This window comes from Neophocaena asiaeorientalis, unplaced genomic scaffold, assembly GCF_003031525.2.
Source record: "Neophocaena asiaeorientalis asiaeorientalis breed wild unplaced genomic scaffold, Neophocaena_asiaeorientalis_V1.1 scaffold119, whole genome shotgun sequence".
In the NCBI taxonomy this organism is placed as follows: Eukaryota; Metazoa; Chordata; class Mammalia; order Artiodactyla; family Phocoenidae; genus Neophocaena; species Neophocaena asiaeorientalis.
In genome coordinates this window covers 10,080,504-10,205,827 of record NW_020175821.1, presented here as the reverse complement: position 1 = coordinate 10,205,827, position 125,324 = coordinate 10,080,504, and the positions used below count along the sequence as shown (strand labels likewise).

The following is a 125,324-nucleotide window of genomic DNA, read 5'->3' as shown; positions in this document are numbered from 1 at the left end:
TTTTTTTTTTTCCCGGTACACGGGCCTCTCACTGTTGTGGCCTCTGCCGTTGCAGAGCACAGGCTCCGGACGCGCAGGCCCAGAGGCCATGGCTCACGGGCCCAGCCGCTCCGCGGCATGTGGGATCCTCCCGGATCGGGGCACGAACCCGTGTCCCCTGCATCGGCAGGCAGACTCTCAACCACTAGCGCCACCAGGGAAGCCCTCACATACTCTTAATTACAGACCTTTATAAGTTCCCTCAGTTTGTTCATCAGAAGGCTCTTGGTTATTTTGGGCCCTTTATGCCCACATTTCAGAATCAGTTTATCGAGTATTAGAAAATCCCTGTTGGGACTGTGATTGAAATTTACAGTTTATACAATTTATAGATCAGTATTATAAAGATGGCAATTCGCCCCAAACTGACCAATAAATGTTATTGAAGCTCATTAGAGAAGACCTAAATTAATGGACAGATATACTTCTCTAATGAGCTTCAATATCATTTATAATGTTCTTCATAAAGGGTTTGCTCATTTTTATTCTAGGTACCTTATTTTTGTTGGTTTTTTTCCAAAGGTAAGCAGTATTTTAAAAAATTAAATATACTATATTCTGATTTTTTAAACGGGGAATTTAGATTGCACTCCTAAATTTATGAGAAATTGGAGAGAACATATTTTGATTATTCTGAATTGTTTTCTATATGTATGAGATTCTTCATACATGCTCATACATATGAATAGTAAAATATCATAGCATTCTAAATATTTTACTTTAAGTATAAACATCTCACCTATTCTCCTGGAAACACAGAGAATGGGGAATTGTATGCTTTGTATACAAAAGAAGGAACGAGATATATAAGAACATTCTTACAACCAGTGAATTAAAAGCTGATCCAGAATGCTAGCCTACATTTTTTCAGCTTGAGATCATTGTCTTACACAATACTGTGTCAAAGCTTTTTCTTTTTAACACACTAAACATTCGTATCACAATTCAAAGTTCATTTTTCCTCTGAAGACTCTAACTGAATTAATGTCTCTGCCTAAACATTACAGACTTTTTGATAGGAATAAAATGGTCTGGCTCAGATATCAACATGGGAAATAGGTAGAGCAAGTGCCCGATTACACTGAATTTGATTTCACCCAGTATACTCAGGGGGAATTTTACTTGTTACTTATCTAGCTTTTTTCCTAACCACTTTGGTTCTCTGATATAGTGAACCATTGAAGCATTTATAAAAGGAGAAATTCTTCAGTCTATCAGAAGCTGAAACTCTAACCTGTCCTTGGTGGATTTTACTCTAGATTGTCACAACAGACATTTTGACTATACTTTAAACACTAGGTTAAGTGTTCCTAAATATTTTGTTTTCTTTCTTAACCATTTCCAATCACCAAGACTTATTTATGTTTCCATTGTTTAATACAAATGGCAAAAGACATTTTATTTTCATTCTTCAACTCTTTATAATAGATGATGACATCAAAAGTCAGAAGCATTTAATATTTATGCTTAAATATACCATGCTTTTTCTAAGCAATAGAATTTCATCTATTTGCCAAAGGATAGCATTAGCCTGTTGCTTTTTTTTTTTTTTTTTCAGTTTATCGTTCTTTCTGTATATTTTTGGGATTCCCTAACCTCCCTGCCCCATACACTTTTTTTTTTTTTCCTGAAGTTGGAAATCTTCCCTTGAAGATGTCTGAGCTTTGTTCACGTAGTACCTAATTCCACTGGATCTCCTTACTGATTTATAAAATTTCCCCTTTCCTCATATGAGGAACAGAACACTCTTAAATGCTTCTATAAGTACCATCACCTGAACTGATTGGGATCTTTAGAGGTGAGAGAGAAAGATCTACTTACCTCTAATTACTTAAATTAGTGTCAGTGCTCAGTGCTTCAAGGAACCTACTAATTTCAGTGTCATTTGCTTCTTTAGGGCTTAGCAGCTGCTTGTAGAGACAAAAGTTAATGACTTCATTCAAATGTAATACATTCTAGGGCAATTTAGGAATCTTCATGCACTTCTCCTTATATGTAACGCATTTTTTAAAATGCATTCAAGCTTTTTATCTGGTTTTAAACAGCTTGACTTCAGCATGGACTTCATTGTGTTTATTTTACTTGGTATTCATTTAGCATTTTGTACCTGCAAATTTCTTTCATCAAATTTGGGGAATTTTTAATTTCTTCCATTTTTTCCTGTCCCATTCTATTTCTTTTCTCTTTCTGGTATTTCATTTACATGTATGTTGGATTGACTGATATCATGTGGCAGGTCTCTGAGGCTCTGTTATTTTTAAAAAATCATTTTTCTTCTTGTTCATCTTGGATGATTTCTTGGATGACTGCTCTACCTTCAATTTCATTTAATTTTTTCCTCTGTAATTTCCATTTGGCTGTTAAATCCAACCAGTGAAATGTTTTTTATTTCTGAAACTTTAATTTTTAGGTCCAGAATTTCCATGTGATTCTTTTTTCTTTTTCTCTGATGAGATTTTTTTTTTTTTGTCTCCTGAGAGTTTCATTCACTGAAAATCTGTTTTGTTTTACTTCACTGAGGATAGTTATAATAGTTATTTTTAAATCTTTATCTGTCAGTTTCAACATCTGATTCATCTCAGGGTCAGATTTTACAAAATGTGATCCACTTTCTTGATTTTCATTTGTCAGTAGTTTTGAATCATATCTTGGACTTTATGAATAATAAGTTGTGGAGGTTCTGGATTCTATTACTTTTCTATGATGAGTGTTATTTCCTTTGCATTAGCAGGTTATTTTCTTGGCTAAATTTGAACTGTACACTCTGTTTCTTTGAGGATAACCCTAGTCTCAGTTCAGATCTTTTGTTTTTTAATTCTGTTTCAGGTGGTTCAGGATCTGTCAGAGATGTGAGCAGAGTTAGGGGATCCTCTCTCTGGCTCCTGCCCTTTTGGGATTTCTTAATTTCTTCAGCATTCAAAGTTTCCTGGCTTCACATTTTTGGTTCTCCAGAAAAGAAAAACTGGGAGTTTTCCCACATGCACCCCTGCTGCCAAGGAGCCTGCCTCCTGGACTGCACTTAGCTCCAAGCTAAACTCCAAGGAAAGGGCAACTTTCGTTTATGGTTCCTCAACTGCCCTTCTCCAAGCAAGCTTGCCCTCCCCACCAGAGTCATGTTTCTGTTCGCATTCCAGGGCATTCTGGTAGCTGCTTTTTGTATTATGTCCCATTTTTCTAGATGTTTTCTGCTGGGGGATAGTCCAGTAGGGTCTTAGTCTGTCATATTTGGAAGCAGAAGTTCTATCCCTGCCTGGTACTTTGACTCTTGAGAGTCACTTCTTGCCTTGGTTAATGCAATACCCCCTAACCAGTCCCTGCTTCCACCCTTGACCCCTAAGGTCTATTCTCAACACTTCAGGAAGAGGGATACTGTGAAAGCATAAGAGCAACTTCTAGCGTCCCCCCATCTCACTTTAGGGATTTAGGTAAATGCTTAAAATGTCCTACTCTGCCTGATTGAAACTCCTCGGCCTTGACTTCCACGTCACATGCTTATGCTATGCTGGTTTGCATCCTACTTTTCTGACTGCTCCTGTTTACTTTCAACAACTCGTGTTTACTCTTGCTCCTCTAATCCTGAAAGGTCGGTGCACCCTAAAAATAAGGTCCTTGGCAGTCTGGTCTTTCTCCTTTCCACTTTCTCCTCTGGAGATCTCATCCACTTCTACACTTTAAGCTTACATGTCAGGGCAAAGAAGCCTTAAGTTTCCCCCACTTTCTCAGCAGAGTTGCCAACAGCGCTGACGTAAGGAGAATTAAGGGCTTCTGGACTCGGGGTATCCTTGAACCTTCTTCTCGCTAGCATCTGCCCAGATTTGAATAAGCGCAGACCGAAAGGGGAGTGCGTTTGCCCAGGTTCTAGCTATGTTTGTCTGAAGATGGGTCTGAGAGAACTGTCCTCCCAGCATCTGAGCTCTTCCGCGCCAGCGCAGCGGACGACTGGGAAGCGGAACCCAAACGCGCGCGTCTCTGCTTCTGGCCGGGCGCGGAGAGCGCAGCGCGGTGCACCACGGGCGCACCGCACAGCAGGGCATGGAGGAGAGCGGCGAGTCCCCGCCGACCGCGGGCTGCAGCGATGTGCGCCCGAGCGGCGATCGCGGCGGCGGCGCCCTCTCATGGGCCCCCGAGGACGCCTGGATGGGCACGCACCCTAAGGTCAGGAGGCGCGAGAGGAGCAGGGCGCCGGTCCAGGCCTCTACCCCAGGCGGAACCCACGGGCCGTGCTCCCCTTTGGGCCCTTGACTCCCAACCGCATGGGATCGCCGTTTACGCGCGAATCTCACCGAAGGGGATCCTTTATGCTCACCGTCTGCTGCAGGCAACCTTGTTTTTGTTTGTTTAAATGAGTTGAACTCTTGTTCTGACACCGCCCCCTTCCCCCTCCCTCAGACCATTCTTAGCTGGAGGGAACAACATTGAATACATTGCGCCTCAAGGCCAGATAGTAACCACTCCACTAATCTGAGTTTTGCTGTCTAGGGCTCGTTCTGGGGATGGTCTCATTTAATACTCACAGTAACCAAGCAAAACAGTTTGTGGGCCATGGATAAGATGTAGTAGTCTACAATGATTAAGGTTTAGGCACAATCCTCATTTGCCTGTGCTTGGCAAATTGCTGCCCTGTGCCAGTCATGGCCCAAACAATGAACGGATAGTGAATGGATATAAGGGTTTTTGTAGGAATATCAGGGACTAGATACTTTGGTCTAGTAACTTTAGTAGAATTGCAGTCTTCTGCTGGAGAGCAATATTTCATAGATAATAATCTAAAAACAGTCCAGAAAAGGAACAATTTGAAGATCTTTTCATCTTCTCTTGCTTGATGTTATCCTCCTGCTCTGATCCCCTTATTTCCCCTCAAGGTGAGAAAAACAAACACTAGCATGGAGGTGTTATTCAGTGCCATAAAAGAACCAAAACATGGAGAGGGATCATGGTGGTTAGGAGCATGAACTCAAAGTTAGACTGCCTGGGTTTGAATCCTGGCTCTGTCACCAGCTTTGTGATTTTTTTTTTTTTTTGGTGCAAGTTGTTTTATCTCATTGTTTCTCAGTTTTCTCATCTGTAAAATGGGGATAAGAATAGTACTAACCTTATAGGGTTGTTACAGGATTAAATCAGTTAATATTGGTAAAGCACTTGACATATAGTAAACATTACCTAAGTGTTTAATAAGTGGAACAACAGTAACAAATTTTAAAAACTTCTTCTAGATTTCATGTTACTATTTATATTGGTCGTTTGATTTTTCAGTTCTGCATTTGTATTATTCAGTTTGAAAATTACTTAGGTCGATCCAGTAGCGCAGTATCAGATTTATCATCCTCAAACACCATTTTGATTATATTATTCCCATGCTTAGAGAATTTCCTTATGGGTAAAATTCAAACTATTAGCTTGACCATCAAGACCTTGCCACCTGGTCCCCAATTGCCTTTTCAGTGTCATTTTCAAACACGTTTAAGGTTTGAGGAGGACAGTTAATAACACCCCTCTTTTCCTGTACCTGTGCACACTTAGGAGGACTCCGATGGGGAAGTGTGACTTCAGATCTGCACCCAGGCAGGTCTGCTGACGCCTCACTTCTGCATTGTCCCTGTTTCCCCACCTAGTCACTGACATAGCTGGAATACCTCAGGCTTCTCTTGCAGGGGCAGGCTCCTGAAGAATGTTTGCTTAGTGCTGACCAACAAGTCTGAAAGCAGCAGCAGCTTGCTTGTTCCTTTAAAAACCAACAATTAAATAACTCCCTACTCTTGAGTGGGCAGGGGTGGGGATGGAGGCCAGGAGTGGTCTTCTTGCAGACTTTCTCCACAGGCAAATAAGAGACCAGGGAAATAGAGGCTCCCACTAACATGAGCCAACAAAAGTTCTATTAAAAAATGTCTCTACTCCTGGCAGATAGGTTTCTTTATAGGCCCTTGAATATGTGTTGCTTATTCCCACCTTTGTGTGATTACTCACACTGTTACTCTACCTTCTCTATTCAAATCATACACGACAAGTCCTTCAGGGCCCAATTTGCATCCCATCTCTGCCAGGAAACATTCACCAACCAAGCCACCTGAGTGGAGCTCCTTTGACCTGTTGTGTCATGTTTTTTTATTCCACTCACTTGGTTTTTAGTCACTTACTGTCATGTATTTTTATTTACCTACAATTGCATACCCTAACAATCCATAAGTTTTTTAGAGATAGGGATCAGGGCTTAATTGCCATGTAGCTCCCACTATACCTATAAGAGAGTCTTATATATTATCTATTTAATGAATAGTTGTTGATTGAAAGAAAATATTAAGGGATTCTTCCTTCTCTATTTGACAATTACATTTTGATTTTCAGTATTTAGAAATGATGGAATTAGATATAGGAGATGCCACCCAAGTTTATATAGCATTCTTGGTTTACCTGGACCTCATGGAGAGTAAGTATTTGTTTTATTATTGTTTTGTTATTAGGGCGGTGGTGGGGGGATGAGGAGTTGGGTTGGCATATAGTGTTTATACATTTGCTATTAATTTTGTCACTGTTGTGATTTCTTTATTCCTTTACATTGGGAATTACTGGGTAACAGACCATACTAGAATGATAAGGAGACATAGCTTTATAAGCGATGTTTGCTCAGCTGAGTATTAGGTAGGTGTTTGGAATTTTTATCTTTTATTTTTGATAAACATTATTGTCCATTCAATGATGCACTTTCAGGTAAAAGTTGGCATGAAGTAAACTGTGTGGGATTACCAGATCTCCAGCTCATCTGCCTTCTTGGTACTGAGATAGAAGGAGAAGGGTTACAGACTGTGGTACCTACACCCGTCAGTGCTTCCCTCAGCCATAACAGGTGGGCAGGTGATTTTGATCTTTGTTTAACAGGTTAGTCCCTTTCCTGAATAAAGCACTAGGAATCATTAAATTAGAGGTAGTAATATATATATAGTATTTGTATACATTTTGTAAAATTTTATCTTCCACTTTTTTAGTTAACTCCAGGTCACAGCAATGTACACTTACATACAGATACAAACAGAGCATTTGTCATTTACACTTTTCCTTTGAAAATAAAATATCTTAATATTCTGTCTAATATTGATATATCACAGATGCTTCAACAAGTTGGTTTTAATTAATGACAGAGATTCTGTAGAGACAGACATTGGAAAGTTTTGAAACAAGGAATGTGGTTAAAAATCTTGATTTTTCCCTCTCACAATGTGTCTGCCACATATTGTTAACATTTTCAGATAATCCGCTGTTCGATGACTGTAAAAATTTGGAGGTTTTGTTCCTTTCCTCTCAAAGCATTTGTAGAGGTAGTAATATATTTTAAAAGGAATTTGGGGTACAGGGATCATTGCTTTACTTTTTGTTATTTGAGGAATAAGTTAAATATGAGTATTTAACAAGTATTCATTTACTGTAAAGTATTACTGTCTTTTTCATGTTCATTGGGAATTGTTTCATTTTAGATCTTTTTAACTTTATAAAAAGGCATGTAATCGTTTGAGGCTCACTTTATGTACTTAATGTCATACGGCTAACGTTGATCTATTGTGGATTTTGGAGGTGGGGAGCTGCCATATAGCATTCCATCGTGTGATTGTACCACAGTTTTCACACCTACTCTCTTGATGATGGAGTGTTACTAATGTTCAACTTCAGGGGGTAATTTCAAACTGTTTTCCAAAGTGGTTGCCTCAATTTACTTTCCCCTGCAATGTAAACAAGATCTTTGGAAGCTGTGTGGTCTCTTATATTTAGTATTCTCAGACTTTGGAATTTTTGTCAGTTGAATGGCTTATCTCATTGTGGTCTTAATTTGCAGTTCTCTGATATTGAACATTTATTTATATATTTAATATTTCCTCTCTTGAGAAATGTATTTTCATATCCTTTGCCTACTGGATTGCTTATAGTTTTCTCATTGACTTCTAGGAGTTCTTTATATATTCTTGATGATAATCCATTTGGTTGTGTTTCTGAGCTTTAAAATCTGTCTTTCAGGTATCTTTTGATGAATACAGTTCTTAATTTGAATATAATCCTATTTATCCATTTTCAATAATCAATTTCTTTGTATCTAATTTAAGAACTATTTCCTGTCTAAAGGTCTAAGGAGTTCACCTATATTTTCCTAAGAGTTTTAAAGTTTGCTTTTTTTAATGGTATGAGAGGAAGGCTAGGAACCCTATTTTCATTTGGATAACCATTTTTCTCCACCTCCGTTTACAGAATATTCCCTCCTTTCCTTATTACCCTACATATCATCTCTGTCATTTTCCAAAGCTCCCTCTATGCACTGATTTGTTTCTGGGCTCTCTTTATATTCCATTAGTCAATATATTTATCCTTGTGCCAGTACCACATTTTCCTAATTGGTAGCTTCATAGGAAGTCCTGGTATCTGGTTAACAAGTCTCCCTTTTTGCTTTTCTTCTTTAGAAGCTGTGGCAGGCAGCCTCTAAGATGGCTTCTTATAATCCAGCCTTCTGATGGTCACACTCTTGTGTATTTCTGTTCCCTGGAGTGTGGTCTGGAGTTAGTGACTTGCTTTCAGTAAATAAAATTTGGCAAAAATAATGGGATGTTACTTCTAAGATTAGATTATAAAAGACTATGGCTATTTGGGGTCTTTTGTGTTTCCATACAAATTTGAAAATTTTTTGCTCTAGTTCTGTGAAAAATGCCATTGGTGATTTGATAGGGATTGCACTGAATCTGTAGATTGCCTTGGGTAGTATAGTCATTTTAACAATATCAATTCTTCCAATCCAAGAGCACAGTATATCATTCCTTCTGTTTGTGTCATCTTCAATTTCTTCCATCAGCATCTTACAGTTTTCAGAATACAGGTCTTCCTGACTTCAGACTATGCTACAAAGCTACAGTAATCAAAACAGTATGGTAGTGGCACAAAAACAGCTACATAGATCAATGGGACAGGATAGAAAGCCCAGAAATAAACCTACACACTTATGGTCAATTAATCTACCACAAAGGAGGCAAAAATATACAATGGAGAAAAGACAGCCTCTTCAATAAGCAGTGCTGGGGAAACTGGACAGCTATGTATAAAAGAATGAAATTAGAACATTCTTTAATACCCTATACAACAATAAACTCAAAATGGATTAAAGACCTAAATGTGAGCCTGGATACTATAAAACTCCTAGAGGAAAACATAGGCAGGACACTCTTTGACATAAATCTCAGCATTCTTTTTTTTGATCCGTCTCATAGAGTAACGGAAACAAAAGCAAAAATAAGCAAATGGGACCTAATTAAACTTACAAGCTTTTGCATAGCAAAGGAAACCATAAACAAAACGAAAAGACAACTGACGAAATGGGAGAAAATATCTGCAAACATTGCGACCAACAAGGGCTTAATTTCCAAAATATACAAACAGCTCATACAGCTCAATATCCAAAAAACAAACAACCCAATCAAAAAATGGGCAGAAGACCTAAATAGACATTTCTCCAAAGAAGACATACAGATGTCCAATAGACACATGAAAAGATGCTCAACATCGCTAATTATTAGAGAAATGCAAGTCAAAACTACAACGAGGTACCACCTCACACTGGTCAAAATAGCCATCATCAAAAAGCCTACAAATAATAAATACTAGAGAGGTTGTGGAGAAAAGAGAACCCTCCTACACTGTTGGTGGGAATGTAAATTGGTGCAGCCACTATGGAGAACAGTATGGAGGTTCCTTAAAAAACTAAAAATAGAGTTGCCATATGATACAGCAATCGCACTTCTGGGTATATATCCAGAGAAAACTCTAATTCTGAAAGATAATGCACCCCAGTGTTCATAGCAGCACTATTTACAGTACCCAAGACATGGAAGCAACTTAAATGTTCATTGACAGATGAATGGATAAAGAAGATGTGGTATGTGTGTGTGTGTGTGTGTGTGTGTGTACACACACACACACACACACACACACAAAATGGAATATTACTCAGCCATAAAAAAGAATGAAATAATGCCATTTGCAGCAATATGGATGGACCTGCAGATTATCCTATTAAGTGAAGTAAGTCAGATAGAGATAGACAAATATCATATGATATCACTTATATGTGGAGTCTAAAAAAATGATACAAACGAACTTATTTACTAAACAAATAGACTCACAGACATAGAAAACAAACTTATGGTTACCAAAGGGGAAAGAGGGGAGGGACAAATTTGGAATTTGGGATTAACAGATATACACTATTATATATAAAATAAACAACAGGACCTACTATATAGCACAGGACACTATATTTAATATCTTGTAATAACCTATAATGGAAAAGAATCTGAAAAAGAATATATATGTACACACATATATTTTTTTCAGGTATACAGCAAAGTGATATATATATATATATATATATGGAGTAAACAACTATACTTCAAGAAAAAAAAAGACTATGGTTTCTGTCAGGCACTCTCTCTGACTTGCTTGTTCTGAGGGAAGCCAGCTGCCCTGTGAACTGTCCTAGAGAAAGTCTGAACATAGAGGAGTAAAGGTAATTACTGATGGAGCAAGATTCTTGAGAGGTGGGGAGTGGTGGATTCCAGAGACTAGTTGAAGAGATTAATATTGAGCTAGAGGAGGAACACCTGAACCACTGAGGCTGTGGGGCAGGTAGAAAGGACAGAGGAAGACATAGGTGTATCTGAGTGGGTTTACACGCAGGGAAGAGGACAGAGCACTGTAAATTCTAACATGAAACACTTTGATAAACACCTATTCCTTTCCTAATTCTCTATGATAAATGCATATTGATTTAATAGAAAGACCACTGGACCAAAGCCATAAGACCTAAGTTCTGGTCTTGACACTGACACATTTTCTTTCATGATTGGAGACACCTAATTTTTCTGAGTTTCACTTTCTTTGTCTTTTATTGAGGGATATAGATTATCAGTAGATAACATGTAAGATCCCTTCCAAATCAAAGCTACCAAAATTGGTTATTTTCATTGTGTGTATTGCATAAAATTAAAATTTTAGATTTCTATTAAATGTTTTTTGTATGTGTGATTTGTTATGAGAATTGTTTCTTAATATATCAGGCTATTTATACCCTTCTTTGAGAGGCTCCTTACTCTGAGATTTTTCTGTGTGTTTGAATATCAACACACAATTTTACTAGCATTATTTCCAATAATGCTTCTGTCTAAAAGACTTAATAATTCACTACTTAAATCTCTTCCTTTGTGTCTTTTAATTACTCTAACAAATATCATCCTACCTAGTATTATTAATATATTATTTGTTTGGAGAAGGAACTACCATTTAGAGTTTACCTGAATTTAATCCTAAAAAATGAAATCAATAGCCTGTTTGAATCAAATCATTTCATAAGTCTAGAATAAATTTGTGTCCTATTTATTTCTAGTTTTTCCCAACTGGTGATTATTGCTTTTCTAGCTTTTTAAGTTTGTTTTCTTCTTTTTTTTTTTATAACAAAGTGAATCAGTTATACATATAAATATGTTCCCATATCTCTTCCCTCTTGCGTCTCCCTCCCTCCCAACCTCCCTATCCCACCCTTCCAGGTGGTCACAAAGCACCGAGCTGATCTCCCTGTGCTATGTGGCTGCTTCCCACTAGCTATCTACCTTACGTTTGGTAGTGTATACATGTCCATGCCTCTCTCTTGCTTTGTCACAGCTTACCCTTCCCCCTCCCCATATCCTCAAGTCCGTTCTCTAGTAGGTCTGTGTCTTTATTCCTGTCTTACCCCTAGGTTCTTCATGACATTTTTTTTTCTTAAATTCCATATATATGTGTTAACATACGGTATTTGTCTTGTGTTACTGTCAATTTCTCCTTTTATGGCTGTTGGTATTTGTCTTATGTATTAAGGTGCTCCTATGTTGGGTGCATAAATATTTACAAGTGTTATTTCTTCTTGGATCAATCCCTTGATCATTAGATAGTGTCCTTCTTTGTCTCTTCTAATAGTCTTTATTTTAAAGTCATTTTGTCTTGAGGAAGGAGGGAAGGAAGGAAAAAAGAAAGATAAAGTAAAATAATATAAAGTAAGATAAAATATAAAGTTATTAAAATAATAATTAATAAGAAAAAAATTAAAAACAAAACAAAACAAAAAAAAAACCACACGGATAGAACCCTAGGACAAATGGTGGAAGCAAAGCTCCCTCCCGGCTATCCGTGGCGCACTAACCCCCTGCAGGCTGTTTTCCTCTCCCGGTGCTCCGACCGAAGGCCGAGCCTCAACTCCCAGCCCCGCCTGCCCCGGCGGGTGAGCAGACAAGCCTCTCGGGCTGGTGAGTGCCGGTCGGCCCTGATCCTCTGTGCGGGATTCTCACCGCTTTGCCCTCCGCACCCCTGTTGCTATGCTCTCCTCCGCGGCTCCGAAGCTTTCCCACTCCGCCACCCGCAGTCTCCGCCAGCGAAGGGCCTTCCTAGTGTGTGGAAAGCTTTCCTCCTTCACAGTTCCCTCCCAGAGGTGCAGGTCCCGTCCGTATCCTTTTGTCTCTGTTTATTCTTTTTTCTTTTGCCCTACCCAGGTACGTGGGGGGTTTCTTGCCTTTTGGGAGGTCTGAGGTCTTCTGCCAGCGTTCAGTAGGTGTTCTGTAGGAGTTGTTCCACATGTAGATGTATTTCTGGTGTATCTGTGGGGAGAAAGGTGATCTCCGCGTCTTACTCTTCGGCCATCTTCCCGGAAGCCCCGTTTTCTTCTTTAAATAGAATTAGTTGGAAGGTTAACTTAGTAATCCATTTTTATACTCTTGCATTTAATAACTCAGAGGGCTTAAGTCTGTGTGTTTTGTTTTTATATAAATATTCATAATTATATTATACAGTGGAATAATAATACACAAAATAGCACAAATGAGGCCCAGTACACATTAGATTTATTATGCCTTTTATGGCGTGAAATTTTCTCAACTCAAAGTATGCAAATAACCTTTTAGCAAAGATTTGTGTGTGTTTGATTTCATTCCTCAGTTTTTAACAGGAGTGATATTTTTAGGTAGTAGGCAAACTTTTATCTATTTTTGCTTCTATGTGTACTTTGTATATAAAATGTTACATATCTAACAGAGATGCTGCAATTTCAGACGTTTGTGGTTAATGTAGGAATTTTCCTTCACTAGTAACACAAAGAAAATTATTGACTTTGAAGCTTTGGCAGCCTTGTATAGGGAAGAAATTCATTAAGCCAAGTTCTAAAAGTATTTGGGTAGGAATTTATGAAGGTAGCTCACCTTAAAAAAAATACATTTTTTTAAAATTTAAGAGAACAAACAGCTCTTAATTTATCTGATAATAAATCATCTACGAAAATAAATAACTCTGTTCACTTTTGAATATCATTACTGTCAGATAATATTGCTTGGACTTTTTAGTTTAGCAAATATTTACAGACAATTATGTGTCAAGAAGTGGTCTAAGTGCTAGGAATACCGTGTTGATCAAGACAGCCTCTTTCTTTTTTTGAGGTATAATTGACAGGCAACGTTATATTCGTTTTAGGTATAAAACATGATGATTTGATATTTGCATGTATTGGGAAATGATCACCACAATGAGTCTAGTTAACATTCATCACCAGACATAGTCACAAAATTTTTTTCTTATGATGAGAACTCTTAAGATCTACTTTCTTAGCCACTTTCAAATATGCAATAGTGTTGTTAACTGTAGTCACTATGCTGTACACTACATTCCCATGACTTATGTATTTTATAACTGGAAGTTTATACCTTTTGACTCTTTTCACCCGTTTCACCCACTGCCTCTGGCACCCACCATTCTGTTCTCTGTATTTATGAATTTTGTGTGTGTGTGTGATTCCACATCTGCATGTGGTATTTAAGACATTCTCTTGAAAGTAATGTTATAGCACTAAATGATGGCTGGAAAATAAATTTTATTTCAATTTTTGGTAATTGTTAGATGAGATCTGGTAAAAACAAAATTGTCCTTTGTTCAGAGATTTAATTAACTGTAATTTGGGACCACCTCCACTTATTTTATTGTTAGATAATTGAATAACAAGGGTAGTGGAGTACTGATAAGTACTTTACACTAGGTTGTGTCAGGACCCAAAAGAAGGACAGAAAAAGCCTCCTGAAAGTTGTAAGACACCATGTTTTAGTAGGATAAGTGCAAGTAGTTAAATGTGCCTGCCTGCCTAGCATGGAATCTAGTTCAGAGTAGGTGATTAATGGCATTGATTAAGGCCGCTAATGAACAAATGAATGTATAGAACTCATGAGAAAAGAAGGGAAGGACGGGAAATGAGGTTGGAAGAGTTACGTACATCATGAAGGCCATCACTGTTTTCACTTTTTTGCTGTTACAAATTGTACTGTAATGAATAGCCTTGTAAATATATCCTTGTTCTCATGTATGAGCGTTTCTCTAATGTAGAAACGTAGAGGTGAAATGGCTGGGACATATAGCATTTATACCTTCATCTTTACTGGTTATTACTAACTTGCTCTCCAGAAGGTTATCAGTTTATGGTCCCACTGACAATATATAAGTTTCCATAGACTAGGAGAAGAGATTTACTGACATATAGCTGACGAAGATTAATTCAGAATATGTAAATAACTTCTCTGCCTCAAGGAAGAAAACAACCCAAATGAAAAACATGGGCAAAGAATGTGAACAGGCAGTTCATAGAAGAGGAACTGAAATGCTCAAATCTATTTGTAATCAGGGAAATACAAATATAAGACGTGCTTGTTCATGTTTATCTTGATGATGCAGAAGCTTTTCAGACAGTTTATGTTATTATTGTTTGACAAAAAGAAGGTATGGGGGTATCTTTGAACAGGGCTATAGCTAGCTCATAACATGCCTTGGAGCGAATTAGAAAAAGGGACTCCCTCTGGACATACAGAAAAAGTCTCTTCACCAGGATTCAAGGTTTGGCAAGCATCATAAATCAGATTTCAGACGCACTTGTACCTGGCATCCTTGTGCAAGGCACAGTCTGTACAATATACATGATTCCTTACCCCTGAAGCATGTCTGTTGAGTCCTAGGTTTCCAGAAGGAACTCTAAAAGTTACTGGTACGTGGATGGTGTTATTGAAGGGCTTTAAGCAGGGGAGTGATGCTGTAGGTTATTCCATGTGGTTATAAGAGTATTTTGCATTTGTAGAGAAGTTACAGAATTTCAAAGTACCTTCACATGTATACTCTCATTTCATCAGCTCTAAAATCCTTAGTGGTATATAGGGTACTTGTTTTATCCTAATTTCACATATAAAAAGCTTAGATTAAAAATGTGGTTTTATTTATGCTCTACTGTTTCCAAAAGATAATAAAGGATTAAATGAGTTGTGCCAAGATTTCATAGTAGATAACAAAGTCTCATAGCTATAGTTCTTACTTTGTTGGTGATTTTAAAATCTTTTACTGTAGAATAAAACCAGATACAGAAAACTACATAATATGAATGCATAGATCGAGTTACAAGGCAAACATTTTGAACACTTGTAACCCACCAAGTCAAGAAATAGAACTTTCCTAGCCATCCCAGAACCACTTGAGTGTGCCCTGTCCTAAGCATTACCTTTTCCTTTCCCGTTATTCTTACTTTTATAATAATAACTTTTATTTTGGCTATACTATTTTATGGTGTACTCATGGTACATTTCAACGTTTCCCTGTCCTCTGTATTTTCTGAAAATTGGCAACTGGAACCAGGGCCTTGATTTTATCATATTAATAAGACTGTAGCTGGTGGTCTGTACTTTGGTCAGGAGGCATGTAATGTCCTTTTACTTTTTTTTTTTTTTTTTTTGCGGTACGCGGGCCTCTCATTGCTGCGGCCTCTCCCGTTGTGGAGCACAGGCTCCAGACGCGCAGGCTCAGCGGCCATGGCTCACGGGCCCAGCCGCTCTGCGGCACGTGGGATCTTCCCGGACCGGGGCACGAAGCCGTGTACCCTGCATCGGCAGGCGGACTCTCAGCCACTGCACCACCAGGGAAGCCCCTTTTACTTTTTATATACATTTTAAAATCAACTTAATTTCTACAAATAAAGCACTTCTTTATTTACATCTCAAATTTTTCCCATTAAAAAATGTTTTTGGTTATGTCCTGTAAATCTCTGTCGATCTGCAGTAGAGTCCAGCAAACTCTTTCCGTAAAGCTCTAGATAGTAAATATTTTGGAATCTGCAGGCCATTTGGGCTCTATTGCAGTTCCTTAGCTCTGCGATGTTATGGTGAAAGCAGCGTTAGACAATACATAAGCAAATGGTGTGGTTTTTATAACTTTATTTACAAGAACAGAGGGCAGTCCAGATTTGGCCCATAGACCATTGGTTTACCAACTCCTGATCTGTGGGTTTTGCCTCTATCCTTCTCTTTTCCTTACAATTTTTCTGTTAAAGAACCTGGGCTGTTTGACATGCATACTCTCCCATAATCTGGGTTTGTCAGTTACTCACGGTGCATTTCAACGTGTCTCCCTGTCCTCTGTATTTTCTGCAAATTAGCGGCTGAAACCAGCAGCTTGATTAGATGCAATTGGATCATATTAGTAAGACTATAGCTGGTAGTCTGTTCTTTCATCAGGCAACATATAATGTCTGGTTACCTCTCTGTGTGACCTTAGTAGCATTGATGCTTAATGCCTAGCTTTGACCGGTGGTTTTAACCTTTGTTGTCATTGTTGTTCTGACCTATGATTCTAGTCCACTTCCCTTGAACTGCAGCACAGATACAGTAGAGCTTTGGTTCATATATTGTTCCCAGGACCTCTTAGTGCTGACTTCCGCCTTTGACTTTCACTCAAGAAAGCACACTAGAATGGGTGTAGGTGAGAATGATGATATATTATGGGGAATATTAATTTTATATTAAAATATGACCTGCCAACTTCGATGCTTTGTTGTTAGACACAAATTACTTTCTACACACTGCACAACCAACCTGAGCAAACCAGCCGTAAATCACTATCCTAGACTGTGTTGCTTAGCTGCTTGATTATAGTGCTTTTTTTTTTTAATGCTCTTTATTCCTCAAAAACTTTAAAATGACATTTTTATTACTAGGGAATCCGGGTAGTACACAAAGCCTCAGAGCCAGAGGAGTTGGCAGCTGCTGCGGGTGCAACTTCATGTTATTTACACAGGGCATATTACACATTAAGCCATGATAGCTGTCTTCTTTATTGAAGTCCCAAGTTTTGGAGTCTGTTGTTTGTAATACTGGACCACACTCTATCATTTACATAGTTAACTACAACTTAGTTCTAAAATATTTCCCCAGTGATAACAATAAATAATCTCACTGTAGCTCTTAAAGCTACAGCAGTAGCTACCTTGCTGCTTGACTGCTGAGCGGCAGAGTGGCATATATATTTGCAAGGCTTATGCTTTCCATTATTTATTTTATGGTGTATGTGTATTTGATGACTCCTTAAAAGGTAACAAATCTAGACATTTAATGTTATATCTGCGTCAGTTTCTAAGAATGCCCAAACAGTTTTTGTATCCATTTCCTATTTATTTTCCCAGGCTTTGGACCTAGTGATTTTATGTACATAGTTTCTGGCAAGAGTACAGACAGATCCCATTACAGAGCAAATGTGTGTTTGAATAGCAGTGAGTAAATGCATTACTTTGAGCAAAAGTACAGTTTATGATTGGTGTTTTCTGTAAAGCAGTTATGCATAATATTTGCTCATAGTTAAAACACTTTGGCGTATTTTTCAAGGCTCAGAAGGTCTTATGTATCCTGGTCCCTTGTGAAAATATTGATTTAATACTACTTGCTGATCTCCAGTGGCAGAATAGAATTGGTAAAATGCCTATATCTGATACCTAGTGGGAAAATTATGTTGATGGAGTATGCAGTTGTTTGTGTTTCTTGAAGGGAAAGACACAGCTCCTTTTTCTCTCATCTAAAAATACTTCCTAAAGCTAATGTAAAATAATCTTTAGCTTACATTTTAAAATAGTAAGTTATGTATTCGTTTGGCATACGGAAAGTACTCTAGATTGTTTCTCACTAAAGTGAATCTAAGAATCCATGTAGCAGGTTTGGTCAGTGACGGTAGAGGTATGACTACAGTTTGCCCAGACTTCGTGATGATATAAAATCATAGTAATAAATTCACAGAGGTCAAAGAGATCTGATGAATTTAAAAATGAGACAACCAGAGGAATGCTAATGAAAGACAAGGGCCTTTTTCAGAGCTAAGGAAGCAAATGAAGTCAAATTTATGTTCACACGGCTTAATTAGCTTCTCCTTGGACCGTCCTGCCATTGATATTTGTTGAGTGTCCCTAAATGTGTGAAGTATATTACAACAAAGTTAGGATAATAGTTTTACAGGCTTCCGTAATTATCAGTATTATAGGTAGTTACAAATGGGAAAATATCTTAATAAACTGACACAAGGACCCATACCAAATTGTGAGGAAAAAAAATGTTTTTCTGTTTTTTAGCCGTCAGTTTTGGGGGTTTTTGTTTGTTTGTTTTCTGATAGAACTTATGTTGTCTTCCAGTTTCAATGTCAATGTAGTTTCTTCGATAAAATATGAGAGACGTGCTGAAAACTGAAACCCCAGTTGCCGTATTTTAAGCTTATCTGCTTTTATACGTAAGTTTAAAAAAAAAAAAAGCTGAGCAAAGTGTTTTCTACAATCATGAGATTCAGGGACAGTTAAGATACTGTTTTTTGAAATGCACTATAAATCTCCTTTGTTACAAAGGACCATAGTTCTTTGCTTAGTAATACCAGTGGATCATTCACCCTTTTAAACCCAACTAAATTATAAATGGCTGTCTACTCTCAGTGCCAGAGAAGGATAGTGGATAGTTTATGTGAAGATGGAGCCTGTCCAATGACCATTTTATCCACCCCACTTCCACAAATTTGTGACATTTCTTTTGATTTGTGGTGATTGATAACCTCTCTAAAAGAGGTACCTTCAGCCAGTTTATCTGAGAGGCAATTTTTCCAAATATTCTCTTTCTTAGCATCTTCCAGTCTGAATATTACTCTAGAAATTTAGAAAAAAGCCTTCAACATTCCATATACCAAATTGGTCATCTGCTAGTTCAGCAGCCATAAGGCTAAAAGTCTAAGAACTTTTGTCATTTGGTTTGATCAGAACTCTTTTGGCAAGATTCTTGTACAATTTATGCTTTAAGAGAAGTGAAGACAGTTCATTCAGAGCCAAAGTTAGGATTTCTATACCGGGGCACGAACCCGCGTCCCCTGCATCGGCAGGCGGACTCCCAACCACTGCGCCACCAGGGAAGCCCTAAATACAGTTTTTAAAGACTGTAAATAGTAATTTCTCTTTTCTTAAAGGTCATGATTCTTTTTAAAATATTTTATTAGCTGTTTATGTGTTATCACAGCAGTAACCCAGGTAATAAAATAGACCAACTGTTTATTTTTAAATTCATTGTACCATTGTTTTTATGGGGAGAAGAAAAAGAACCCATATTTTAAAACACTGAGATGTGTAGGAAAAATTAAAATTTTATTTATTGTTCTTATACTAAAATAGTATAGCTTTCAGTAAAAATACTATGAATGTAATATAATTATACTTTTTCTTTAAGCATTAAATGTAATGAATATAAATGAATATTAATATAACTATAGACTATCTAGAGTCGAAGAAGCATGTTTTGGTTTGGGGGGAAAGGATAGAAAAGTAAATTGTATATTACTCCAGAATTTTCTAGTTTGCTCATTCATTTACTAGGCATCTGTTGTGTGCTGGACTCAAGGGATCCAAAACATCATAAGATGCTCACAGTCTTTAGCTGAGACGGACCGACATTTATAGCCATCGTGATGAATGTAATGAGAGACGTGTACGAGGCACTGAGGAGGATTGCAGAGGGAGGAGATAGAACCTTGGCTGGTGATACAGCAGATGCGGGAGGCTAAGAAAGCTTCCTGCAGGACGAGCTATTTGAAATATGTGTAGGCATTCCATGCGGAATGGAGTTGGGGATGGATGTTCCTAACAGAAGTAATAACATGAGCAAGGTATTGAGATCTGAGAGAGCATGGAAACTGCAAATATTTCCTTAAAACGGGATATTAGTAATGGCAGAGGGAGGGCATGCCTGCAACTGGTGAGAAAGCCCTGGATTAGGGGTGTGTGTGTGTGTGTGTGTTGATGTGAGAGAGATGGGAATGGGAGAAGGAGGAGGGAGGGAAGGAAGGAGAGACAGAGATAGAGAATATGGAAAAAATACCCCTTCTCCTGGTAAGCAATAGATCAGGAGAGGCTGAAGGGGTTAGGGAATTCAAAGATAAGAGAAAGTTAAATCAGGTGTTTTGCCACTTTGGGAGATGCCGGTATATCCTGAAAAAAAAAAGGTAGGAAAATTATTTGAATCAGAGTATTAGGAATTGTAATGCTTGTTTCCATTTTCTCTAAAGATACCAATTAAAATATACAAATCTGCGAGGATATAGGAAATGACCAGCTGTTAGTGCAAAACCAAATTTTAGGGATTTGAGGAGATTAAGTAACTCCCTCCATTTCTTGCTATTTCACAAGCTTCCTTTGTTGAACCTTTTCAAGTTCCTGGCCTCAAAATGTTAAAATGTTCTAGGGCTTAGGCCTCTGAGCTTTTCTCTTCTTAGGTAGCTTCATCTGGTTCCATGGTTTTAAATATCATCGATATACTGATGTCTTCCAAATTTATGTCTCTTCCTCTGCCTCTTCTATGAATCTAAGACTCATATTTAACTCTCTACTTGACATCTCCACTGAGATCTAAATGGCATCTCAAATTGCCATGTCCAAAAAGAACTCTTTCTGTTTTGTAAATAAGTTCATTTGTACCATTTTTTTTTAGATTCTGCATATAAGCCATATCATATGATATTTGTCTTTTTCTGTCTGACTTACTTCACTCAGTATGACAATCTCTAGGTCCATCCATGTTGCTGCAAATGGCATTATTTCATTATTTTTAATGGCTGAGTAATATTCCACTGTATATATGTACCACATCTTCTTCATCTATTCACCTGTCCATGGACATTTAGGTTACTTCCTTGTCCTGGCTATTGTAAACAGTGCTGCAGTGAACATTGGAGTGCATGTATCCTTTCAGACCATCTTTTTCTCTGGATATATGCCCAGTAGTGGGATTGCAGGATCATATGGTAGCTCTGTTTTTAGTTTTTTAAGAAATCTCCATACTGTTCTCCACAGTGGCTGTACCAATTTACATTCCCACCAACAGTGTCGGAGGATTCCCTTCTCTCCACACTTTCTCCAGCATTTATTGTTTGTAGATTTTTTGTTGATGGCCATTCTGACTGGTGTGAGATGTTACCTCATTGTAGTTTCGATTTGCATTTGTCTAATAATTAGTGATGTTGAACATCTTTTCATGTGCCTCTTGGCCATCTATATGTCTTCTTTGGAGAAATGTCTGTTTAGGTCTTCTGCCCATTTTTTGATCGGGTTGTTTGTTTTTATGATATTAAGCCACATGAGCTGTTTGTAAACTTTGGAGACTAATCCCTTGTCGGTCGCATCCTTTGCAAATATTTTCTCCCATTCTGTGGGTTATCTTTTCGTTTTGTTTATGGTTTCATTTGCTGTGCAAAAGCTTTTGAGTTTAGAAGATGAACTGATGGTTACTGGGGGGGGATGGGTCAGGGGGGAGCAATAGTTAGGGAGTTTGGGATTGACATGTACACACTGCTATATTTAAATTGGATAACCCACAAGGACCTACTGTAGAGCACAGGGAACTCTGCTCAATATTTTTCTTATTTAAAAAAAATTTTTGTTTTATATTGGAGTATAGTTGATTAACAATGTTGTGTTAGTTTCAGGTGTACAGCAAAGTGATTCAGTTATACATATACATGTATCTATTCTTTTTCAAATTCTTTTCCCATTGAACTCTGCTCAATATTATATAACAACCTAAATGGGAAAAGAATTTGAAAAAGAATAGTACATGTTTAAAAAAAAAAAAAGAATTCTGTATTTGTCCCCTAAACGGCTCCTACTTTCAGTAAATGGCAACTCTATTCATTCTGAGGCTCAGGCAGAAAACCTTGGAGATAGTTATCTCTCTCTATCTGTCTATCTATACTTTATTTTTTAGAACAATTTTAGATTTACAGAAAAATTGAGCAGATAGTACAGAGGTTTTGCATATAAGCTTCAGTCCAGCACAGTGTTTATTAGTTGTTACTATTGTCTTGTCTTAGTATGGTACATTTGTTGCAAATAATGAACCAATACTGATATATTATTGTTAAGTAAAGTCCATAGTTTACATTAGGATTCACTCTTTTTATTGTACAATTCAATTGATTTTAACAAGTGCATAATGTCATGTATCCACCATTACACACAGAATAGATTTCCCACCCTAAAAATCCCCTGTGCTCCATAGATTCATCCCTTTGCCCCGACCCTGAAGTGCCGGCAGCCACTGAACGTTTAACTTTCTCTGTGGTTTTGCGTTTTCCAGAATGGTATATTTGAAATCATACAATATGTAACCTTTTCAGATTGTCTTCTTTCACTTAGCAATACACGTCCTGGCCACCATGGTACTGTTAGTTTTTTGAATTTTAGCTATTCTAATTCATGCATAGCAGTGTCTCTGTTTTTTTTTAATTTGCCATTTCCTAGTGACCTATGATGTTGAGAAGTTTTTCATATGGTTATATGCCATCTGTGTATCTTCTTTGATGAGGTATCTGTTTGGATCCTTTGCCTATTTTTTATTTGGGCTGTTTGTTTTCCTTTTGTTGAATTTTGAGAATTCTTTATGTACTTTGGATACAAGTCCTTTATCAGATACGTGTTTAGCAAATATTTCCTCCCAGTCTGTGGCTTCTCTTTTCATTCTTTTAATAGAGCCTTTTGGGGAAGAGAAGGTTTTAATTTTAATAGAGTGCATCTTTATCATTTCTCTTACAGATCATGCTTTTGGTGTTGTATCTAAAGGCTCATCATCAAACCCAAAGTCATCTAGATTTTTTCCTATGTTGTCTTCTAAAAGTTTTATAATTTTGTGTTTTACATTTAGTTCTATGTTCCATTTTGAGTTTAATTTTTGTGAAAGATGTAAGATGTGTGTCTAGAGTCATTTTTTTGCATGTTAATGTCAGTTGTCCAGCACCATTTGTTGACAAAACAGTTTCTCCATTGAGTTGCTTTTGCTCCTTCGTCAAAGATCAGTTGATTGTATTTATGTGGGGTCAGTTCTGGGCCCTCTATTCTAATTCATTAACCTATTTGTCCATTCCTTCACCAATACCACATGGTCTCAATTACTGTAGCTTTATAGTAAGTCTTGAAGACAGGTAATGTCAGTCCTCTCACTTCGTTCTTTTCGGTATTGTGTTGGCTATTCTAGGTCTTTTGCCTTTTCATATAAACTTTAGAATGAATTTGTCAGTATCTACAAAATAACTTTCTAGGGTTTTGGTTGGGATTTTGCTTAATTTATAGATCACAATGGGAAGAATTGTCATGTTAACAGTATTGAGCCTTCCTCTCCAGGAATATGGACTATTTCTCCATTTATTTAGATCTCCTGTGATTTCTTTCATCAGTTTTATGGTTTTCCTTATACAGATGCTGTACATATTTTTGTTAGGTTTATACCTAAATATTTCACTTTTTTGACACTAATGTAAATGGTGTTATGTTTTTCATTTGAAATTCCAATTGTTCATTGCTGGTATGTAGGAAAACATTGACTTTCACATATTAACCTTGCTATGTCTCTTATTGGTTTTAGTCTACCCAGTTTTCAGACCTCCAAATTAATTTGTTAACAAATTCTGTCAGTTCTCCCTTAAAAGTATATCCAAAATCTGACCATTTCTCACCGCTTCTGCAATACTCTGTCACTCTGGTGTAAGCTACTGTCATCTCACCCTCTGTACTATTGCATCCTGAGAAGTGGGCTTCCTTTAATAACACAGCATTTGTCACTACTCAATATACTATATATTGGTTATTTTTTGTTTGTTTGTTTATTTGTTTACTCTCTTCTTCCCCCACTTCCTCCATGGAAGCAGGAACTTTGTTCTACTCGTTGCTGTTCCCCCTGTGCCTAGCCTGGTACCTGGTATTTGGGGTTAAATATGTATTTGTTGTATGAGTGAACTCACTCAGACTACTCAGTTCCTGCAACAGAGACTTGCTAAATAATATCTTAAAGAACATAAGGGTGCTACAAGCAACCTTCCAAGAGTTTCTAAAAAATTAGAATGTCTGCAAAATTCATCACTATTTCCCACGCTTTACACTGTAACTCTAACTGGTATACATCTGAAGAGAGAACAATCACAGATCTGGAGAGCCACTCTGCCAATGCTATGAATAGTCTCCTTACCTTTTAGTTAAATTCGTTTTCATCCATATCTTCCCCTCCTCAACATGCCCACCCCCACTTCAACCCTTAGTTTTCCTTAGTGCCTTGGAAAAAGGACTTGTATTAATGGTGCAGTAAAGGGTTAATAGAACTGAGTTCCTTCTTTAGAACATGTTTAAAGTTATGAAATCTAACTCTGAAAAGCTACATATTTTTTGAATGATACTCCATTATTATTTCCCTGTAATCAAAAATATTCCTCTCTCCAAAAGTATATTCTTTATTACAAATTCATTAAATGATCATTATTTTATATGAGGCCTGAAGTCTAATAACTAGTAAAACGAGTTGTCATTTGGCTTCCCTGCATATCAGGATGTGTGTCCTCATACTACCTCTGTTGGAAATCTGTTTCTGGTGAAACCCCCAATTCTGGCAGCTTCTTTCAACTGACATAGCATTTTTTTCTTACCCTCAAAAAAAGCTTGCAGTTTATTTTAGAATGGCTTCCCACTGAGGTGAATAGCCACACAGGCACTTAATTGTTCAGTAAACCCCCTTGGGCTTTTAGCTGCCTTGATTTTTTAGGAGGAAGGCATCGGCATGATTCCTAAGGAGGTGGTCTGTTATTCTTGAAACTTTCTTCAGGACTGAGCCTGTGGCTGAATAAGGCACCGTGGGCACCAATTTAATTTTGCATTGTGTTTCAGAGTTGCATTATTGCGTGTCGTTTCAATATATCATAATGAGGCAGATCAGGGAGTTAATGTCTTTTATTGATGAAGCTACAGTGTGTATCAGTTTGGCTACATTGAAGAGGACAGGAGGAGATATTGCTTTCTGTGGATTGAAATTAATAATAATTTTAACCCATGATGCATTCTAGTTTGACAACATTGAGGGTAAAATTAATGTTGTCTTCAACTTTCTTGTCCTCTGTGCAAATCTCCAGAGATTACTTAGTCTCTGTTGTAGGATTGTTACCAAAAAAATGAATGCTAAGGTTTATGGAAAGCATTTGAATAGCTTGGAGAAAGGGCAGTAGCCAAATAATGTTCCCTATGTGTTTGCCTCAGGCACATTCTCAAGTTAGCTTTGTTAAACGTGGGAGCCACTCTGTTTTCAGTATGCTGAGCTCCTCTCTGAACAATTACGAGAAAGGAAAACCTGTTATAAACATCAAATTCTGTTACTGTTCATGAACGACTATGATTATTACTGATTTATCTCTTTCTTTAGATGGGATTTTTTCCCTTAAAATATAATGAACTCAGAACCTGAACTTTTTATTATTAATACATAGGTTATGTTTTACATATGTGTATTACTATCACATACGAACCATAAAGGGTTTTATTATCTAAATTATTATTTTAGATTTGTGTGATGAAACTTCTCTACAATGTTTTTGCAAAGAACTGAGCTTTTAAAAAATATGCATATAAGGAAACTTTGTTCTGTGGTTTCTAAATTAAGATTTCAGGCGGTAAGCTTGTTAGAGGTTAAGTGAGACTATTGTATTTTAGTGATGCTTCAGTGTCCTCAGCATCTTTACAACCATGTGTGATTTTTAAAATAGAACTTTGGAACCTGTTGTTGTTATATTGAGATTGTGCGCTCTGTTGACTTAAAGGCAAAGTAAACATTTTTAGGAGTTTATTAGTATCCCATAAAGGAAACAAACAGGACAGATCTCAGATGGGCAAAGATGATGGCATTACTTTAAACATATGTTAAAAATTGACTAGAAGAGATCCTGAACAAGAATCTTTGTAAGACTTCCCAAGTGTGCTTTGGGTAACAAGAGGCAGATAAACTATTTTATTCTGTTATTACTGCGAAGATTCATTGGTAATTTTCCCCCACGCTACCAAGTAGGATAAACAGAGCTCTGAGAGGGGAACTTCCATTTCATTTTGACAGTGATTTCCCTCAACTCCGAAGACAATACCCCCTTTACAACTCTGAACTAATCTTCAAATGTTAGCATTTCCCACATGGGTGTTTTGAGTAAGTCTGAAAATGTTTTGCTATTTATATCAAAGAACTCTGGAAACAAATATGAATGAGATGGAAATTTCTATCCTAAATTTTAGTATATGGTCTGGAGTTCCCACACAGTTTACATTAGGAAAACAACCATGCACACGCACACACGTATGTATGTACATTTCTGATTTAAACCACATCATATCTTGATAAAAAGAAAATACGTAAAAGTTGTCTTAATAGGTTTTATTTCCCTTTCCGTCTGTGTCCCGTCTTCGTCATACTCTGCCAGTTAGGGATATTTAAAGAAACTTATTTTTAAGTTCTGTGTATTACAGTGGCTTCAGAGTGTTACTTTCCATCAGTGCTGTGTAATAAGGTTTCTGATTAATATTTATGGTTGCTTTATCTCTTTCTCAAGTAAACCTCTGATATGAACAGTAATCTAGCCAATTGTCATACAATTCAGCATAAGTGGAAATTATTTTTTAAGGGGAAGGTAGTGGTTACACTACCTTTGCAAGAATGCAAATCTGGTATAGATACTATATATAATAATACTGTATTCAGTGACTACTTGACAGTTTGCAAAGCCTTTTCATGTATGCTACCTCATTGATTCTTAAAATAATCCTATTTGTAGACATAGAGGTATACTGTCTTCAGATTACAGCACCATTTGTTAAAAAGACTTTCTCCATTGAACTGCCTTTGTAGCTTTGTCAAAAATCAACTGATCACACTTATAGCATATTAAGAAGTAATACTTATGACAATATTAACACAAAGGATGGGGTTATATTGAAGCAAGGAAATGATATCAGAGAGTAACTTGAAGAAATGAATAGTATCAGAAATATTAAATATGTAGGTTAATATATTTTTTATCCTTTTTCCTCTTAACTTTTTAAAAAGACATAAGATTGTATAAAGCAATAATATAACACTGTATTGAGTTTATAATATATAGGCATAATATATATGACAGTAATAGCACAAAGGAGGAAGAAAGGAATGAAAGTTATACTAGAGTTTCTATATTTGTTTTAGAATTGAATTAGTATTCATCTGAGGTAAATTGTGATAAATTAAGATACTAATGTATTATAGTGATCTCTAGAACCACCACTAAGAAACTCGAAAAAGTACAGTTGACCTTTGAACGATGCAGGGGTTAGAGGTGCCAATCCTCTGCACAGTTGAAAATCCAAGTGTAACTTTACAGTTGACTCTCTGTATCTGCAGTTCTGCATCCGCAGATTTAACCAACCAGGGATCATGTAGTACTATAGTACATATTTATTGAAAAAAATCCACGTATAATTGGACCTGCATAATTCAAATCTGTGTTGTTCAGGGGTCAACACAAATTAAAATTAAAATGGTACACTAGAAAACATCAATTTATTACAAAAGAAGGTGGTAAAGGAGGAACAGAGGAACACAAAAGACATGTGATATATAGAAGACAAACAGCAAAATGGCAGATATAAATCCAACAATATCAGTATTAATTTTAAATGTGACTGGATTAAACACTCCAGTCAAAGGACAGAAATTATAAGACTGGATGTAAAAACAAGATCCAACTACATGCTGTCTGTAAAAGAGACACTTTACATTCAGAGACAACAATTTTGGAAAAGTCTCAGCTGTTTCTTCTATACTGCTATAGTCTGAATGTATCCCCTATGTTTCATATGTTGAAATCCTAAACCCTGAGTTTTAGGAGGTGGGACTTTTGGAGGTGCTTAAGCCATGATGGTGGAGCCTTCATAAATGGAATGAGTGCCTTAAAAAAAGACCTCACATTTCAGATAGCTCTGAGAAACTGCTCCAAAGAGGTAGGGGAGGAGGTCAGTATATATGTGATTTTGGTGAAGGGGGAGTACCTGCAATTAAGCACACATTTTTTGCAGAAGGTTTCTGCTAGTCACGAGGAGCAGACGTCACCACAAAGGTTACCGCAAAAAAAAAAAAAAAAGATCAGTTTTCTCCATATTGAGGAAATTCTGTTTAGTCATTTGAAACCATATAATTTATAAGAAAAAGTTTTATTATAAAAAAGCATGCTTTAATTTAAAAGACTGGGAAGCGATAACATGCTTCATTAAATTTTATAAAATGCTCTGTTTTTCTTTGACACAAATTTTAGCAATGTTCAATTTGTGCTGTCTAAATTATTTAATAAGCAAGATTTAGGAGAAGGTTGCTGGATTTATAACATCAGTTTGATTTTGAAAGTACATAGTGGGAGCTAAATTAGCTTAAATTTTATGGTCATTTAAAGGAACCTTCAAGAAGTTTTTAAAAGTTGATTAATCTTTTCCAGACCTGCCAATCGTTTCTGCTTTGCTTTTCTTAGATACATATAAGAATCTGCTTTTACATTAAGAAAGCCTAAAGTGAAATATCTTATTTCTGTTTTTGTTGCATAATTTTATTATAGAATGAAACAGGTACAAGAGACTGCACAAAATAAATTTATAGCTTAAGCACAAGACAGATACCTTTGTGATCACCACCTGGGTCAAGAAATATCGTTCGAACTTTTTGGCCAACCCAATAAAACTTCGTACCCCAGGGGTCCTCCTTACACCACAGCCCCATCATAGCCCAGTCCTTCCCTCTGTTTGTAACCACCATCCTGGTTTGTAGTAATGACTTCCTGTGTTTTCAAAACGTTTTATTACCCAAATGTAGCTCTAGACACTATAGTTTAGCTCATTAAAAAAAAAAAAATTTGATCTGTTTTAAAAACATCTCTTAATGGACAGCAACACTGTTCAGTAATGGGGGACTCGTATGCACTTTAAAATTTTTTAGTAGCCACATTATAAAAAGTAGAAAGAAACAACTGCAATTAAGGTTAATAATATATTTTTAAAATTAGATATATCCAAAATATTATCATTTCAACATTTAATCAATGTAAAACTTATTGAGATATTACACACACACACCACACATATATATTTTGATGGGAGAGTACTAAACGTTTGGAATCTGGTGTGTGTTTTATACTTATAGCACACCTCAGATTATCTTGGATTTTGCCATTTGGAAGCCCCTTTTAGCTGGCTGATGTATGCTTGTGACATGCCCCATCATCTTGGGGGGTACTTTCTTACTTTCTGTCATTCAAGATGTTTCAAACTCATCTTGTACCTGCCCAGTCCCAATCCTGGAATCGGCCATTTATCTCAGGGGCCCTGGTTCCTTTCAGTGCTGATGGTTCTAAAGACCAAGATACGGTGCTACGTGTGTACATTGCTCCTGGGGTGCCTTTGCTAGGTGGTCAGAGGTAGGGAAAATACAAATATGTATATGTATATGCACAGGAATGCACACACATATGCATGAATATATCTCTACATATACTTTTTAAAAACATCTTTATTAGAGTATAACTGCTTTACAATGGTGTGTTAGTTTCTGCTTTATAACAAAGTGAATCAGTTATACATTTGTCCCCATATCTCCTCCCTCTTGCGTCTCCCTCCCTCCCTCCCTGTCCCACCCCTCCAGGTGGTCACAAAGCACTGAGCTGATCTCCCTGTGCTATGCGGCTGCTTCCCACTAGCTATCTATTTTACATTTGGTAGTGTATATATGTCCATGCCACTCTCACTTTGTTCCAGCTTACCCTTCCCCCTCCCTGTATACTCAAGTCCATTCTCTTACATATACTTTTTTTTTCTTTTGTAGTCATGAATTCATACCAGTACTTCCAATTCTAATCTATCCCCACAAGATTCCTTCTTGCCTCTCCCTTCATATTTGTATGTTCCTTCTTTCACAGTGAGAACTCTGGCACTCAGCAATATCAACCATTTACTTATTTGCTCAATCTTATAATTCATCTAGCATACTAGTATAATTTCCAAACCGCTTCTCTCATTTTCCACTACAAAACCCAAAACCTCTAGAAAGAGATGGGGATTTATTTGCTGTTTTACCCCACAATTAAGAGTATACAGTCTATATATACTACCAAATGTAAAATAGATAGCTAGCGGGAAGCAGCCTCATAGCAGAGGGAGATCAACTCGGTGCCTTGTGACCGCCTAGAGGGGTTGGGGGGAGACGCAGGCGGGAGGGGATGTGGGGATATATGTATACGTATAGCTATTCACTTTGTTATAAAGCAGAAACTAACACACCATTGTAAAGCAATTATACTCCAACAAAGATGTTAAAACAACAAAAAAAAGAGTATACAGTCAAGTATGGTGTTTATAAATTTCCTGTTTTTTTTTTTTTTTTTTTTTTTTTTTCCTTTTTGACCAAGTCGTGTGGCATGAGGGATCTTAGTTCTCTGGCAAGGGATCCAACCCATGCCCTCTGCATTGGGAGCATGGAGTCTTAAGCACTGGACCACCAGGGAAGTCCCAAATTTCTTTCTTTTTTTTTTTTTTTTTTTTAATAAATATCTTGAGTTAGTTATTTCTCCCTTCCCTGCTCCTTCAGCGTGGTTATGATATTCATTTGAAATGCAAAGGAGTATTTTTTTATTTCCTGTTTTAGGTGTTTCCTCTCGTATCCAACCATACTGATTCAGTTGTACGTATAACATTGATAAGCTTCCAAAGGTTAAGACTTTTACAAGGTACATCCAGAGAAGTATCACTCCCTTCTATATCTCTTCCACCCTGCTTCCCCTACCCCTTGTGGATAACTTCCATCACTGTTTTCTAGTTTATCCTTCTTATGTTTCATTTTATATGGATAGGCATATATATGCTTTCTTCATTTCCCTTTCCTTCTCACACACTGTGTCCATAATAGGCACACTGAAGAGACCGAAAGTAGATACATGTTTGCCTAGGGCTAGAGAGTCTGGGGGTAAATGAGGAGTGACTGCTGGTTCTTCCAGCAGTGAGGAGCCAACAGTGGTTCTTCCTGGGATGATGAAAATGTTCTAAAATCGTGGTAGTGGTTGCACAACTCTAAAGGTACTAAAAGCCATTGTGCACTTTAAATGGGTGAGTTGTATGGCAGTGTGAGTTATATCTCAGTAAAGATGTTATCTTTTTCAAAGTAACAAGGTATATGGATTCTTTTTGCACTTTGCTTATTTTATATTCAACTGTATTTCCTGGAAATTACTTCACGTCCGTCAGTTCATAGAGATCTTTGCTTTGCTTTTTTAACTAGCTGCTTAGTACTCTGTTGTGTGTATATAAAATAGTTTATTCAGCTATTCTCCTGTTCTTGAACATTTAGGTGGTTTTTAATCTTTTTCAGTTATAAATGGTCCTGCAATGAATAATCATGTGTAAATACATCCTCACACTGTTGAGGGTTATCTTCAGGGTACATTCCTCCAAGTGGGATTACCGGATCAAAGGGAAAATGCATATGCACTTATAAGATCATGCCGGTTCTCCTCCATTCTGCATTCCCACAACGCAAAATGTGTCTCTCTCCCCATAATTTGCCAACAGAGTTTATTTCCAACTTTGCCAATATGATGGCTGGAAAATAGGATCTTATTATTTGCACTTTTCTTTTCGTGAGTCAAGCTGAATGTCTTTTCATATTTTAAGGGCCATTGTTATATCTTTTTATGAATTGTCTTTTCTTGTTTTTCTGTAGGATTTTTATTCATGTTCTTCCTCCATTTAAAAAAACTCTTTGTTGTAAGTCAACTATATACTTCAATAAAATTTTTTAAATTAAAAAAATTAAAAGCTCTTTGTATATTAGAGGTATTAACCCTTTATCTCTGTAGTATGTTGCAAATGTTTTCTCCCAGTTTGTCTTTCAGTTTTGCTTATGCAAAAGTTTTTACGTAGTCAAATTATCAATCTTTTTTTTTTTTTTGCATCTGGATTTTAAATCATAGCAAGAAAGCCTTTCTCTTTACTCTCATTAAAGAGGAATTCACCTGTAGTCTCTTCTAGTACTTGCTGAGTTTCATATTTTACATTTAGATCTCTGATGCATGTGGAGTTTATTCTTCTGTATGGTTTGAGGCATGGATCTAATTTTATCTTTTTCCAATAACTGTCCATTTGTAGCAGTCCTGTTTATTAAAAGGGCTGTCTTTGCCTCTGTGGTTTGAGATACATCTCCCTCATATGGTAGAAGTGGGTCTATTTCTGGACTTTCTGTTCCATTGGCATCTCTGTGTGCGTGTGCTAGATACTGTTTTAATGAAAGAGGCTTTTTAATGTGTTTTAATGTTTTTCACGGCTCTTCCATTTCAGTGTGCTCCTAGCTATTCTTATATGTTTATTTTTACATTCGAGCTTTGTAAAGAATGACTATAAAACTGCCGTGAAAGAGCTCATTGTTATCCTGGGGGGATTTCATTATATTGATACATTAACTTAAGGAGAACTGACATTTCACTCTTCCCACTCCTCAAATGTAAGTATAATTCCATTCACCTCCTCCTCACTCTTTATGCTGCTGTTTACTGCTACATAGGGCAATGACCCCTACCTTCTGATGTTATTTTGCTTTAAGCATCAGTTGTTCTTTCCAAGAAATTAAGAGAGAAGAAGAAAAATGGTCTTTTATATCTCCTCACATACTTACCATTTCCAGTGCTCTTCAGCAATGTCTGTAGGTCCCAGTTTCCATCTGGTACCCTTTGATGACGCTGAGATGTCCATAGCAAGAGCAGGGGATAGCTTTTCATGCGTTCAAGTCTCCTTTTTGTTCTCAGAGTAGTGGGAGAGGACATTCTTATCTTGTTTCAGATTTTATGGGAAAAGCACTCAAGATGCTACGACTAATTATGTTCTTGGTCATTCTGTTAGGACTCAGTGGGCTGCTTTTCAGTTTTAGGGGAAACGTATAAACTTAGGGCGATTTGTACATGAGAGAGTACTGCGTTAGATCTCATCCCAGGCCTATTGCACTTGCCACTTAGTGTATTGCTAGTCATCCCACCACGAGGCTTAAGAAATACTGCAAGGCAATCTTAATATTAGATTAAGCAAAACGTAATTATGAATGTAAATCTGCTCAAAGTCCCTTATGTTCTGTAATGTGCTGTACGGTCCCAAATTAATGATGTTTTGGTTGTCTCTTCTACCTTCTTCATTAATTGAGCAATTGTAGTGTTGCCTGTTTTGGAATCAGTATTATTTGGCACCTGTGTGTATATTTCTTTTCTCTTTAAAACCAGTCAGTTTAAAAGCTGAACGTTTGGTTTCAGCCTTTGTTTAAAAGTAGGCGTAGCTGCTGTGTTTAAGTTAAAGCCTCTTTATATTATTTTTTCTCTTATGTCTTTTACACAATAATCTCTAAATAATATATGCAGGCTATATGAGTGTTATATTAATTTTTACTAATGAATTTTAGAAAGTTCTTGCCATATGGGTTCTAGTCACTGGCCTCTAGGGACTCAGTTTTTTCCCTTTGCCATCAATGCACCAGTGTAGTACACATGAGTGTCTTGTGTCACCAGTCTGGGTGCGATGATTGATTTGATCAATTAGCAGTGAAAGACAAGCTTCTCCCTTAAAAAGAGAACACAGGAGAGCTAAGGTCAGAAGAGGAAAGCATTTCAAATGGGCAGAACATCAACTAAGGTGCTCTCTGAGAGGAGTTAGTTTACATGTTAATGGAAATCCATACTGGGAAATGTTTTATATTGCAGTTTTGCCCTTTTACCAAGAATTGTCCCTAACATTATAGATGATAATTTTGTGAGGAATCTCATTTGGATGCCCATATTAAATAACCTTTCCTATGAATATTTTACATTTCTTGTATTAAAATTTTATTTTGTAAACTGAATTTTAATGGCTACTGTTCCATAATTGATAATTTTAAAATATTAAGCAAAAACTACCATATTATGTAGGACACCTTCCAACTATGGTCTGTTAGCATGGTAAGTGGTGAACAAGGAGAGCACATAGGGAGCACTAATGTTGACTGTGCCTCTTCTGAAAGACATTCTGTGTTCTTTCACTTCAACTTGACAGGAGCTCTGTGAAGTCGATAGGATTAGATCTTATTTTACAGGTGAGAAGGTTAAGAGAAATTAATTAACCTTACTGAGGTCACAGAGCTGATGAGTTGTGGAGGTGTGTTTTAGGCATATGTCTCTTTGATTTCCATTACTTTGTGCTGCTTCCAAAGATCCACAGATAATTTACATCATGCAGGGAATATATAGGTGACACAAATCCTTCTTGAAGCCTGGAGTTCCTTCCTTTTCCTGTCTTCAAATATAGTTATTGGAAGATCCAATATAAAAATAGCTAACTGACTTGCATTTCACCCCTCCCTCTCTCTTCCCGCCCCCACCCCCCAGTATATAACTGAGAAAAAGCAAGGGAACTATGTAAGTCACTAGCTAGTTGTCAGCCTCTAAGGAATGGGAACTTTACTAAGATGATTCTTAATTGCTATTTCATTTTTCTGTATAATTTAGAACAAACTAGAGTTCCATCTTCTCATATTGCCAGTTAGATGAATACACAGTGGTTTTCAATGTTTAAATAATATATGCTTTTATTTTCCGAGCTCTGTATTATTATCTATTGTGTATAGCTCTTTAACGGTCTCAGTTTATGGCTCAGAGATTATTTTAAAACCTTGGCCCTGGGGAGTGCCTTAGATTTCAAATGCAACGCATTTTTTTTTTTAACATCTTTATTGGGATATAATTGCTTTAAAATGGTGTGTTAGTTTCTGCTTTATAACAAAGTGAATCAGGTATACATATACATATGTTCCCATATCTCTTCCCTCTTGCGTCTCCCTCCCTCCCACCCTCCCTATCCCACGCAATGTATGCTTTTAACAAAGAGTTATTCTCCCATTTGGTCTTGTTATACTGGATAAAACGTATACCTCTTTTTCCAGGCATTGCGTTATTTCTAACCGTCACTTTGAATGAAAGGTGTGTAGTGCCCTGTGAAAGGCCATGTGAAATATTGGATCATTTAGATGTACTTCATCAAAGAGAAAAGGAAACACAAAGCACAGATGAAAATGACAGCTAGTGACACTGTTGATTTTGTTGGGCATGTCGTTCCTGTGTCCCTCTCTGGTTCTTCACGAGGTGTCCAGCACTGGCTCTTATCTGCTGCCTTTATGGTGATATCTGGTCGGTGGAGCAAGCTTTCACTATGTATTTTGCTTGACCCCTAATATGGCATTGGCACAGAGGTGGTTTTGATGCTGAGAGTGGTGAGGAAAAGTGAGGGTGCTGGAGTTTGTCCCCAGAGGAATAAGGAACACTGATTTAACATCTATAAATATTTTTGAGAGAGGATTTTGATGAATTGCGTTCCGTGCAGTTTAGTTTTTGAAACTGTCCTCACGGCTTGAGCTTCTCCCCCCTAATTCAGCGTTGAGTCACGGTGGTTCATTTGTGTAAGGTTGCTTTTCTTCCGAAGAGCTTAAGGCACTTTAATAAAGAATATTTACGATCTTGATATCTGCCCAGAAGTGGGCAAATGGAGGGTTGAAGTGATAATTAGTCGGCACTTGCCGTGGTACTGGTGTTTCCCCTGCCTCTTCACTAGAGCTGCCTTCTCTTGGCTAGACTTTGGAAAACTGATTTCTTTTTAGGTCTGTCCTTATAGGAGTAAGTGCGTTGGTCCACCTGTAGAATGTTACTGTTATTCGAACCTCACCATTGTGTCTACTAGACAGATCTCCTCCTAGCAGAATGAGTAAGTCTCCCTTTGGTGAGTCGAGCATTTATGAGGTGCATTCGGTCACTTTGAAATCCTAGAGCAGAAATTCCACTAGTGTCTGTGAGAGAGGAAGCCTCTGTCCAGCATCACTTTAGCCATGGGACAAGTAAATAGGCACCAATATGGGTGGCACGATCTTCAGGCCCCAGTAACTTCCATCCACTTTTTGCCTGGTTCTTAGAGCACCAGGCACAAAGCCTTGCGGATACTGGGTATGTATGTGGTACATGTTTTTGCTTTGTATTGTTTTTGTTTTTCTTCTGATCTTTCCTGCGGGTGATTTCTAAAGAGACAACTCAGTAGTCATCCGGCAGAGTTCCTAGCCAGCTCACAACTTCCCACCTTGTTTGTTTTTAACACTCCCTGGAGCCCCCCTGTTGACAGATCTCAGAGAAAGAGAAGGAAGGTGTATCTCCCACAGAGACCAAGGGGACCCCTGAAAGAGACTCATTTTAACAAGCAGTACCTTGCTTACTATGCACACGCTTTTAATGCTTAACAAAAAAGAAGTCCTAAATAAATGCAAAGTTGTGGTGTTTATAATTTTATATACCTGTTATAGTAATTCAGTCATTCTAAACTTGTTTTGATTTTAAACATTTGAAAAAAAATACTTAGATGATTTTTAACTGGTAGCTTGATGGAGGTAGGAATATAACGGACACTTTTTAACATCTAACCAAAATTCTTTCACTTATAAAGCTAAATTGCTAATTCCAAGGAACAGTGTGCTGACAGTGCCTGCAATTAAGAAGCTTTCACCTTTGTAGATGACAATTCTGTGTCTTCCAGCAAGTGCTATTGTTAATGGAAAGAAAAGATTCCTGCTTTTTTGTTCAAACCTTGAACTAGTAACATATCATTATTCATTCACATTACTGTTAGTGCATTGATTTAGTGTAAAATCATTTTATAATCACAAATGGGCAAACAGTTTATTTACATGAGAGCTCTTACTGCCCCCTCACCCTGCACATTTTACCTTTGTCTTTTTCTCTGAATTGCCAGCCTGTTACTTAGCTTTCTTCCTCTCTCTAAAGTAGAAGGCACAAAATGTCTTCTTTGTGCCCGGGTGTGGAAGTAAAGATGTTTCTGCTGTATGCCTTCCTGAGAAACCTGGGATTTTGCAAAATCACACACAAACGTAATAGGGCTTAAGGGACAAATAGGATAGAAGCTGGCCACTCGGAACTTACGCAAGTTTGTGACCAGATGACTGACTGACTCAAGCACGGAAAAAATAACTAGTGCTTAGGGAGATCATTTGAGGGACAGCCCAGGCAGGCAGCTCATAGTGGTGGGAGGCTGCTGCAGGGGATATCAAGAATGTACGAAAACATGTTAGTCTCTGCAGCATCTTCAGAACTCAGCAAGCATCGTGCGAGGGACGTTGGTCATGCTTCAGATCTCCAGCTTTGTCGCTCTAGACCTACGTGACCGCTCCCATCTCAGCTGGCTTCTCTTCCGCAGCAGCAGTTCTCTGCATGAACTAGGACTCGGGCCTCCTGGAGTTTTGTCCATTAACTGGATTCTTTGTCTTTTAAAAAAATTGATTTGTACACGATAGCCAGTATACGGAAACAGCCTAAATGACCTTTGATGGATGAATGGATAAAACATGTGCTATATACACACAATGGAATATTATTCGGAAAGGAAGGAAATTCTGACACATACTACAACATGGAGGAACCTTAAGGACATGCTGAGTGAAATAAGCCAATCACAAAAAAGGACATATATGAGTCCATGTACATGAGGTGCTCAGAGGAGTCAAATTCATAGAGACAAAAAGTAGAATGGTGGTTGCCAGGGGCTGGGGGAGGCGGGAATGGGGCTCATTGTTCAATGGGTACAGAGTTTCCGTGTGGGAGGAGAAAAAAGTTCTGGAGATGGATGGTGGCCATAGTTGTGTAACAATGTGAATGTACTTAATACCATTGAACTGTACACTTAAAATGTACCATTTTCATTGTTTATTATGCTGTATCTGTTTTACCACAAAATCTTAACCACAAAAACGTTGATTTGTAAAGTGTACGTTGTAGTAGATGAATAAATAGTCTTTTATCTGTTGTGTTGCAAATATTTCTCTTATGTTGTGATTTGTCTTCTGACTCGATGGCTTTTGGCTATACAGATGCTTTACATTTGATGGAGTTACAGACATTTTGTATTGTGTTTATAAAGGTCATCTTCACCCCTGAGGTTATAAAAATATAATAAGTTTTACCCGCGTTTTTTTCTAGCACTTTCACCTTTTTAAAATGTTTAAATCTTTGCTCTGTACAGTTTATTTTGGTGTTGGGAATTTAGTGGCTTAAGACAGTACAGCAAGGATATTTCTAGTGCTTTATTATTTTCAAGGATTATTAGGACTTGAGGGAAACAGCCTTTGCTCTCTGGTTGATTCTTACACACTGCTGAATTTTGACTTGTATATGGTTGTCGGAATGGAGAGGTGAGGGGAATGAAAACCACATGGCAACACGAAATCTGTGCTTCCAGGGTGACTACTTATGAGGACTAAATGACTAAACTAATTTATAAATAAATTCTGAGGACATTTAGAACATGCGGGCCTAAAGCAGGGTTACATTTCATTCGTTCTGGATGGACTGACTTAGCAAAAAAAAAATTTTTTTTTAATGTGTGAAAAACATGGAGCAGAGGGTTGGCAGTGTCCCTTAAGAACCAATGTCTCATTCAAAAAGCATAAACCAGTTTGGAAGCAAAATAACCTTCGTACCTCAGGGCTTTCTTTGCTATGAGATACCCCTTAACATTCCCAGAGCCTGCTTTAATAGCCAGCCTCAGATGGCTGCCCTTGAGACAGTGCAGTGTCTGAGTGGGTAGGAAAGTGGATGGCCTCCAGTTCCACCATTTGAAGACTCAGTTGTGAGTAGAGACCAGCTAATCTAGTGCCTCGTAGGTGTCAGCAGGGAACTGGAGTTGGGTGAGCAGGGGCATAACCTGGTGATACCTGGAATACTGTAATACTAGGCCAGAGGTGGTCCAGATGCTGATGGGGAAGACACTCCAAATACATCATCATTTTTCTTTTCATTCATGGTTTGGTGGGAAAAGCTGTGGACCATCAACTAGAAGAACTTGGTCCTAATCCCTGTTCTGTTATTAACTGGTTGCTTTGGAAAGCCACTTAACCAATGTGGGCCTCATTTTTCTTTTTAATTTTATTATTTTTTTAATACAGCAAGTTCTTTTTTTTTTTTTTTTTCCGGTATGTGGGCCTCTCACTGTTGTGGCCTCTCCCATTGCGGAGCACAGGCTCCAGACGCGCAGGCTCAGCGGCCATGGCTCACGGGCCCAGCCGCTCTGTGGCATGTGGGATCTTCCCGGACCGGGGCACGAACCCGTGTCCCCTGCATCGGCAGGCGGATTCTCAACCACTGCGCCACCAGGAAAGCCCACATGACTCTTTTGGAATTGTGGTTTTCTCAGGGTATATGCCCAGTAGTGGGATTGCTGGGTTGTGTGGTAGTTCTATTTGTAGTTTTTGAAGGAAACCCCATACTGTTCTCCATAGTAGCTGTATCAATTTACATTCCCACCAACAGTGTAAGAGGGTTTCCCTTTTCTCCATACCCTCTCATTTATTGTTTGTAGATTTTTTGATGATGGCCATTCTGACTGGTGTGAGGTGATACCTCATTGTAGTTTTGATTTGCATTTCTCTAATGATTAGTGATGTTGAGCATCCTTTCATGTGTTTGTTGGCAATCTGTGTATCATCTGTGGAGAAATGTCTCTTTAGGTCTTCTGCCCATTTTGGGATTGGGTTGTTTGTTTTTTTAATATTGAGCTGCAAGAGCAGCTTGTAAATTTTGGAGATTAATCCTTTGTCATTTTTTTCCTTAATTTCTCCTTCAGATTTTTCATCCTTAGTGTATAGGAATGCAAGAGATTTCTGTGCATTAATTTTGTATCTTGCTACTTTACCAAATTCATTGATTAGCTCTAGTAGTTTTCTGGTAGCATCTTTAGGATTCTCTGTGTATGCTGTCACGTCATCTGCAAACAGTGACAGCTTTACCTCTTCTTTTCCGATTTGGATTCCTTTTATTTCTTTTTCTTCTCTCATTGTTGTGGCTAAAACTTCCAAAACTATGTTGAATAATAGTGGTGAAAGTGGGCAACCTTGTCCTGTTCCTGGTCTTAGTGGAAATGGTTTCAGTTTATCACCATTGAGAACGACGTTGGCTGTGCCTTTGTCATATATGACCTTTATTATGTTGAGGTAAGTTCCCTCTATGCCTACTTTCTGGAGAGTTTTTATCACAAATGGGTGTTGAATTTTGTCAAAAGCTTTTTCTGCATCTATTGAGATGATCATATGGTTTTACTCCTTCAATTTGTTAATATGGTGTATCACATTGATTGATTTGCGTATATTGAAAAATCCTTGCATTCCTGTGATAAACCCCACTTGATCATGGTGTGTGATCCTTTTAATGTGCTGTTGGATTCTGTTTGCTAGTATTTAGTTGAGGATTTTTGCATCTATGTTCATCAGTCATATTGGCCTGTAGTTTTCTTTTTGGGGGGCATGTTTGTCTGGTTTTGATATCAGGGTGATGGTGGCCTCGTAGAATGAGTTGGGGAGTGTTCCTCCCTCTGCTCTATTTTGGAAGAGTTTGAGAAGGATAGGTGTTAGCTCTTCTCTAAAGGTTTGATAGAATTCACCTTTGAAGTCAACTGGTCCTGGGCTTTTGTTTGTTGGAAGATTTTTTATCACAGTTTCAACTTCAGTGCTTGTGATTGGTCTGTTTATATTTTCTATTTCTTCCTGGTTCAGAGTTGGAAGGTTGTGCTTTTCTAAGAATTTGTCCATTTCTTCCAGGTTGTCCATTTTATTGGCACATAGTTGCTTGTAATAATCTCTCATGATCCTTTGTATTTCTGCAGTGTCAGTTGTTACTTCTCCTTTTTCATTTCTAATTCTATTGATTTGAGTCTTCTCCCTCGTTTTCTTGATGAGTCTGGCTAATGGTTTATCTATTTTGTCTATCTTCTCAAAGAACCAGCTTTTAGTTTTATTGATCTTTGCTATTGTTTCCTTCATTTCTTTTTCATTTATTTCTGCTCTGATCTTTATGATTTTTCTCCTTCTGCTAACTTCTGGGGTTTTCTTGTTCTTCTTTCTCTAATTGCTTTAGATATAAGGTTAGGTTTTTTATTTGAGATGTTTCTTGAGGTAAGATTGTATTGCCATAAACTTCCCTCTTAGAACTGCTTTTGCTGCATCCCATAGGTTTTGGGTCATGGTATTTTCATTGTCATTTGTTTCTAGGTATTTTTTGATTTCCTCTTTGATTTCTTCAGTGACCTCTTGGTTCTTAAGTAGTGTATTGTTTAGCCTCCAGGTGTTTGTATTTTTTACAGATTTTTTTCCTGTAACTGATATATAGTCTCATAGAGTTGTGGTCAGAAAAGATACTTGATACGATTTCAATTTTCTTAAATTTACCAAGGCTTGATTTGTGTCCCAAGATATGATCTATCCTGGAGAATGTTCCGTGAGCACTTGAGAAGAAAGTGTATTTTGTTGTTTTTGGATGGAATGTCCTATAAATATCAGTTAAGTTCATCTTGTTTGATGTATCATTTGAAGCTTGTGTTTCCTTATTAATTTTCATTTTGGATGATCTGTCCATTGGTGAAAGTGGGGTGTTAACGTCCCCTACTATGATTGTGTTACTGTCCATTTCCCCTTTTATGGTGTTAGCGTTTGCGTTATGTATTGAGGTGCTCCTGTGTTGGGTGCATAAATATTTACAATTGTTATCTTCTTGGATTGATCCCTTGATCATTATGTAGTGTCCTTCTCTGTCCCTTGTAGTAGTCTTTATTTTAAAATCTGTTTTTTCTGATAGGAGAATTGCTACTCCAGCTTTCTTTTGCTTTCCATTTGCATGGAATATGTTTTTCCATCCCCTCACTTTCAGTCTGTATGTGTCTCTAGGACTGAAGTGGGTCTCTTGTAGACAGCATATATATGGTCTTGTTTTTGTATCCATTCAGCCAGTCTGTGTCTTTTGGTGGGAGCATTTAATCCATTTATATTTAAGGTAATTATCGTTATGTATGTTCCTGTTCTTTATCTTCCAGGTCTCTTATCCGTTCTTCTACCTCAGTTATTCTGCTATTGCTTCCTTCTAGAGAATTTTTAATTTCATTTATTGTGTTGTTCATCATTGTTTGTTTGCTCTTTAGTTCTTCTAGGTCCTTGTTAAATGTTTCTTGTATTTTCTCCCTTCTTTTTTCCAAGATTTTGGATCATCTTTATTATCATTACTCTGAATTCTTTATCAGGTAGACTGCCTGTTTCCTCTTCATTTGTTTGGTCTGGTGGGTTTTTACTTTGCTCCTTCATCTGCTGTGTGTTTCTCTGTCTTCTCATTTTGCATAACTTACTGTGTTTGGGGGTCTCCATTTCACAGGCTGCAGGTTCTAGTTCCTGTTGTTTTTTGTGTCTGCCCCCAGTGGGTAAGGTTGGTTCAGCGGGTTGTGTAGGCTTCTTGGTGGAGGGGATTGGTGCCTGTTTTCTGGTGGATGAGGCTGGATCTTGTCTTTCTGGTGGGTAGGACCACGTCCAGTGGTGTGTTTTGGGGTGTCCTTGACCTTATTATGATTTTAGGCTGCCTCTCTGCTAATGGATGGGGCTGTGTTCCTGTCTTGCTGGTTGTTTGGCACAGGGTGTCCAGCAGTGTAGCTTGAGTGGAACTGGGTCTTGGCGTTGAGATGGAAATCTCTGGGAGAGCTTTTGCCATTTGATATTATGTGGAGCCGGGCAGACTCTGGTGGACTCATGTCCTGAACTTGGCTCTCCCACCTCAGAGGCACAGCCCTGACACCTGGCCGGAGCACCAAGACCCTGTCAGCCACACGGCTCAGAAGAAAAGGGAGTAAAAAAGAAAGAAGGAAGAATATAAAATAAAATAAAGTTATTAAAATAAAAATAATTATTAAAAGTAAAATTAAAAAGTAACAAAAAAAGAAGAAAAAAAAAAAGAAAGAAGGAAGAGAGCAACCAAACCAAAAAACAAACCCACCAATGATAACAAGTGCTGAAAACTATACTAAAAAAAACCCCCAAAAACAAAAAACCGACACACAGAACCCAGGAGAAATGGTAAAAGCAAAGTTATACAGACAAAATCACATGCAGAAACATACACATACACACTCACAAAGAGAAAAAGGAAAAAAAAAATACATCTTTGCTCCCAAAGTCCACTGCCTCAATTTTGGGATGATTCGTTGTCTATTCAGGTATTCCACAGATGCAGGGTACATCAAGTTGATTGTGGAGATTTAATCCTCTGCTTCTGAGGCTGCTGGGAGAAATTTCCCTTTCTCTTCGTTGTTCGAACAGCTCTTGGGGTTCAGCTTTGGATTTGGCCCCGCCTTTGCATGTAGGTCGCCTGAGAGCGTCTGTTCATGCACAGACAGGACGGAGTTAAAGTAGCAGCTGATTAGGGGACTCTGACTCACGCAGGCCAGGGAGGGGGGAGGGAGGGGTACAGAATGCGGTGCGAGCCTGTGGTGTCAGAGGCCAACATGATGTTGCAACAGCCTGAGGCACGCTGTGTGTTCTCCTGGGGAAGTTGGCCCTGGATCGCTAGGACCCTGGCAGTCGCGGGCCGCACAGGCTCCTTGGAGGGGAGGTGTGGACAGTGACCTGTGCTTGCACACAGGCTTCTTGGTGGCTGCTGCAGCAGCCTTAGCGTCTCATGCCCTTCTCTGGTGTCTGCGCTGATAGCCATGGCTCACGCCCATCTCTGGAGCTCATTTAGGTGGTGCTCTGAAACTCCTCTCCTCATGCACTCTGAAACAGTGGTTTCTTGCCTCTTAGGCAAGTCCAGACTTTTTCCCGGGCTCCCTCCCAGCTAGCTGTGGGGAACTAGCCCCCTTCAGGCTGTGTTCACGGAGCCAACCCCAGTCCTCTCCCTGGGATCTGACCTCTGAAACCCAAGCCTCAGCTCCCAGCCCCCACCCATCCTGGCGGGTGAGCAGACAAGACTCTCAGGCTGGTGAGTGCTGGTTGGAACCCATCCTCTGTGCGGGAATCTCTCTGCTTTGCCCTCTGCACCCCTATTGCTGTGCTCTCCTCCGTGGCTCCAAAGTGTCCCCCCCACACACACACCCTGTCTCTGCCAGTGAAGGGGCTTCCTAGTGTTTGGAAACTTTTCCTCCTTCACAGCTCCCTCCCAGAGGTGCAGGTCCTGTCCCTATCCTTTTGTCTCTGTTTATTCTTTTGCCCTACCCAGGTACGTGGGGAGTTTCTTGCCTTTTGGGAGGTCTGAGGTCTTCTGCCAGCGTTCAGTAGGTGTTCTGTAGGTGTTGTTCCACATGTAGATGTATTTCTGATGTATTTGTGGGGAGGAAGGTGATCTCCACGTCTTACTCTTCCACCATCTTGAAGGTCTCTCCTTTAATCCATTTTGAGTTTATTTTTGTATATGGTGTTACAAAGTGTTCTAATGTCATTCTTTTACATGTAGGTGTCCAGTTTTCCCGGCACCACTTGTTGAACAGACTGTCTTTTCTCCACTATATAGTCTTGCCTCCTTTGTCATAGATAAGTTGACCATAGGTTCATGGGTTTATCTCTGGGCTTCCTATTCTGTTTCATTGATCTATATTTCTGTTTTTGTGCCAATACCATATTGTCTTTATTACCATAGCTTTGTAGTATAGTCTGAAGTCAGGGAGTCTGATTCCTCCAGCTCCGTTTTTCTTCCTTAATATTGCTTTGGCTATTCGGGGTCTTTTGTGTTTCCATACAAATTGTGAAATTTTTTGTTCTAGTTCTGTGAAAAATGCCTTTGGTGGTTTGATAGGGATTACATTTAATCTGTACATTGCTTTGGGTAGTATAGTCATTTTCACAATGTTGATTCTTTCAATACAAGAACATGGTATATCTGTCCATCTGTTTGTGTGATCTTTTATTTCTTTCATCAGTGTCTTATAGTTTTCTGCACACAGTTCTTTTACCTCCTTAGGTGGGTTTATTCCTAGGTGGTTTATTCTTTTTGTTGCATTGGTGAATGGGATTGTTTCCTTAATTTCTCTTTCTGATCTTTTGTTGTTAGTGTATAGGAATGCAAGAGATTTCTGTACATTAATTTTGTATCCTGCAACTTTACCAAATTCGTTGATTAGCACCAGAAGTTTTCTGTTGTCATCTTTAGGATTATCTGTGTATACTATAATGTCATCTGCAAACAGTGACAGTTTTAATTCTTGTTTTCCAATTTGCATTCCTTTTATTTCTTTTTCTTCTCTGATTGCCGTGGCCAGGACTTCCAAATCTATGTTGAATAAGAGTGGTGAGAGTGGACATCCTTGTCTTCTTCCTGATCTTATGGGAAATGCTTTCACTTTTTTACCACTGAGAATGTTTGCTGTGGGTTTGTCGTATATGGCCTTTATTATGTTAAGGTAGGTTCCTTCTGTGGCCACTTTCCAGAGAGTTTTTATCATAAATCAGTGTTGAATTTTGTCAGAAGCTTTTTCTGCAACTATTGAGATGATCATATGGTTTTCATTCTTCAATTTATTAATATGGTGTATCACATTGACTGATTTGCATATATTGAAGAATCCTTATATCCCTGGGATAAATTCCACTTGATCATGGTGTATGATCCTTTTATTGTATTGTTGGATTCTGTTTGCTAGTATTTTGTTTAGGATTTTTGCATCTATAATCATCAGTGATATTGGTCTGTAATTTCCTTTTTTTTGTAGTATCTTTGTCTGGTTTTGGTATCAGGGTGATGGTGGCCTCTTAGAATGAGTTTGGGAGTGTTCCTTCCTCTGCAGTTTTTTGGAAGAGTTTGAGAAGGATGGGTGTTAGTGCTTCTCTAAATGTTTGATAGAATTCACCTGTGAAGCCATCTAGTCCTGGACTTTTTTGGGGAAGATTTTTACTGACAGTTGCAATTTCATTACTTGTGATTGGTCTGTTCATATTTTCTGTTTCTTCCTGGTTCAGTTTTGGAAGGTTATACCTTTCTAAGAATTTGTCCATTTCTTCCAGGTTGTCCATTTTATTGGCATAGAGTTGCTTGTACTAGTCTCTTAGGATGCTTTGTATTTCTGCGGTGTCCGTTGTAACATATCCTTTTTTATTTCTAATTTTATTGATTTGAGTCCTCTCCCTCTTTTTCTTGATGAGTCTGGCTAAAGGCTTATCAATTTTGTTTATCTTCTCAAGGAACCAGCTTTTAGTTTTATTGACCTTTGCTACTGTTATTTTCATTTCTATTTCACTTATTTCTGCTGTGATCTTTATGATTTCTTTCCTTCTACTAACTTTGGGTTTTGTTTGTTGTTCTTTCTCTAGTTCCTTTACGTGTAAGGTTAGATTGTTTATTTGAGATTTTTCTTGTTTTTTGAGGTAGGATTGTATTGCTGTAAAATTCCTCTTAGAACTGCTTTTCTGCATCCCATAGTTTTTGGATCATCGTGTTTTCATTATCATTTGTCTCTAGGTATATGTTGATTTCCTCTTTGATTTCTTCAGTGATCTCTTGTTTATTTAGTAAGGTATTGTTTAGCCTCCGTGTGTTTGTGTTTTTTACGCTTTTTTCCCTGTAGTTTATTTCTATTCTCGCAGTGTTGTTGTCAGAAAATATTCTTGATATGATTTCAATTTTCTTAAATTTACCAAGGATTGATTTGTGACCCGAGATGTGATCTGTCCTGGAGAATGTTCTGTGTGCACTTGTGAAGAAAGTGTAATCTGCTGTTTTCGGATGGGATGTCCTATAAATATCAATTAAATCTATCTGGCCTCTTGTGTCATTTAAAGCTTGTATTTCCTCATTAATTTTCTGTCTGGGTGATCTGTCCATTGGTGTAAGTGAGGTGTTAAAGTCCCCCACTATTATTTTGTTACTGTTGATTTCCTTATTTATAGCTGTTAGTATTTGCCTTATGTATTGAGGTGCTCCTATGTTGGGTGCATATATATTTATAATTGTTATATTTTCTTCTTGGATTGATCCCTTGATCATTATGTAGTATCCTGTCTTGTCTCTTATAACATTCTTTATTTTGAAGTCTATTTTATCTTATATGAGTATTGCTACTCCAACTTTCTTTTGATTTCCATTTGCATGGAATATGTTTTTCGATCCCCTCATTTTCAGTCTGTATGTGTCCCTAGATCTGACGTGGGTCTCTTGTAGACAGCATTTATGTGGGTCTTGTTTTTGTATCCTTTCAGCAAGCCTGTGTCTTGGTTGGAGCATTTGATCCACTCACATTTAAGGTAATTATTGATATGTATGTTCCTGTTACCATTTTCTTAATTGTTTTTGGTTTGTTTTTGTAGGTCCTTTTCTTCTCTTGTGTTTCCCACTTAGAGAAACTCCTTTAGGATTTGTTGCACAGCTGGTTTGGTGGTGCTGAATTCCCTTAGCTTTTGCTTGTCTGTAAAGCTTTTGATTTCTCTGTCGAATATGAATGAGATCCTTGCCGGGTAGAGTAATCTTGCTTGTAGGTTCTTCCCTTTTGTCACTTTAAATATATCGTGCCGCTCTCTTCTGGCTTGTAGAGTTTCTGCTGAGAAATCAGCTGTTAACCTTATGGGAGTTCCCTTGTATGTTATTTGTCCTTTTTCCCTTGTTGCTTTTAATAATTTTTCTTTGTCTTTAATTTTTGTCAGTTTGATTACTATGTGTCTCAGTGTTTTTCTCCTTGGGTTTATCCTGCCTGGGACTCTCTGTGCTTCTTGGACTTGGGTGGTATTTCCTTTCTCATGTTAGGAAGGTTTTGACCATAATCCCGGCTTCTTTCTTTCTCTCTCTCTTCTCCTTTTCGGACCCCTATAATGTGTATGTTGGTGTGTTTAATGTTGTCGCAGAGGTCTCTTAGGCTGTCTTCATTTCTTATCATTCTTTTTTCTTTATTCTGTCTGTGGCAGTGAATTCCACCATTTTGTCTTCCAGGTCACTTATCCGTTCTTTTCCCTTAGTCATTCTGCTCTTGATTCCTTCTAGTGTATTTTTCCTTTCAGTTATTGTATTGTTCATCTCTGTTTGTTTGTTTTTTAAATTATTCTGTTTGTCCTTTAATTCTTCTGGGTCTTTGCATCTTCTCAATCTTTGCTCCATTCTTTATTCGAGGTCCTGTATCATCTGCGCTATCATTATCCTGAATTCTTTTTCTGGAAGGTTGCCTATCTCAACTTCATTTAGTTGTTTTTCTGGGGTTTTATCTTATTCCTTCATCTGGTACATAGTCCTCTGCCTTTTCATTTTGTCTGTCTTTCTGTGAGTATGGTTTTTGTTCCACAGGCTGCAGGATTGTAGTTCTTCTTGCTTCTGCTGTCTGCCCTCTGGTGGATGAGGCTCTCTAAGAGGCTTGTGGAACCTTCCTGATGGGAGTGACTAGTGGTGGGTAGAGCTGGGTGTTCCTCTAGTGGGAAGAGCTCAGTAAAACTTTAATCTGCTTGTCTGCTGTTGGGTGGAGCTGAGTTCCCTCCCTGTTGGTTGTTTGGCCTGAGGCACCCAGCCCTGGAGGCTACAGGCTCTTTGGTGGGGCTAATGGCAGACTCCAGGAGGGCTCACTCCAAGGAGTACACTCCAGAACTTCTCCTGCCTGTTTCCTTGTCCCCGTGGTGAGCCAGAGCCACCCCCCACCTCTGCAGGAGACCCTCCAACACTAGCAGGAAGGTCTGGTCACTGCTCCTTCCCTGTGGGTCCTGATGTACATACTACTTTGCCAGTGTCCTCCAAGAGTGGAGTCTCTGTTTTCCCCAGTCCTGTCAAAGTCCTGCAGTGAAATCCCACTAGCCTTCAAAGTCTGATTCTCTGGGAATTCCCCCTCCTGTTGCCAGACCCCCAGGTTGGGAAGCCTGATGTGGGGCTCAGAAGCTTCACTCCAGTGGGTGCACTTCTGTGGTATAAGTGTTCTCCAGTTTGTGAGTCACCCACCCAGCAGTTATGGGATTTGATTTTATCGTGATTGCGCCCCTCCTCCCGTCTCATTGTGGCTTCCCCTTTGTCTTGGATGTGGGGTATCGTTTTTGGTGAGCTCCAGTGTCTTCCTGCCAATGATTGTTCAGCAGTTAGTTGTGATTGCAGTGCTCTTGCAAGAATTCTTCTCCACCATCTTCAACCAATCTCCCTGGACCTCGTTTTTTATGTCTGTAAAGTGAAGCAGTTGAATCCGAGGACTGCTAAAGCCCCTCCGGTGTCTCTCATATTCTCTGGACTACATTGGCTTGGAGGGCTTCTACCCCCTGTAGGTGAGAGTTCCATTTCCTCTTCAGTGTTTGCCTTCGCTGCCCCTTGCCAGTCCCACCCATCTTACATACGCAGGAGAACAAACACACGTGCGATTGACTCCAGCTCTGATCAAGAAATAAAGGGAAACTAGCACCTACTCTTAGATAGTTGCGTGGCTTTGAGTTGACCTTAATCGTTTTCGTTTTGTTAGGACAGTTGCGTTAATAAAATCGAATTTGACAACTTAATATAAATATATGCCTTCATAGATATAAGGACAGTAATTCGTGTGTAGGAGGTAATCAGAAAATCTAGAAATAGGAGAAAGACAGTATATTAGAAATGTAGGGAAGACAGTATCCTAACTAGTCCACTGAACACCAGTGCTTTGGTTAGATTGGGTTCAGGAGTGAATTTTACTTTCCTTTTCCCTAGTTGGGAACAAAGAATTCCTGGAGATGAGTTTGGATTTGACATTGAGAGGATGGGCAGATTGTTGAGGGTAGGAGTATAAAAGTTTGTTTAGCATCAAATACATGTCAGATTCTGGAGTTTGTGTTTTAGATGTATTATCTCTTATCCTGGAAATAGCCCTACAGAATGAGTGTTATCATCCTCATTTTTTCCAATGATAAAACTGAGGCCCAGAGAGTTTAAAGAACTTCCCCAAGATTTCACAGCAAATAAGCAATGAAAAGTAGTTCCTTCTGACCCAAAGTTCATGTTCTTTTATATATATGCCATTGTGATATTGTGATTTATAATAAGAAATATATATTTGATCTTCCTCCCTGTTTCTGGCACAGAGCTCCTAAACTCCTGGAATTTCCTAACAACTGAGAGCCAAAGGTTTTCTTTTGTTAATGTCAACAAGATTATTCTTGGACCCCACCTCAGGATGGAGGCTGGTTGCCAGGAGAACCAACCCTGTTATTAGAGGGTTGGAACTTTGAGTCCCACCCTCCTGACCTCTGGGAAGGGGAGGCGGAGTGAAGGTTGAGTCAGTTGCCAATGGTCAGTGATTTAATCAACTATGCCTATGTAATGAAGCCTCCATAACATCCCCCAAAACGGGGTTCAGGGAGCTTCCAGGTTTGTGAACACTTGGAGGTGCAGGGAAGGTGATGCTCTTGAAGCATGGAAGCTCCAAGCCCTTTCTCCATACTTTGCCCCGTGTATCTCTTCCATCTGGTTGTCGATGTGTATCCTTTATCATATCCTTTTGTAATAAACTGGTAAATGAAAGTAATGTTTCCCTGAGTTCTGGGAGCTATAGTAGCAAATTAGTTGAATCTCCAATCTATAGTGGGTTGGTCAGAAGCACAGGTGACAACCTGGGCTTGCAGCTGGACTGGTGTCTGAATGTGTGTGTGTGTGTGTGTGTGTGTGGTTAGGGAGGATAGTCTTGTGCGACTGAGTCATTAACCTGTGGAATCCGATGCTATCTATGGGTAGATAGTGTCAGAATTGTTTTCAATTGTAGGACACCTAGCTGGTGTTGCAGAGAATTGCTTGGTGTGGGGAAAAGCCTCCACACATTTGGTGATTAGCAGTGAAGTGTTCTTTCTGAAGGTAAAGAAAGATGCAGTAGGAAAGAACTGGATTTTTCCCTACATAGAAAGGAAAAAGCTGAGTTTTTCCTTTACAGCCATACTGTTTTTCATTCTTTTAGAATCAATGAAGATCTATGCATTGCAAAGAGTTAACATTTTATATATATAAATGTATGTATGTGTGTATATATATATGTGTGTGTATGTGTGTATATATATATATATGTGTGTGTGTGTGTGTATATATACATATATATATATATATAATTTTTTTTTCCCCCTGAACCTATCTCCTTACATAGGATCCCATCTGTGCTTTGAGGAAACTTATAGTTAATGAGATTATATAATGCCAAAAATACGTAAAATTAAGTAGACCAAGATACTGTATCAATCAGGGTCTTAGTTGTAAGCAACAGTAGCTGACTTAGGCTAGTTTAAGCAGAAAAGGAATTTATTAGAAATGTATTGGGCAGCTCACAGCCTCTCTGGAAGGGCCTGATGACCAGGCTGAGGGCTAGAGGGCCAGGAGCAGGGCTTCAAATTACATTGCAGAACTGATCGAGTGAGGGCTTGCTGCTGCTGCCGTGCAGAGGGACACTGCAGCTTGTACCACCCACACCAGTGTCACTGACACTGGGCACTGCTCTGTCCTTTTAGAGACTGGTTATAGTTGGGACCACCCAATACTAATCATGGATTCTGAATAATGGTCCCTTATCCTTGTCGTTAGCTTTTGATTCAAATATTGGGATGAGTATTAATGATCAGTGTGGCCTTGTTTATGTGCCCATGTTTTACAGAAGTGAAAAGGGAGTATCTGGCATTTTCTGCTTTGATAGTAGGAAGAGGACTGTTTCATAAGGAAGGGGATTCAGATCTGGTGGCCAAAAGAATGATACATGGCTCCAGTAGGTGACTGTTGCTTATTTAAAAGTTAATACCTTTTATCATATTTTATCTTCTGAAAGATCTATCTTGTATCATTTATAGCTGAATGTCAAGTTTTAGTCCTTAAGGAAATTATATTGTAGTAGAAGAGAAGGATGACGCCAAAATGATGTTGTAATTGACATCATGTAATTGACATGTAATTATCTGGCTATGCAATCACACTTTTTGTATTTCAAATAAGAAAAAATATTTTTCCATCTACTTTTCTGTGCTAGAGTTGCTGTGATCTCAGACAGTTGAGAACATTTAGACACAATGTAGCTTTGTGGGAGAGGTGACCTAAATGGGAAGGGTTTCAAGGACTCCTTTCCATAGAGCAGTTACAATTACATAGTCCTAGAAGAGGGCTTAGAAGAAAAGGGGGGGAGGGGAAAGAAGGTTCTTAAATACCAATGTAGGATGCTAGACAAGAGTACAAGCAATAATTGTGACCTTGGCATTCTCCCTGTGAATTTCAGCAGAGTTGCTGTCAACTAGATCTTCTGTTCTATGTACTTATTTGCACATGCTTTCTCCCTGTATGTAAAAAATAATGTAGCTATGGTTTGAGGATCCTCAGCTTTGTAACCTAAAAGAATGCGTTGGTTTACACTCTGGGAATACTCTTTTGGAGAGAGGAATTACCTACAAGAATTGTTCCCCTGTGAGTTAGAAATCTTACTAAATTTTGTGTGCTAGCTTGCAAGCTAACACTAGAAAAGGCTTTTACTGAAGCAAATAAGTATAAACACTTTTGAATTAATGTTGCATTTTCAAGAGGGAACTATTTCAGCAGGTGAGTGAAATAGATTATGGCAGGGGTCCCAAAGCCCTGGGCCACAGACTGGTGCCGGTCCATGGCCTGTTAGGAACTGGGTGGCACAGCAGGAGGTGAGTGGCGGGCCAGCCAGTGAAGCTTCATCTGTATTTACAGCCGCTCCCCATCGCTCGCGTTACCGCCTAAGTTCTGCCTCCCGTCAGATCAGCAGCTCATTAGATTCTCACAGGAGCATGAACCCTACTGTGAACTGCGCCTGTGAGGGATCTAGGCTGCGCGCTCCTTATGAGAATAGAATGCCTGATGATCTGAGGGGGAGCTGAGGCAGTGATGCTAGCGCTGGGGAGTGGCTGCAGATACAGATTATCATTAGCAGAAAGGTTTGACTGCACAGAGACCATAATAAATCAGTTGCTTGCAGACTCATATCAAAACCCTATCAGTGAGTGGCAAGTGACAATTAAGCTGCATCTGGTAGCCGGCTTAATAGTGACAAGTGAGTTGATGTACTTCAATTGCACAGCTGCATCTGGTGGCAGGCTTTAAGTCAGAATCTGACACTTATTTTAGTCCGCACGTGGCCCACCCGTTATTTTATTTCCCACTTCCGTCCGTGCCTCTTTCCCGCACTGCGCACTTGTCTCAGTCAGTTTTGGTAAGCCCACCAGCTAACCCTAGCCAACATGAGTGAAAAAACAAACGTCACTGGAGAGCGCCTTTGAAAAGGGGGAAAGACACAATGATGAAACAGCAGAAGACTCTTAAGACTGCCAACAAAAAGAAAGCTGCATTTAAAGCTGGGACGAAGTGAGAGAGTAGCACTGACTTATATACACTCCCAAATGTAAAATGAATAGCTAGTGGGAAGCAGCTGCATAGCACAGGGATGTCAGCTCAGTGCTTTGTGACAGCCTAGAGGGGTGGCATAGGGAGGGTGGGAGGGAGATGCAAGAGGAAGGGGATATAGGGATATATGTATACGTATAGCTGATTCCCTTTGTTACGCGGCAGCAACTAACACAACAATGTAAAGCAATTATACTCCAGTAAAGATGTTAGAAAGAAAAAAAGAAAATACCAAGAGTCCTACTTAAATTACGGGTTCATTGCAACAGGTGATTCACATTCTCCAAGCCCTCTTTGTATAATATGTGGCTACTGGCTATCCAACCAAGTTATGAAACCTTCAAAAACTGCTTTGCCATGTGGAAACCAAGCACCCTGCATTAAAAGACAAGCCTTTGGAGTTTTTCAAAAGAAAAAAACAGGAACACGAAGAACAGAAACGATTATTGAAGGCCACCACTTCATCAAATGTGTCTGCACTGAGAGCATCATTCTTAGTGGCTAACTGCATTGCTAAAGCTGAGAAGCCCTTGACTGTTGGTGAAGAGTTGATCCTGCCTGCTGCTAAGGACATTTGTCATGAACTTTTAGGAGAGGCTGCAATTCAAAAGGTGGCACGTGTTCCTCTTTCGGTTAGCAACATAGCTAGACGAATTGATGAAATAGCAGAGGATACTGAGACACAATTGTTAGAGAGGATTAATGAGTCACCATGGCATACAATCCAGGTTGGTAAGTCTACTGATGTTGATGACAAGGCAACAGTGCTTGTTTTTGTGCGATATATTTTTCAGGAGGATGTGCATGAGGATATGTTATGTGCACTTTTGTTGCCAACCAACACCACAGCTGCAGAACTATTCAAGTCTTCAAATGATTACTTATCAGTAAAACTGAATTGGTCATTTTGTGTCAGTATATGCAGGGACAGAGTGGCTACCATGACTGGACGGCTTTCTGGTTTCACTACTTGGGTCAAAGAGGTCGCTTCTGAATGTGAGTCTACACACGGTGTCATCCATAGAGAAATGCTGGCTAGCCGAAAAATGTCACCTGAACGTAACAGCGTTTTGCAGGTTGTGATTAAAATTATCAAACACATTAAAGTACGTGCCCTTAATTCACTTCTGTTCACACAGCTCTGTGAGGAGATGGACGCAGAGCATACATGTCTTCTCTTGTACGCAGAAGTGAGATGGCTTCTAAAGGTAGATCACTGGCCAGAGTTTTTGAGTTACGAGAGCCGCTCCAGAGATTTCTTTTAGAAGAACAGTCACCACTGGTAGCACATTTCAGTGACACAGAATGGGTTGCAAAACTTGCTTACTTATGTGACACATTCAACCTGCTCAATGAACTCAATCTGTCACTTCGGGGGAGAATAACAACTGTGTTCAAGTCGGCAGATAAAGTGGCTTCATTCAAAGCCAAACCGGAATTATGGGGGTGACGAGTGAACATTGGGATTTTTGACATGTTTCAAACATTAGCAGAGATTTTGAAAGAGGCTGAGGCAGGGCCTTCTTTCTCCCAGCTGGTGCATGATCGCCTGTCTCAGCTTTCAAAAGAGTTTGAGCACTACTTCCCAACCACACAAGACCCCCGAAACGGGAAGGAATGGATCCGTGACCCATTTGTGAAGAAGCCAGGTGAATCAACTTTGTTCATGCTAGAAGAGGATCAACTGCTTGAGATCGCAGATGACGGTGGCCTTAAAAGTATGTTTGAGACAACTTCAAATCTCCATACGTTCTGGATTAAAGTCAAGGTGGAATAGCCCGAGATTACCACAACAGCACTGAAAAGCCTGCTTCCGTTTCCCCCATCCTATCTTTGTGAAGCAGGGTTTTCTGCAGGGACAGCAGCCAAAATGAGCTTATGGAGTAGACTGGACATAGGCAACACACTTCAGGTGTCACCGTCTCCCATCACCCCCAGATGGGACCACCTAGTTGCAGGAAAACAAGCTCAGGGCTCCCACTGATTCTGCATTATGGTGAGTTGCATACTTATTTCATTATCTATTACAACGTAATAATAACAGAAATAAAGGGCACAATAAACGTAATGTGCTTGAATCATCCGGAAACCATTCCCCCTCCCCCACTCCGCGGAAAAATTGTCTTCCACGAAACCGGTCCCTGATGCCAAAAAGGTTGGGGACCGCTGGATGACACGTAGTAAAAGTGTTTGGGCCCCTCCAGCTGTTTCTAGTTCCGATATTAGATGTTAGCTGAATCAGTAGGGAAAATTCCCAGTTTGGGCCCCAGTAATTGCAAACTGGGTTACGTGAACTGTCCAGAGAACTACTTTGAAAAGTCCCCTATCATGTTATGTGAACCCCTTCTATGTGTTATCTAGGCAGGGGTGAGAAAAGTGGACTATTTTACCACTGTTAGTCCCTCAGTGGCCCCCAAGCATCTAGTGAGTGAAGTACAGGCTCCTTATTTAGATATTCAACCATCTGCTACCTGGTTCCCACCTACCTTTTCTATATATCACACTTAGAGCTAATGCTTTCACTAAATTGGATTCTTCTCTGCTTATTCACCCCTTCCTGCCTCTGGCTGATAACATCATAGCATTTCTTCACTTCACTTAGAATGTCCCACCTTTCTCCTGCATATCTCCTGGCACAAATCATAGTCCTCTGTCTCAGGACTGTCTTCTCAAATACTATTTTTCAAATACAATGAAGCCCTCTCTTAACCCCCCTAGAGCTTCGGAACAAAAGCACTTTATACTTCTTGTTGTGTTGTCATATTTTTGCCTTGTTTCATAGCTACTTGTGTGTCTTATGGATTGAATTGTGTCCCCTCAAAAGATATGTTCATGTCCTAATCCCAGTACTGGTGAATAGGACCTTATTTGGGAATAAGGTCTTGGCAAATATAATCAAGTTAAGATGAGGTCATCCTGCATTACGATGAGCTGTAATCCAGTGACCAATGTCCTTTCCTTAAAAGAAGAGGGAAATTTGGACACAGAGGAAGGATACATGAGGACGAAGGCCATGTGACCACAGATGCAGTTATTGGAGTGATGTAGCTACAAGCTAAGGAACACCAAGGGTTGCCAGCAACACCAGAAGCTAGGAAGAGGCAAGCAAGCATCCTCCCCTAGGGCCTTCAGAGAGAGCATAGCTCTGCCAACACCTTGACTTCCAACTTTTAGCCTCTGTGAGTGAAGAGATTTCTGTTGTTTTAAGCCACCCGTTTTGTGCTACTGCCCTAGGAACTGCAGTCCTGAGAAAGGTCTGTGAGTATCTGAATGTTCTGTAACCAGACTATGCAGAGCAGGCGCCTTCCAGAGGCGTGACAGGATTCAGCAGCTTCTTCCCAGCTCTCCATTTTTAGGAGCTGGTGAAAACCCATTTGAAATTCTTGGCATCATGGTTGTTCCTCCTTCCCACTCTTTTCTGTTGGAGAAATTTTGAGAAGGAACTTGGTATCTTCGATGGAACACTGTGGCCATACTCTCTTCCAGCTGCTTCTTCCATTTATTGCACATTTGGTGTGAACCGGAAGTAGCTGCTCTGAGGTGCTGCAGAGCAAAGGAGGGCCCATGGAGTGCATGCCCACTGCTGCGGTTCCTCTCATCAGTTCCGAGACATCTCAGGCCCTTTTCATTTTCCTAGTAGAGGACCACGATTTTTACTCAGGAAAGATAAAGTGCAAAAGGAACGAAAGTAAGTTTCTAAAGAATTTATATTAGGTCGTTAGGTATTGCAAAAAAAAAAAATAGTTTAAAAGTAGAGAATCTTCAGGAAAATACTGCCTTATAATACAAGCAGGGCTGGTGTTTGCCTGCATCTTCTCCTGTATATTAAAGTTTCCCTGAGGATGCATTTCTAAAACTTACTCATTAATAACAAGTGGAATATTTTATTTGTTGAACTATAGTTGATTCACAATGTTTCAGGTATACAGCAAAGTGATTCAGTTATACATGCATACATATATTTGTATTATTTTTCAAATTCTTTTCCATTATAGATAGATAATTAAGATATTGAATACACTTCCCTGTGCTACATAGTAGATCCTTGTACAAGTGGAATATTTTAAAGCTGTGTTTTCTAATAAATATTTTAGGATTTTTTCCTTTTTTTTTTTTTTTTTTTGCCATACGCGGGCCTCTCACTCTTGTGGCCTCTCCCGTTGCAGAGCACAGGCTCCGGACGCGCAGGCTCAGCGGCCATGGCTCACGGGCCCAGCCGCTCCGCGGCATGTGGGATCTTCCCGGACCGGGGCACGAACCCGTGTCCCCTGCATCGGCAGGCGGACTCCCAACCACTGCGCCACCAGGGAAACCCCTTCCCTTTTATTTTTATGATTTTTTTCCCCCAGCTTTCTTGAAAATAATTGATGAATGTAATTGTATATATTTAAAGTATACAGTGTAATGACTTTGCTATACATATGCATTGTGGAATGATTACCAAGATCAAGGTGATTAACATATTCATCACCTCACCTAGTTAGCTTTTTTTTTAAATGGCGAGAACACTTAAGATCTACTCTCAGCAGCTTTCAAGCGTGCAGTACGGTATTATTGACTATAGTTACCATGCTGAACATTAGATCCTCAGAACTTATTCTTCATATAATTGAGAATTTGTATCCTTTGACCTACATCTCCCCATTTCCATCTCCCCCAGCCCCTGGCAACCACCATTCTACTCTCTGCTTCTGTAGGTTTTCTATTTTAGATTCTACATGTAAGTGAGATCATGCAGTATTTGTATTTGTTTGGCTTATTTCACTTAGCATAATGCTTTCTAGGTTCATCCATGTCGTTGCAAATGGCAGGATTTCCTTCTTTTTTATGGATTAATATTATATTGTATATATACACACACACACACACACGCCACATTTTCTTCATCCATTCATCTGTTTAAGGACGTTTAGGTTAAACGTCTGTATCTTGGCTATTGTGAATAAAGCTGCAATGAACATGAGTGTGCAGGTATCTCTTCGAGATCCTGATTTAATTTCCTTTGGCTATACCTATATCCAGGAAAAGGTTTGCTGGATCATATAGTAGTTCTATTTAAAATTTTTTGAGGAATCACCATACTGTTTTCCATAATGGCTGTACCAATTTACATTCCCACCAACAGTGTACAAGAGTTCCCTTTTCTCCAAATCCTTACCAACAGTTATTATCTCTTGTCTTTTTGATAATAGGCATCCTAACAGGTGCGAGGTGATCTCATTGTGGTTTTGATTTGCATTTCCCTGATGATTAGTGATTTTGAGCACTTTTTCATGTACCTTTGGCCATTTGTATGTTGTCTTTGGGAAAATGTCTATTCAGGTCCTTTGTCCATTTTTAAATGGGTTATTTGCTTTTTTGCTATTGAGTGGTATGGGTTCTCTATATATTTTGGATAGTAATCCCTTATCAGATCTATGGTTTGCAAATATCTCTCCCATTCTGTAGGTTGCCTTTTCATTTTGTTGATGGTTTCCTTTGCTGTGCAGAAGCGCTTTAGTCTGATGTAGTCCCACTTGCTTTTGTTGCCTGTGCTTTTGGTGTCTTAACCAAAAAATCTTTGCCAGACAGAAACAGACTCACAGACTTATAGAACGAACTTACGGTTACAGGGGGAAAAGGTGGGAGGGAGGGATAGATTGGGAGTTTGGAATTGACATGTACACATTGCTATATTTAAAATAAAATGCCTTTCCATGAAAAAAAATCAACTATACTCCAATTTAAAAAAAAAAATCTTTGCCAGACAGAAACAGACTCACAGACTTATAGAACGAACTTACGGTTACAGGGGGAAAAGGTGGGAGGGAGGGATAGATTGGGAGTTTGGAATTGACATGTACACATTGCTATATTTAAAATAAAATGCCTTTCCATGAAAAAAAATCAACTATACTCCAATTTAAAAAAAAAAATCTTGGGCTTCCCTGGTGGCGCAGTGGTTGAGAGTCCGCCTGCCAATGCAGGGGACGCGGGTTCGTGCCCCGGTCCGGGAAGATCCCGCATGCCACGGAGCGGCTAGGCCTGTGAGCCATGGCCGCTGAGCCTGCGCGTCCGGAGCCTGTGCTCCGCAACGGGAGAGGCCACAACAGTGAGAGGCCCGCGTACCGCAAAAAAAAAAAAAAAATCTTTGCCAAGACCAATGTCAAGGAGCTTTTCTCCTATGTTTTCTTTTAGGAGTTTTATGGTTGCTGGTCCTACGTTGAAGTCTTTAATCCATTTTCGAGGTAATTTTTTGAGTATTGTAAGACAGGGGTCCAGTTTCATTTTTTTGCATGTGGCTGTCCAGTTTTCCCAGCACCATTTATTGAAGAGACTGTCCTTTCCCCGTTGTGTGTTCTTGGTGCCCTTGTCAAAACTTAGTTGGCTGTTGGACTTTTTGCTTCAATTTGCACCATTCACTTGCCTTGGATAGTGTTAATTGTTAGAATATTTTCATTTTGAGATCCATCCTTTGTTTCTTTGCGTCTTTCTCCAGTTTTGAGGGCAGTGTAAGTTTTCCAATTGAAAATCTCCGTATCTTTTCCTCCTTCCCGCTTGTTCTTAATTGAGGTCCTTGATTTAACAGAAGGTTCTGGCTGCAAATATAATTCTGTATTTTATGTTTCTGCCTGATATTTTGGCAAGTTTCATGAAAATAGAATGTTTACTCTTTGTCTTATTTCTTTATCACCTACCCCTTCTTAAGTCACACGGACCACTTATATCATTTGCTGATTTGTTCTTTGATCTGTACATTTACTCATTTGCTTATTCGTTCTTGCACGCGTAGACTTACGCATTATTCATACAGTAAACACACATGTACTGCCTACTGCTGCGCCAGAAACTGCACTAGTCCCAGGAGTATGTGATAATGGAACCAGCGGGCTCTGACGGTTACTGTACTTGAGATGATTGCTTTAGCGAAGGTGTGTGTAAGATGCAGAAACGACCTTGGCTTTGTGTGGAGCAAGGTGGAGTGGGTCCCCCACAAAGATCAGATCATTTGCATCACCCATCTTCTCTCAAGGAATAGGAAAAAAAAACCCAAACAGTATCAAGGAACAAAAACCGAGGCACTGTTAGTGATGCATCAACACCACCAGTGAGATCAGTGTGACACTCGGTGAAGGGAACTTGGGTTGATACCTTGCGGCAAATTGGATTTAGGTGAAGTTTAGTATCGCAGAACGCTGGGCTTGCAGCTACCTTTCTGTGTCCCTGCCCCATTGGTGGAAAGCACATTCATTTGCACGTAATTTTCACAGCCGGGCTTTGTGACCACTGCCTCTCAACCCCCTCCTGAGGTCAAACTGTGCCAGATTTCCCTGTAGGTGAGGAAAAGGAACGATGGCTGCTTTGTAAGTCTCTAAAGACACGACTCAGAGAAAACCACAGCTCTTACATTATTTGCTTTATTTCTTGACAGGAAGGCAAAACAAAAAACTTTTAAAATTCAAATTACTCTGCATATATTTGCCCATTAAATCGTAGCTCAGTAGAATAATACTTTAGTGTTTTTCAAAAGTAAAAATAAAAGGAAAGAAAATCTAATGGGATGAGAAGGTTGATGGTTTTTTCCCCATGTAGAAACATATTTCATATCCATTGGGTTGAATGGTATGAGGATGAGGCAGAGAAACAGACATTTAAGATTTACATTGGCATGTGAGGGGGCAAATCCAGGGGACAGCATGAACTTTTTAATGAGCCTAATATTATTCTAGAGTTTTCAGGTGAGCTCATAGTATATGCAAAAACAAACAACAAAACAAAGTTCATAAGCCAACAATGGAGAAGACAATAAAAGCCAGAAGTCTGCCGGATACTAACAGAAATGATCTTAGTATTGGTTGGAAATGTTTCGTTACACTGACTTAGATTAAAAGGGCATCATTATTGGATAATGGGGTCTTAAAACTGTTGAATTTAATATATTTGTCACTTCAAGTCTTTGTAGTGCAACAGTCAAAGATGCCCATTTTTATAGCTTTATTAATAGAATAGATTCTTGATTTTTTTTAAATAAAATGGCAAATGTTCAAAATGTAAAATATGGTAATTAAATATTTTCTGAAAGGTATATTTTCTTGTACATGTAAGTTAAAAGAATAATCTCTTTTGAATATCTGTAAGTAAGAGTACATCTTTTTAAAAAATTTTCTTTATTGATTATTTTTTGGTCGCGTTGGGTCTTCGTTGCTGCGTGCGGGCTTTCTCTAATTGCGGTGAGTGGGCGCTACTCTTCGCTGCGGTGCACGGGCTTCTCATTGCGGTGGCTTCTCTTATTGTGGAGCACAGGCTCTAGGTGCGTGGGCTTCAGTAGTTGTGGCACGAGGGCTCAGTAGCTGTGGCTCGCGGGCTCTAGAGTGCAGGCTCAGTAGTCGTGGTGCACGGGCTTAGTTGCTCTGCGGCACGTGGGATCTTCCTGGACCAGGGATTGGAACCCCTGTCCCCTGCATGGGCAGGCTGACTCTTAACCACTGTGCCACCAGGGAAGTCCCAGAGTACATCTTACTTGAGTACCAAAATAGGAAAAAAGCAGAATTCCAAAAGTATTTCCTATAAATAATATGTTAAGTTCCCCCAAATTAAAGCTATTTAATAAAAATGTCAATTTGGCTTATAAAGTACATTTACACATTGTTTTGGGTCCTCACACAATCCTGTGAAGAAAGGTAATGACCCATAGCTTTAGCTACTCTGGGCGCTGCTGCTCCTCACGTGTGTGAAGCATCATCCCAAGGCTTTGCATGTTTCCCCTCCTCCTGGGATGCTCTTCCTCCAGAAATCTGTATGCTCCGGTCCTTGCTTCCTTGAGATGGCCTCAGTGTTACCCATCAGAGAGGCCTTCCCTGACCTTTCCATAATGCATTAGCAGTCCGCCCGCCCTCCCTCCTCGGTCCCAAGCTGTTCTTACCCTGCTTTGTTTTTCTGCACAGCATTTACAGCCACTGGACACACTACATATTTATCTTGTGTAGATAGAATGTAAGGTCCAAGAGGCAGGGCCTTTGTTTTATTCACCCCTGTATCACCCCACCCCAGCTCCAATCTGGGACAGTGTATAATAGGTGCTCAATAAACTCTGAACCAATGTACGTAAGGACGAATGAAGTTTACAGATGAGAAAATGGAGTTAGCAAAGATGGAACTAGAACCTGGTCGTGCTAACTCTAAATACATCTTCTTCCCGTTATGTGGTCTGTTTTAACTCTTCATGGTTGTACAAAAAAGCGTTAACAGAGTAGGCCTGAGACAGCTTATGTATAGAAGGGCCTGCTTGCCAGGTTGGCCCTTGGCTGGTGTGGGGGAACTTGGAATCTGGGAGGATTCTCACCATCCCCAGAACTGATTAGAGTGGCTCACTCTATCTAACTTGTTTGTACAAACAATATAGTTTATGCTAGACACCTGCCTTCCTCTGGGTGTCTGGAATTTTGGAACAGGCTAGGCAGCAAGTGCCTATGTGATCAGCCCCCAATACGTACCCTGGGCACCAAGTCTCTAATGAGGTTCCCTGGTAGCCTATTTTACGTGAATTTTCATATTTCGTTGCTGGAGGAATTGGATCCAGGTGAGTCCAGGGAGAGGACTGTTGGGAGCTTGGGCCTCTGGACTTCACCCGTGCCCCTTCATCCATGCCCCTTTTCCCTGATTTTGCTTTGTGGTTTTTTGCTGTAATAAATCATAGTTACGGGTACAACTGTTTGTTGAGTCCTATGAGTCCTTCTAGCAAATCATTGAACCTGAGGATGGTCTCAGGGACCTCTGACGTAATGGTGTTCCTTAGCTTGCTCTTTTGACTCATCAGTGCATTACAAACGTCCTTCTGTGTTAGTTATACAGACCTATCTCATTCTTTTTAATGGCTGAGTCGTAGTCTATATTAGGAATATGCTGTGAGTTAGTTAACCATTCTCCTATTAATGAATATTGAGGATGCTTCGAGTTTTTCATTTTTATAAACAATGCTTGCACATATACACTGAGTTCTAAAAGTAGATTTGCTTTGGTCAGTTTTGATAGGTACTACCCAATTATCTTTCAGAAACTTGCTCCAAGGTATATTTCCACTAGCAATATATAATGCCCCATCTCTCCACATTCTTACTAATCCTGGATGTATCAGTCTTTTAGATTTTTGTGCCTCATGGTCCAAAAATGGAGCAGTCTCATGAGTTTTGAATTTGAATTTTCTGACAACTAGCAAGTTTGAGCATCTTTTCCTATGTTAGCTTCATTTGTCTATTCTTTTGTCCTCAGTTCTATTCTGAGTGTGTTTTCTGAGTTGATTTGTTAGTGCTCTCGGTATATTAGGGATATTAGCTCTTTGTCTTTTTTATCTTGCTAATTTAAAAATTCAAGTCAGTTTTTCTTTCTCTAATCTTTGTCTTTTGCTTAACAGAAGTTTTCAATTTTAAGTAGTAAAATCTGTTTATCTTTTCCTTTATGGATTTTCTAAATATCAAGTCTTGATTTGAAAAGTCCTACCCCATTCTAAGATAATAAAACTGTTCCCTTCTGGATTGTCTTAATATTTTTGTAGTTTCATTTTTTACATTTATATTTTAAATTTATCTGAAGTTGTGTGTGTGTGTGTCTGTAGCAAAAAATGTGAAAACCTAATGTAAATTTTTTTCCACGTGGATAAGAAAATTGTCCCACTCATGGGCTATTATGTTTTCCCTCACTGATTTGAAATGCCATCTTTATCACATACAAAGTTGTGTGCCTGGGTTTCTTTCTGAAGTGTGTATCCTATTTTCCTATTCCTCTGCCAGGACTATAATGTGTAATGACTATAACTTTATAGTCTGCTCTTTTGATTTGGTAGGTAGGGCTCATTCTTCCTTTTTATTTAAAAATTTTCAGAAAAGTCTTGTTTGCAATCCATTTACTCTTGCAGATGAAACAGAATAGGTGATAAAATTCTCCCTCTACCCCAAATTGGGATTTTTATTGGAATTGTGTTGAATAGAAATATTTATTTGGGGAGAAATCGATGTTTTTACAATTGTTTCATTCCTAGGTTTCATCTAGGAATGTTGTATTCTTCCATTTATACCCTTTCCTTATTTTTAATTTCTCCTTCCTCAAATTTTATGCTCTAGTAACACCAGACTGCATGAGGGTACCCACAGTGCCTGCATTTTCTCACTTTCTGATTTTGGCCAAACTTCGTCATCCTTCAAGTCAGGCATCACCTCTTCTAGGAATCCTGACGCTGCCCTAACCTGAATTAATTATCCCCCCACTCCCCACACACAAGACACACAGTGCTCCCATAAAATGTTGCGTCTTTTGTTGTACGTTCTGTGATTGCTTATTCATGTAGCCATGAACTCATCAAGGGCAGCAATGTCCTATACGGTGCTCTACTTTCAGCACTTAATACAGCCTGGTTCTTAGTAAATTTTTGTTAAATGAATAAACAAGAATCCTTCTTTATAGTTTTATAATTTTCTTCATATAGACCTCAACATATATTAAGTTTTTGTTGCTGTCATGAAGGGGTTCTTTTTTCCTCCATCCCCTTGTCTAATTGTTTATTGATAGTATGTGGGAAAGTTGTTGATTTTTTTTTTTTCATTTATCTTGTAATCATCCTTCTACTGAATTTCTCTGTTCTTCAGGTAGATTCCCTTGGCTGGTGTTAAATTCTTGCTAGTATAGCTTGGGAAGAGGTGGCTGGAAGTGACAGAGATAAGTATTAAAAAAGTATTCTAGGGCTTCCCTGGTGGCGCAGTGGTTGAGACTCCGCCTGCCGATACAGGGGGCACGGGTTCCTGCCCCGGTCCAGGAAGATCCCACATGCCACAGAGCGGCTGTGCCCGTGAGCCATGGCCGCTGAGCCTGCGCGTCCGGAGCCTGTGCTCCGCAACGGGAGAGGCCACAGCAATGAGAGGCCCGCGTACCGAAAAAAAAAAAAAAAAACCGAAAAACCAAAAAAGTAGTCTATGCTTTAAAAAATGCTTTCCTATTAAAGGGAGATTAGATATATTATTTCAGAAGATATTTTAGTTTTTCTTTATATTAAGTCGATTAACTATAATCTGAGTAAGAAGTAAGCTAAGTTTATATTTGGTTACCTTATGTTATATGGGTTTTTTTCCTTCCCAGCAAATCTTAGCCAAATGATTAAGTACGATTAAAAAATATATAGTTGAGGCAGATTTTGTTAGATTAGTATTGAGTTATGCAGATGAACAAGGTGAACATGAGGGATTTGGTCATTGGAACATCCTGATAATTGATGGGTGAATTTTGAGATTATCTTTCCCTCTTATCCAGAATCACTTTTTGTGATAATGATAAATTATGTAGTGATATTTGATGGAGAGTTATTTCTAGGTAAAGAAATAAAAGAAATTTAGTATTTATATGATTTTCTTTCTATTGTGATACAGGAACAATTTATAGTGTCTTTTTTTTTTTCTAACATCAGTGTACTAAAAACTACTTTGAATGTCTTGGAACAATGACAGTTCTTTCTATAGTTCTCATAATTCAGGCCCAACACGATGTTTGACGGTAAATGATTGGTCTTTGAAGGCAATTACTTAATCAGGTGGAATTTCTAACCTTAACCTTTTTATTCACTCTAATTCAAGATTACAGTAGAAATTTAATACAGTAGAAAGCAACTGTGAGCTTTCAAATAATCACTGTACTTGGCTATTACTCTTTCAATTTTACTTAACTCCTGCGGTCTCATGGCAAAAGATTTTTTTCCTTTGTTATTTATCTTTCCAAAATTGGTACAGGGAAATCAGCCTGAGTGACATTTTTGGGAGAGCCCTGGCATCACTGGCTTTGGGGGACACAAAATAGGATGGAGCAGCGTCATAATTTCTACTTACTGTTTGCTTGGTGATTATGTTGACATCAACTAAAATTACTAAGCATTTGCTGTCTGCCAATGACTGTGTTAAAACAGTTTATGTGCATAGATCATTTAATCCTCATAATCGTGTGAAGCTGAGAACTATCATTATCCCCATTTGACAGAAAGGAAGGGGAGGCACAGAAAGTACCGGCAGCTTTCTTAAAGACATACAGCCACTAAACAGTGGGGCCAGGATTCAAACTCAGACAGTCTGACTTCAGAGCCTAATCACTTAACCACCATAAAAGCATAAATGTGTTACGTGTACTTTGATTTACCAAAATGATTACCTCTCAGTGAACATCCCCAATTTTGCTCTAGTGGCTCACTTTACTTCTTTTATCTCTCTTTCCCTTTTTCCTCTTCCATGAACATTAGGTCTGAGGGCTTGATTTGGTATCCTTCAGGTTGATCTGATCTTCCCCTCGGCACCCAGTTCTTCACCTTTAAAAGTGTCACTGACTATTCAGCAACATTCTATAGTGTCATTGAATCTGTCATGCAAACCTTTGTTGTTTCTTTAAAACATCATGAAATCAAAAGTCCATCTTAAACTCTCAAACGTATACTCCGTGAATTTCATTTTCTATCCATCATGTCCAGTTACCATATCCCTTGTCAGCAGTGTTGGTATTATATGATCATTGGATCTGACGCTCTGGAGTCAGATAAGACTCTTTACATGTAATCAGTTACCTGGTGCTGGCAGTGTCGAGGATGGACCTCTCTCCGGCTGACATTTCACTCTGATCCCTGTGGGTTCTTGCCCAGGGGCTGAGTGGCAGCAGCAGTTGAGGGTGAGCTCCGAGGTCTGGTTCTTAGTCTTGGGTCAGAGCAAACACATCATCTTGGATCTTGCTTGTCCGAGATCACGTGGCCTTGTGTGCCACACACATGTCGTGATTCATAGTCCTCGATGAGTAGACCTGCTTCGAGAACTTCGGGAAGTCTGCATAGGAGAGCCCTCCCTTTAGGTTGACGGCCCTCTGCATAATGCTGATCTCTGCCATTTTATTTTGGGATCTGTTTCATGGCTATGTTTTCCTTCACATCGATGGCTAGTGTATATTTTGACGTAGTTTATGAATATTCATTGCTTAAGTACACCACTGTGAAGCCGGCCTACTATGGTCTTCAGGCATTTGGCCCTGCAACCAACCCAAGAAAAGCAAAAAATTAACCATGTTAACTATACAAGTTCACAAAAAATTTTAAAGTGTAAAATAATAAAAAGTAAACGACATAACCCAGTCTTTCTCTAGAGACAGTAAGTTACCTTGAAGGGCTTTACATCTATAAAAAGAATTATTAGCTTTTGAATGTCACAACTGTAAAAAAACACAAAACAAAACAAAAAAAACAACGCCTACTTCTTATTTGGTAGGAGGATGGACCTCTCCAGAAAGGAAAGCAAAGGAAAGCAATGCCAGAATTGATTACATTTAAACAGTTTAAAATACGTACTGGGTTTAGAAACACTGACATTTCAAATAGCTATTTTTTCCTTATTCTCCACCAGAAAAGAAAAACCTTAACATTCTCTCCTGGAGAGAAGTGATAAAAATTGAAATTTTATTTTGTAGCAAAATACTACTTTACAATTCAGTTTCAATTCTGACATAAAGGCCATTTTAGCGAGATTACATCTTCACAATGACAGTTGTAAATAAATGCACTTAATATGTATCATTCACCAAAATTTAACTTGAGAACACAAAAGAAAGCTTTGTACAATTCATTGGAAACAGGCACGTGGAGTAGGAAGGGGTTTAGGTTGCCCTCAGTGCTGGAAGCCCGGATTAGTGGGAGAAGGCTGTTCTTAAATCATATTCAGGTGAGGAAATGAAAGCATTAAACTTGTAGACCTTGGGGTTGTGTGTGTATTGGGGTGGGGACCCCGTGTGTAGTGGGTGCGTGCACCCTTTCTTTTCCTTGAGCGTGTGAACTCTGCAGGGGCAAGGGTCATGCCATTCCATGAGCCTCACAAAGCAGCCAGCCCAGAGCATGGGCTGAAGAACCTCAGACAGCTTATAATTTCCCTTTTAGAAATCTCAGTTTAATTATGCGCCAGTCTCTTTTTTTTCCTTTTTTTTTTTTTTTAGCATCTTTATTGGAGTATCATTGCTTTACAATGGTGTGTTAGTTTCTGCTTTATAACAAAGTGAATCAGCTATACATATACATATATCCCCATATCTCCTCCCTCTTGCGTCTCCATCCCACCCTCCCTATCCCACCCTTCTAGGTGGTCATAAATCACCGAGCTAATCTCCCTCATGCACCAGTTTTTGAAATTTCCTTGAACAGAATTCCTCTGGATTTGCCCTGGGTATGTATCTGCTTCTCTTTGTATTCCATCTCTAAATGACCAAGGTGGGAAAGTGGCGTGGGAAGCAGCACTCATCTCTTCCACTCTTGCTACCTCTTTTCCTTGGAAAACAGGATGGGTTCAAAACTGGATAAAAATACAGACCTTCCTTGACTTACAGTGGGGTTACATATGATAAACCCCACGTTGGTTGAAAGTATCATTAAGTCGAAAATGCATTTAATATACTAACCTACTGAACATCATTAAATGTGCTCAGAACACTTACATTAGCCCACAGTTGGGCAAAATCATCTAACACAAAACCTATTTTGTAATAAGGTGTTGAATGTCTCATGTAATTTATTGAATGCTGTCCTGAAAGTGGAAAACAGAATGGTTGTATGGGTACAGAATGGATGTAAGTGTATTGGCCGTTTACTCTCATGATTGCATGGCTGATGGGGAGCTGTGGCTCGCTACCACTGCCCAGCATCACCAAAGAGTATCAGCATATCACTAGCCTGGGGGAAAGATCAAAATTCAAAATATGGTTCCTACTTAATGTGTATTGCTTTAGCACCATCAGAAAGTCAAAAAATCATAAGTCGAACCATCGTAAATTGCGGACTCTCTGACAATTTCCCTGGCTGATCATGATCTAATCTGTTCTCATCTGAAAAAAAGTTTATTGTCAGTAACATCCTGGATTTAATATGATGTCATTATTGATGACCATACAGGTTGTGCATTATTAATCACTTCAGTTTTTAAAAAAAATTTCCTCTTATAATCGAAGCTTATCTTAATTTCACTACTAAATGATATTACTGATGAGCAACTTTAAGGTCTACTCTTTTCCTAGAAATTTCAGGCAAGTGGTAGGGGTACTTTCCTTCTGTACCCAGACAGCTCTAAAAACACAACATCACACCTTTATCTAAAATTCGATTCTGTCCTTATACATTTCAATTAATTTTCTCTGATTTAAAAAGCATCCTTCCAAAAAATCGAATTTCAACCTGATCAAGGCTCTAGATCTAGCTACCAGTTTATAGGAAATAGAAGGAATAAAAATGGATTAGACAACAAGAAGAGAGTACAAATTGGCAAAATCCAGGAAATGAAAAAACCAACAGGTCAAATGCTCTGGTTTCCTCAACAAAAAACTATGAATACTAAAAAGATTTAAGAGACACATCAACTAAATGCATTGTGGGGAATTTATTTGGATTATGGTTTGAATACATTAACTATAAAAACCAGTTTTCCTTAAGACACTGATGAAAGAAATTAAAGACGATACAAACAGATGGAGAGATGTACCATGTTCTTGGATTGGAAGATCAACATTGTGAAAATGACTATATTACCCAAAGCAATCTACGGACTCAGTGCAATCCCTATCAAACTACCAATGGCATTTTTCACAGAACTAGAACAAGAATTTCACAATTTGTATGGAAACACAAAAGACTCCGAATAGCCAAAGCAATCTTGAGAAAGAAAAACGGAGCTGGAGGAATCAGGTTCCCAGACTCCAGACTATACTACAAAGCTACAGTAATCAAGACAGTATGGTACTGGCACAAAAACACAAATATAGATCAGTGCAACAGGGTAGAAAGCCCAGAGATAAACCCACGCACATATGGTCACCTCATTTTTGATGAAGGAAGCAAGAATATACAATGGAGAAAAGACAGACTCTTCAATAAGTGATGCTGGGAAAACTGGAGAGCTACACGTAAAAGAATGAAATTAGAACACTTCCTAACACCATACACAAAAATAAACTCAAAATGGATTAAAGACCTAAATGTAAGGCCAGATACTATAAACCTCTTAGAGGAAAACATAGGCAGAACACTCCATGACATAAATCACAGCAAGATCCTTTTTGACCCACCTCCTACAGAAATGGAAATAAAAACAAACATAAACAAACGGGACCTAATGAAACTTAAAAGCTTTTGCACAGCAAAGGAAACCATAAACAGGACGAAAAGACAACCTTCAGAATGGGAGAAAATATTTGCAAATGAAGCAGCTGACAAAGGATTAATCTCCAAAATTTATAAACAGCGCATGCAGGTCAATATCAAAAAGAAAACCAACTGAATCCAAAAATGGGCAGAAGACCTAAATAGACATTTCTCCAAAGAAGATATACAGATTGCCAACAAACACATGAAAGGATGCTCAACATCACTAATCATTAGAGAAATGCAAATCAAAACTACAATGAGGTATCACCTCACAGCAGTCAGAATGGCCATCATCAAAATATCTACAAACAATAAATGCTGGAGAGGGTGTGGAGAAAAGGGAACCCTCTTGTGCTGTTGGTGGGAATGTAAATTGATACAGCACTATGGAGAACAGTACGGAGGTTCCTTCAAAAACTAAATATAGAACTACCATATGACCCAGCAATCCCACTACCATAATTCAAAAAGAGTCATGTACCACAGTGTTCACTGAAGCTCTATTTACAGTAGCCAGGACATGGAAGCAACCTAAGTGTCCATCGACAGGTGAATAGATAAAGAAGATGTGGCACATATATACAATGGAACAGTACTTAGCCATAAAAAGAAATTATAAAAAGAAAAGAAATTTTAAAAAGAAATGAAATTGAGTTATTTGTAGTGAGGTGGATGGACCTAGAGACTGTCATAGAGAGTGAAATAAGTCAGAACGAGAAAAACAAATACCATATGCTAACACATATACATGGCATCTAAAAAAAAAAAAAAAGATTCTGAAGAACCTAGGGGCAGGACAGGAATAAAAACACAGACATAGAGAATGGACTTGAGGGGACTTGAGGACACAGGGAGGGGGAAGGGTAAGCTGGGACAAAGTGAGAGAGTGGCATGGACATATATACACTACCAAACGTAAAACAGATAGCTAGTGGGAAGCAGCCGCATAGCACAGGGAGATCAGCTCGGTGCTTTGTGACCACCTAGAGGGGTGGGGTAGGGAGGGTGGGAGGGAGATGCAAGAGGGAAGAGATATGGGAACACATGTATATGTATAACTGATTCACTTTGTTATAAAGCAGCAACTAACACGCCATCGTAAAGCAATTATACTCCAGTAAAGATGTCCAGAAAACCCCCCAGTCTTCCACCTCTCCCACTCCCAAGAGAAACAAAACATTTTATGGAGATGTCTAAATATTATTTGTGTAGTTGATAATATTATTCCTTAACTGCTGCTGTTTTACATATGATAATACTATTGTTGTATTATTCAAAACAGACCTTATACTTCAGAGGCATATACCAAAGTTTTCAAAAAGCTTGCTGTTTGGTTAATACCTGGAAAGCCCCAGATGAGGATCAATTTGCAGATGTGAGTGCTGAAAGCAAATAGGCCTTTAACTTGCTGAATTCTGCCCAGTGGCATCTCCTGGAAACACAGTAAACATGAAATGGAGCAAAGCTCATTTAATTATGTCAAAAATAATTGCTAAGACTTGTCACATGGAATTTGGTAAACAGATTCATTCCACTGGCACCTTGCCTAGCTAAAGTTTCTCATATAGTGGTGGTAAAAAGATTTATAAGATAATTCTTTAAAATAGCAAAAACACAAACCCGACATTTATTACACTCGTCCTACTCTTAAAACATGAGAGATATACCAGTGATTTAGAGAGACTGCTCTGATAGTTCACTTGCAGAAATTCTACTTTAGGCTTTGAAGCCTTGAAAAGATGTTGCTACTTTTGACGGTACCCATGAAAAGCAAACTATTTATTATGATATATAATAAAATACAAATATGATCATCAAACTGAGAACACTGTAGAGTTAGCATCCAGACAACAGATGTTCCTACCATTGAACAATAAAAAGTTTTAAGTAAAGCTTTTGGAAATTCAGTCCCATTTTAAGTATGTCAAGGAATCTCAATACTAAGTGAATCCGTTCATGAAGCCATCGGTAAAATCAATAAATTACAGTTCGACTTACCAAGTTACTGCCTTATAATTTTGACTTTTTGTATATCAGATTTTCTTAAAACTCAGCACTCTGTCTTTTAGGCGTGGAATGGAAACTTCAGATAAAAGCAAACCAAGTACACTCTAAGGCAGCTGTAAATAATGAGAATCAACATCGGTACTACTGACATTCTCAAACAGATCTACCCAGTACAAGGCAACTTGTGACTGTCCAATAAAGGCCGCACATATAATTCACATAAATAATGCGAGGACCCAAAAAGTGCCCATCAAATTTTGTTCAGTAAAACCAAATACTAAGGCTTTTGCTATGCCATTTGCATTTTTGCTTCACAGTACTGCACTTAAGCATTGAACACTCTTAAACGATCATTAAAATACGTACTGGCCATCTATGTGAAGAAAAAAACAGCCATGAAATGGATACCAGAGTGAAATGGCAGACCTGGTAAGGCTGGAAGTTAAATGTGGTCAGAACGTAGGCCGAGGTTCCTATTTAGGAGTTGGATCAGGAAAGGTGCCGAAGAAAACAATTGTCTTAAATAGCAAAAGTCTGGGAGACAGGGTTCTGTAGCCAACACCAGACACTGGGGTTAGAATCTGTGGGCAGCTCTGAGTGGGCACAAAGAACCAGAATGCTGCATGTTACCTCCCTGCCAGTCTGGAACAGGCGACAGGGATTTATCACGTTATTAGGTGAGGTGTAAACTCCCCCGTTTCATTCTCTCTCTCTCTACATTTCCTCTCCCTTCTGTCACTGCCAACGAGAAGGTCAGCTTTCCAGATCAGTGCCTCTGGATATTAGAAAAGTGGCATGTTCTTAGGCACGGAGATTTTCCTGTGCCCAAACTTTGTAGAGGCCCCACCAGATTTTCTCCTGAGCAACTCACTAGTTAGGGTAGCTTCCCAAATTCCTTAGTGTCACATTTGCATGTCTGCTTCTCAGGAATGGCTGGGGGAGATGGCGTATGACCATGGTAACATTAATTTGAACAATCATTACCCTATGCAAAGAGAACTTTTGTATCTTCCACCCTCTGTTTTTTTGTTTTGTTTCCAAGGTTACAGTCCTTTCCTTTATTGGAGTTCCAGATTTTAAAAACGGAAAGTCAAGCAGTCAGTGGTTCAGATAAAAGAAAAGCATCTTTACCTGAGTTACCCATCAGGCCTACTCTTACCTGCCCTAGCTCCTCCCAGAACAAGTTTCTGGGTATCTAAAAAAAAACTGTTTACATATCGACTCATTAAAAGTCATCTCTACTACATGGGTCAACTATGAGAACAGTTCTTCTCGTACCTATTAAATGTGCACAGTCCACAGTTAGATCTCTTACTAGAAGAAAATTATCTGCAGAGTAGGTTCTTTGGGGCCCAATAAGGTAGCCACCCTCTGTTTTGAAGGTGACAGTTTGACAGACACTGCTGTTTTATTTTTTTATGATTTTGTGTTGTTTAATGTGTAAATGGTAAGGGTAATTGTCACTTGAGAATTAGTATGTGTTTGGGTACTCGTGTCAAATGTGTTTAACAGATAAGAACTCGACTAGTTGAGTTTCACTAACCTTGGTTATTATTGTGGAATATAGTGTTAAACAGTGAAACTTGACCCCTGGTTGGAGAATGCTGAGTCACATAAAGAATGTGACCCAGGGCTTCCCTGATGGTGCAGTGGTTGAGACTCCGCCTGCCGATGCAGGGGACACGGGTTCGTGCCTCGGTCGGGGAAGATCCCACATGCCGCGGAGTGGCTGGGCCCGTGAGCCATGGCCGCTGAGCCTGCGCGTCCGGAGCCTGTGCCCCGCAACGGGAGAGGCCACAATGGTGAGAGGCCCGCGTACCGCAGAAAAAAAAAAAAGAGTGTGACCCAGCCTTCTCTTCACTCTCTTCTTGCCTCTTCATCCTTCACTGTAGTCATACTGGCTTGCCTTCTGCTCCTCCAATGGCCAAACTTCCTTCTGTCTTGAGGCCTCTGCTCATGAGTTTCCTCTGGGGAGATGTTGCCTTACCAAACTCATTGCAGGCGTACTCGAAAGCTAGAATTAAGAGTTTTAAAAAAGAAAAGCAAGGATCTGGGACATGAAGAAGTTAATCAAAACTAACTTTAGTAGGTTTTATGTTGCCTACATGAGTTGACCTCAAAAAAAGTATATTGACTAATGGTCTCCTGTCTTCAGTTTGGGTATTACTCGTGCTTGCTGGAGCTGCCCAGTTGGAGATTTTATAAAGAATACTGTGCTTGTGAGCAGTAAATTCTTACGTGATTTAAAAAAAAAACTTTATGGAATGAGAGTAGAAGTAGGAGAGAGAAAAGGCCAGTCAGTAGCTAAAGGTATGTATATGAATTTGGATTTTATACTAAGAAGATGTGAATTAGTATCAGAAAGATAATTTCAATGAACTGAGCTAACATATAGTAAGAAAATAATGAGACAAATCAAAGAGAATAGGTAAGATTTCTTAACCCTTTAATATATGAGTCTCTGGCATACATTTAGCCAGTAAACAACAAACTGAAAGCAACCTCATATTCCTGATAGAAAGGGCTTCAGGCATTTTCTCTCACAAACCCCACAGTATTCTCTGAGGACATGCTTTGAGCCGTATGCTTCATCATGGGATTAGTGTTTGGGGATTTTAATTATTAACATTCACCTTGATGGAATACTTTTAATTGCAAGAAGAAAACTTGGGCAGATTAAGGTAGAAAATACCATGTTTGAGAGATGTAAGTGGTAATAGGGCTAAATTGACTTTCAAAAAAGTACTCAGTATAGGAAAGAAAATGAAATTGTAAGGAGGAATGGATGGTGGGCCAGGAAATTCAGGGAAAGTTTGGCTCCACTGTGGGACCCCAGTTACTGAGAGTTTTGCAGTGACCTTTGGAGAGTGTCGTTGTCCTAGTGGGACTGTGCTTTTTCTGTCCTGCACTGAAGTGTGTGCGAGTGTGTGTTTGAATCTGCATGGCATCCTACTGATACAGACTGTTTTCCAGATAATGACGATTTGGCATTGATCTGATTTTTCTTTCTCACTTACTCCCTCTGGAATTGAATCGTGTGCCCTTGCAAGATTGCTGATGGGATTAAAGGGCAGTCTACTCCTTAAGGTATTAGACCTGGAACCTTAGATGATATGTATGATGGTTCCATCAGCTGCAGTAACCGACAAAGTCAACATTTTGGGTGTCAGATAGGTTATAAATAAAAAACAAGCTGTTAGGTGGACTAAATATTTTTTGAGGAAATATACACCATGAGTGTTGAGGATTCTTTATATTATTTATTCAGCCTTGTCTAAAAATTTGCTGTCGTCTTGGAGTTCTGTGCCAGGGTTTGATGGTGGCCTTGTTTCTGAAAACCATTGATCTGAGAAATTTTACTAGATTGTCTACTGTAGTACAGAGTTAACACAGAATATTTGCCAACTATTTTGGGGAAAACAAGTTAGATTCTAAATTCTAGAATGTCAGCATCTTCCTTCATTCATAAAGCCTAGAACCCTTCTATGGTACCTGGGTATATTTAGCTTTTCCTTCAACATAATCCATGCAGATGGGGAAGCACTTTTTAGGGGTATTGGGAAGATAGGCACATCCTATTATGCTCAATGTGGATATTTGATGCTCAGGGGCCTTTGGGGCTGCACACCTGGTGAGAAAGCTAATTATAGGTCACTGTTTAGCAGGAGAGAATTTTCTTACCTCTCATGTTCTTTTGGCTCAACCTAACTTTTTAAATTCATCATGGCTTGTATGATCTTCCTCACAAAGACCAAAATGTTAGCTGTTGCTTTGTTTTAGGGTAAATATTGAAGTGCTTGACATCTGCATCTAGAAAGGTTCATCCGTAGAAGCTAGAAAGTGGGGGGTAGTAAGGACTTTTTATATCCTGTAGGCTGAACTGTAGATTGTCTCTGGATTGATCTGTGTCAGCCTATGGACTTAGGATCTACCTGGACCTTCCAGATATGCCATGTCCCATAGATGAACTAGAGAAATTCAGAGAGAAGAAAGGGTATGTTTCATTTTCTGTAGCAGCCGTGGTGTTGACCATTGAGACATAGTGTCTTTCTATGAAGATTGTGAACCTGTCAACCTATAAAGTTGTGATTTCCCATAGACATGGTGTCCTGGTTAAGGGCATGTTCTAAGGGCTGTGGAGGATTTAAAGGAAGGTGATCATGATAAAGAAGAGCCAGGAAAATGGAGCTTAAAATGAAGTACTCATCCAGAAATAGTGCTACATTCCTCTTGCTTTCTAGAGCTGGTTTCCGAAAGGACGTACCACAACGGTCTGGGCCAGTTTTATAAGGAAAACATCCAAATACCTAGGACAGATGTCAGTTATGGGAATTGCCACTCCCAAATCATTGGAACTGGGTATTTTTAGGCTTGGGCACATTTTCCATCTTTCGTACTCACTCTTTGTATACATCTGATCTGTATTGTTGAAACCAAAAGTCTTTGCAGGTTTCTTTGCCTAGATAAAGATTGTTCCTTGTCATCCCACCTGAACTTCCACTGAAGAGCTTTATGGTTAAGTTCTTTTATTTGGCTGGAAGCTCTTTTTTGTTGATGTGGCTGAAGGAGTAAGCCTAAAATTCAAAGCTGTCTTACTTATGACTCAAGTGTAAGTTTTTTGATAGTATGTTGGTATTTTGGAATTCTAGCAAGTTTAGTGTCCACTTTGTCACTGATCCTGAGACTTGTGTTAGACTAGTTTTGAGAAATTAGGCAGAATGAGAATCCTGGGTATCATCCACACAGCGACAGTTGGTATATCGCCTTTATTTCTCTGACGCTATCCCTATTAGAATACTTAGAGGGCTATAAAAACACTCTTATTTTTTAAAGTACTTATTTAAAGGAATCCCTGAAATGATTCCTTTCCTAAAATGAGGAATTCTTTGTTTTTGGATTTTCAAATCTTCAGACATTGTCAGCATGTCAAATAGTAGTATATCAGATGTCATAAAATATTTATTAAGTACCTGTATTGTCCTAGGGAACTCAGATGGCTGAGAAGCCTAGTGGAAATAGTGGAAAGAGCTTTGTTAGTTATATAGGTATAATAATGAATGTTGGGAGCCAAGAGGTCTTGGTGTCCAGCTATTAACTGGCTGGTCAGGCCATTGAGTCTGTCCTGACCTAAGGCTCTTTACTGTTCTATAAAGTGAGGGTCAGAGTGAATGACATCTGGTGTTCCATCTTTTGAGATCTATGGATGTTTTGTCTTCAAGGCATTCTGAGATGGTCTTTGCCCTTAAGAAGTTTCAGCTTTGTTTCTAGATTTCCTTACTTCTGTTTGGCTCAGTTCCAAAAATAACATGTGTTTGTTGTTTACAAAGGAAAATTCAACTGGAAAATGTATTATGCAGAAAGGAAGTCTCCTTCAATCCCGCCCTCTGAAAGAGAATCATTCTTAAAATAGCTATCTAATGATCTCCACTTATGTCTATGCATATATTAATATTTTTGTGATATATACACACATATATGTGTATATATAGTATGTGCATTGGTGTGTGTGTATATATGTGTGTGTGTATATATATATCTTATTCATACTGTATTAAAACTTGATTTTTTTCATGTAACAGTTGAGATAATGGGCATCTTTCCATTTGTCAGTACATATAAAACTACATTATTTTTTAAAATTTAGGTCTAGTTGACATATAACATTATTTTCATGTGTACAATATCATGATTCAACATTTGTATATATTGCAAAATGATCACCACGATAAGTCTAGTTAACATCCATCACCATACATAGTTACAATTTTATTTTTCTTGTGATGAGAACTTTTTTATTTAATAAAGCACACATCTTTTTAAAAAAAATTTTATTTGTTTTTATTTTTGGCTGTGTTGGGTCTTCGTTGCTGTGCGCGGGCTTTCTCTAGTTGGAGTGAGCGGGGGCTACTCTTCGTTGCACTACAGGGCTACTCTTCGTTGTGCTACAGGGCTCTCTTCGTTGCGCTACAGGGCTACTCTTTGTTGCGCTACGTGGGCTTCTCATTGCGGTGCCTTCTCGTTGCGGAGCACGGGCTCTAGGCGTGCGGGCTTCAGTAGTTGTGGCGCGTGGGCTCAGTAGTTGTGGAGTGCAGGCTCAGTGGTTGTGGCGCACAGGCTTAGTTGCTCCACGGCATGTGGGATCTTCCCGGGCCAGGGATCAAACCCGTGTCCCCTGCATTGGCAGGTGGATTCTTAACCACTGTGCCGCCAGGGTAGCCCAAGAACTTTTAAGATCTACTCTCAGCAAGTTTCAGTTATGCAGTACAGTATTATTAACTATAGTCACCATACTGTACATTACATAAACTATTGTATTTTTAAAACGACCTCATAGAATGTTAGTAATTCACTATTGGAGGCAGATTAAATATACATTTTGGCCAGAATGTCAAGTGTTGAATCATATTCAGCTGAAGCTAAAGCTAAATATCTCTGTCATAGAATGGATGTGCTGGAATACATGGAAAAAAATCTGAAATTTCAGCAAAACTATTGAAATATTATTATAAAAGTTATTAGTGGCCAGATTTACTTTTGACAATATACAGGCATTCTCATTGCTCACCACTGTCTGCTGTTAGATTGTTCCTGCAGTCACTGTACCATCCTACACATTCGTGATACTAAATAGATGGTAGCTTGGCTGAGGTGGGTAGAGGAGCACCATACTCTTTGGCTAGTTCTGCCAGAATAGCCGAGGGTAATGGTGCCCCTCGCAATTAAACTTGTCCTCTCTAAGAGTAACTAGTTAAAGACTGGGTAATAGACTAGGTGAAGACTTATCTCCTCGTTAACTGCTAGACTTGGAGATTTGTTTGATGATCATGAGTTTCATTGAAGGAATCCCCCAAATTGAAGCATTGTGCACTGCTTTTTTTCCCCCATATTCTTTTCCATTATGGTGTATTACAAGATGTTGAATGTAGTTCCCTGCGCTATGCAATAGGACCTTGTTGTGTATTTTATATATAATAGTTTGTATCTGCTAATCCCAAACTCCTAATTTATCCTCCCCCAGCCTTTCCTCTTTGGTAACCACAAGTCTGTTCGCTATGTCTGAGTCTGTTTCTGTTTTGTAAATAAGTTTATTTGTATCAATTTTTTAAGAGTCCACATATAAGTGATATCATATGGTATTTGTCTTTCTCTGTCTGACTTACTTCACTTAGTATGATCATCTCTAGGTTCATCCATGTTGCTGCAAATGACATTATTTCATTCTTTTTTATGGCTGAGTAATATTCCATTGTGTATATATATGTGTGTGTGTGTGTGTGTGTGTGTGTGTGTACACACACACACCACATCGTCTTTATCCATTTATCTGTCAATGGACATTTAGGTTGCTTCCATGTCTTGGCTATTGTACATAGTGCTGCTGTGAACATTGAGGTGTACGTATCTTTTTGAATTAGAGTTTCCTCCAGTTGTATGCCGAGGAGTGGGACTACTGGATCATATGGCAATTCTACTTTTAGTTTTGTAAGGAACCTCCATACTGTTCTCCATAGTGGCTGTACCAAGTTACATTCCCACCAACAGTGTAGGAGGGTTCCCTTTTCTCCACACCCTCTCCAGCATTTATTATTTGTAGACTTTTAAATCATGGCCAATCTGACTGGTGTCAGGTGATACCTCATTGTAGTTTTGACTTGCATTTCTCTAATAATTAGCGATGTTGAACATCTCTTCATGTACATTGTGCACTGCTCGAAACATTCTTTCTGATTATTTTCAGAAGCATGCTTAAGATCACATATATCTAACTTTCTGATATTTTTGCTGCTTTATACAATTAGTTGATTGAAAAAAATCCATCATTAATTTTGGCTCCAGAAATGTGGCAGTAGAGCAATGTTGTTGACTTTCAAGATATACAGAATTGTTTCAGTATCTCCTGTATCTCAGCTTTCACTGTGTGTACACCAACTTCAGCTTTGTTGGAATAGAATGACATGGGACTTTTTATTATGTAGGAAAAATGTGAACTCTCCAGGTACATCAGTTTTGTTCACATCCTCCCCCCCTTTTTTAAAGCAGATTCTAATGAATAAATTACTTCTTAATAAATAATCATTGGATTTAGCAGGCCTGCTATTTTTGTATTCTTATCTGCAAAGTAGAATATTATGGGATTTTGTTGTTGTTGTTCAAGCAGCCTATGTAATAGGTACTAGCTCTTCTCCATCTTGTTTGAGGATATGGTATAAGTACACAGCAAGGCAGTTCCACAGCCTCTTATACATCATGAAATGAGTCTTTGGCTGAAGGAGGAGGAGGAAAGTGTTATACTCCTTTTATGCTTTCTGCTTCTGTTCATTACACTGTGCTGTAATTACTTGCTGAACACACAGCTGGTGAGTGTGACCAAAACTTTGAATGCTTATGACTTGCAAGACACATTTCACCATGTTTGTTCCATTGTCAACAATAGTTGGCTTTCCCTGTTCTTCACTGGGTTCCATTCTATACTTCTTCATTCTGGTTCATTCTGTTAGTGGGAGAGACAGGAACTCTCTCAGCCAGAGAATAAAGCAGGAGCAGAATTGAATGCATTGTGAATGTACCACACTGTCTTATTTAATGGAAGTCTCCAATTGTTCCTGCACGTCCAAATGTCTGATGTACAAGATACAGGAGTAGCATGTTTACTAATACCACCATTGTTCTGTACATGTCTCAGTATAAGAAGAGAATTTTGGTAACATGTTTTCCAGAAGTACTCTTGATTCTAGGAGTCATAATTTTGACAAGTCTGGACACACTTTCATCTTCAATGAGAGGATTAGAGAGGTTGGCTTTCTTTAATAGTCATTTGACCAGCTTATTTTTCAAAATTAGCCTCTGTGTACTTTATTAAGATTTTAAAATTGTGTTGTTTTGGAGTTTGACTACTATAAACAAAATGTGCTTAAAGTACCTTATTTTTCTCAAACATTTTCTTCTTTTCTTTGAATTTTTTATGTGAATACTTTATTTTGTATCAATCAAGAATGACTTCATGGTCAGAAAGAGAAAGACAGTTACCATATGATATCACTTATGTGGAATCTAAAATATGATACAGATAAATTCATTTATAAAACAGAAACATTCACAGACATAGAAAACAAACTTATGGGGACTTCCCTGGTGACGCAGTGGATAAGAATCTGCCTGCCAATGCAGGGGACACAGGTTTGATCCCTGGTCTGGGAAGATCCCACATGCTGTGGATCAGCTAAGCCTTTGCGCCACAAATACTGAGCCTGTGCTCTAGAGCCCGCGAGCCACAACTACTGAGCCCACGTGCTGCAACTACTGAAGCCCGCGTGCCTAGAGCCCGTGCTCTGCAACAAGAAAAGCCACCGCAATGAGAAGCCTGTGCACCACAACGAAGAGTAGCCCCCGCTGGCTGCAACTAGAGAAGGCGCGTGCACAGAAACGAAGACCCAGCACAGCCAAAAATAAATAAATTTATAAAAACCAACAAACAAAAAGAAAACAAACTTATGGTTATCAAAGGGCAAGGGGGTGGGGGAGGGATAAATGAGGAGTTTGGGATTAGCAGATACAAACAATGATATATACAAAATAGATAAACAACAAGGTCCTGCTGTATAGCACAGGGAACTATATTCAATATCCTGTAATAAACCATAATGGAAAAGGAAAAAAAAATGACTTCATGGATGTCATTGTGATTGTATAGTTTTTCCTATTTTTGAAAATTTTACATTGCAAATCATAAGATCTGGGTCTGATAACGATTTTTTTCTATTGTCTCTTTTTTTAAAAATTTATTTTATATTGGACTACAGTTGATTTACAATGTTGTGTTATTTTCAGATGTACAGCAAAGTGATTCACTTATACATACATATATATATATATATATATATCCTTTTTCAAATTCTTTTCCCATTTAGGTTATTACAGAATATTGAGCAGAGTTCCCTGTGTAGGTCCTTGTTAGTTATCTATTTTTAATATAGTAGTGTTTATGTGTCAATCCCAAACTCCCAGTTTATCCCTCCCCCCAACCCTCGACCCTTTGGTAACCATAAGTTTGTTTTCTAAGTCTGTGAGTCTGTTTCTGTTTTGTAAATAAGTTCATTTGTATCATTTTTTTTTAGATTCTGCATATAAGCAATATCATATAATATTTCTCTTTCTCTGTCTGACTTCACTTAGTATGATAATCTCTAGGTCCATCCATGTTGCTGCAAATGGCATATTTCATTCTTTCTAATGGCTGAGTAATATTCCATTGTATATATGTACTACATCTTCTTTATCCATTCATCTGTCACTGGACCTTAGGGCCTCCGTGTCTTGGCTGTTGTAAACAGCGCTGCAGTGAACATTGGGGTGCATGTATCTTTTTGAATTATGGTTTTCTCTGGATATATGCCCAGGAGTGGGATTGCTGGATCATATGGCAACTCTATTTTTAGTTTTTTTTTTTTAATTAATTTTTATTGGAGTATAGTTGCGTTACAATGTTATGTTAATTTCTACTGTAAGGAAAAGTGAATCAGCTATACATATACGTATATCCCCTCTTTTTTGGATTTCCTTCCCATTTAGATCACCACAGAGCATTGAGTAGAGTTCCCTGAGCTATACGGTAGATTCTCATTAGTTATCTATTTTATACACAGTATCAATAGTGTATATACGTCAATCCCAATCTCCCAGTTCATCCCACCCCCACTCTTGATATCCATGTTTGTTCTCTAAGTCTGTGTCTCTGTTTCTGCTTTGCAGATAAGATCATTTATACCATTTTTCTAGATTCCACATACATGCGTTAATATACGATATTTATTTTTCTTTCTGACTTTGCTCTGTATGACAGTCTCTAGGCACATCCACCTCTCTACAAATGACCCAGTTTTGTTCCTTTTTATGGCTATTATTCCATTGTATATATGTGCCACATCTTCTCTATCCATTCCTCTGTTGATGGACATTTAGGTTACTTCCATGTCCTGGCTATTGTAAATAGTGCTGCAATGAACATTGGGGCACTATGTGTCTTTTTTTTTTTTTTTTTGTGATACGCGGGCCTCTCACTGTTGTGGCCTCTCCCGTTGCGGAGCACAGGCTCCGGACGCGCAGGCTTAGCGGCCATGGCTCCCGGGCCCAGCTGCTCCGCGGCACGTGGGATCTTCCCTGACCGGGGCACGAACCCGTGTCCCCTGCATTGGCAGGCGGACTCCCAACCACTGCACCACCAGGGAAGCCCGCCATGTGTCTTTTTGAATTATGGTTTTTGAATTATGGTTTTCTCTGGGTTTATGCCCAGTAGTGGGATTGCTGGGTTATATGGTAATTCTATTCTTAGATTTTTAAGGAACCTCCATACTGTTCTCTGTAGTGGCTGCACCAAGTTACGTGCCCACCAACAGGGTGGGAGGGTTTCCTTTTCTCCACACCCCCTCCAGCATTTATTGTTTATAGACATTTTGATGATGGCCATTCTGACTGGTGTGAGGTGATATCTCATTGTGGTTTTGATTTGCATTTCTCTAATAATTAGCAATGTTGAGCGTCTTTTCATGTGCTTTTTGGCCATCTGTATGTCTTCTTTGGAGAAATGTCTATTTAGGTCTTCTGTCCATTTTTTGATTGGGTTTTGTTTGTTTGTTTTCCCCTCTCTCTTAGTTTTCTGTCATCTTGGTCTCATCTCCTGATACACCTGAATTTTGGATACTGTGTATAAAATATAGTAGAGATAATTCTAGGTTATTGATAATGTCATTTTCCTCCACAAAGGATTAACTTTTGCTTCTTTTAGTCAGAATCAGAGATTGAGCTGATTCACTGCTTTGCCTCAGACTTTGTAAAGCTGTCCTATTCCTCCTTGATCCTTACTTCCTTTCTTATTCTCACCCCTTTTCCTGTTTTCCTACTAGGTGGTTTTGTTCTGGTTGATTTGCAAAAGCTCTCTTTGTATGTAAGAGACAGGCTCTTTGCCTATATGTGCTACAAATGTTTATCACCAGCAAATATGGTTTGTCTAACTGCTACATTTTAGGATTTTTTGAAAGGTTTTTTGTAGCCTTTCTATTGTCCTTTTAAAATGTTAATATTGCACAAATATTTATAAACTACCCACATATAATCACAATACACTTATACATCCACATGCACAGACAAGACATTATTAATTATATTACTCAGGTTCTTTATATCATAATTTTTGAGGGATCAAGGTTGATTTGCCAATGACTAATGGTAGTGATTTTACCCTTTCTCATGATAAAGAGTGATGTTCTTGGTCTTTTTTACCTAGAATTTGATCTTGTCAAGTGTTAAAATGTTATGATCCATGTGTTTTGGAAATGCTGGGGGTATGGTGTAGATTCTGATTTTGTCTTTGTCTCTTTAATTCAGGATTCTTCAGTTCTTTTCCCCCTTCTTTTAAGTTAGAAGTAAAGAATGGATTCTATGGTTAAATAACCTGAGAGATATCATAGGAGGAGAAAGTGGGCCTGTACCTGAGTCTTAAAGTATAGATAGGATATGAATGGGTAGAAGTGTGTGGGCCTTCCAGACAAGGGAGAAGGATTAAAAAAGAAATGAGGATAGGGTAGAAAATGAAGTATGTTCAGAATGTGAAAAGCGGCTCTCGGGAGCAGGAAGTCAAGAAATAGGAAGCAAATGTGGGTTAATGAGGTAGGATCACATTCTGGAGGATCCTGAAAGCTAGGTGGAAAAGTAATTCTTTATAAATTGGCTATTCTTAATGCAAATAACCAGATAAGTACATATGTACAAAATAAGCTTTGTGTCAAAGCTCGCTGTACGGAATCATCCGTCAAGCTTGTTTGTCTTGATTCATTTTCCTTTATTCCAAGAGCTCAGAGCAGTGCACCACGATTCACATTAGCTAACCTGATGCACATTCTTTGAGTTTCATTTTGTATCTGACATTCTAGCCAGGTGATTTTTAGAGAGATGGTTCAGATTGGTAACCTCGCCTCAAAGAGATATTTTAAGTCTGTCATATTGTGGATCAGTTGAGAACTGCTTTCCTTCAGTTCTGCTTTTCTCCTTCCTTTTCTGCTTATGCCCACCCCCAACATCATAAATGTAAGTTTCCTTGCATATATTAAGCAGATGAGATGAAAATATGCTAAATATGGGGAGATGGCCATGTCTGCAGGCCTGGACTGTTCAGTTGTCTCTCAAGAAGCCTGTCGGATGGTGGCTTATTGAGAGTTGAATGAAGCAATGAATACACTTGCCAATAGTATTTTCAAGTACCCACTATGCACAGATGATGTGGAAAGATGCGGAAGCCAGGACCTTCTGTTGAATGATATCACTGAGTTTGGGATGGTCAGCTCTTCAGAAACAGCACTTTTACTTCCAAAGGGAAATTGAGAGAACTGAGTGTTTTCCTTTTGGCTTTGACATAAAATCGTATGGTTTTTCTATTCCCAGGGGACTCCTTCTCACAGTTCCGGTTTGCCGAGGAGAAAGAGTGGGATAGTGAAGCTTCCTGCCCCAAACAGGTAAGGTGAAGCGCTGTCTGCAGTGTGGATTGGCTCTTCTCAAGGCTGGAGACCAGCACCTTTCACGTTGTTGTTGCGATGGAGACTTCACATAGAGGAGAGTCTAGTCATTCATGTACAGTTCAGCCTCAGTGACCTAAATTGCTCAGAAAGTTTTCAGGGAGCTTAAATTATACAGGCTCTTGGAGCCGGAGTTGACCTTTATACCTGGCCATCTATGTGAACTACTTATATAGCTCATATATGACTATAGTTCATATAGACTGGGTTGTAGGGCTGAAAGTTTATAGTCACGATTTTGCGTGGATTACCTTGCCATTTGGCCTTCCTTCTTTTCCCTTTCTGTGAAAATTCATCTAAGGCTTGAGAATTAATTTATTTCTCCCACACTGTTTTGGTGTTAGGTAAGAAAATCCTTAACTTTATAGTTTTAAATAACTCTTCTTCTATGATTAGGAGAATAAAGCTATAAAATAAGAACAAGTATCATAGAAGTCTTTCAGTGAATCCATAACACCCACACACTTTATTTGCTTTGTACTCCTGCCATATTTTCCTCCCAAGGAGTTTTGATGATTCTCCAGGCAGGATTTCACTGAACCTTTCCGTACGAGAGACGACAGGTATTCTCACCCTTTTTAAAATGCACAGAGGGTGAGTAAGTGCTGGCGTGGCATTTGCTTCCGACTCCGGGGCTGGAGCATACTATCTGATACAGTGATCAGACAGCCTGCCCACAGCTTCAGACAGGAGACCGGGCAGCAGACCTGACGGATAAAGGGCGGGACCTTCCTCCCCATTCCGCTGTCAGCTCAGTACGCACACAGTAGGTGGCTCACACCCCCAGGTGGGCTGGCTTCACGTTCAGTTGTTTGGGACGGACATTGACTTAAAGACAGAGGGGAGGGAAGTGACTTGTAAAATGACTTCCTGTTCCTGTACAAAGAGTATGTTTTATAATATAGAAAAATTTGGGAATTAAAAATATTTGTTTTTGCTTGGGTCTGTTGGGGCATGTACCTGAGTATGGTTTAGAATTGTAGCACAAGTTGTAAACAGACGAACGCAGATCATGGAGGAATTCAGTGAAAGCCAAACAACTCCCATTTCAACTCCTTTGCACCATGTTGGCTGTCAGAGAACATTTTGTTACCCTGAGAGTTTCAAATAATTCTAAGGTTCTTTATTTATCAAAACACATGTTCTTTATTAGATATTTTATTAGATGTAGCTTATTGGAAGATGAATGAGACAGAGACCATGCTTGTTCATCGCCCTAGGTCCCTTACCTTAGCACAGTGGCTGACACATACTAGATGGTTGGTAAATATTTACATGATAAATGAAAAAGAATGCAACATAAAATAAGTGGTATAATAAATGAATGAACATAATACTGTGGGAGAAAGCTGCTTTGGGCTGGAAGTGATTGAGAGTAGGAGCATGGGACAAAGATCATTTGAATGGGCCTTGGTGGATGAGTATGTTCTGGTAGGTTCTGTCTGGGGAACAACAGGAGAATGATGAGATCTGAAAGACCAGGCTGTGCTCAGAGTCGGGAGCATAGCTGGAGTGTAGCTGGAGTGTGGATTCTCAGAAGAGGCGGCTTCCAGGGTGGGTCTGGGCCACTTAGTACCAGTGGTTGGTTTGGTCTTTTTTTTTTTTGCGGTACGCAGGCCTCTCACTGTTGTGGCCTCTCCCGTTGCGGAGCACAGGCTCCAGACGCGCAGGCTCAGCGGCCATGGCTCACGGGCCCAGACGCTCTGTGGCATGTGGGATCTTCCCGGACCGGGACACGAACCCGTGTCCCCTGCATCGGCAGGCGGACTCTCAACCACTGCGCCACCAGGGAAGCCCTGGTCTTCATTTTTATCTAGGGGCAGTTTAGCCTGTGGGTCAGAGCATAGACTTCAGAGATGCAAACCTGAGCGTAAATACTAGTTCTCATCTGGAAAATGGAACTAATAATAAAATGTAACTCAGAGTTGTCATGAGGATTATATTAGATTATAAATAAAAGTCCTTCTGTGCAGTTCCTGACACAGAGGAAACACTCAAAATTAGCTCTTATTACTACTGTTACTTATTACTGTTTAGCAAGACAATGGAAATGGCTAGACTGGACCTCCGCAATATTGGGAAGGAGGGACCGAAGAGGTCAGAGGCTGGAGGCTGGGAGAGCAGGTAGGAGGATATTACGTTGGGTGAACTGGAGGGGACGTGGGCCGACAGCATGGGCCGTGAGAGGGAAGACGGTTCACTGGCAGATGGGACTGGAGGACGTGGTAGATTGCGTCACGGGCCAGACGTGAGACATGAGGACAAGAAAGATTCGCAGGGGCGCTAAGCTTCCCAGCACGCTGATGAGGTGAGCAGTGCTGATCGATGGAGCGAGAGAAGGCAAGCTTGATTGTGAGCATCTTGAGTTGAGGTATTAGTAGGACACATCCCAAACTGCATCCATCACTTCGCCGCCGGCACTGTTTTGTGTCCCACATCTCTCCTCACTCGGTTCTCTTTATTTTTGCTTACTTGAGAGAGAAAAAGAAGAGAAGAATCTGTCTATCTACCTGTCTATCTATCAGTTGTTCCTCTTGTGCTTCTCTGTCCCCAGCACAGCCAGTGACATGAAGCAGTGAAGAGTTTGCCAGTGGGTCCTGGCGGAGGCCCCAGAGGGCACCCTGATGGGAGAGGGCCCAGTGCTGTCCCTGTGACTTGCCTTCGTGTCTCTGTGGCTCACATGCAGGGTGAGGGGAAGGTGGCCTGGCAGTCAGGGTCCCTGCTTCAGCCGTGTTGGCCCCATTACCGCAGGGGAGTTGGTCCCTTCAGTCCATGAATGGCGTTTTCAGACCTGTCCTTTGGACAGTGTGGGGACATGTGAGGAGGGAATGGGTGGGAGGAGAGCTGAGGGTGAAAAAATTAGGTCCATTATTTTTTGAAAATCATCTGAAGCTTTTTCTTTCATTCCATTTTTCAGTTGTGTTGACTAGTGACTTATTTAGTCAGTAGAGCTTCCTCGAGCAACCACTGAGCAGTGGGTGGCCCGCCGTGGTTCCTGAGTGCGTGGCTCTTAAGGGAACACTCGGGCCCACCCCTGAGAGCGCAGTTCTGAATGAGGCCTGATGCTCTGTACATGGAAAGCGCCCCAGCTTTCTCTAAAGTGTCGCCTGATCTGGGCACTTCCACTGTAAAGTGTCCCCGTGGTCCCTGAGTACCCAAATGAATGTGCACAGTGAGTGCTGGAGCTCTCGAGGAAGGTGCAATGGTCTGATCAGAGGCTGTAAGTGGAGTTTCTAGTAGGTTCCTTCCTCACCAAATGGTGTACCTTTACACAGACACTGAGACTCGGAGTCTGATTGGCTTCCTGGACAGGGAGGAACCTTCAGGAATAGATTCTCACCACCGAGTCTGTGCGCACACTGATGGCGGAGAAGTGGGGTTGGAGGGACTTTGTTCTAACAGTCAAGGCTGGCCTCCTGCCCCCAGCCTCCGAGTCTGCAGGAGAGGAGGCGCTGGGGTGGCCAGGCTGCGTGCTCCAACTGTGAGTGACTGTCAGCGTTGGCCAGGTGGATGTGGGGATGGGGCTGTCCGGGCAGAGATGACCCACCAGTTATTTACAACATGGAGCAAAAAAGCTAATTCATGGTGGTTATTCCAATTAAATCTATTTTCAAATTCACACTTTACTATTACAAGCAATTCACTTCAGCTCCCTTTATATCTAAGGCCTTCAGCTGTAGCCCTTTAGCGGACAAACTGGTGACAAAAAAGGGGAAGTCTTCTTACACGGTGGTGTTTGATGGTAGGTTCTAGGCTCTAGGACTGCTGCAGGGAGACGAGGAGAAATCACTGTGCTGGGCTGAAGTGTCTTGAGGTCCTCATGGAGGCGGTGCCCTATCACCTGGGCCTTGGATGGTGGGTGGGAATTGGAGACGTGGGGAAAGGAGACACTCCAGCAGCTGGAGGTCCATCACTTGGGACTCAGCACATAAGCACAGCCTGGCCATTCCCTGGATCTCACGGACTTTTCATTGTTAACGATATACCTTGTAGCCGTGTCACACATGATGCAAAAGGGGGGAGGAAGTTTGGGCACTTCTAGCTGGACCCCTGCACGTCTCAGTGGGCCTTCTCCAGAGAGCTGAGACAGCAGCATGTGAATGGTTGGCAGGCATTGTGGATGGAAAGTTCTTGCTCTTTTATAGGCTGAAAGCAGGGGGTCTACCCGGGTGACTCTGCAGACACCTTGGCAGTGGGAAGGGTGAGATTTCCAGTTTGTAATGTGGTGACTTACTCGTGGGTTAAGCATTCAGGATCCCACTTTTCTAGTGGTTTGAGAGGTCTTCTCCACACTTCGAAACAAAGACTGGCCGTCCTGGTCTTGATCAAACACTTGATGTGCTGAGTGCAGGACTGAGGCAAGGCCTGCACATGTAGTGCATTTCCCACTCTCCTGCTCCCTAAATACTCTATGTTTTTAGATGTAAGTTCCTTTTTTTCCAGGGTGAGGGGCCACATCTGCTGCTGCCAACCTTGCTTACCTTAGAGCTAGCCATCTCCGGAAACTTTCAGAAGGGCAGTTGAAAAGCTGTATTGCTTCTTTTGACCCCTGTGTACTGCTGTTGTGAGGCTCAGGGGTTTGAGTGGGTCTGCATTTAGTGTTGGCGCTCTACTTGAGAGCACCAGGAACGACTCCCCACCTCCAGTCATTATAAACTCATCTACCCAAGGCATCCTTACAGTGGAAGGGAGATTAGACTCTATGACCCCTGGGTGTTGTTCTCTAACTTGAAATCAGTGATTGCAGCGTAAGTCATGGTTCTACCTGGGTCTGTGATAGTCCTTGGTAGACAAGGTGGTCCGTGGTGTCTGCCTCTAATGTGGCAGCCACCTTTTAGTTTTTCCTTCTCTTGGGTGGCCGGGGCACCTAGAAACAGCCGTTAGGGGTCATGCGATAGCCTGGAACGTTTTCTCAGACATGGTCAATTTGCGAGGGCATTGCCTAGATGGGATTTTGCGTCTGTGCACGGGAAGGGAGTTCAAGGGACTTATAGTGTTGGCCTCACGCAGAGTGCTACCAGCTGGAGGGTAAATTTCCATCCTCTGCTTTCTGGTTGGAAGAGAGAGAAGCGTATGCCTCATGGGCTTCTTTGGCTGTGACTGTCCTCCCCATCAGACTGCTGAGACAGCTCTTCCCTGCTCTCCTGAAGGCCAGCCATCTGAATCTGGGGGAGATGTCCAGTTAAGCGTATACCCCATCAGCTTCTTTGGCTGTGACTGTCCTCCCCATCAGACTGCTGAGACAGCTCTTCCCTGCTCTCCAGAAGGCCAGCCATCTGAATCTGAGGGAGATGTCCAGTTAAGCGTATACCCCATGGGCTTCTTTGGCTGTGACTGTCCTCCCCATCTGACTGCTGAGACAGCTCTTCCCTGCTCTCCTGAAGGCCAGCCATCTGAATCTGGGGGGAGATGTCCAGTTAGATTGCATTAAGTGCTTTGAATTTTTTTCAGTAATTCCAAGAGCATCCGCAGGTTCCAGGTTTCCGTGCAGCCTTGATGTGAGGTGATCACCACCCTGCTGCTGCTCTGGCAGCCTGAGCCGTGGCTCAGGAAGGTGCTTTTGGTTTTGCTTATCTTAATGCAGAGATGGTAGAAATTAGAACTATCTCAAGTGTGATTTATGATCTGATTACTCCCAGCTAAAAGTAATAGATGATTTATTTACAGTTACTACCTATCGTCTTGTGCTCTTTTATTTCTGAAAGGTCATATGTAATCATCTTTTTTTTTTTTTTGCGGCACGCGGGCCTCTCACTGTTGTGGCCTCTCCCGTTGCGGAGCACAGGCTCCGGACGCGCAGGCTCAGCGGCCACGGCTCAGGGGCCCAGTCGCCCCGCGGCATGCGGAATCCTCCCGGACTGGGGCACGAACCCGTGTCCCCTGCATCGGCAGGCGGACTCTCAACCACTGCGCCACCAGGGAAGCCCCATATGTAATCATCTTGATCAATAATCTATCTTTTTTTTTTTATATAGAATTCAGCATTTTATGTGGACTGTGAGTCATTGGTTCGAGCCCTTCAAGAACTGCCTCTCTCACTCCGACTCAATGTTGCTGCTGAATTGGTCCAGGTAAAAACCCTGACAGCATGCTGAGGCTGGTATGAATTAGGGCAGGAGAAGAAGAAGAATGAAAAATATCCCCCTGCAGGATGGTTCAGACTCAGCGTTTCCTTTCATCAAGCTGAGCGTTTTGTATCAGGTAGAATTTCATAAAGTTTTGAGGGAGAATGAAATACTTTTTAAAGGTTTTTTTTTTTTCATTTTATATTTGAAACATTTTAAAGGATCAAATGTAATAGAACTGAATGAAATGTAAAAGTATAGAGTCTGCCTTGTATTGTACTCAAAATGTTTATGTGCCAGGCTTTGTGTTAGGCACTACGGTTACCGTGGTGAACAGACAGGCATGGTTCCTGCCCTCATGGAGCTTAATCTATTGGGAAAGACGGGTATTGAGCAAGTTATCAAATGATAAGTCCTGTGAAGGGGAAGGACAGTATGCTGTGAGAATATGTAATAGTGAACCTGATCGACTTTGGTGTGATTAGGAATGGCTTTCCTGAAGAAGTGACAGATAAGCCGAGATCCAAAGTGTAAGAACATTTGAGTTGGGATTTAAAGAAGAGTGACCCAGTCAGATCTGCATTAACTGTGCTAATAACAATAGCAGTAACAAGGAACATTCTGGCTGCAGAATGGAGAGAGGACTGTACGGCGGTGTCTGTGTTTAGGGTAAATCCGCGCATGCACACCCATGCAAGAGTAGAGTGGACGAGGGGAGGCAAATTAGGAGGGCACTGCATGGTTCAGGTGAGTAATCCTGTAGCTTGGACCAGGCGAATGATGGTAGAGATGGCAGGGAACTGGACTGTACCAAGCGGTGTATTACAAAAGGAAAATTAACGGGACTTGGTGAAATACTGGAAATGGAGAGGGAGCAGGGAAAGAATTGTCTAGGTTTTCCAGCCTGTGCAACTCAGTGGTAGCTAGTATTAGGAAGGGTGAGGCTTGGACATTACGGGTTTGTGTCTCTGAGATGTCAGAGTGAAAATATTAGTCAGTTGGATATAGAAATTTATAGTTCAGAATCAAGGGTTGGAAATCTAAATTCGGGAGATATCAGTGGTAAGGTAGCTGAGAGAGGAGGGGCCCGAGGGCTATACCAGAAGGAACTTTGAAATTGAATTGTGGCTAGATTGGATTTTGTTAAAAAGTGAAACCCCAGGCAGTGCTGGTTGTCAGTAGAGTCCCGGCAACTAAGATGATCAGTTCTGTTCTGCAGTTGGATGTGATGAATCCTAAGCATGGGCAGGTGCGCCCGGTGGGCGTCCACCCAGTTGTCTCTGTGGCACTTACGTCAAATTTCGGCAGCGAGCAGAATCCAGGGCTGGAGGACACTTAAGGGCAGAGAAGTAGAGAGGATCGCATTTGCCTCTGATGGGGAATCACCCTGGGACTTCTTTAGGAGTGTTTGGGGGTATTGGGGCTTGTCTTAGTGATTGGGTGAGCACTCCTCTTCCTCTGGCTGTCCAGAGATGGTCAAAGTCCTGACATACTTGGTTTGACCCCACACAATGAGGAGTGGTTAACAGAACACATCAGGGAAACACTGAGATGAAGGTGATGGGGGCCCCAGGATTGAGGAGAGAAACGGGAAGTGTTGTGAGCATTTGAAAGTGAAGGATGATGTTATCAGAGGCAGGCCTCGGAGGAGAGATATAAAATAACTGTACTTTTGTAAATAGTAACTTTTAACTATCTAGCCAGGTTTCCCCACTCCTCTCATGAGGTAGAGCGGTTATTCTCAACTGTGTTTGCGTGTTAGACTCACCCGGGGAGTTAACAAACAAAGACAATGCCAGCCGGCCAGTGCAGACCAGCTGAATGATTCCAGGATTAGAACAGGGGACCACATCCCATCTTCGCCCTGCACAGTGACGGTGCTGGATGAATATTTAAGTTCCTGTGTAAAGCCATGCGGTCTTAAAAGCCCCGAGGAGCTGTTAGCAAACTGGATCTACTCAGGGTGCTTAAGTGTACAAATAAGGGGACAACACCTCCAACAGCAGCTGACCCTCCTTCTGAACCTACCCACTGATGCCAGCCTGGTCACCACAGGCCTCCCTCCAGAACTGTGGTTCTCAGCCTTCCTCTACATTACAGTCACCTGGGGGGAGGGTTTAACTTTATTAAATTATAACGCATAGAGAAGTGCGTGCGTGCGTAAGTCTTTACACATGAAGATCAAGGATCGGAACGCGCCACCACCCAGAACCTCCCCCCCCCCCCCCCCGGGCCCCACCTCCCCGCCCTTCCTCTGCTGGACTTTGTTCCCAGCACTTAACACTTTCTTCCCGCCGAGGCAATACTTCCCTAAGACCACTATCCTGACTTCTCATACTCGAGATTAGTTTTGCCTGTTGGGGGCGTTTTTACAAATGTAATCAAATGGAGTGTTTTCTTTCCTGTCTGGCAGTTTTTACTCAAATACCGTTCCTAAGGGTCGTTCTTGTCTTCCTGGTGCACTTGTTCCTTCATCTCCTGCATTTGTGCATCTTGGTACAGTGAACAGATCCGACCTGCTAATTACTTCTCCGTGACTTTTTACAAACGTTTGCCTCGTCGCAGGCTTAAGTATACATTCACATAGACCTACAGGACTGTCCTTTCTCAGGCTGGTGACAGGAGTGCACAGCCCTTTTGATTTCAGCTCTGAGCAGGTTGGCACATGGCTGAGGTGGGCACGGTAGGGAGGTCTCCCACACTTACCCCTGCAGCAGTAAGAGCGGTGCTGGCAGGACCTGGATGGAGACACTTTGTGACCTTCCTGTCTGGATTGAGTTTCCTACTCCACAAAGTCTGATGGCTTCCTTTGCTTTCATTTCTGCTTAAGCAAATACGGCAGGACTCACATTAACTCAGATACTGTGCTTCTCTTTCAGACTGCCCTTCCTTTAGAGCTTCCTCAGGTGAAACCAAAGAGAAATAATGATGGCAAGGGACTAGGGATGCAGTTAAAGGGGCCCTTTGGGCCTGGAGGAAAGGGGTCCATCTCTGAGCTGAAATCTGCTGCCGCTGGCTGCCCCATGTACCTGGGTAAAGACAGCCTAGGACCGGGCCCTTCCAAGGGTTCTCAGAACCCCGCTTCCCCACTGCAGTCGGCAGCAGACTATTTGGAAGAAGAACTAGATCTGCTGCTTAATTTAGATGCGTCTGTAAAAGAGAGAGGTGACATCTTAGCAGACCAGACAGCTCAGGACCTGGAATCTGAGAAAGATGAGGAGGTGGCCCAAGAAGAAACAGGTATGGTTTTCATTTTATTCCCCATCCATCTTCTCGATTCTGGTGTTTTTCTGCGAATAGCTTCACCTCTGTCACATCCCTACACATCTTCATCAGTGTCTGACATCGATCTGGCCTTGTCCACTGACATCTATTTCTGTGCTCACGTCTCTGCTTCCCCCTGAGCTGACCTTTCTGACAACATTGCTCTCACTCGATATACTGGGCTTCCAAAGCTGCTACCTGCCTGATTGCAATCTTAAACCCGGGGCTGCAAATTGAACTCGTGCTGTAAAAGGCATTTCGATACCCGTGGCCTCAGCTGTGCAGCAGCAGACCTTTTAATCGACTGTCTGAACAGGCCTGTTGATCAGTTCTTTGTGCTTCTTGCTTGCTATTTCAATCTTGGTTTTTTTTTTTTTTTTTTTTTTTACAAAAGAAGACTTCCTCATTTGTGCATGTTCTGTTAGATGGCGGGCCATCTGACAGGGAGAGGCCTAGTGACTGCCCCGTCCATACACTGCATTCAGGACCCTTTAATGGCTTTAGTTTCCAGGAAACTAAGCTGTTAGTCTTTAAAAAAAAAAACTAGTGAACTGTGAAATTCATCATCCAAATAAATAGGAGAGCAAATCTCTACTCCATTTATGAACTCGTTTAGGTATTACTGGGTCTTCTTAGGGAGCAGGAAAATAATAGAACGTTTCCCCTTATCGTGAGCAAAGTCAGAATTTGGCTGATTTCCAGCATGGATCAAACCCCAGGGAAGCGTTAACCCTCGGTTCTGGCACTAACGTGAAGTTGTTAACGTCGCTTTTATTTTTTTAGATCCTGCAAAACCGTCTGCGTTGGAAGGAAAGAACGTGGCATCTGAGCAACCGAGTATATCCAGAAATGTTACTGAGGAAGAGCTTGAAGATTGGTTGGACAGCATGATTTCCTAAACTCGATGAAAGAAAAAAAAAAAGAGAGAGAGAAAGAAAATGAAAAGTGCCTGAAGCCAATTTTGGTTGCCTTGTAAGGGAAGGCGGGCCCAAGGCTGTCCTTCCAGAACAGCTGGTTTACAAGCACAGCCCGAGCCCGTGTGGCCATCACGCTTAGCAGTAGACGCCTACCTCCCCCATGTTCAACAAATCCGAAATGAGACAGTAAGAGGCTCGCTGCATTTGTTCTCTGGCTTAGTAATTGAATAGATTTCTTAAGGGCAGGAGATGTTACGGCCCTTGTGTCCAGTTTCTTCCTCTCAATTTTTACAGCATAGCAGGTGCTGCTGATGAAGAGAGCTAAGCAACCAGGCATGCATTTGGCCAAAATAAACAAACGCTGGTTTGTGGATTTTTTTTCCTCCTTTCTTTCTCGTGCGGGGAGCCGTGGGCTGTTTGTTAGTCTCCTGTCCCTTTTCCCAGCACCACAGGGTGGTTGTAAATCATCCAGAAAGGGTGCGTTACAAGAGGCCAAACCATGAATTGGTGATTATGACTTTATTGCAGTGGGCACTTCATTTTATTTAAGGAGATTCACCTAAACAGAGCAGCTCCACTACTTACAAGGGAGACCATAAAGCGTTACTCTATTTGGCATACGATTGAGATTTTTTTTCTGAGTTTTCAGTACAGTACTTTTTTTCTCTAATAACAGCAGTTGACAAGCTGTTACTGAAAAAAAAAAAATCATATGAATAACCTTTGAGTGCAGTTTCATAAAGTAAGACAGAAGATCCACACAACTAATTAATGGAACTGTCCGTCTCGAACATAAATGTAAAAAACTTGCATAGCTATATCTAAAGAGGTTTTGTAAGGCACTTACTCGATATTTCAGTGTCGACAAAGTGGCGGTTTGTTTGTTTCTATTTCTTTAACTGCTTAAAGCTTTTCAAGCTGATTCTGGATACATTCACTAGCAAGTACCATGGGAAAAATTAGACTGCAGTTTTAAAGTGATTTTTTTGTAGCTCACAGACCATGAGTCACTAGTGGAGTACCATCATGTGGAATTCAAGTGTTTAAAATTCCAGGTATTATGCATCCCAAACTTCCTGCTTCTCTAGCCCTTCCCTCAGTGGTGCCATCCCAACGAACTAGTTAGAACTGAGAAACCTGAAGGCTTTCAACTAGAGCTTCCTTGAAGCTGTGCCGTACTCTTTTTTCTTTCAACACTTTTGACAGGTTATCTCGCACAGTGTACGTCCATTAGATACAAAAAGCCAAATCAATTCCAAAATATCACAGATGTGTAACAAACACTTCCTTGTAAGGGAGGCATTTAGGAAATGTCACTTTTCAAATGTGTTGCAGAACTGTTAAGAGAAGGGTTTTTATTGACCGTCCAGAATGGTGGAGGCTTCTTTCATTCCCATTTATCCAAGCTGATCTTCGTACTGTTTCCGGAAGCAGTCACCAGCAGGGAAGAAATCCCAACACCTTTCTTGGTACATCTTCCAGACATAAGATTCCTGAAATAACGGGAACAGAGGAGACTTCTTTATAAACCACAGTAAGCTGGAACCCAATTTATTTTCCCTCTATATGTCTCCCTTTGGGAATACTGATGTGGATAAATATGGGGCCCAACTGGTACATTCTTTCTTGCACTGTTCCCAGCTCAGGCTGTTTTGGGAGCAAGAAGTTTCTCCCTTCTTTTCTCCCTTCCTCTGACCACCCCCCTACCAAAACAAACAAAAACCCCACAGTGAAACCAACTCGAGGATCGCCACTAAAAATACTTAAAGATTTAGCAGAGGGTTGACTCCATGCCATCTGTAACTGGTAGAAGGCAGAATATACGAATCCAATGATGTTTGAATATTTGGTAAGCTACCTTTTCCTCCCCTATTCTCTATCTTTACACTTCTTTTTCGTACTTAGTCACAGAATCCCTCTGACACATACTTTCACGCACCCTGTCACACCCACACCTCCGCATCCCTGTGTCACCCACACAGGAGGTCGTTATCTTTCTTAGGCTGTCGTCTCACCATTTTACTCCGACTCTCCTGCTCTTTGTTGGAGCCACCCACTCAGCTTTGCATTGTCTTTTTCTCTGTAACGTTCTCCCCACCTCCAGCTATTCTGCCCTGAAGCAGCAACTATAAGGATTTAGAAAATGTCAGTGTTTGCTGGGAAGGATAACCAAGGGGGCCTTTTGGAATAGATGGCAGTTGCCTTAGAATTTTGGCTTCTTAAGTCCCCAAAGAGATGGTGGAACAATGCAGGAAGCAGTGGGAAAACGCACAGAAGAGACAAATGGGGGTCACCTCTCTATTTCAGATATCCTGTGCTCTACTGAGGCTTGACGTAGAAAGGGGAAGCTCTATCTTAAGGTGTTTCTCACCTGACCTGTGTGCTCTGTTTCATCTTTATTAATCAAATACATCAGGAAGAACCTGGAACGAGGAACAAAGGTTTAACAACTGAGAAAAAGACAATATTAGATTCTTTGGTTAGAAAACCAAAGTCAGGTGAGCTGGAGAGAGGATTTGTTCAGCATCACACTGACTCTATACCTTTCAGAACAGGGGAAACGTGGCATGACCACATACGCCATCATCTTCTAATAATAATATACATTTATCTCAAAATCAGCCTCTTTGTGAGGAGAGGTCCTTAAACCTTGAGCTAAGATCACTTGTGAGGAAGAATTTTGGCTACCATTTTATTGTTTTTTTAAAAAGTCCTAAGGTAAACAATAAAATGGTAACCAAAACTCTTACCATATAATTCTTAGTAGGCCAATTTATCACCTTATAAGAATACAGAATTGAAATTTTGTGTGTCTCAAAGATACGTTATGGAAAAGTAAAAATATTTACTCTCACTCAGTTGCCCTGGAATTCAGCAGCACGCAGGTGACGGGCCGCCTTGACAAGAGCAAATAAATATGAGTTGGTTGAGAGGAAGGCCTGACTGGAGGGGGTTCCAAGGAGAGTAGGACGAGAGAGATTGGAGACCCTGAACATGCACACTTTTCCAGTTTTGCTGGAAGGGAAGGAAGAAGCAGGGCAACAGCTGGTAGGAAAAGTGGGGTCACAGCCTTTTTTCTTTGTTTAGGATTAAAAAATATTATATGGTGATAGGAAAAATTCAGCAGAGAGGAAAATTGCTGGAGTTAATATGACCGTGATTGAGAAGGGATGGGATCTAATTCCAGGTTGAGGGGCTGACATTTGCTTGGAGCAGAAATAGTCTGCAGTGCACATCTACCAGTCAGAACAGGGGAGGGGCAGGGCATATGGACAAAGACACGGGCTCGTGGGGACTCCTGCAAGTTCTTTCCTAATTGCCTCTACTTTCCGGAGACCAAGGAGGAAAAGGCATTGGCAGAGCGTGAACTACATGACGTAACTGTATTTTACTCACTGTTCCCCATCACCTTTGCTGACCGAGGATACTCACAAGTAGTTGGCTAAGTTGTGCTCTTGTAAGGTGTGTGTTTCAAAGCCATGAGGGGTCGTGTCAAAGTAGTCATTGCCGATCCCACAGATGAAACATTTAGTCTAAGAAGAATAACAGGGAGAAAAGGCATGAGTAGGCGTGACATTACAGGCAGGTAGCAAAAGGGTGAGGATTTCTGCTTGAATTGAGAGACACTAAAATATTTCTCTCTTTCATGCTTTAGGCTGTTAGTCGTCTTCTCCAGAGTGTCACATACCTAGCTTCTACCTAGTGGAGGGTACTTGCTCCTTCCTAAGCCTGGGGCATGGCGGAGGCAGCAGGTGGGGGTGGTGGGGTGGTGGTAGGGTACAGAGCACAGAGGGTGGAGCAGGAGAAATGCCCAGAGCTGGTAGATGGGCCCGCTTGGAAAACAATCATGGTTGGTAATTTTGCCTAGGGCTGGCCTTAAATAAGAGTAGAACCTACTGTTTAAAAAATCCATGTGCTGTGAGATAATGGAAATCAAGTTGGGATTTAGTAGAATGGTACCTCCATATCCTCTCGTACTTGTTCCTGCTGGTCTCTCAGCTCCCCAAAAGCATCAATAATAAGACCTGGAATTTTAAATACAAAGACAAACAAAACACTTCAAATAACCTGTTTAGGCAGGGCAGAGGAATGCCAGATGAATGGCAGAGGCTATTACGTTTTGTTAAAAAAAAAAATTCTGATTCACTTTGTTATAAAGCAGAAACTGACACACCATTGTAAAGCAATTATACTCCAATAAAGATGTTAAAAAATGAATTATAAAGCTGAATGATACAATTAAATCAAAATTAGGAAAAACACTTGTGTTTTCAAATGCTGAGTCCTGGCTAATGATTTCTCATGGTTCCTCTTACAACACCTCTCAGCAGTATTTGACGCTAACTATTCACTCTCTTTCTTGGACTCCTGGACTCTCTTTCTTGTCCTTCCTTCCTTGTCCTACTATTTTGCTTGGCTGTTCCCTTTCTGTCTTCCTTATCGGCTCTTCCTCTTCTAGTCCCTGAGGCACTGATATGTATCAGTCAGGGCTCCTCCTCAATTTCTTTGCTTTTCCTTTTGGGAAGTCTCTACGCCTACATCTTTGACCACCGCCACCAATGGATCCCATTTCTTTTATTTTTGTATTCATTAATATTTGTCTTGTGTGTCCTTATTGAATGTAATATTTCTATCCTATTCCATTCCTGACTTGTCTCTTGAAAGACCCATTACAGTAACTGCTTATTAGCCCTCAACGCCTGCACGATGTCTCATAGTACCTCACTCAACTCGGCATGACTCAAACTAAATCCATCACCCTCTTTCTCTAATTCCTGACAAGCTACTGACCAAAATACCACTACCTCTCCCCGCAAGGAAGGAAAACACATGTCACACTCTCACAGATCCTCTTCCTGCTGCTTCCCACCCCACTGCGTGGGAGGAAAATGATCAGGGCAGGAATCATGAGGATGTGGGGCAACACTAGCCAACGGAGATATTTAGGAAGCAGAATGAGACAGAAATGATCAACTCAGAGTGGGTAATGAAGGAGTGGGCGAGGGGAGTCCTCTGTAAGGATGCTCAAGTTTCCTGTATCAGTGCCTGGATGTATGTTTGCCTTTATATAGAGTAGACGTTCAAGAGATGTCTGTTGGGGCTTTCCTGGTGGCGCAGTGGTTGAGAGTCCGCCTGCCGATGCAGGGGACGCGGGTTCGTGCCCCGGTCCGGGAAGATCCCACATGCCACGGAGCGGCTGGGCCCGTGAGCCATGGCCACTGGGCCTGCGCATCCGGAGCCTGTGCTCCGCAGCGGGAGAGGCCACAGCGGTGAGAGCCCCGTGTACCGCAAAAAAAATAAAAAATAAAAAAATAAATGTCTGTTGAATTAACAGGTAAGCGACTGCATAAACCTCTTTACATAAAACAGTTAAGTCAGGTTCAGAAAGGCAAAGAGAATCAGATTGACTGAGCCCCATGCAGACGACATAACTGGCAAGCATACCTTGGATGATGGCCAGCAGGATGACAATGACAAAGAAGAAGAATGTAATGTCAAAGACGATGCGGTACATTTCGTACGGGTCCCCAGCGGGGTCTTCAATTTCATCGCCAATGCCACCTCCAGCTCTCACTCCCACATACATGTGGAACAGGTAACACTAGAGAAGAAAAATGATGGTGATTCAGGTAAAAGGCGCAGAGTTTTGTTTGTTTTTACAGAGATGGTCAGATCATTCATGTAATAAGATCAAAACATGACAGCCCTGAGGCAGGAGAAGGGTACTCTTCACAATAACACGTTAATGCTGCTAACTGTCCTCTCCACCCTCTGGTTAGGCTGGTGTCTATAAAGATGGAAAGATTGCTGTTCCACGTAGCCTTTAAAAGGTGTTTTTTGCTCTTTTCTTAAAAACAGTTTTGAACTCTTTGACACACACGTGAGAATTCACTCTAGATGTGTATAAGTTAAAAGAACTTTCTGCCCTGATGAGGATGGCCTATGCCAGATACGAGTTTTCTCTCACTTAATTTTCTTTTTTTTTTTTTTTTTTTTTTTTTTTTTGCGGTACGCGGGCCTCTCACTGCCGTGGCCTCTCCCGTTGTGGAGCACAGGCTCCGGACGCACAGGCCCAGCAGCCATGGCTCACGGGCCCATCCACTCCGCGGCACGCGGGATCCTCCCAGACCGGGGCACGAACCCGTGTCCCCTGCATTGGCAGGTGGACTCCCAACCACTGCGCCACCAGGGAAGCCCTCACTTAATTTTCAAGTGCCAGCCTGGACTTGGGGCCGGGCTACAGCCTCCGGGAAGAGGCCTCTCCCACTTGGCATCCTCCGCGCACCCGGGAGGGCGGGGCTCCCCGCAGAATCTCCTCCCAAGTGCCCGTGTGCTCCAGGTAGGCTCCTGGGCCAGGGCTCACAGAGCAGGCTGCCCTCTGTCTCTCCTCCTGACCGGCAGTGATGGCTTCGGGATGGGAGTGTGGAGGCAGTCTTGTGGCTGGTAAATCAAAAGCCAGTGGCAGCACGGAGCCCACGCTGGTCATACGGTTGCTCTCGTGCCTGTAGTGTTGCTGTCTCATGGGCTGCTTGCCCCAAGAAAACTCACGGAGAGTTTTTAGCCAAAAATCATATCTACTTTCTGGAGAAACGACCACAGGCGGGGGCAGGGGGACAGTGTACTGACACCTGTCTCTGATACACACATTCTTTTCCTGAAATCTGGTCATGATAAGCGTCTAGAGATGCTACTGCAGCTGTGCTGGCTCACCCTGCGCTGTGCCCTTCTAGGCCCGCAGGAGCCCCAGCCCCGCCCTGACCCAATCCTGCTGCTGACATTTTTCAGACGACATGGCTGTTCTGAAACAAGCCCCACTGGCTTGCTGAAATAAACGGAGCACCAGATTCATGGGACTTTGCTCCTAGCTCTCAGAGGCAAAGAATCAGAGTTTGACTTCCATGAGATACAGACACAGGTAACTCACGTCTTCGCCACACACAGATGTGGATGGATGGTGATCCGCTTAGCTGTGGGCTTCTCTTTCCACCTGCGCCCCGACAAGTGGTCTATTCCATCACTCCTGTCTTTCCAGGACCCACCTCCCTTTCGGATGAGACATCAGTGTTCTACTCTCATCTCTGTCCTGCTCTGTCTCCACTCTACCACTCTGCCCACAGCCCTTCTGTCCCAGCCACACCAGGTGACCCTACAGGGAATTCTCACCGTCATCATGTCATCACACTTCATGTCGGGCTCATCGTCGTCTTCACTTTTGTTGTAGAACTTGCGGAAGAAGTTGAACGCCACCACGGTATAGAGGTAAACCACCACGGCCAGGAGACCGACAGTCAGGACCAACTGGGAGCAGAAAGAGAGAGAGAGAGGGAAGAGGAGGTGGGTCTTCTCCACCTTGAAAGGTTGGTGGGAGACTCCAAGAAAACAGAGGAAAGGGGAAAGATGAGGGGTCTGGAACGAAGGCTGTCATACAGCAGGTGCCGAAGGAAAGCAAGATCACAGAGAGAAGCAGGCTTATTGGGAGAAAAGAGTGATGACTGGACTGTTACGGAACAAACTGTGTTCCCCCGGAATTCATATGTTGAAGCCCTAACCCCCAGTACCTCTGAAGGTGGCTGCACTTGGAGATAGGGCCTTTAAAGAGGTGATTTAATTAAAATGAGGCCATGAGGGTGGGCCCTGCTTCAATCTGACTGGTGTTCTTACAAGAGGAGGAGGTTAGGACTCAGAAGGAGAGATACCAGGTAGCCGTACGCATCGAAGGATAATCAAGTGAAAAAGCAGCAAGAGGCAGCCAGCTGCACGCCGAGCTACCCACACCTTGACCTTGGACTTCCAGCCTCCAGAACTGAGAGGAAATCAATGTCTGTTGTCTAAGCCCCCAGTGTTCGGCATTTTGTTAAGGCAGCCCGGGCAGACTAACAGCTGGGGTACTGCACGGGGCGCGTATAAGCTACACAGGGATTTAAGGACGAGAATGGTGACGGTGCTCTGAGGACGGTTACTTTGTTTTTTCACGGAGACAGCAGTGACCCAAGGCTTCAAGATGTCGCTTTCACTCTAACGCTGCTTTTATTTATTTGCTTATTTATTTCATTGAAGTAGAGTTGATTTACAATATCGTGTTAGTTTCAGGTGTACAGCGTAGTGATTCAGTTATACATATACACGTATCTATTCTTTTTCAAATTCTTTTCCCATTTAGGTTGTTACAAAATATTGAGTATAATTCCCTGTGCTATATACAGTAGGTCCTTGTCGTTTACTTATTTTATATATAGTAGTGTGTATATGTTAATCCCGAACTCCTAATTTATCCCTCCCTGCCCCGCTTTGGTAACCGTAAGTTCTAATGCTTCTAAAGAAACTACAAGAAATTAATATAACATTGTAAATCAGCTATACGTCAATAAAAAATTTTAAATATATATATATATACATATATGTATAACTGAGTCACTTTTCAGTACAGAAGAAATCAACACACATTGTAAATCAACTATACTTCAATAAAATTTTTTAAAAATTAAAAAAAAAAGAAACCACAGATTCCTTGGGCTCATGGGTATCCCTACATCACAATATTTCATAACTAACCATGAACTGGATAATTGTCACAGCTTTGAAGTTACTATAAGAATTATGATTGAGCAAAGTGACATTTTTCATAATGAAGAAACCTGCCTTGGACCTTTGCCAGGGTCATAGGGCCTGTTTGTTTCTCGGCTTTCAGAGGCACAATAAATGAGGACTACACAGGACCTGCTCATCGGGCCTATACCAGGGACTAGGTGCTGGGCTGGAGCTGTGAAGATCAACAACATAAAATCTTTCTTTGCCCTCAAGCTGCTACACAAAAGGGAGTGGGCATGATAAGTACCAGAACAGACATTCAGCAGCTTCTTGAACAATGAATTCAGTGACTTGAACCTTGGATAGCAGACCTCACGGAAAGCAGCCGGTTTCGAAAAAGAGAAAGAATGTGGGCTTTGCACCAAGGAACAAATGGGCTTGAATCTAAGTTCTGCCACTTAGCAGCTGTGTGCTCTTGGGTGAAATACTTAGCCTCTCTGAGCCTCAGTGCTCTTCTCTCTCAAGTGAGTGTAACACTTAACCTTATAGGGTGGTTGCCCAGCACACGGCACAAACTGGGCACATTTTTTTCTAACAATCTTGCCAGAGTTTAGTCGGCAAGCCCATATAAGAGATTCATTGTTTAATAAATGCTGGAGAGGGCGTGGAGAAAAGGGAACCCGCCTACACTGTTGGTAGGACTGTAAATTGATAGAGCTACTATGGAGAACAGTATGGAGGTTCCTTAAAAAACTAAAAACAGAATTACCTTATGACCCAGCAATCCCACTCCTAGGCATATACCCAGAGAAAACCATAATTCAAAAAGACACACGCACCCCAATATGCAGCACTATTTACAACAGCCAGGACGTGGAAGCCACCTAAATGCCCATCAACAGAGGAATGGGTAAAGAAGATGTGGCACATATATATACAATGGAATATTACTTGGCCATAAAAAAGAACAAAATAATGCCATTTGCAGCAACATGGATGGACCTAGAGACTGTCATACTGAGTGAAGTAAGTCAGACACAGAAAGACGAATATCGTATGATATTGCTCGTATGTGGAATCTAAAACAATGGGTACAAACGAACTTATTTACAAAACAGAAGTAGAGTCACAGATGTAGAAAACAAACTTATGCTTACCAGGGGATAAGGGGTGAGGGATAAATTGGGATATTGGGATTGACATATATACACTCCTATATATAAAACAGATAGCTAATAAGAACTTACTATATGGCACAGGGAACTCTACTCAACACTCTCTAAAGGCCTAAATGGGAAAAGAATCTAAAAAAGAGTGGATATATGTATACGCATAACTGATTCAATTTGCTGTACACCTGAAACTAATACAACATTAAATTGGGATATTGGGATTGACATATATACACTCCTATATATAAAATAGATAACTAATAAGAACTTACTATATGGCACAGGGAACTCTACTCAATACTCTCTAAAGGCCTAAATGGGAAAAGAATCTAAAAAAAGAGTGGATATATGTATACGCATAACTGATTCAATTTGCTGGACACCTGAAACTAATACAACATTGTAAATCAACTATACTCCAATAAAAATGGTTTTTTAATTAAAAGAAATTCATTGTTTAAACTTTTCATTTAAGGTACAGTTTTGTATAATGCCATTAAACCAAATCAATAAAATTTGAACTTTCTATATCTGAGTAAAGGGGAAGAAAAGAATTCTAAAAGAACAAATTGTAGAACTGGCATTCCATAAATCCCGTTTAGGGAAATGCCACCTTTATAGGATAAAACTTCCCAAGACACACATGGAAAAATAATACACAATGCCCTTTCTCCCAGGAACCTATAAGGAAGTATTTACCACTCTCTGAGCAAACATCTATATCACAGGTTCTGTTATTACCTCCCCAAACTTCAGCTTCTTGTATGTGGCAGCAAATTTCTATCTCTAGCTTTCCTCCATTGTTTTTAGTGTCAACTGAGAAACGAGCGCCACTACCAGAAGCCTAGAAGAAATAAGCCATCGTAATACCTGATGATCTAGCACCCTTTCGTTTTAGAACAATTAAAGGTTAATCTGACTTTTTTTCTGGTTGGAATTTTTAGTTTTTAAGGTGTACAATGTGATGATTTAATATATGCATACATTATAAAATGATCACCATGATCAAGTTAATTAACATATCCATCACCTCACACAGTTACCGCGTGTGTGTGTTTGCTGAGAACACTTAAGATCTACTCTCTTAGCAAATTTCAAGCATACAATACAGCATTTTAAACTGTAACCACCATGCTTTACATTAGATTCCCCGGAACTAATTTATTTAATAACTGAAAGTTTGTACTCTTTGACCAATGCTCCCCATTTCCCCCAACACACCCAGCTCCTGGTAACTACTGCTCTACTCTCTGGTTCTAGAAGTTTGCCCTTTTTATGATTCCCCATATAAGTGACACCATACAGTATTTGTCTTTCTGTGTCTGGCTTATTTCTCTTAGCATAATGCCCTCTAGGCTCATCTATATTGTTGCAAAAGGCAGAATTTCCTCTTTTTAAATGGCTGAATGATACTCTGTACGTTCATAACAAATTTTGTTTATCCATTCATCCACTGATGGACACAGGTTGTTTCCATATCTTGGCTATTGGGAATAATGCTGCTATGAACATGGGAATATAGGTATCTCTTTGAGATACTGATTTCATCTCCTTCAGATATATATACCCAGAAGTGCGACTGCTGGATCATATGGCAGTTCTATACTTAATTTTTTGAGGAACTGCCATACTGTCTCCCCTAATGGCTGTTCCAAGCTGGGTACATATTAACTCCTTTCTTTTCTCCCTTCTCCTGTAAAGATTTAGAGATGTGAGGGAACATGTCTCATTCACGGATTTGCACTTAATGAGGAATAAAATGCTAGGGAGTTTGAATTTGTTCACAGGAAGAGCCATTAGAGGACTTTAATCAAGGGATTGACCCTGACAATTCTGTAGAAGACAGACTAGATATTGATGAGACTGGATGTAGAGCAATGACTATATAGGTATATATAGAAATTGCACACATACATGTATATAACATATATAGCTATATATGTCTACCTATGTACACAGATAGCTGTATATATGTGTATATATGTATAGATCTATATATATATATCTAAGTCATTGGTCCTTTTTTTTTTTTTTGGCTGCATTGGGTCTTCATGGCTGCACGCGGGCCTTCTCTAACTGATGCAAGCGGGGGCTACTTTTGGTTGCGATGCATGGGCTTCTCATTGCGGTGGCTTCTCTTGTTGCAGAGCACGGGCTCTAGGTGCATGGGCCTTGGGAATTGTGGCACGTGGACCCAGCAGCTGTGGCTCGCGGGCTCCAGAGCTTAGGCTCAGTAGTTGTGGCACACGCGCTTAGTTGCTCCGCGCCATGTGGGATCCTCCCTGGCCAGGGCTCGAACCTGCGTCCCCTGAGTTGGCAGGAGTGTTCTCAACGACTGCGCCACCAGGGAAGCCCACTAGTTCTTTCCTAACCATATCTAGGTCCCTCCCGTTCTGCAGCAGTATAAACCCCATACCTGTTTGCCATTGTGAGTGACAGATGACAGAATAGTCCTCAGAGTCTTGAAGCCCATCGCGATATCCAGCAGATGAGCAGCGAAGAAGAAGTTGTTGTAGTGGCCCAGGACTGACATGGTCGTGTACCAGGCGAGGTAGAGAAAGGACTGTGGAAATGGAAGGAATTGAGCAGCTTTTCAGGCATTCAGGGGACTGAGGTGCTTTGAGCTGGCCCAAGAATTGCCAAGTCAAGCCCCATCTGCCTCATACTACTGCACAAGAGAGAAGTGTCCCCCCAGCACCCTAGGGCCCTCTGTCTTCGCCCAGCACTCCCTGCGTCTTCCTGAGCCGCCTCCATAGCTTGTTTCTTTGTGGCATCTAATGACATCCCTGGACTTGGGGCACAGAATTTTGCTTTCCCAGATGCCATACTTACATTGTCAGTAAAAACAACTCCCAGCTTCCAGATATGGTACTTCATGTCGATGGAACTTAGCCTAAAGGGGAACAAATCATTTCAAAACTTAAAAATGTCAAGATTTAGTTAAGTGTTTAATAAGGGGAAAAAATGAATTTTTTTCTCTCTTGGGTTTAATAACCTAAATACAGCTCTGAGCTTTATCAAGTTGTATGTGTTCACCATGAGAATGAGAGTGGCTGAATCGCACACCCTGAAATTTTAATTAGTCTTTCTCTTTCAGCTCTATTAGGCATAAAGGCTGATAAGTCTTTCAATTTTTTTTAAAGCAGTGCTCTCCCTCCCGTATTTTAGAACCTAGAAGAAACACTTAGGCGAGACCAGAGTCTAAGACAGCGAAGACATGACTGTAAGCTTTCCCTGTAGCACAGGGAAGAGGACTGGAAAGATAAAGGGTCTAGTCAGCCAGACTTTGGGATTTAACTCCTAAGCTCTGTACCATGACACCAGGGAGGCTGCCTCTGCTTTGGTCTCTTCTACTGGGCTAAAGTCGAGGGCATTTTTGTCCAACCCCAGGAGTTCAGCAATGCGTTCTGCTCCGTAGAGATCTCCATACTTGTTGATCACCTAAAGCAGAGAGGAGGACAGGGTGAGCTCAGGCCGTGCATCACCACCAATGTTTTCTCCAGCCCCAGTGCCGTCAGAGCTGTGTTATGCTCTGGGCTCTTCCAAGGGGTTGATAAAGACATGAGTCAAAATGCAAAAGGAAAATAAAGAGAAAAAAATAACCTCCAGAGAAAACAGAAGTGATAAAGACAATTAAGTGAAATCTGCTTTTCTAGCTATCATTTAGGAGGAGAGAAAAAACCTAGTATGTAGAAAACAGTGATTTTGTTAAGCTGATTAAGGCAGATGAGTATAGGAACTAAGCCCCAAACCTACATGCGTTCATATAAAACCCCTTCTGTGGCTTACTTTTCTCGAGATACCATCATAAAAGCATCATTACATTTATTCATGTTTGTATACGGAGAACTTAAAAAAACAATCTACATTTCTTTGGAGGTCATGGAATTTACTCCCCCTGCCCCGCCCCCCAACAAGGCATACCTTTCTCTTTACAAACTTGTCCCAGTAGTTATTAGGAAAAGATCTGAAGAAGAAAACGAAAGAGGGAGATTCTTAACATCAAGGCAAGCACATCAAGAAACTTTGCAGTTTGAGTGTCTGGACCTGTGATCTTTTGGGGTTTTGTCCTGCTCATTGAAGAATTCAAGACTTGATTGAAGTTCAGAGTCACTGCAGGTCTGATTTCTGGTTTCACTGCTTTGCGGTGAGTTCTGAAACACTTAGAAAGCTCCTTTGCATTTTCTACTTCAAAATTATGGTTAAGAGCCAGGAATCGTGATGACAGACTAGCTAGAGGCAGGGATATGTGTCTTGAGCTCAGTGTAACTAGAAACCAAACCCTGCAGGAAACACATGCATTCAACCTTCCTTCACTGAGTGCCCACTTTATGGCAGTAACTGGGGTAGGTGCTGGGGACACGGTGGTGGGAGGTGTAGACAAGGTCCCTAACTATGAAGTTTCCAGTCTGGAAATCACCGTTAGTTAATTTACGTGGGGGTTTTCTTAATGGAGTGCTCTTCTGCTCTGTTCTCCATTCCTGCATAACTCCTGTGGGGTGTGCTTTTCCCCGGGAATGGGATCCCTTCTCTCCTTTGGAGGTAGTTCCTATGCCATCCCAACCTTAACCCCACAGAGGGAACGGCTTTCTTCTGGTAGGTAGCTAGTACCAGCTCCACTGCAAATACCTTCTTATTGCTAAAGTCAAGAAATAACTGTTACTTTCAGGTATGTTGGCAGAAACCATTTAAAGTATTTTGCTCCCCTCCAGAATGATCAGTCCTTCCTGAGAGGTTCCTTGGAAGTCTAGTTTGCAGCCAAGGAACCTCTGGCCCTTGGTGCAAACATTCTTACTTCTGTTTTCCTTCATGTGTAAATCGTTCTTGTTTGTTAGCTCTGGAACACAACAGTCCCCTATGCTATAGAGGCCGCCCAAGTTGGTGATGAGGAAGGAGGGCCTCCCTCTGTTCGTGGACCTCTCAGAAGAATAACCCTGAGCAACTGGCACCTCTCTTACAACAGGGTGGCAATCTTTAAACAAAACAAAAAATTTTTTTGGATATTTAAAGCAGTCTTGGTCTTTTTTTTTTAAGATTTTTTTTGGGATGTGCACCGTTTTTAAAGCTTTATTGAATTTGTTACAACATGGCTCCTGTTTTGCTTTTCTGGCCTCGAGGCGTGTGGGACCTTAGTTCCCCCGACCAGGGATCGAACACGCACCCCCTGTACTGGAAGGCGAAGTCATAACCACTGGACTGCCAGCGAAGTCCCCAGCAGTCTTGGTCTTAAACATCCAAATGCCACCTAAAAACAAAGCAAACGCTAATAGATTTTATCTACGGGGGATGGAAGTAATTATTTTGACCTCCTTCTTTGTCCATTATTCTGCTACTTGATTTTTTTCATGAATGGTATTTAGAATCCAAAAAGTGGAAAATTCCACAAGTGATCCTGAAGGGCCAGTGACTAAAGGCTGTGGTCAAGACCCTTTCACAGATGTGATCTCACTTTGATCTGAATAGTCTTGTCTCCTGACCAGGTATGTAAGCTCCTTCAAGGTCGAAGCCATAATTCCACTTGGTAATATTCCTTTAAGTGTGGGGTAGGCCAAGAACCTTCAGAAGGGAAATGCATAAGTAAGTGACAGATCTATATATGAAGGGTCAAGAAAAACAACATAAGCTGCTCACCTCTTAGAAACCAGCAGAATGCGCAATGAGATGCTATTACACACCTACCAGATGAGCAAAGTTATCTGAGGATAACAAGTGCTGACAAGGAGGCAGAGAAGCAGGAATGCTCACAGGGTGCTGGTTTAATGTAAATGGGGACAAACATTTGCATATCCTACTATGCAGCAAGTTCGTCTCCTGCTACCTACTCCAGAGAAACTCTTTTATTTGTGCACCAGGTATAAAAATACTCCTTACAGCACTGTTTCCAACAGACCCGAGTGGGAAACAGTTGAAATAGCCACGGTCATGAAAATGGATAAATGCACAATAATATACTCCTAATGGAAAATGCTACAGTTTTGAAAATGACCAACTCGGGCCACACATATCAACGTATTCAACTGATGAGTTCTTGAAGAGGGTGCTGAACAGAAGATTCAAATGACAGTACGATGCATATAGTATAACTCCATGTATACGAAGCTCAAAACTAGTTAAGATGAAACCATGTATCTAGGGACACATACCTAAGTGGTAACACTATAAACTAAGGCAAAAGAATGGATAGCACTAAAGTCAGGAGGGTGGTTAGCTCGGGTCCGGGGAGGATCTGGGCCAGAGAGGATAACGTCTGGGACCTGTCAAGGTTTTCAGCGATGTTCCGGTTTCGAAGCTTTGTAGTTCATTTTATCACTGTACTTTAAAATATACGTTTTTATGTTTTCTTCTATATGTGTATTTAACAATACAAAAATAAAATGAAAATGAAAGCTCTCCATGACATATAGTTAGCTCAAAAAAGAGCAGGTTACAAAGCACTACATGTACAACGATGCCGTTATCGTGAAGGAATAAAAGAAGTTCATTGATCTGAATGTTTTAAAACAGCTGTTTTTCTTATACATGCGTTTCCCTATTCACGGGCATTTCAGCCACTTCAATTAAACGTCAGCAACTGTCCTTGTTAAGACAGTTTAGTGTTCTTGTCTCATTACCTCCTCAGAATAAACTTCCAGAAACTGAACTGCGTTCTTCCTGGGACTTGTAGGCTGTATCACCTTGTGCCACAGACACAAGCGTTACGGATGATTACAGAAAGCTTACCAAGGGATGAGATTATTTGATATTCAAACTTTCTATACTATAATAACAAAGGGTCAGAAATAAGTCTTAGTAGTTTCCCTTATTCTTCCTTAAAAGTGAGGAGATTGGCAGTGACCTGCAGGTCTAAACAAGCTTTTGATTTTGCCTGCTCACACCTTTTTTTTCCCCCGAAGAGAGGAGTGTTCCCTTTCTCGGGACTATTAAAAAAAGCTCAGCGGTGCCTGTGTAGAGCTGCCTCTCTCAATTTGCCTAACCATCTTTGAATAAGTGGAATTTTCTTGCTGCAGGGGTCAGGGTGGTTGTTTCTAGATGTGCATATTTTATTGGCACAGCCGAGAGAGTCAACAGTCATCTTTGTTTACATATTCAGCCCTATTTCATGACTTTTCTTTCATCCCATTAATTTATCTCGCAACTCTCATTTCCCCGTTGTGAATACACCGGCGTTAGAGCATCACCTTTGCTCATGGTGATGGTCATTTTCTTCCTAAATTTTTATTGTGGTAAAATACACATAACTTAAAATTTACAATCTTAATCATTTGGCTATAATCCCTGTGTTGTACAATATATCCTTGTAGTTTATTTTATACCTAATCGTTTATACCTCTTAATCCCCGTCCCTATATCGCCCCTTCTCCCTTCCCTCTCCCCGCTGGTAACCACTGGTTTGTTCTCTGTATCAGTGAGTCTGCTTCTTTTTTGTTACATTCTCTATATTATAGTTTTTAGATTCCACAGATAAGTGATATCATATGGTATTTGTCTTTCTCTGACTTATTGGTGATGGCCATTTTTCTTTAACAGGGAAAGGGAATAACGAACAGCCATCAAGCACGTGACAATCCATTCACGAGGCCTCCCAGGACTGCAGGCGGTGGTATTCTCATCCCTCTATTAATGAAGAGGAAACTCAGGTTTACAAAACCTGATTCCCTCGCCCTAGGTCACGGGTGTCTACGTTATAAAGCTGACTCAGTATTCTACCTCTTTGCCTCTAGAATCAATGCTTGTCTCCACCACGTTAGCACTGGCACACGTGCCTACCAAGAAGGCAGGCTTCACCCCACGGGTCCTAACATCCCCACCCAGATGGGCCTATTTTAACTGCCCATGGAACTGCCTATCAAATTATATTGGGAGGAGTTCTAGTACCAACCAGGCTATTTGTTTAGGGAGAAGCCTTCAGAGATGGTGCTGTCACAGGGCTGCTGTGCCATCTGGGGACTCCGGAGAAGCTGATCAGCTCGATCACCGAAACCCCGGGCCAGGGGAACACTGTACGACTCGAACGTGGAAAACTAGATTAAGTAGTGTTGCGCTGGGCCATCTGGCCTTAATTAAAAATGCTCAGCGCTTTCTGATAATATCCTCTGTCCCCCATTAAATGCATAGGGATACGTATAACTGTTGGAGGCACAACAGGCTACTTTGTGAAAAGGCAGGGGAGAAAACAAGTCCCAGAAACCAAAGCAAGGCTTATATTACTCAGTCTCCAGGGCTGCTGAAGAAGGTACTATCCTGTTTACAGTAGAAACTCCGTTTTCTTTTTGGGGTGGGGGGAAACTTACGGTGTGTTGATTACCAAGCGATCCCATTGCCCCTTGATGTCATCTTCAGAAGGCTGTTCGGTGATATACAGGCCATCAAACTCCAGCTTCCTGGCAATTTCTTTTTCTCTTTTGAATACCACCAAAGGAACCTAGGAGTGGGAAGACACTGGTTACTCAGAGAAGGCTTTCTAATGAAAGCATCCTCTCCCACGCGTATCTCACAAATTGGCCTTCCAACTTCAGGGCAGCAAACTCTTTGTAGTGGGATTCTTAGGGTGCCTAGTTGTGGGTCCAAAGCCAAAGAAATCACTTCTCAGTCCTCTGGCTCACACACCTCCCTCTCCAAAGCTGATATGAGTTGGGTCATCCTTTAAACAGCTGACAGTATTACAAACTGTGGACTTCTTGACCCGTCCTGGTAAGAAGACCATATTTAGATGAATCACAGGGCCGAGTGACTTAGGTCTCCTAAAACACTTAGGCTGGAGGTAAACCAAGACTTAGAAAGCATAATAAACTATTCTAGAATATATTGGACAGCTGCAGAAATACGATGAAGAGTTCCCACCCCCTTCAATGGCTAGGGTCATACTCATGTCATGTCTTTGAATTCTGATTAATGAAATATGGCTTAACGGTTACAATGAGAGGATTCACTGGGCTCTGTGCATAGTCTTTTGCTATTGAAGTTTTCTTCCTGACATTCCTTCCGAGAAGAGCTCCTGCCTGGCACACTTATTTGTTCCCTACCATCGTTTCCCATTCTCTTATAGTTATGACTGCTTCTAGCCTACACATGGTGGCATGGTTCTAAAGACCTATCACAAAAGCAGTACATACACAGAAAATGCTGGGAAGATAATCCACTTGCTCCAACCATCGCCAGACACACACACACTTCAGATAAGGGACAGAATGAGCAAGGTCAGAGGATACGACTGGAATCCCAGGAAATGAGAAGGCAGAAAAGCCAGAGCTCCACTAGCCAGAAAAGCTTAACTCAGACAGAGCTAGGGCTTCTCATCCACCTGGGAAGCTACTGGTTACTTGGCAACATCCCTGAGACCTTGGTCTCCAAACTGTTTCTTCTAATAACTCCCTCTCAAATCTCATGATATCCGTACAACCCACGCTGCTCCTTTATTTCCAAGACAAAAAGGCAAAATTTAGATAATGGTTCGTAAAGAGTTACTGCTTACCCTTTTTCTTCCTCCCTTAATTATTTATTTTTTTATTTTTAAAATGTATTTCACTGAAGTATAGTTGATTTACAATGTTGTGTTAGTTTCTGGTATATAGCAAAGTGACTCAGTTATACATACATGTACCTTCTTTTTCATATTCGTTTCCATTATGGTTTATCACAGGATATTGAATATAGTTCCTGCTTACCCTTTTGTTTTAAACAAGGCAACAACACTGAGGAAATAAAAGAATCATGACAGGAAGGTGACAAAGGCTACTAATGAACATTGCACACTGCAGAATCAGTGCCTGGTGTTGGTTCATGGATCACGTGGGAGGGGAAGCAGGGAAAGCCACCCTGACTAGTGTCTGCTGTATGTCACGGTGACTCTCAATTACAATAATAATATCAAGTACTGATCACTGGGATTTGAAGCATTCTCTGTCAATCTTTTAGGAATTTGTATTCCCTCGTAAGTACAACTTCCACATTTGTATTCCCTAGATAGTGTTTATTTTTGTTTTCTCTAGGTTACCTGTACCCTAGCCGACAAGCTGAGCTCTAGATGGTGAACTAAGGAATAGTAGCAAACATGCTCTAATGTTTACTACGTCTGGCTCTGAGTATTTTACACATGTTAATTCATTTAATCCTCCCTTTAGCAACTTTAGCGGTTGGTGTTATTATTATCATAGTCATTTTTTTTTGCAGATGAGGAAACAGAGGAATGGCCAGGTTAAGTGGCGGAGCTGTGGGTCCAACCCCAGAGGCCAGGCTCCAGAATCCATTCTTTCATTGTTACAGTGGAGGCCTCAGGGCAGTTTAGGACACATGGTCTCTCCAGTAGAGCAGCTGGACTTCCTAAGTGATACTGCAGTCCACTGGGGGAAGTGAGAGCCACAAGGATAGGAGAAGACTTCCTGGACTCTTCTCAGGGAAAAGGTGGCTTGGTATAGGGCCAAGGAAACTTCCTACTTAAGAGACGTAAGAAAAAATGTAATGAGAAAAAACAATTGTGGTGTATGTAGTAGAAACAGAACTGGACTTGGAACACCTAAAACAGAATGACTGAAGATTGACATAACCATAGCAGTGTCTGAAGATGGTCCCAGAGAACCACATCTCCTGCTATTCATGCCCTTGTGTAGCCCCCTTCACCCTCTGTGCAACAGTGAATGTTGGCTGGCCCTGTGACTTGCCTGAATCAACAGAATGTGGTAGAAATGGCACCTTGCCAGTTCTGGGCCTAAGCCTTAAGAAGGTCTAGCAGCTTCCATTTGTGCTCTTTTTTGGACACCCAAGCCATCATGTGCAAGAAGTCCGGCTACCCAGCTGGAGAGAGCATGTGAAGAGACCACATGGAAAGGGAGATGCCCTGAGTCTACAAGGAGGGGGAGAGAGGCCCAGCTACCCCAACTGAGCCCAGCCTTCCAGCTGTTCCCTTGCCAACGTGCATGGGCCGTCTTGAACAGTAGCCCATCTGAGCTCCCAGCTGGTTGCTGATGTGACCACTTGTACAGGGAGCAGAGGAACCGCTCTAATGTGCCCAGGCAGACACAGAATCAGAGAGAAAATGGTTATCATTTTAAGCCATTGAATTCTGGGGGGTGATTTGTTATGCAGCGATAGGACAACGGAAACAGTAACTCATCTCAGATAGCTAAGACCTGATAATTTCTGAAAGGTGAAAAGCATTTTTATAAAAATTTCAACATAAATTCAAAGGTGAGAAGAGCCCCTCATTACCAGCTCCATGCGTGACTTAGCCCGACGATTTGGATTCTATGCAATGTCACAAGGGGTGGCTGAAGTGAGACTCCTGGACCAAGGCTTCTCAAACCAGAGTGTGAATACAGATCACCTGCGGATCATGTTCACTGCAGGTTCTGATTTAAAAGGCTTGGGTAGGGGGCAAGAGTCTGCAATTTTAACCCGCTCCTGGGTGGTGCCCAGGCTGCGGCTTCACCAACCTTAGGCCATTAGTCTAAAGTCTTAGAGAACAAAGGGCTGGCTGGGTTCAAAGATGATGCTTCTTCCCCAAGGAGTCTGATTACATTCAGAGTGGCTGGCGACTTACCTTCAGGCAGTAATAGCCCACCACGCAGACTAAAGAAATGATGGTGTGGATAACGGCCAGGGCTCGCAATGTTGGCGCCATATATCCAGTGCTCTCCTGCAGGACAAAGAATACCACTGCTTCTTCCTCTTCCTCATCATTAAAGGAATTCCACAGGTTTGCAATGTCTTCTGTCTCTTCTTCTAAAGGTTCCTCGGTGACCTGGCCCAAAACACACACTCTCTTAGAAACACCGGAAAGACCTCCGCCACTGGGCTCTCCCCACATATTTTATACTGCTGGCATTTGCTGTGCAAATAGTGTGATTCCGTATTACTCGATGAGGGAATGAGGTTTTTAGGTACCTTGTTCCTGGGAACCTCCAGGATCTCTAATAATTGCAAACAAAAGTTTTAAGAGACAAAACCTCTCTCTTGAAAACAAGCCAAAAATTGAAAAGTTAGGAAAGTGTTACTACATGTTCTACAATCCTTCAGCTGCAGGAGGGAATCTTTGAAATGCTACGGCCTGGGGCTTCCCCAGTGGCGCAGCGGTTAAGCAACTAGGCCCGTGCGCCACAACTACTGAGCCTGTGCTCTACAGCCCATGAGCCACAACTACTGAAGCCCGCGCGCCTAGAGCCTGTGCTCTGCAACAAGAGAAGCCACCGCAATGAGAAGCCCGCGCACTGCAACAAAGAGTAGCCCCCGCTCGCCGCAACTAGAGAAAGCCCGTGCACAGCAACGAAGACCCAACGCAGCCAAAAATAAATAAATAAAACAAATAAATTTAAAAAAAAGGTACAGCCTGGGAGGAGGCTAGGACAAACTCGCATATGCACAAGTGCAGACATTTCCCTTCTTTCTTAGATGCCGTTAACCCATGGCTTCACTGACATCCTTACACAGTGACTCCCATATCGGCGCCTTTGAGGCTGTTACCGTGCATGTACAGCTGCTTGCTGGCTGTCTCCACATGCATGGCTGAGTCACCTCAACCTCTCCATGCGTTTAAAGCTAGGCTTCGCCATACCCCTCTACAGACTTCCATTTTTCTGCTATGGGCAACAGCAAGCCATTAGTTTATCAAGTGCACTATTGATGTGGATAAGAGCATGTTTTGGTTTTTTTTGTTTTTTTTTTTTGCAGTACGTGGGCCTCTCACTGTTGTGGCCTTTCCCATTGCGGAGCACAGGCTCCAGACGCGCAGGCCCAGCGGCCATGGCTCACGGGCCCAGCCGCTCCATGGCATGTGGGATCTTCCCGGACCAGGGCACGAACCCGCGTCCCCTGCATCGGCAGGCGGACTCTCAACCACTGTGCCACCAGGGAAGCCCAAGAGCATGTTTTATAAAAGTTAGATTTGTGGTTTTCAATAGGAAGTTAGAGAGGCAAGAGACAGAATAGCCAGTTAAAGACGATGTCAAAAAAGAATCCAGGACCTACAGCATTCATTAGTTCTTTCTACTAACATTTATTATGCATCTACAGTGTACAAGACCCACTTACCAACATTCAAAATCTTCATTTATCTTGATGAGTCCCTGTCTTCCACATCCAGAAACCAACTCCTATTAATTCTTCCTTCATAATAATTCTAACATACGGGCCAACCATCATGGTTCTTTGTCACCTTATTCCTCAGGGAAAGAACTGTATTTATCATTCAGTTTGAAATACCTTACAGCTCCTAATATAGGGTCTAGCCCATTGTAGACACGCAACAAACATCTGAAGAATTAAGTAGTAACTAAAACAAGCCTGAATGACTGAAATGGTGCCCTAACTGGCTTCCCTTACAACCAGTCTCTGTTCTCCCCACTGCTAAAGACAGTGTCCTTTTTTTAGGAGCCAGTGTCTTAGAAATTTCCTTAGAGTTTTTGCTTGAATTAAGAGCATAACCTCTATTACTTTTTAAAAAGTATATAATCTATTCACCAAATACCCCCTGAATGAAGCATCACCTTGTAAAAGAGCAGGATGAAGTTGATAGCGAAGGCTACAAACAGAGCAAGGAGCCTCAGGTTGTAGAAATTCCTGGCCAGGTAGTGCTGAAAAGAAAAGGACAGGCAGAAGTAGAAGAGCTCCGGCAGGGAGAAGGACCTTCCCTCTTTCACACAGATGGTCTTCTCTGATTAGAAGTTTACACAGGACTACCCCTACTCTTTGCTAGCCACTCATCTAGGACTGTCCTGGCCTTCTTACAACTTATTTGGGGGGACCAAAATTGATGATTTTTTAAAAAATTGCTTAGAATGATGCTCAAGGGAACCCTGCTCTGGTTTAAACCTCAGGGAAGCAAATGCCTAAACACACCGCCAGCACAGGACTCATGCTGTTATGAAGGTACATGTGCGCGCGTGTGCGTGTACCCTCCACACAGCAAGTAAGCAGTCCATTTGGAAATTGTGAGTGATCTAGGCCCACCAGAGACCCCTGAAGCTCCCACCCCGGCTGCAGCCAGACTGAGGCTGAGAGTCTCTGTCTCTTTGTAAGTCACAGACCCAGCGCTTCTGCCTCTCCCCTTTTAGGGGGAACCATTCCCATACCCACTGCCGTCTTCCCGGGAAAAATCGACACGTGAGGACTGGAATGGTAGCTGCTTGGGGAAGCGCTCACCCGCTCCGCGGAGGGGGGCTCCCACCAATGGTGCTGGGAGGTGTAGTTCTGGCTTTCAGCAACTGTGCCTCAGTGGGCAATTTGCCAGAGAAAGGATATCACAAGCTGGGCTGAGGGTGTGTGGAGTAACAAAGCTTTTTTTTTTTTTTTTTAAATATTTATTTACTTATTTGGTTGCACCGGGTCTTAGTTGCGGCACGCATGTGGGATCTAGTTCCCCGGCCAGGGATCAAACCCAGGCCCCCTGCATTGGGAGCATGGAGTCTTAACCACTGTGCCACCAGGGAAGTCCCAGTAACAAAGCCTTTGAGGACTAGTGTGAGAACCTGACAACACAGGAATGTTCTTTCTGCATCTGAATGGTCGCACTTCTTCTGAAGTTTTGGACCAGGATGGGCCAAGTCCCCACCTAGCACACATAAAGGAGCGGCTCTTCTAGAGACAGGGCGGGGTAGAGGGGCTGCAGCACCTGCCGTTTCCCTTTTCCTTTCCCTCCAACACAGAAGGGACAGACAGATAATCGAGAAGAGGGAAGGAAGAGGAATGAGAAAGACGAGGAAGAGCAACTAACCAAACGTGAAACAAAGTCAGTGGCCACTTCTCTGAGGTCCACCCGGGCCAGCGCCCGCACCCGAGCGGGGCCAGGGCCAGAGCACTCACCAGCAGCTTGGTCTGATAGATTTCCAGCCCTTTAAAGAAACTGGCCATGAAGGCTTCAGGCTTCTCAATTTTCTGGCCACACCATCGCTTCTTCCTTTTGGTCGCATCCGCCCACCCGGCCTCGGCCTGCTCTTCTTTGGCTGTGTCCTCTTTCTCCCCATCTTCCGTGCTGCAGGAATGAGAAGCCCACTCATCATGGAGGGGAGGGGGAGGCCTGGCCCTGGCAGGGAAGCTAAGGAGAAATCTTGGCTGAGAGGGGTGGGAGATGTATTATTCCTTGAGGGTGGGGACCGCAGGTCTTTATTACCCATAGTGCTTGGATGTCAACTTTGTATTCAGGAGCAGTGCCTGCTTTGATGAGTCACAGTCACAGGCATACATCAGTTATATACAAGTTCTTCTGAACTTAGCCTTACCAACCTTTTGCCCCTTCAGAAATGTCCTTTATTTTCTAGGCTTTCATGGGCATTACCAATAGTACCTCTTCTTCTAAGTTTGTCGTAGGAATTAAATGAGATATTGTATAAAAGAGCTTAGCAAAAGGCCTGGTATGTAACACTTATTCAGTAATTACCAGATATCACCATCATCAACATCATATGAAGTTGCTAAGTGTGAGTGTTTGATAATTTGCTCGGTCAGATGGTGAAACTCTGATCTACTATTTGGAGTCTAAAGTGAACAAAATTATTAGACTGTGTTTATTGTATAGCTGGGGTAAAAAAGAAATGTATCCACACATGAAAAGATGCTCACCGTCACTAATTATCAGGGAAATGCAAATCAAAAACACAAAACCTCACGCCTGCCAGAATGGCTATCATCAAAAAGACAACAAATAACAAGTCCTGGCCAGGATCTGGAGAAAAGGAAACCCTTGTGCACTTTGGTGGGAATGTAAATTGGTGCAGCCACTATGGAAAACAGTGTGGAGATTCCTCAAAAAACTAAAAATAGATCTCCTATATGATCCAGCAATTTCACTCCTGGGTATATATCCAAAGAAAACGAAAACAGTAATTCCGAAAGATACATGCACCCCAGTGTTCACAGCAGCATTATTTACAATAGCCAAGGTATGGAAGCAACTGAAGTGTCCATCAGTAGCTGCATGGATAAAGAAGAGATACACACACACACACACACACACACACACACACAATGGAATATTACTCAGCCATAAAAACGAAAAAAAAGAAATGTATCCAGGGCCTGCACAATATCTGTTTCTTATACTAATAGAAATCAAGCTTTCTATTTATCATAACAACAAAATGGCAGTTACCATCAAGAACGATTAAGCACAGCAGTTAGAGCAGTCCATGCCACCAAGAACTTACTCTGCCTTCTCAGACTCCACTTTTCCTTCGGCTTCATGAGCTGCTTTCGTCTCTGCTGCCTAGACAAAAATGACAATCAGTCAAACTTTCCTCAAAATAAACGAGTTCATGGTGATGAGCCATATCACTGGCCATTTTGCTCTCCATGGTCTGAAGTCCCGACGGCTTTCTCTCTTTATGCTTCTGCTTTTCTCAGGATCACAGAACATAGGTGTCCTGCTATATATTAAGCTGCTCTAGAGTGATAAGACAAAGACTTCAAGCTTGAAAACATAACCGCCCTGTTATTATTCAACCCAAAGAAAAAACTTTTGCTAGGACATTGTCAGAACCCCGTGGCAGTGGTCCTACTGCTTCACGGGGTCGGAGAGAGATGGAACACAGGTCCAATCCAGAACCTGCTTCCATCAGACAGTATCTTCAGTTCTCTTCCATCACCCCAATCCCTCTGATTGATGACCACTGCACTTAGAATAAAATTCAAGCTCCCTACACCAAAGCCTATAAGGCCTACATGATCATGGCCTTTCTCTCCATTTTCACCTTGCATCACTTGACTCATTTCCAGCACAAACATTCACACCTTCCTTCCTTTCCTGGGACATTCCAAATCCTTCCCTGCACCAGGACCTTGGCACATGCCATATCATTTGCCTGGAATATGACTGCCCTGGCTTTTGGTGGTCCTGCCATTCTTCAGGACTTGGTTCAGATGATACCTTTGCAGATGCTCCTTGAGTATCCTACTTATAGTAGGGCCCACATTCATTCTGTAACACACGACCTTGTGCATTTATTTTAGCATATGTCAAAAATGATAATTAGTTGTTGTCTTCTTCCGCTAGAAATTAAGCTCCTTTAAAACAAAAGTGTTGTCTCTTTTGTTAATCAATGTATTCTCACATCCTAGGAACACAGCCTGGCATGTAGCAGGCCTTGAATGAGTCCCTTTTATGTATCAAACTCTGTTCTAGGCCCTGGGTGACATCAGGGAGCAAAACAATAAATAAATTGATACTGTCAGAATGTATATGATTCTGATACTTCTCTCCCTGACTCTCTAACCCACGTGAGACATCTCTCCTATACATTTCCACAGCACCTGACAGACTTCCTTCCTAATGCTCTTCATGCTTGTACTGACCTGTCCAATGTCTATCTTTTCCGCTAAATTATAGGAACGATGCGTTTCTCATTCACCACTGTATTCCCAGAGCCTAAAACAGTGACAAGTGCATATTAACTATTCAATAAACATTCATGTAAAAAATGAATAAAGGGGCTTCCCCGGTGGTGCAGTGGTTAAGAATCCGCCTGCCGGTGTAGGGGACACGGGTTCGAGCCCTGGTCCGGGAAGATCCCACATGCCGCGGAGCAACTAAGCCTGTGTGCCACAACTACTGAGCCTGCGCTCCAGAGCCTGCGAGCCACAAATACTGAAGCCCGTGTGCCACAACTACTGAAGCCCGCGTGCCTAGAGGCCATGCTCCGCAATGAGAGAAGCCACCGCGATGAGAAGCCCGTGCACCGCAAAGAAGAGCAGCCCCCGCTCGCCGCAACTAGAGAAAGCCCGCCGTGCAGCAACAAAGACCCAACTCAACCATAAATAAATAAATAAATAACTTTATTTATTTTTAACAAAATGAATAAAGGTTGACTTTGGGCTCTGATCTCTTTACATTTCTCTCCATACTCTCTTTATCGCTAGAATGATGCTGTGAGTTGGATGCTGCAACACCCAGAACTTTCCATGGCCAAAGGGCTCTGAATTACTGCTATCTTAATCTAGTTGACTGATTCAAAGTCCAAACTGGCTAGTGGTTGCATCACAAGGGTGAAAATGTCCCAAGCATGATAAAACTCACTGGGCACTGTGCTAAATCATATGATAACATCTGGACCTTTTAGGATACTGCAGAAGTTTATCTCACCAGAAAGGTCTCCTTGTATGCTATACCTGGTTTTCTATGCTTTCAGCTACTGAATGAACCTGTGCGCCTTGAGAACTAACCTAATAAAGGTGTGGAAGCAAGTTGAGGGTCAAGGACCATCCTGTTTGAACTCTACAATGTAAACTGGAAGACCGTTCAGCAATTAGATATTGAGACAACCACCTAAGTCTCATCTCTCCAGACATGGCAGAGCTGGAATTATCAGATCAGGGTAATCACAGGTGAGCTGGTGTCTAACACAACATTGCCTCCTAGGAACTGGTGTCAGTACTGACGGCAAGGTAGAGTGGCAAGTCTTTTTCTAGGGATAAAGAAAGATGAGAGAAACAAATCATGCTTACCTGTGCTTTCCTTTTCTCCCGTACAGTACTCTCTAACGTGGGGGGTTCATCCTTGCCAGTAATCTCAGAGAGGTCACCCAAACCCACTTCAGGCCCATGCTTTAAGCCACCTTCTTTCTTTGACTGGAGTCCAAAGAGATCTGACATGATATCCGCATCTCCCCTCTCCCCCTTTACGAAGTGCACGAGTTCCGTGGCGATACCTGGCTCGGGCACTTCTGCCCTCTCAGCCTCCATTGCATCATCGTGGATACCAAATTGGGTTGGGTCAGGCATGTCACCCAGGATCTTTGTGACTCTGATGTTCTTTGCGCCTTCTATGAGGCCCCCTCCAAACACTGTGCTCCAGAGAATCTGAAAGATTCCTCCCAGTATGGCAAAGAGCAAGTGGAAGAGCCCCACGAACAAAGTCCAGAAGAAAGAGAAGAACACCTTCACCAGCTCCTTCAGAGTCATCTTCTTTACCTTCCTACACTGCTTCTTGAGGTTCTTCAGGGTGGTCCTCTTCAGAAAGTTGGCCACGTTTCTCTTCACTGAGGCACAGGCCATGGCAAACGCAGAGGCACACTCAAAAGACTTGTCGTCCTCTTCACCCTCAACTTCTAACGTGTAGGAAGAGTCTTCATTTTCTTCCTCCTCCTCTTCCGGCCTGTCGGCTGAGTCCGATTCTGAGATCTGTGATGCTAACTGCATCTCAAAGATGGTGTCTTCACAGAAGTTCACGAACAGCTCCATCTTCTCTTGCTCTCCGCCTTCGTTGACGACATCAAAGATGAACTGCTGCTTAGACT

At 40.8% G+C, this 125,324-nt stretch overlaps 3 protein-coding genes across 3 annotated transcripts in view; 2 read left to right on the top strand and 1 right to left on the bottom strand.

The window, feature by feature from the left end:
• Window positions 1-4,047: 4,047 nt before the first annotated feature.
• Window positions 4,048-67,212, top strand: TSEN15 (tRNA splicing endonuclease subunit 15). Its single transcript, XM_024732607.1, has 4 exons — window positions 4,048-4,194; window positions 6,382-6,463; window positions 6,745-6,888; window positions 67,064-67,212. The coding sequence occupies exons 1-4, from the start codon at window positions 4,072-4,074 to the stop codon at window positions 67,210-67,212; spliced, it is 498 nt and encodes a 165-aa protein (XP_024588375.1). The 5' UTR covers window positions 4,048-4,071.
• An 18,328-nt stretch (window positions 67,213-85,540) lies between these two features.
• On the top strand, window positions 85,541-100,542 carry AVEN (apoptosis and caspase activation inhibitor). Its single transcript, XM_024732606.1, has 5 exons — window positions 85,541-85,553; window positions 86,030-86,100; window positions 92,136-92,231; window positions 95,105-95,465; window positions 96,273-100,542. Exons 1-5 carry the CDS (start codon window positions 85,541-85,543, stop codon window positions 96,386-96,388), a joined length of 657 nt encoding a protein of 218 aa, XP_024588374.1. The 3' UTR covers window positions 96,389-100,542.
• The window catches only part of RYR3 (ryanodine receptor 3), a 381,491-nt gene continuing 353,955 nt past the window's right edge, over window positions 97,789-125,324 (bottom strand). Inside the window, exons 87-102 of the mRNA XM_024732458.1 lie at window positions 124,534-125,324; window positions 122,241-122,299; window positions 120,901-121,069; window positions 119,586-119,672; window positions 117,644-117,844; window positions 114,399-114,529; window positions 110,032-110,074; window positions 109,421-109,548; window positions 108,940-109,000; window positions 108,524-108,670; window positions 103,571-103,705; window positions 101,852-102,008; window positions 100,367-100,431; window positions 99,839-99,939; window positions 98,778-98,829; window positions 97,789-97,899 (exon numbers count right to left, since the gene is read on the bottom strand). The exon at window positions 124,534-125,324 is cut by the window's right edge and continues 537 nt beyond it. Coding sequence (XP_024588226.1) covers window positions 97,804-97,899; window positions 98,778-98,829; window positions 99,839-99,939; window positions 100,367-100,431; window positions 101,852-102,008; window positions 103,571-103,705; window positions 108,524-108,670; window positions 108,940-109,000; window positions 109,421-109,548; window positions 110,032-110,074; window positions 114,399-114,529; window positions 117,644-117,844; window positions 119,586-119,672; window positions 120,901-121,069; window positions 122,241-122,299; window positions 124,534-125,324 — 2,423 coding nt within the window. The 3' untranslated portion in view covers window positions 97,789-97,803. The remainder of the gene's footprint in view (window positions 97,900-98,777; window positions 98,830-99,838; window positions 99,940-100,366; window positions 100,432-101,851; window positions 102,009-103,570; window positions 103,706-108,523; window positions 108,671-108,939; window positions 109,001-109,420; window positions 109,549-110,031; window positions 110,075-114,398; window positions 114,530-117,643; window positions 117,845-119,585; window positions 119,673-120,900; window positions 121,070-122,240; window positions 122,300-124,533) is intronic.

Bases quoted from the DNA above. Each gene is read 5' to 3' on its own strand.
- TSEN15 (XM_024732607.1), top strand. From the start codon at position 4,072: ATGGAGGAGAGCGGCGAGTCCCCGCCGACCGCGGGCTGCAGCGATGTG. The intron at 6,464-6,744 runs GTAAGTATTTGT...ATGCACTTTCAG, and splicing joins TTACCTGGACCTCATGGAGA to GTAAAAGTTGGCATGAAGTA. The intron at 6,889-67,063 runs GTGATTTTGATC...GTTCTTGCCCAG, and splicing joins CAGCCATAACAGGTGGGCAG to GGGCTGAGTGGCAGCAGCAG.
- AVEN (XM_024732606.1), top strand. The intron at 92,232-95,104 runs GTAAAAACCCTG...CTTCTCTTTCAG, and splicing joins TTGCTGCTGAATTGGTCCAG to ACTGCCCTTCCTTTAGAGCT. The intron at 95,466-96,272 runs GTATGGTTTTCA...TTATTTTTTTAG, and splicing joins GGTGGCCCAAGAAGAAACAG to ATCCTGCAAAACCGTCTGCG.